Source organism: Phymastichus coffea, unplaced genomic scaffold (assembly GCF_024137745.1).
Source record: "Phymastichus coffea isolate CEN01 unplaced genomic scaffold, Cenicafe_Pcof_1.1 PCOF00099, whole genome shotgun sequence".
In the NCBI taxonomy this organism is placed as follows: Eukaryota; Metazoa; Arthropoda; class Insecta; order Hymenoptera; family Eulophidae; genus Phymastichus; species Phymastichus coffea.
Genome location: NW_026706910.1, coordinates 55465 through 173845, shown reverse-complemented (window position 1 = coordinate 173845; position 118381 = coordinate 55465). Strand labels below are relative to the sequence as shown.

At 39.6% G+C, this 118381-nt stretch overlaps 19 protein-coding genes across 30 annotated transcripts; 15 read left to right on the top strand and 4 right to left on the bottom strand.

The window, feature by feature from the left end:
• Positions 1-915: 915 nt before the first annotated feature.
• On the bottom strand, positions 916-8116 carry LOC131670009 (coiled-coil and C2 domain-containing protein 1-like). Its single transcript, XM_058945294.1, has 12 exons — positions 7691-8116; positions 7446-7578; positions 7254-7360; positions 6849-7158; positions 6360-6779; positions 5875-6285; positions 5429-5799; positions 5188-5363; positions 4851-5117; positions 4350-4388; positions 3992-4082; positions 916-3913 (listed from the first exon to the last, which is right to left on the bottom strand). The coding sequence occupies exons 1-12, from the start codon at positions 7757-7759 to the stop codon at positions 3794-3796; spliced, it is 2514 nt and encodes an 837-aa protein (XP_058801277.1). The 5' UTR covers positions 7760-8116; the 3' UTR covers positions 916-3793.
• A 586-nt stretch (positions 8117-8702) lies between these two features.
• Positions 8703-15681, top strand: LOC131670079 (ER degradation-enhancing alpha-mannosidase-like protein 3). Of its 4 annotated transcripts, none has more exons than XM_058945435.1 (15): positions 8703-8872; positions 9594-9880; positions 9952-10098; positions 10255-10294; positions 10373-10485; positions 10553-10706; positions 10829-10957; positions 11025-11196; positions 11272-11429; positions 11495-11599; positions 11826-12170; positions 12244-12813; positions 12888-13101; positions 13191-13303; positions 13700-15681. In XM_058945435.1, exons 2-15 carry the CDS (start codon positions 9747-9749, stop codon positions 14867-14869), a joined length of 3564 nt encoding a protein of 1187 aa, XP_058801418.1. In that variant the 5' UTR covers positions 8703-8872; positions 9594-9746; the 3' UTR covers positions 14870-15681. The 4 variants fall into 4 exon arrangements, with proteins under 4 accessions (XP_058801418.1, XP_058801417.1, XP_058801415.1 ...); XM_058945434.1 differs by lacking the exon at positions 8703-8872 and adding an exon at positions 8952-9142; XM_058945432.1 differs by lacking the exon at positions 8703-8872 and adding an exon at positions 8952-9227.
• A 95-nt stretch (positions 15682-15776) lies between these two features.
• On the bottom strand, positions 15777-17764 carry LOC131670082 (protein Rae1). 2 transcript variants are annotated; one of them, XM_058945439.1, is made up of 7 exons: positions 17646-17764; positions 17053-17329; positions 16799-16972; positions 16653-16724; positions 16300-16584; positions 16031-16225; positions 15777-15950 (listed from the first exon to the last, which is right to left on the bottom strand). In XM_058945439.1, exons 2-7 carry the CDS (start codon positions 17308-17310, stop codon positions 15864-15866), a joined length of 1071 nt encoding a protein of 356 aa, XP_058801422.1. In that variant the 5' UTR covers positions 17311-17329; positions 17646-17764; the 3' UTR covers positions 15777-15863. The 2 variants fall into 2 exon arrangements, with proteins under 2 accessions (XP_058801422.1, XP_058801423.1); XM_058945440.1 differs by lacking the exon at positions 17646-17764 and adding an exon at positions 17417-17612.
• Positions 17765-17856: 92 nt separating this feature from the next.
• Positions 17857-21970, top strand: LOC131670081 (mannose-1-phosphate guanyltransferase alpha-A). Its single transcript, XM_058945438.1, has 5 exons — positions 17857-18207; positions 18304-18880; positions 18965-19241; positions 20459-20723; positions 21204-21970. The coding sequence occupies exons 1-5, from the start codon at positions 18171-18173 to the stop codon at positions 21302-21304; spliced, it is 1257 nt and encodes a 418-aa protein (XP_058801421.1). The 5' UTR covers positions 17857-18170; the 3' UTR covers positions 21305-21970.
• Positions 21971-22521: 551 nt separating this feature from the next.
• Positions 22522-27785, top strand: LOC131670080 (uncharacterized). Of its 2 annotated transcripts, none has more exons than XM_058945436.1 (8): positions 22522-22944; positions 23844-24047; positions 24378-25114; positions 25193-25274; positions 25543-25854; positions 25933-26393; positions 26470-26687; positions 27484-27785. In XM_058945436.1, the coding sequence occupies exons 1-8, from the start codon at positions 22747-22749 to the stop codon at positions 27681-27683; spliced, it is 2412 nt and encodes an 803-aa protein (XP_058801419.1). In that variant the 5' UTR covers positions 22522-22746; the 3' UTR covers positions 27684-27785. The 2 variants fall into 2 exon arrangements, with proteins under 2 accessions (XP_058801419.1, XP_058801420.1); XM_058945437.1 differs by having other exon boundaries at positions 22525-22944; positions 26473-26687.
• A 409-nt stretch (positions 27786-28194) lies between these two features.
• On the top strand, positions 28195-42583 carry LOC131670033 (homeobox protein slou). Of its 3 annotated transcripts, none has more exons than XM_058945340.1 (6): positions 28195-28501; positions 30940-31225; positions 32017-32098; positions 36153-36607; positions 36865-37263; positions 38778-42583. In XM_058945340.1, exons 2-6 carry the CDS (start codon positions 31100-31102, stop codon positions 38850-38852), a joined length of 1137 nt encoding a protein of 378 aa, XP_058801323.1. In that variant the 5' UTR covers positions 28195-28501; positions 30940-31099; the 3' UTR covers positions 38853-42583. The 3 variants fall into 3 exon arrangements, with proteins under 3 accessions (XP_058801323.1, XP_058801321.1, XP_058801322.1); XM_058945338.1 differs by having other exon boundaries at positions 30937-31225; XM_058945339.1 differs by lacking the exon at positions 28195-28501 and having other exon boundaries at positions 28546-31225.
• Positions 42584-44239: 1656 nt separating this feature from the next.
• LOC131670030 (ankyrin-3-like) lies at positions 44240-46857 on the top strand. Its single transcript, XM_058945331.1, has 2 exons — positions 44240-44907; positions 44995-46857. The coding sequence occupies exons 1-2, from the start codon at positions 44875-44877 to the stop codon at positions 46582-46584; spliced, it is 1623 nt and encodes a 540-aa protein (XP_058801314.1). The 5' UTR covers positions 44240-44874; the 3' UTR covers positions 46585-46857.
• A 311-nt stretch (positions 46858-47168) lies between these two features.
• On the top strand, positions 47169-50938 carry LOC131670039 (inversin-like). The gene is made up of 2 exons (XM_058945349.1): positions 47169-47275; positions 49142-50938. Exon 2 carries the CDS (start codon positions 49148-49150, stop codon positions 50852-50854), a length of 1707 nt encoding a protein of 568 aa, XP_058801332.1. The 5' UTR covers positions 47169-47275; positions 49142-49147; the 3' UTR covers positions 50855-50938.
• Positions 50939-51273: 335 nt separating this feature from the next.
• LOC131669991 (ankyrin-1-like) lies at positions 51274-54127 on the top strand. 2 transcript variants are annotated; one of them, XR_009302416.1, is made up of 3 exons: positions 51274-51424; positions 51522-53315; positions 54027-54127. XR_009302416.1 is itself a non-coding variant. In XM_058945245.1 (3 exons), the coding sequence occupies exons 1-3, from the start codon at positions 51422-51424 to the stop codon at positions 54065-54067; spliced, it is 1602 nt and encodes a 533-aa protein (XP_058801228.1). In that variant the 5' UTR covers positions 51274-51421; the 3' UTR covers positions 54068-54127. The 2 variants fall into 2 exon arrangements, 1 of the variants encoding a protein (XP_058801228.1); XM_058945245.1 differs by having other exon boundaries at positions 51522-53079.
• Positions 54128-55044: 917 nt separating this feature from the next.
• Positions 55045-56221, top strand: LOC131669992 (uncharacterized). Its single transcript, XM_058945246.1, has 2 exons — positions 55045-55502; positions 55700-56221. Exons 1-2 carry the CDS (start codon positions 55461-55463, stop codon positions 56168-56170), a joined length of 513 nt encoding a protein of 170 aa, XP_058801229.1. The 5' UTR covers positions 55045-55460; the 3' UTR covers positions 56171-56221.
• A 2404-nt stretch (positions 56222-58625) lies between these two features.
• LOC131669990 (odorant receptor Or2-like) lies at positions 58626-60417 on the top strand. Its single transcript, XM_058945243.1, has 4 exons — positions 58626-58877; positions 58998-59350; positions 59427-59806; positions 59883-60417. The coding sequence occupies exons 1-4, from the start codon at positions 58725-58727 to the stop codon at positions 60221-60223; spliced, it is 1227 nt and encodes a 408-aa protein (XP_058801226.1). The 5' UTR covers positions 58626-58724; the 3' UTR covers positions 60224-60417.
• A 2427-nt stretch (positions 60418-62844) lies between these two features.
• Positions 62845-65760, top strand: LOC131669985 (SET domain-containing protein SmydA-8-like). 2 transcript variants are annotated; one of them, XM_058945238.1, is made up of 8 exons: positions 62845-63074; positions 63599-63853; positions 64171-64410; positions 64502-64655; positions 64719-64875; positions 64946-65301; positions 65378-65478; positions 65560-65760. In XM_058945238.1, exons 1-8 carry the CDS (start codon positions 62925-62927, stop codon positions 65713-65715), a joined length of 1569 nt encoding a protein of 522 aa, XP_058801221.1. In that variant the 5' UTR covers positions 62845-62924; the 3' UTR covers positions 65716-65760. The 2 variants fall into 2 exon arrangements, with proteins under 2 accessions (XP_058801221.1, XP_058801220.1); XM_058945237.1 differs by having other exon boundaries at positions 65378-65760.
• A 572-nt stretch (positions 65761-66332) lies between these two features.
• LOC131669984 (zinc finger protein 665-like) lies at positions 66333-76108 on the top strand. The gene is made up of 3 exons (XM_058945236.1): positions 66333-66547; positions 72801-74387; positions 74467-76108. Exons 1-3 carry the CDS (start codon positions 66398-66400, stop codon positions 75307-75309), a joined length of 2580 nt encoding a protein of 859 aa, XP_058801219.1. The 5' UTR covers positions 66333-66397; the 3' UTR covers positions 75310-76108.
• Positions 76109-76315: 207 nt separating this feature from the next.
• Positions 76316-77898, top strand: LOC131670041 (GDP-D-glucose phosphorylase 1). 2 transcript variants are annotated; one of them, XM_058945352.1, is made up of 6 exons: positions 76377-76407; positions 76484-76729; positions 76800-77080; positions 77157-77259; positions 77335-77650; positions 77729-77898. In XM_058945352.1, the coding sequence occupies exons 2-6, from the start codon at positions 76529-76531 to the stop codon at positions 77863-77865; spliced, it is 1038 nt and encodes a 345-aa protein (XP_058801335.1). In that variant the 5' UTR covers positions 76377-76407; positions 76484-76528; the 3' UTR covers positions 77866-77898. The 2 variants fall into 2 exon arrangements, with proteins under 2 accessions (XP_058801334.1, XP_058801335.1); XM_058945351.1 differs by having other exon boundaries at positions 76316-76729.
• Positions 77899-78082: 184 nt separating this feature from the next.
• On the top strand, positions 78083-87331 carry LOC131670087 (cilia- and flagella-associated protein 44). Its single transcript, XM_058945447.1, has 30 exons — positions 78083-78095; positions 78169-78319; positions 78384-78546; positions 79369-79508; positions 79582-79876; positions 80307-80451; positions 80544-80752; positions 80835-81077; positions 81164-81318; positions 81399-81537; positions 81598-81871; positions 81946-82180; positions 82257-82524; positions 82603-82769; positions 82833-83051; positions 83149-83310; positions 83388-83580; positions 83657-83842; positions 83910-84107; positions 84193-84442; positions 84553-84827; positions 84884-85055; positions 85128-85441; positions 85508-85704; positions 85777-85994; positions 86059-86201; positions 86267-86584; positions 86645-86874; positions 86957-87242; positions 87314-87331. Exons 1-30 carry the CDS (start codon positions 78083-78085, stop codon positions 87329-87331), a joined length of 5976 nt encoding a protein of 1991 aa, XP_058801430.1.
• Positions 87275-90333, bottom strand: LOC131669983 (TATA-box-binding protein). The gene is made up of 6 exons (XM_058945235.1): positions 90196-90333; positions 89565-90012; positions 89373-89503; positions 89044-89287; positions 88773-88971; positions 87275-88700 (listed from the first exon to the last, which is right to left on the bottom strand). Exons 2-6 carry the CDS (start codon positions 89829-89831, stop codon positions 88624-88626), a joined length of 918 nt encoding a protein of 305 aa, XP_058801218.1. The 5' UTR covers positions 89832-90012; positions 90196-90333; the 3' UTR covers positions 87275-88623.
• A 1495-nt stretch (positions 90334-91828) lies between these two features.
• On the top strand, positions 91829-93729 carry LOC131670056 (26S proteasome regulatory subunit 7). The gene is made up of 6 exons (XM_058945377.1): positions 91829-92014; positions 92096-92133; positions 92214-92696; positions 92765-92929; positions 93001-93167; positions 93242-93729. Exons 1-6 carry the CDS (start codon positions 91942-91944, stop codon positions 93618-93620), a joined length of 1305 nt encoding a protein of 434 aa, XP_058801360.1. The 5' UTR covers positions 91829-91941; the 3' UTR covers positions 93621-93729.
• Positions 93686-96178, bottom strand: LOC131670055 (cytochrome P450 302a1, mitochondrial). The gene is made up of 8 exons (XM_058945376.1): positions 95655-96178; positions 95335-95575; positions 95064-95239; positions 94788-94992; positions 94549-94708; positions 94236-94484; positions 93947-94159; positions 93686-93871 (listed from the first exon to the last, which is right to left on the bottom strand). Exons 1-8 carry the CDS (start codon positions 95800-95802, stop codon positions 93764-93766), a joined length of 1500 nt encoding a protein of 499 aa, XP_058801359.1. The 5' UTR covers positions 95803-96178; the 3' UTR covers positions 93686-93763.
• Positions 96179-100201: 4023 nt separating this feature from the next.
• On the top strand, positions 100202-106470 carry LOC131670025 (retinol dehydrogenase 11-like). Of its 2 annotated transcripts, none has more exons than XM_058945318.1 (7): positions 100202-100402; positions 100685-100837; positions 103058-103139; positions 104269-104573; positions 104640-104759; positions 105412-105625; positions 105996-106470. In XM_058945318.1, the coding sequence occupies exons 2-7, from the start codon at positions 100720-100722 to the stop codon at positions 106153-106155; spliced, it is 999 nt and encodes a 332-aa protein (XP_058801301.1). In that variant the 5' UTR covers positions 100202-100402; positions 100685-100719; the 3' UTR covers positions 106156-106470. The 2 variants fall into 2 exon arrangements, with proteins under 2 accessions (XP_058801301.1, XP_058801302.1); XM_058945319.1 differs by lacking the exon at positions 100202-100402 and adding an exon at positions 100408-100510.
• The last annotated feature ends 11911 nt before the right edge of the window (positions 106471-118381 follow it).

Here is a 118381-nt window from a genome sequence, read left to right as displayed (position 1 = left end):
AAAAGTTTTGCAAAAATTTTGAAGTTGTTATTGAAGATTCATAGCCAGTAATTTTTTAACATTTTTTAACAATCATTCAATGTATAACAATATTAACAAAAAGTAATAATTCATATTTTAGACATTTCCCTTTTAGATCTGTTTAGAAAATGATAACTACGTCGGGAATACTGCGAGTAATTTGATATAGTTCGTCTATCATTATCTTTATTTAAAAAACATTTTAGTCGTCACATATTTATGCCATTAGAAAGTAATTAAAACGCATAGTTGAAGCTACATAATAAAATCAATCTTTGCATCATTCTAAAAGAAAAAAATTTTCTATTCGAGAAAAAACTGCGCTTGATGTTATAATTTCGAGATAATAAGAAACTTTATATTTTGATACATGATTCTACTTATAAAAAATCAATCTATTAGTTACGATAAAAAATTAACCGCAGATAATTAGGAATATGTGTAAATAATCTACAAGACAAACAAAAAATAAAAAGATCTTCTTTCAATTAAAAAGTTCATGGAAATCAAACGAAATCACACATAAATCTTCATTGTAAAAGCATTTCTATTGAATACGTCGTCATTATGTTAAAACTAACAATATTTTTGTATTTGTAAAAATTGTTAGTTTTAACAATATTTTTGTAGAAAAAAAAAGAAGAAAGGTAGAGGGCCGATAAACCAACTCCTAACTCAAAGGTTGACTCGTACTACTAGTTATTAGAAACTTCGATCATCTTCTTCGCCTTTACCCTTCTCTCAGAGCACTGCATAACAATTCCGACAAATTCATTAGCCCACCGCGGCAGACGCAAAAATTCGACACTCGAAACCTCTTTAGAAACGAAAAAAAATCTACACGTTCCCCGCTCGTCAGCGAAAATCAAGGAGCATCGCGTTGTTTATATGACTCTGAAGTGTCGGATGGCCTTTTGACTTTACGCGGACACCGTTCGTCGTATAGCGGGCGTCAGCGGAAATCCGAGCGTTTTTATTCAGTTTTATTTTCGGCAAATTAGAAAGAGAGAGAGAGAGAGAGAGAGAGAGAGAGAGAGAGAGAGAGAGAGAGAGAGAGAGAGAGAGAGAGAGAGAGAGAGAGAGAGAGAGAGAGAGAAGAGTTTGTACAGGCTTCGCGCTTCGGTGATTCAAGTGTAAATGCTCATTATATTGGCCGAAGAGATGTAAGCGCTGAGATTGCGAAATGCATGCACCCGAGATAGACACGGAGAAAGAGAGAAAGAGTTGATGGAGAGAGAGAGAGGTGTACCTGTGCGCATGGATGCACCGTGGTATTTCCATCGCGCAATTATTTGCTCGGCAGCGGCTATAATGATTGGCAAATAGAAGAGATCTGCTTTCGAGCTGATTGGAATGTACAGGTAAAACATTGTTTAGCTCTTCTATAATGCGCGACCATCGTGATTGCAAGGACCGTGAAATTGCGCACAAAGTTATTTCCAAAGAAATGAGTTCACCGCGTCGCATTTCCTTGACAAGTGCGCGACGTCGTTACATATATCTTCGTGGAGTTAATTTTGAACGGACTCGATTTCACTTCAAACTAGAGTTTTTGTAAACATCGCGGCCGCGAGATAAACAGCGCTATATGTCCAATCGTGTTCTCGCACATCTAACGAATAAATAACTTGTCGATCGAAGACTATGTGTGCATCGTGAGTCTTCAAAACAATAACTTATCAGCTTGATAACGCACAATTTCTAAAAACGAAAAAATTTTCGCAAACAAACGAAGTCAATTCAAAGATTTTCCTCTCTAAACACGGCGAGCAGCTGCCGATAACAAGACCGTGCCGATAAAGCGCCCGAACATTGTTATTTCCATATCGAAAAATCTCGCTCTCCGTAGACGTCGATCTACAAAACCGACACGATTATTTTGAAACACAAGCCCGCCGGAGCTCATTCGCGATATCCAGTAGCCGCGATGAAGTTAACAAAAAGAAAAAAAGGAAGGCGCTCTTTGTCGCGCATTGCAAAGATTAGATGCGCGGCTTCGCGGTAGGCAACTGGAGAGTGGCACACGAACGCTTTTTTATTGGACTGGAAACACCGCGTGCGCCGTTACACACTCGCGCGGCAATTAGATAATGCGGCCGGAGCGACCATTGCACGCCGTAGAGCGGCGATAAGGCAGGGAGCACGCGTACGTGTATATATACACGCGCAGGCCAAATAATCGCACGTGTCCTTCGAGGAAAAATACGCGAGCCATTGTTCTCTCTCTCTCTCCCTCTCTCTCTCGGCGGACCAACGCGAAAGGGTTGAGAGAGTCGGTAAACATCGTTAATTCGCTAGCCCGCAAGTCAACAACGCTGCTGGACCGTTAGTAATTCGACGGCAAACTCGCGCGCTCGCGACTCGTCTGCGCGCCTGCCGCTCGATTCTTTGCTCCGTCTTCCTATCCTTTTTCACGCGGGGCTGCATGCTGAGGTGCGAGAAATGCGTGTTTGTCGTGCACTTGCAAGCAGAGCTGCAGCGACGTCCCACGGTGCGCTGTGCTCGTCGAGGGCGCGATGCACGTGACGTCAAATCGATGCGAGGCTGCTGACTTCTTTCATTGAAGATACGTACCATTTTTTTCTTTCGCTGCCGGTGCGGAGAAAACGTAGTTCGTTAATTAGGAGAAATGATCCATTATAAAACATTAATTGTACTCGTCTCTAAATAGCATTCACATTTTAGCTATAAATTTCAAGTTCTAACGGTAAGGAGAATCGCGTTATTAAAAAAGACGTTCGTCTCTCAAATTTACGTTTACATACGCCAAAAAAGAAATATTGGTTTTTTAACATACATAGATTATGATTAACGATGAAATACATTGTTTCATTCATAATACTAATTAAAACGTTCGGATGTAATCTCTATAAAAAAATAACACAAAAATTAATTTAAATGTCTAATAATCAATTTGCAAATGCGTTTGAAAGAAAATTTGAAGAAAAGAAAACCAGTTGCGCAACACGTGTAAATACAATTTACAAGGCTCATCGGAAGCAAATATCGAAATCAAATATAAGCCAAATAACCATTGATACACCGTGAATAGAAACAGACAACATGTAAAATGTATCAAATGGCGCGGCAGCAGCAGCAGCAGCCGAATAGCCCTTGAATTACGCATCACTTAAACCCTTTAGCAAGCGCGTGTTGGCGCGCACAATAGTCTATAGTTGCAGCCGCACACACGGGTCGTCCGCTTGAAGCGTTTACCGCGCTGCTGCTCACAGTGCGAATTTCCACAGCACGGAGAGAATCAAAGAACCAACAACGAGAGGAGTAAAACGGGGGAGGGGGTTGCCTCCCGCAGTGCAGGCCGCAAATCCAAAATAGCTAGCAGCAGGAACGATTACCGGACAATAGTTTGTTAGTGGAATTCACCTGATGTATTGTTCCTTGGAAAATGCCAAGTCAGCTGCGTGAATTACTTTTTTTTTCTGCCTAGCACGAGAGGGACGCTTGTTGAATAATATCTTCTTTTTTTGTTTTTCATCACAGAATATCGTATATTCTTTTCTCGCTCTTATTTTTTTAATACAAGAACATTTACAAAGCGTTGTGTTGCGAATATAAAAATTAATAATCACCACGTAAAATAGTAATTTAAAATGACAATATCGACAACGGGCGATTAACAAAAATAATACTTTTCCCGCTTGTGTATTTACATAGTATTGTTTTTTACGCAGCAGCTGGGAGAATCTCGATTATTATTTACAAGTTTCCCATAGCGAGAAAAGGCTTTAGAAGCATCTATAAGGCGTGAACGTTAGTGGTCGATTGCTAACCATTTGTCGGTGTTTTGTTCAATTTGTTTCGTGAGAATAGGATTTCGGAGGCGGATTTTCACTTCCAATTTACCGCCTACAGCCTTGCGTCCATCCATCAACTGTAACATTCTTTTTAATTTTAATAACTGCTACTAACTGATTGATATAGATGCACAGCGATAAACTAATTTACTTACTAAAAATGAATCATGTAAGATGCATTTAGTTTCAAGCGGCTGAAGCTTGATGTTCACAGTTCCTACAAGACTGTCAGCCCGGAAAAATCCTCTAAAATTATAAATATACATGACCGTTAAATAATATTCGATAACCTATCTTGAATATAAAAAGATTCGTTGCTCTACGAGTTGCTCGTGTACAATTACTAATTAGAAAGAAAATTGTATATAATAAAAAAAATATGAAGAACAAACCAAATTGCATAGGAGGTTAATATGAAAGTGTAAAATATAAATAGCGAAATAGATACCGACAAAAATATCGTCGATCCATTATCAAGCTATTCTACTTGACACTCTCGTGAAACTTGCATACCTTGGATGAGTGCAACACAGGATAGGATTCCACGAGCATCTGCAAGCAACGTCCTATTCTAGGTATCTATGGTAGTCAATTAATTAGGCCAATTCTAAGGAACTAACTATACATTTTCATTACTCAAAATTTGTTGATGTTACACGTTGAACATTTCTCGAGCATAAAATAAGCATCAATTGAAATTTGATGAAACCTTATGATGATAAATGGATATATAAAAACAAGCTTTTAAACAAAAATCCAAAATTATAAATGCATTTGCAGCAAGAAGCATAATTACTTATGAATAACTTCTTCAATCAGTTAATCAAGTAATGTTTATCTATTATCATGCAAAACAAACGATAATAATAATGATTGCATATTATCTGAATGTCGAAAAATTTCTTTTTATAAAAACAAAATAACAAATACCACGGTTCTATGATTGTGGACAAATTCAGTATATTCTTATTAATTTATGTAAAATTAATTTTGAAAAAAGAACGTATACTTTACTTTTTAGACCAAACTTGGCATTTTAAAGCATGTCTCTTGAAAACCCTCTGGCATTGTCTTGATTTACGATCGATGATTCCAGTCAATGGAAACACTGCATTATACTCTGGACTATTAGTATCTCTAATCGTTGAAGTTGTATCAGTCGATGGAGTATCGGTAGGCAACGGCAATTCAAATATAACGTAAGTATCATTTTCTTTGGTATAATTTATACCCCTAATTATTGATATTTCTATATCTGCGTCAGTTAGATCTGTGCAGCTCCTAAAAAGATTACAATGTATGCTAAAGTACACACATTGAAACAAAAAAAAAGTGAATTGAAGTAACTTACTGCACGATGGAATACGTTTTGATTTCATAATGATGTTGTGGAGGTGGAAGACCATCTCTCTTTTTTACTCTAACCATGTCTAAATCTTTTGTGTATTCTAATGCTAAACGACTCCACTTGTTACAACTCGGTACATCACCAAGAGCTTTGCAATGATCTCTTGTAGTCAGGCACCACTACAACACATAAAAAATGCTAAATTTACATCCATCACACATTTTTTACTATCACTATTATTTACCTTAATCTGCTTTTTTAACTGAGTTTCGAGGTTATCATAAATTTGTTTATCATCACCAGTAGCCTCAGAACAATCCAACGACGATATGATAGTAAAACCGTCATCACTGAGTTTCACAGATTCAGTGTCTTCTTCGTCTAACTGAAGTTTTGCATTGGGGGATAATGGGATAGATTTCATGTCTACTGGTAGACCAGACATGCTAGCTTCAATTAATGGATCAATCCCTTTTGCTTGCCGTAAATAATCTCGTGCTAACTCCATATCACCATCCTTTTTAGCTTTCAAAGCAGCTATTTTTAATTCACGTTGACGGTGTTGTAGCGCCTCGATTTGTTTATCAACTCGTGTTGTCAATTTTTTCTTCTTGTCTGTTAAAATAATGCATTACAATTAATAAAAATTGTTGTAGTCATTAAAATGTAAGTGCAATCTTTAAAATATACCTGAATTTGTTCGAGGAGGAACAACTGGAGTTTTTCTTGACGGATTAGGACTCGGCTGAGGACTTGGTTTTGGACTTGGTTTTGGACTTGGTCTTGGACTCGGTTTTAACGGTTCATTTGCTTCTCTTGGTTCTGAGGGTTCTACAATGGTCGGTGCTAGTTTAACAGATGCTGGTTTAGCTTCACTAAATGCAGTTAATGAAGGGTAACCCGGAGGTGCAGGCAAATCTTCTACAAGAACTGGTTTTCCTTTAGCGTGTAGTTTTAAAGCATCTTCAAATTGTTTGCATATGCGACCATAACGTCGAGCTTTCGATGAGTTTCCTTCAGTTTCGGCGACTGTCTTGGTGCGACGATAAACTTCTAAGCGTTCTTTCAAAGCTGCTTCTAGTGATTGCATATTTGGCTCTACTGTTAAAATAATTGAAGACCATGTTTATTCATGAAAGACTATTGATTAGTTAACAATTGAACAATTGTTTTACCAGCTGGATTAGGTTGAGTAGCTTGCTGGCTTTCATTCTCCTGCTTTCCATCATCAGATATTGGCTCAACAGTAGCTGATACACCAGGCAGCGATGGACTTGGTGGCATATCGGACAAATCAACTGTTTCACCATGTGAGACTGCATTTATCACAGCATCAAATTGTTTAGTAATTTTGATATTCTTCAGAGCCTCATCGTGATTGCCAACTTTTTTCCAAGCTAGAGCCGCAATCTTGTACTCTTTCTGACGATTTGTTAGAATGTTCAATTTTTCAGTATCTACATTTACTGGTGATGACTCTTCAATCTTTTGTTCTGGCTCAGCTGTAGACTGATCTACTGTTTCTGTTTCAGGAGAAATAGGTTCAGAAGCTGATGTTGACTGTGAGGTTACTGTATCTTTTGGGGCTAGTATATCTAATATCAATAAAATTTACTGTTATAACTACTCATTATTATTATTTTTTTCTAATAAAAAAATGTTACCTGCTGGTGGTTTTTCAGGAGCAGTTCCTATTGCAGATGGTGAAAGTTCAGGTGGAATTTCACTCTGATCAATTTCTCCACCTGCCCTACTAGTAGCCAGCAAATGTTCCAATGTTTTGATTCCTCTACCAAATCGTCTCACTTTACTCGTTTCATTCTCAGATTTAGCTTTCTTTTCAGCAACCTTATACATTACCAAGCGCTGCTCTAATAGTTTAGTAGTCTCATTTGTAACAACATCTGATGGTGGTTCAGATGTATCTGGTGCAAGTTCTTCAACTTCACCCATAGTGATAGCTTTCAACTCATTCTATCAAACAAACATTTTTTAATTTTTAAAGATGGTGTAAGTTTTCATAAGCATAAGCTTGTGCTTAAATAGTATAAGCTTTAAGATTAATTTACCAATAGTTCTGGATCATCGTCGTCACCTGACAATTCTTCATCAGACTTAATATCTTGCAAGCTTTCGTTAACTAATTTGTCAATATCAACTACTGGCTTGGGAGGAGCTACAATTGAAAACATTGTAATAACATAAACATAAACATTGCTGTTTTTATAATAAATTTTCAGAAAAAGGTTGTATATAATTACGTTTTCTACGAGCTAGTTTTCTGGGTTCATCGCCAGCAGTCAATGCAGCCAGCTCAGCCTCCAAATCCTCATCATCACCATCATCCATTGATCCACCAATGCCATCTAAATCTGGGACTTCAAAAATACCAAACTACAAGAAAAAATACTTGATTAATGTCGAAATTGTGCAATAAAAACATCTCACAAGATGATGTCATTAACATTAACAATGCTGCTAAATCAAATAAATTTTAAAAAATAACCTGAGCTAGAACATCAGGATTTCTGGGCCGTCGTTCTTTCTTCTCTTCCTTATTTCTCTTGCCGAACATTTTGTCGGATGTTGATAAAAAATATGAGCTTTAAAAATACTACCTGTAAGCTGGAACTTCTTTAATTAGCAGAAATTGATAAAATTGGTAAAACACATAACTGTGAAAACGACTAGTCGCAAGGCATATTACCCTACATATATATCTAGTATAATCAACCAACAAACAAGTTAATCAAAATACGTCACTTCGTACGACTACAACCGTAAGATTACTGTGTAACGTAACATAAATTTATTTAATTCACACAGGTGTAGGCACCAAGTTTTTGCACAATGCAGTCGGCGCACTGGACAGTTGCACACTCACACAGCAAAATGAAGTTTAAAACTTCAAGAATTTTTATATTTTTTTATAAATTCAGTGAATCTAGTGTTTGTAGCAGATATAAATAATTAAATACTCAAAATATAAATAAAATTGTTAAAATATGACTTTATATATTTTATTAACGGGATACTTTAAAAGTTTATTGTTATTATTTCTTTTTAATGTTCAATACTAAGCTATTAAAAAAATCAATTATTTGAAATAATGCAACCTTAACAGTTTAAAGTTTAGGTTACAATTATATACTCAGTTATTAGAATGAAATTTATTTGATTTCTTTTTTTATATATTTTTTGCTTTCGAAATATGTGTCTCAATCTCAAAGATCCCTATAGCGCAGTGGTCTTCACACAGATCGATGCGCGACTGCGCAGTGGTTCAAAATATTACTTTGAAAGTGTCAGATTCTTCTGTAAACACCCTTATTATATTTTTTGAACTATTACAAAGATAAAATAAACGTTCTGTTACAAAGTTGGTTACACAATATTACTGCTACAAAAATCTATTGTTTCCAAGATACCAATAAGCATGAATGTATTTTACAACAAAGTTAAACTTCTATATTTATTTTGAAAACAATTAAAAAATCTTTGAAAATATAACCTCAACAACGAAAGTTTGTAATGAAAATTTGTAACGAACGATTAAACACCAAAAACTGTTATTATTGAAAGACAAGCGGACAATCAATTATAATATAGAAAATTATAAAAATTTACTACGGTGGATGCGAATCATCATAAAAATTAAAACACTTAACGTTCAGCTGCGCGCGCAAAGGTGAGCCATATTTTCGTAGGTTTTTATCTCGTATTTTTTCGCTATAGTGTATGTACATTTTGCAAAGACGCGGAGGCAATATCGCTAATACCATTCGTCGTCTGTTGCTTTCTGAATTTTTGAGTTAATGTTAGTATTGATCAATAATAAAGTATTGTTTATGGATATCAGCTCTGATTGAAGTCATCGTAAGTGGTTTGGAAAAATATCATCATCTTGTGATGTGATAGCGAATAAAGGCCATATCGGATCTACTATCTTTCTCCACTGGTAAAGAAGACTTTCCAAGCAGTCACATTCATACACACGCAAAATCGTGCGCCGCCACATCATTCGTCCTTGATAAAAATATAATGTAATGTACATTTGAGTATCGTAAGCGCGATCATCAGCACAACTTATATTTTTTACGCGATACTTGTTATTCATAGGATCAAAAATTAAGCAATTGTATAGCCATCTGTTTGAAGATTCTGATTGTGTACATTGACCTCGATTAACCATTGAGATATAGTTTTTGAAGGTTCTTACCATCAATGCTTATTTACGAGTTTACAATTTTTTCTAGCGTGATGAGACACTCGTTATTCGGTTGTTTTTCAGTTTTTCTTGAGGGATGTCTGATTATTTTTCCCACTCTCTTTCCAATGTTTTGCCCAATTCAATTAAAGATCTTATGTCTGGAGTTTGATTGATAAGCACATCTATTTGTCAATTACAGAGAAGCTGAAAAGAAAGATGCTCAAGTTCCAGTGGTACAATTGAAAAAAACTGACTTCAGTTGATTGCAAGACGCACACTTTGAACCCAAAAATGAGTATTGTTTTAATAGTGACCTCTTGACAAAGCAAGAGACATAAAAAATCAGCTCACTATGGCAATAATATCACTTTCTTATCATGGCTGCATGCTGTTGATGGCCTTTGCATGTATAGTCCAGGGAACTATGGAAATGTTTGATGATGGGCGGATAGAATACATGAGCAGAGAAGAAAGACAGTTACTTAAGTAGGTTTTTTTTTTATGGAGATAAACTCATCAGAACTAAGCATAGATGCTTAACAATTCATTTTGTACAGACAAGAAGCGAAGGAAATGTTCTATCATGCCTATAATGCTTATATGGATAATGCATATCCTGCTGATGAATTGATGCCATTAAGTTGTAAAGGAAGATATAGAGGGTCAGAGCAAGATCGAGGAGACATAGATTCTGTTCTTGGAAAGTGAGTTGAAAATAATTTATTATCAATTTTTTATATGTCAGAAAGAATTTTTCTTACATTTTTTACATGTAAATATTATGTGAAAAATGTTTTTCTTATCTATATTAGTCTGCAAGTGAGATAAGATAAATTATAAATATATTTTTGTTATTTCAGCTTTTCCTTGACATTAGTTGATACTCTTGATACTCTTGTGGTGAGTTTCAATAAAAATTAAAATTATTTGGAATTCTCTTAACTATTTTTATTAAATAACTGATGATAAATATTCCAGGTAATGAATGATTTAGCAGAATTTGAAAAAGCTGTGAAGCTTGTTATTAAGGGTGTTACATTTGATACAGATGTTATAGTTTCATTGTTTGAAACAAATATACGAATATTAGGGTATACCATTTAATTGAAATTCAATATATTGTCAAAATCACAATTTTAATAAACTATTCATTTTTAGTGGTCTTTTGAGTGGTCACGTTTTAGCAGATTATGTAAAGCAAAGAGAAAATGCTATACCTTGGTATAAAGGTGAACTGTTGAATTTAGCCAAAGATTTGGGATACAGATTCTTACCTGCATTTAACACAACTACTGGAATACCTTTTGGAAGAGTGAGTGTTTCAACCTTCTGAATAGTTTTTTTCACAAATGTTGAAGAAAAAATTTGAATTATATTATACTATATATTATACTTTTTAAAAGTGAATTATATCACAAACTAATTGACTTGCAGATAAATTTGAAGTCTGGTATGAAAGGAGTACCTTCAGAAATGATGAGAGAAACTTGTACAGCATGCGCTGGTAGTATGATTTTAGAAATGGCTGCATTATCAAGATTGACTGGAGAGACAGTATTTGAAGTAAAAAATTGTTGTAACTACTTAACCAGTTGATATTTTCAGCATGATAATTTCAATATTTGTACAGGAAAAGGCTCAGAAAGCTATGGACGTTCTATGGAAATTAAGGCATCGAGGAACTGACCTGATGGGTTCTGTACTGAATGTTAATTCTGGAGACTGGGTTCGTAGAGATTCTGGTGTTGGAGCTGGAATTGATTCTTATTATGAATATTGTTTAAAAGCTTACATTCTCCTTGGTAAGCTATTTTTGCACATTGGTAATTATTGTTTCAAGGTTGAACATTTGTAGTAGTGATTTAATTATCTTTCAGGTGATGAAAAATACTTAGGTCGTTTTAATAAACACTATTCTGCTATAATGAAATACATTAGTCAAGGACCAATGTTATTAGATGTTCATATGCACAGGCCAAATACAAATTCAAAAAATTTTATGGATGCATTATTAGCTTTCTGGCCGGGTTTGCAGGTACAACTTAGATTATTATTTTATTAATTCTTTTATAATATTTTCACGAAATATTATTTCTATAGGTTTTAAAAGGTGACATTAAACCAGCAGTAGAAACACATGAAATGTTGTATCAAGTTATGCAAAGGCATAATTTTATTCCAGAAGCATTTACCACTGACTTTCAAGTAATATTACTAACATTATTCCTTTTACTGCTAAGGGGAGTGAGACATTAGACATGTAAATTGATCACCTCTAATTACGTTATCTTGTTTAAGTTATTCTTCTTTCTTTTAAATTTTTTGATTTTTAATTTTAAATTCAATGTTTTTTATTTGAGATGATCAATTAGTGTGTCCAATTACAAACTCCTTTCTAAAATAATTAAATATTCAATGACAAAAATTATAGGTTCATTGGGGTCACCATCCTTTGAGACCAGAGTTCTTAGAATCTACATACTTCCTGTACAAAGCAACGGGTGATCATTACTACTTAGGTGTCGGTCGCAAGGTTCTCAAAAGCCTTCAAACATATGCTAGAGTGACCTGTGGATTTGCTGCCGTTTCCGACGTGAGAACAAATAAACACGATGACACTATGGACAGTTTTGTACTCTCGGAAACCTTTAAGTATTTGTACCTCCTATTCGCCGATCCTAATGATTTGATACTCAATTTGGATGAATATGTATTCACTACTGAAGGTCATCTTTTGCCTCTTTCTTTGGCTTCAGTAAGATTTAATGCTACAAAGGTAAATATCTTGTTATACAAAAAACTTGCGAAAATTTATTTTATAACAAAATTACATTTTGGATATTTTTCAGGATATTGAACGAGAAAAAGTCCACGTAGAAGAAACAGACCGCACCTGTCCAAACAGTGTACATTTATTCCCAGCTTCAGTACGCCAACCTTTGCGTAACATGGTAGAAGATGTTTGTCCAAAACGACTAGCAAAGAAAAGACTGAGTGCCTCACAATTCATACCGTCCAACCTTGAGCACTGGAAACTCCTTAGCGATATGGGAATTACCATTCTTACCCTCAGTGACGGCAGCATTCAACTGTTACACACTTTTTCGAATGCCAAATCACCTCAAGATGCCGAGGAGGGTTTACTGTTCATGCAAGAGATGGTTGAATTGAGCAAGTCACAGTCACATCAACAAGAAACACAACCAGTGCAACTTACTTTTATTAAACCAAACACACAGCAAAAAGTTACTTTATTAGCTGGACCTGCACAATTCGGATGGGATTTAAGAAACAAAAAGATCGCTGGAAGAGTTCTATTTGCTATTCCAACTTTTGGATGCGAGGAATTACGAAATTCCGAGATTTACAAAGGAATGATTGTTATTGTTGATAGAGGCAACTGTATGTTTATAGATAAGGTATAACTTTTTAAGAGCTTTCGTTTTAATAGATAGTTTTCATTGAGCTTACAGTAGCATTGCGCGTTTTACAGGCTAGAATTTTACAAAAGGCAGGAGCTATAGCGGGAATAGTATTTGACAATACACCGTCATCCAGTGTTCACAATTCACCAATGTTTGCCATGTCAGGTGATGGAAAACACGTTGACGACGTGACTATTCCTTTTATATTTCTCTTCAAAGCGGAAGCTAAACAATTACTTCAAGCTCTTGTTGACTCTCGAGGCAATTTATATGTGACCATAGGTAGTTACTCCTTTGTAGAGAATATAAGCATATTACCACGAACTGTAATGGACATTGTTTAATAATGTTTTGCATTACTTTTTTTACAGGAGGCTCTCTGCCCAAAGACGAAGTTCAATTGAAAGCTCCGACAGATCAGTCAATGTTTGAGAAATTGAAGGGCACGTTAAAAGATATATTAAGCAGACAATTAGCATCGCAGGTTTGTATTGTTTCGTGCTTAACTGTCATCTATGTAAAGAGCTTTAATCTTTTGCTGCGAGAGATAGCGCTGCTTGTCTTATAAGGACTGATTCATTTACATTCAAGAGCTTATTTTGTAATGCATGTAAGGATATATATTTACGTAAAACGTCTTCCCAATTAACAAAAAGAATATTTGCGCACGTCTTATCGTTAGTAGTCATGTTTTTTCTATTTTATGATTTTATCGTCAATGTTTGTTATTTTACGTCTTATTAATCGAGTATTTTATGTTACGCTTTAGTTGCATATATATTTTTTAGTTTGCGTGCGTATATGAAATCGCAAGTTTTCCATTTATAATAAGTTCAAAAACTGAAATGAAAGAACGATGGCGTTTTTCTTTTCCATTTAGAATTCACCATCAACTGCAACATTGAATCAAGCTGTTGAAAGTGTAACGTCTGACCAAGAGCAATTACTTTACGCTTATCTTCAAGCAGACATAGAAAAAACGTCAGAAAAGTTGGTTCGAATAAGCACCAATATACAAAGAAACTTTGACTTAAATAAACTATTTAACAGTGTACCTGTTGACGTAACAAATTGGTTACTGATGAGAAAGCTTTTGGTAAATGAACTCTTTGGTACCATGTTACGAAATCAAGGATTTGTAATACACACCGAGGGAATCGAGAAAGCTTACTTGTTGGTCATGAGAGACAGAGGCATAGACGAGGAGACGCTTAGTAAGGCTAATATATCAGAAAAAATTGTCTGGTTCATGAAAGAATTGAGCGAAGTACCGCCTGATCTAACAATCGTTGCTTTGTATGCTCAATTTCGTTACGAAATCAACAAGCAACATTTGCTATCTTATTTATTTAGAGATGCTGCATATAATATCAAACAGTTTCCCGATTTAGATTCAGTCATGAAGTCTGAAGGTTTTAGCGAGTCGTACGTAACGGAACTCATGATTGAAAAGTTTGGCGATATACTTAATAGTGCACAGTCGCAGGAGTTTCAGAAATTTATGAAAAAGTATATGCCTATTGTTATTCGTTACATCATTGATTTAAGCTTAAACGTTACATCCAAAGGCAATTCGGAAATCGACATTTTTTCTATATACGACTACATAAATAACGAAACGGATCTGTCGATTGTCAAAAGTGTCTTTGTCAATTCTAAGTCGACGACAAACACAAAGAAAACGGCTGAGATTTCGAAGACGAAGAAAGGTGTCGTACGCATTGAATTACCTACCGAGATAAATGTCGAAAATGAAAGTAGCTCTGTTAAACAAAAAGCACAGAGAGGAGATATCGAAGTTGATGATCGCGTACAATCAAGTATAATCAAGAGAATGGATGGTAACAAAATAAAAAATGTAAACGAACAAATATCATTGAAAGACAAGAGCGAAAAAGCAGTTGAAAAATCAGTGCCTATTGTTCCAGTTAAAGACTCTGAAAGTTCTAGTGATAAGAACAGTAATGAAGTTCCGTTGACGATGGAAAATTACGAGCAGTCAACCGTCGGTAGTAAACGAAAAAGAAAACATGCTCACGATGATTTATAATAACAGATTGTTTCACTGTTGATGTAATCAACTGCTTTATAAAACTTCAGTAAATCAAAGATCATTTTTCCTGTCTACAGTCGATGATAATTCGTTCGACATTGTCACAGATATGTTCTAGATGCATATATGTTTTTACGTACTGTAAAAAAAGTGAGATATAAATGTTCATAGAAATCACTACACAGTGATTTCTTAAGCATATTGTAATACCTTCGTATAAAGTTTGATCGCTCTTCGAAAATAAATTAAAAAAAAACATGTGTTTAACTGAAGCCAAAGTTTGCTTTATAAAATTTTTAATTAATACAATGTTGATATTTGAAGTATGTATAATCGTCTAATTATTAAATCACTGTACAGATTAATGTCATAGGACATAAGAATATAAAAATATCTGTAAATTAACGATTTTCACATTCTACAAAACATTACTACTAGAATGTACATACTTGTGGTAATTATAATTTCATAAATTTTTGTACAGTTATTTTTTTATTTTTCCTGAAAACATTTTATTACCAACTACGATGTTGTATTTTAAAAACAAAACTGCAGTTTTACACTACGTAAACTTTTTAAATATATATAGAGAAATAAAAAAATAAGACATTGTACATAAATATATAAACGTAAATTGTGAAGACTATTCACATTTGCCAAAAAATTGTTAATGTATCTATAACTCATCGAATAATTGCTTTATCGTATAATTGACTGTACATACCACATAAATGTCTATTTCAATTGTAAAGTAATTATTAATATATTGTACGACATTTTGGTATGAAAACAGAAAAAAGCTGTGAAATAAAATCTGTTATATAAATTTAATAATTTTAATACCGTGTTTTCTCCATTCACAAGTTGGTAATACTCGATATGATCAATCATCAAAACAATATGATTTGGTAAAAAACTGTTTTATTTGAAAATTTGTTTTTTCTTTCACAAAAGTTACATCTAAAATATACAGAGAATTAATTCTAAATGTTCACGATGTAGTTCTCGGTTTCAATTCATCATAACAAGGTCTGAGGAAAATGTAGTTTTTCTTCATAGGGTTGTAAAATTCATAACCCTGTGTAAAAAAATTAACAATGAATGAGTTAATACCGATATTTTCCATTTCTTAAAAATAATATGGAATTTACTTTTTACCTTAGACCAATCATAAGATACAGAATATGCAAAAATTTGGCCATTCTGATTGAAACAGCAGCTAGTAATTGGTTGTTCCATAGTCTCAGATGGCTTCAATTTTGTTCTAGCATCTTTGTCCCAAAAACTAAACGTGCCATCACTACCAACTGTTGCCAAAGTGCCATGTATTGGGTGGAATGCTATATCATTGACCTAACAATATTGAGAATGCATTAGGTATAGATTCTCTAAAGAAAAAGTACAAAAAGAAATAATAAATAAAATACCGCATAAATATCTTGATAACCATTAGGCGCTCCATTTGAACGATGACATTTGAATGTAAAATTATCCTTTGGATTTGTTGGGTTGACATACTGAATAGCAACGCGGCCTTCTACACTACCTAATGCATAACCAGTTGGTACTTTCTTTTTGTCCCGAAAAATGGCAACACATCTATGTTGATGTTTCAAAGGTGAGTCAATACGCTTGTATTCTTGTGGAGTATTTTCTAATGTATAAACTATCAATCCTCTTCCAGCTGTTCCTACCACTGCCATTGGATAATCCTAACGTTATTTGATAAATATTTGATTATTATCTAATTTCCTGCAATTTATTCATTTAAAATACTTACAACATCAGCACAATAGCATCTCTCAGGCAAATTAATTGTTAACATTGGATTTGGTGATCTAGTGTCCCAAAACTGAAATGAATATTTAAAGTATCAATAAACAATAAAATGTTTAATAATATGGATAACATAGTATAATAATCAACCTTCAAAGTTTTATCCCAAGATCCGGTCATTAAACATGTGTAATTTGATCCCTTGATCCAATGGCAAGTTTTTATAGGAGCATCATGAGCTGCAACTTGAATTGATTGATTTGAAGCTAAGTCCCAGCATTTAACCATTTTATCAGTGGATGCCATGAAAACTTTGGTTCCATCCTGCCAAAGTCAATTTATAAAGTTAACATTGACATGGCTTGAAATATTTTTCTTCCAATCTTTTAGGATATAATACTTACATCACTCCAACAAACATCCAAAATAGGTCCAGTCATACTTTGCATGGATTTGGGAACAGTTTTTCCAGACTGTTCAACTTCCCAGCATCTGACATTGCAATCCCAAGATCCAGCGACTAGAAAATTTTGAGGAATAGTTGATGGACTAAATGCTAAACTTGATATTGAATCATCTGGTGGTGAAACAACTTCAAAATCTTTCATAGGATTTGCAGTTGAAGGTGTTGTAGTAGCAAGTGTCGTACTTTGATTGAACATTGTAGTAGCTTATATGAAACTGGAAATAATTACATACTTTATGAGCACAACGTTTGACTGAATATTGACAATGTAAAATTATAATTTACTTTGTAGAAAATATTACATTAATGAATCACAAAAATCAAATTGCAAACATCATGTTTAAAGAGAAATCGACATTATTCAGTATTTGCATGATCATTTGCAATAATTACAATCACAAACATTTATGAATAGGTTAGAAAATTCGCCAACACTGCGATTTGGCATAAAATGTACCGGCGTATGTGCCGGCACTCATGTGCCACGTTATCAAATGAAACTCAAGAGAAATATGCAACGAGTAATTTTACCTGACTACAAACAATTGCCACTAAATAACAATCAGCTTTCCCGCGTTCGTCATTTACACATGTAAACATACTCACACGAACGAAAGGATAGTGTATTATATATATTTGTTCATTGTTATATATTACGTAGCTGCGCGCGCACGCAGTGCACACCTTAGTGGTGTACTGCTATATAGTATAGTCATCGTTCGTTTACACGTCATCAGGATCCGGATTCAGCAATAATACAGTAAAACATATCCATAAACGTGGAAAAGATTCGCGGTTTATTGACAAGAGATCCTATGCACTGTTTACAGAAGCATTATTTGATCGATAATAACGTGTTTTATGGAAGAAAAGTGGTATAGTTGCTATAAAAAGAGGCTTGTCCGATTACAAATGTCATTCCTTTTGTGACAAGTGAATTTTGTTTTGAAAAATAGTTGATTGCTATTGTGATAGCGAACATTTTTAGTTTTCACCTTTTTTATTTCTTTTAGGCAAAATTTAGAAGTTGCTTGATTTTTTACGCTTATTTTCATTATGAAGGCTGTTATTCTTATTGGAGGTCCTTCAAAAGGTAATATTATTTAAGTATCTAACATATCCAAAAATTAAACAACAGACAAAATTGGAATGTAATGATTTTTATAAACTAAAAATTGCCCATTTTTAGGTACTAGATTCAGGCCTCTATCACTGGATATACCAAAGCCATTATTTCCAATTGCTGGAATACCTATGATTCAGCATCATGTTGAAGCATGTAAAAAAGTATCTTGTGTTAATGAAGTTCTAATCATAGGTTCCTATAATGCTGCAGACATTCAACCATTTGCTGATGAAATGTCTCGCAACAATGGCCTTATTATTAGATATCTACAAGAATTTACACCTTTAGGTACTGGCGGAGCAATGTACCACTTTAGAGATCAAATAAAAGCTGGGGGAGAAAACAGTTTCATTATTTTTAATGGTGATGTTTGTGCTGATTTCCCACTGGCAGAACTCCTACAATTTCACAAATTAAGAGGAGCTGTTCTTACAATTATGTCAACAGAAGCAACAAGACAGCAGTCTTTGAATTATGGCTGTCTGGTTTTTAATAATGAAGGCTGTGTTGCTCATTATGTAGAAAAACCTTCAACATTTGTGTCAACGCAAATTAGCTGTGGTATATATATAGCAACCAATGAAATTTTTCAAAGAATGGCTGATGTTTTTTATTCTGATCGACCTCCAGCAAAACAGACGTAAGTTACTTAGCAATTTTTATTTTTACTCTGAACAATTCTATAATCTTGTAATAATAATTGAAAATTATTTAAAAATTTTAGAATAGCAAATGGTTATGGCAAAGATTCTGGTTACATATCGCTAGAGCAAGATATTATGACAAAATTGATAAGTAGTGAGAAGTTGTTTGCACTACCAGTGACAAACTGGTGGTCGCAGGTGAAAACTGCTGGCTCTGCCATTTATGTAAACCGTCATTATTTAACTCTCTACAAACTGCATAGGCCTGAGAGATTAGCCTCGGCGACAACTAGCAAATGTCAAATTATAGGCGACGTTTACATTCACCCTACAGCGTCAATTCATTCCACTGCCGTTGTAAGTATTTTTAGCTCATGATATGACTCATCGTTTATTTAATTATTGGACAAATATGACGAGATATGGGCGTCATTTTTCGATAAGAATAGTTTTGTCTTTTCTTTAAATTTTGCAGTCTCTTTATCAATGAAATATTTAACAAAATAAACGTGAGATACGACAAAACAATCATATGTTTAAAGATCTTTAAGTAATATAACATGCTTTAACAATTGCAAAACAGACAATATGTGACATACGGAAAGATCTTTCAATGTGGTAGTTAATTAATAATACCAAGCAATATTAACAGAGATGAATTTTCTTATAATTCGAAAGTTGAATATCTAATGTCATACTTCAAATTTATTGATCCATAAAGATTGATTACCGATATAAAAAGTTTATTATCTAATCGCGTGAGATTAGAATTAAAAAAGTATCAGATAAAGTAATATCAGCTGTACATAACTATAGGCATAAAAATAACTTTATTTTTAATTTACCATTACGGGTGATTGAACCCTTGTCGCTTTATTTGAAACCTTTGAAAATATATCAAATGCACTTGTGTAGACAAAGAATAATTAAAAATCGAGAGACTAGCATCATTGACTATATGAACACTACCTTTCCTAGTTTGGGAAATAATAATATTGAAGCACATGTGACGTGCTAGTTTAGACTTTAAACAACACTTCGACACAGGTATTTTAATAGGAAGCGTTATTTTTAGTTTTTAATTAAGCCTGCTATGTAAATTTAGTGTATTTCGCTGAAAATTGCTACAATTGTTATAAGTATACTCAACTCGTCGCATTAAACTGTCGGAAGCAAAACGCCCTGGTATTTTGGTTTGCTATCATACGTTTGAATAGGGTTTGATTAATGCGTCAATTTAGCAATTTCAGTCTCTCCGATGAATGGCGCCCACTCTTGAACACTTTACATTCCATTCTTACAGTAAATAATTATAAGTTATAATTGACCATCGATTACAGAGAATTGTAACTGTACAATGAAGTTTTTCAATATTATAATAATCTAATTATCAAATGAAATGTTTGGCAGATACCTTTACTTGCGATAATCAAATTTATTTAAAAATTAACGATCTTTAAGCATTCACCTATGCAGAGCGGAGAATATTCTCTGACCTGACGAAAAAAGTAATCAATTGATTTTGATTTTACGCATGATTTGCCTCACCCAATGGTTACTTCTCCAAATTGCAGTTGGGACCAAACGTATCGATAGGCGCGAACGTGTCAATCGGCGCGGGAGTTCGCATCCGAGAGACGATAGTGATGGATAACGCGCGCATCCAAGCGCACTCGATCGTCCTCTATAGCATCGTTGGCAAAGACAGCTGCGTGGGCGAGTGGGCGCGTGTCGAAGGCACACCCTGTGACCCCAATCCCGACAAGCCTTTCGCCAAGATGGAGAATCGCCCACTTTTCAACAATCACGGACAACTCAACCCTTCGGCGACGATCCTTGGTAATTATCATTTTTTCCTTCAAACGTCCGCAGCATTACTGTCGCGATCTGGAAGTCGACGAATCATTGAGCTTTCATTCGCTGTGTATTACCTTTCGAGGTGGCTTTGGTAAACTTTCACATCGGGTTCATTGAGGCCCAGCGTTTTAACAAATTGAAAATAAAAATGACGTTCGCGCAGAATATGCCAATAACAATGTCGTCCCTCGAGAATTGGAAGCGGGCCTTTCGTCAATTCGTTCTAATAATTTGTACGAGCGCACGAACACCACCAAAGACGCTTCGGCGAGATAAACAAGCCGCAGCGCTTTGCATGCGCGCGATAAATCATTCGAAAACTCAAAAGCCAGTGATTTGTAAACGTTAACATAAAAATAAAAGCCTCGCTATTGAATTAGGGATAAACACTAGTCTCGCGGCGGCCTGAAGCGGGCGCTAGATAATTATGTAAGACGGCCCTCTATCATTCTTATTTTTCAGGGTCCTGCGTGAGTCTGGCTTCCGAAAAAATTCTGCTGAATTCTATAATATTGCCGCACAAAGAGCTAACTAGAGACTTTAAAAACGAGATCGTATTGTAAGTTTGATATAAAACTCATATCTACGCAGGTTGGACATCGACGCATCGTTGACTGTACAATTGTTTCCATGAATATATGATCCAACGATGATGTCGCAAGCAATCTTTTTTACAAAACGAGTATGCATAATAGTGACACTATTGTTTTTACAAAAGATTTGTTGAGTTTGTTAATTTTAATGAATAACTATGATAAATATCACGCGCGCACACACACACACACACACACACACACACACACACACACACACACACACACACACACACACACACACACACACACACACACACACACACACACACACACGCACGCACGCACGCACGCACGCACGCACGCTCGCACGCACGCACACACACACACAAACCAATATCGCAAGCTGCAATTTATAGGCTTATATTCATTAATAAGTGTTTGTATTGTAAGATTATAGAGCAAGCACAAAACAAAGTTCAGTTATATATTATTCCGCACAATAATCTTCTTTCTGTGAATACGTGAATATCTATTGCAATAGACAACAAAAAAAAACATCGCTGTTTACGCGACATAAAATCTTCGAGCTTCGTTTATTTTACTACTCTGAATGTTTATCCTTAAAAGCGGAAAACGGACGCTTTTTGTACATAAAAACGAAAGAAAACTGTAATAAACGAATTTTCGTTAAAACAGACAGGCCTCGAGACTTTTGCGCATTGTGTGTCCCCTCCTTCGTCAGCGGACAATCCGGTCTACGAGTATCCTCTCTTTGGAGAAAATAAGCGCAGCGCATAATAAATAACGTCGCCCGCGGGCCGCGCGTCATACCTTAATCGGCTAGAAGCCTCTAATCGCGGCATAACTTATGCGCCACTAAAAAAATCCTCTCTCTCTTTCGGACTGGAATTCAAGCGAGGAGAGAAAAAAAGGAAGTGATAAAAGCCAAAAGAAAAACAAAGCCGAGAAAGAAGTATATAGACGATCGTCGAAATGTCGCGATTTACCGTAAGGGTTCGTGTGGCATTCCTGCGTCGGTGGTGGTGGCGCACTAGTCGCGCTCTTTTCACCAGAGAAAGAAAGAAGGTATAGGAAAGGTAAGTCCACACACGCGCGCGCTCGAGTGCACGCGTGTGTGTGGAGGAGAGCGCGCAGCGGCAGCGAGCAACAAGTTATAATAACGCTGGCGGCAAGACGGCATTCCTCGGATGCCTTTGGGTCCAAGAGAGAGAGAGAGAGAGAGAGAGAGAGAGAGAGAGAGAGAGAGAGAGAGAGAGAGAGAGAGAGAGACAGGAGGAGGTTTCAGGTCGGCCAACCTTAGATGTTCTCGCCGCCGCGACTCCATATGCCAGTTGTAACGACGCTGCTGCGCTGCATGGAGACAGTGGCGCGATGGTGAGCAGGAGCGTGGCGGTCGAGTGCACGTAAACAGTTGCAATTTGGAAACAAATGGGTGTCGCGAGATCGGCATGGCCGAGCGCGTCGAGCAGCACGAGTTTCTGCCGCTGTGCGACGTACTGTTCAACATCATCTCGCTCGCGTCCTACTTCTGCGACGTGGTCTTCGATCTCGCAATGGCTTACGCCCTCGCCTATCATCCCGAGGCGCCCAGGATGCTGTTCCCTATCAGCGTTTGCCTCGTCGTCGCCTCGCTCCTCGTCTCACAGGTAACGTGGTTCCGTGCATGTGGGCTTACGGGCTCGCCGCCTCCTTGCGCTCTCTCGCTCGCGATCGTTAAGCCGCGCTCGTGCCAACCAACATTCCGATGGACCGGAATCTCGCTTGAATATTCAAAAAATCTCGGGAATCCTTGCTGCGGATGCTTGACCAAGTACTTTTTACGAGAACGCGCTCGCGGAATCGAAAAACAATGATATTTGGAACTCCGCGATTTCAAAAACACTCCGAAATCGGCGGAACCGCGTTGTTTTTCTTCGTTTTTCATTTTCCTTGTTTGCTTTCGCGAGCCGCTCGCTGATTCCCTTAAAAAGCGGCCAAATCTCTGTAAAGATAATACCACCAACAATCCCGAGCGCGTCTCTCGAACTTCAAGCTTGATAAATGAGAGATTTCTTTTGTGCCTCATTATTGTCCACGTAAGCTTGAGAAAATATTTAGATAGCATCTTCTTCTCTCGTAAAAGTGTATGGAAATGTATGCAAGTTTCGAGAAGTAGCATTGCCCGTGGCGCTGATATATTACTCATGCATCCATAAAATGCCCATTCAGCGAGAATTCGAAAAAGCTTAAAAAGACGCGCGCGCGCAGCGGCAGCGCGATCCTGTTCGTATACGTACTCCGCGTTCTGCGATCATTCAAGCGCGTTGTTTGTCGTTCGCATTCTTTTCTTTTCTCGCGCGACTCCTTCGCTCGGACGAATTGTTTACGCTTGCACGGCAAACGCGCAAACGCTTTTGCCGAGCGTTACGAGCAACGCCATCCACGCGAAGATCGTCTAAGCTCTCGTTGCTTTCCGGTCGACGCGAACAAGCCCTGCTTGCAAGCCCAAACGAGAGAAAAAAAAGAATGCTGATCGGACAGCGGTTTCATGCCAATTCGATTGCAGGTAATGAGCATCAAGTGGTATCTGTGGGGAGCGAGGGGTAAGCTCCGGCCAAACGCCAACACGGACTGTGATATTAATGGGGTAAAAAAGACTGCTAATTGGACGCTTGGATGCGTACTGCTCGTTCACCTCAGCCAAGCCAGCGTTTTGTGGCGATACTTCAAACTCTTCATACCCGTCGACCTTACCTTCGTCAAACACGAAGTGAGTATACGCACACTGGCGAGCTGGATTCGCCGTTCAAGTAGTCCGCGTAACGTTTCCGAGTTATCGAGAGCAAATGATGTCGATGGAGAGAAAGTCGCGGGGGCACACGATCAACTCGGCAAGCTTCTGCGCGTTATCGACCCGATTCTCCTTTCTTTGTCGTTTTCACGCGTGGTTGCGAAACTTCGGCACGGGCGTATTTGGAAGGGCGCGACGAAAAAAAAAAAACAAAAAAATAACAAACAGAAAAAGGTTGATAAGTGGCGTGGAAAGAAACGGAGCCCGGTTTGGATGTGACAAGCCCAACGAAACGCTTCTGCATTGCAGGTGCGCGAGCTATGCATGCTGCGTCTAATCCACGCCTTCTGCGAGGCAGCGCCAATGCTGCTTCTGCAGGCCTACCTACTAGCCCTAGGTTTAGGTTCGACCGAGTACCGCTCGGCGGATTTTGAAGGCGCCAGTATGGTTCGGCCAGCCCAGCCGGGCGAAACGAAACTTGGCGAGCTGGCCACGGTGTCGGCAGGTCTGTCGCTTTGGAGCGTTTGCTGGGCAGTGGCTTCGTTCAGCAAGGGCGCGGCGAGACTGCGTAATCTCGAGCGATTGGTACTCACGTGGCTGGGCGTATTGGCGCAGCTGGCATGGCGGTTGGGCACCGTGAGCGCGAGAGTCGGTGCGCTGGTTGCTTATGCGTCGATATACGGCGCCGAATGGCTGCTCGTTGTCATTGCGCTTCACTGGCTGTCGATGCTCACCTGGCTGCTGCTCACACCCGACGGCCTGTTCAACGGCAGAGAGCAGCTCACTGTCACGAGGAAGCTGTTCATCGCCTCGATGCTAGCGTTCGTTTACGTCTTCTCGTACGTGAACTTGCACGAGACCAACCATCGTCAGAAGATGCTCATCTTCTACTCGGTGATGTTTCTGGAGAATTGTCTGCTGACGGGTGTGTGGCTGGTTGGCGTAACCAACAGCGAGCTGCATCGCAACGTTCATCCTCTCACGGTCATATCCATCTTGTTCGCACTTTTCTTCGGTGGACTCTTCTTCATGGGACTGTACTACAGGTGAGATTATATTTGTCGATCGTGCCAGTGAATTATTGCCGGTTTCCGCGCTTCAATGGCAGTGCTTTTTTTGCACAGGTTCTTTCACGTCAGACGGTTGCGATATGAAGCTGGAGGAAGGATGAATGGCAATAACGCAATTACGACGTTGTCTCGGCAGGTGCGTGACTAAAGATCATTCAGTTTTAACGTTGTGAAAGAGCCTCTTGTTCGATCGAGCTTTGCAATTTTGTCATTGTCGTTTTGCGACATTATACCAAAGCAATCAATTTCAACATCTCATTGTAGATATTCGATCGTTGCTATTTCATTTTTTATTTACTTCGAAGCCATGGACTATAATAAACTTGTCAATAAAAATATTTAATTTTATGTGTGAGTTTACTATGAAAAAGTTTAATTTCCGACGATCTGATAATGGATTTCAGAACCCTTATCAAGAAAAGCACATGAACAGTTTTAACGGCAAGAGCAACGGCTGTGCTGTGCGTAAAGTGAAACTCAACAATGGGGGTATTCCAGGCGTGTTCAATTGTCGATTCGCTAACCCCGCTGTAACTAATCCAAATAGAAAAAAAAAGAAACCAACGACTTTCGTGCCGCCACCCACGCAACCACAATCTAACACCATACCCATGACAACACTTGGGGATGCTAATAAATGGGCCAATAACAATGTGAACGGACCGCAGCTAATTCCGTTTTGGAAGAGACCGTTGCCAATTCCGAGCTTAAATAATGTACGTAATCGACATTTATCGTTTGTAAAGGTGATGTGGAAACGACGAATTTTTGAATAAACGATTGAAATTTTGCAGGTCGACGAGAAAAACGAGCCGGACATGACGATCGGTGGTTCTCTCAGCGTGAATCTAATTCATGAGAAACTTCGCGAGAAAAAGCAACAACAATTACGCGAGCTGCGAGCCATACAGGAGGAAATCAAGGAAGGCAAATTAGTCCCGCCGCCATCAACGTCTTCTACGACGTCCAACCAACGGCCACCGCCGACCAAACTGCACACTTCGCCAAACACACCTCTGTCGGTATCGCCAAACGCAATGACAGTGCAGGGAAAGAATAACGGCGTTTCGGCGTGGCCACCAGTGAAGATGCATTGCTTGATGCCGCCACCGCCGTCCTACCCCTCGACACATCCAGCACCGGAATGGAAAACGTCGCCGAAGAAAGCAATGGAGACTTCGGAAATTTTACTTGCGCCAAGGTGTTTGCCATATCATTATGCGCATTGGACCCCGCCGATGATTGCTAATCACAGGTGAATAATAGTGTTTGATTTCGAATCGAGCCTACGATTCGCTCGTAAAATTAATGGGGTCATTCTCGTTTATAAGCAGGTTGTGCAATAATGAAAACGATTTAGACGAGTCTTTTAAAGAGGAGAATCATGGTGACGAGGACGTTAGTGATATCGAAGGTAGTCAAATATCATTGCCTCGGAGCTACACGTTACCACGAGAATTCAAATATCATAAGAATAACGAACGACGAGATGCGCCTACAAGATTAACGGGCGCACGCTATTACTTACCTTCTGTGAATAGTTCCGATGGTTTGTTATTTTTAATTTTTCACTGTATATCCAACAAATCTATTCTTGCCGATTGAAGTGTTATAAGCCACGTAATCCGATTTTTTAATCAAAAAATAATAAATTTACTGATCGACATTTCAGATTTTACTTTTTATACGACATTTATTGATAGATAAGTTAAGAAAGACAAATATTCAAATCAATGTGCATATGTATTATTCTGTACTCGCTGAGCTATCCCAGTACTATCCGATAAAGATATGCTCTTTCGAAACGTGAAATATATATATATATAGTATGTATGTATATATATATACATATATATATACATATGCCACTTCTTTTACACCATTATCTGTTATATTGTAAAAAAGAACAAAGAACGCGCTATTTTTAAATATGCAAAAACTCCAGCTGTGCTTGTAAACGCAGGGCTGTTTATAAACAGCCCGTGTCAATATTTACGTGTGGGCATGTATTTGACTTACATCGGAAGAAAATTGAAAATTACTCTTCGTGCAACCAAATCCAACTTTGAAAATTCTTTAAGCATCTGGCCGATTCTAAAGTAAAAATGCGCAAAAAAAAAAAGAAAAGCAAAAAAATCGAGGCAATTTATTAAGCGCTCATCGTAAAACTAAAAGAAGCGCCAATAAATCATTCTAACTTTAGACATCGATGTCAGCGCTTTACTCGAGTTTCAAAAGTCCCAAACATTTGTCCGTTCTTGGCTCTCGGTTTCTTTTTTTCTTTTCGAAAAAGCGACAACCCGCGTTGGCTAAAATTAATCTGTCAATCACGCGTGTGTTCACAGGTGACGTGGACAGCGCCGACAACGAGGATGAGACGGACACAGAGCAGCAGCTGTGCGTTGGCTTAACGCCCAAAGTACACGGGTCCACGGGCAAGGACGGCAGCAGGCACATCACGTATCACGAGGACATGATGTGGAACAATCGCGAGCAGCAGCAGACGCAAGCTTGTAGCAAGCGCAAGCCCGAGACTCAGCTCTGACTCTTTACGGAAACAGTATTTAGCTTTAAAAACGATTCGCCGTGTAAATAATCATTGTTGTAAATACCGTGCATTGTATATTTATTTTTTTCTATCCTTAATGTTAACGAGTAATCAAATAAATACATAAATGATCAAAAAAAAGAAAGAGAAACAATTCGCAGTAGTAGTGAAGGCATAACGAGGAATGTCGTCTTATCCACCCCCTCTCCGCCGTACATTTCTCGATCGACGCATTCCCACGGCGGCGCAGTCGTCGCGCACAGCATCGAAAGAGCGAGAGAGAGAGAGAGAGAAAGAGAGCATGCACGCACTCACACTTGGGAAGCTCGTCGCGTACGCTCGAGTATAAAACACGTGGGGAGTCGTAGTACGCAAGCGTCGCAAAAAAATTAACTGGCGCTCGCTCGCTCGCGCGCGCTCTCTCTTTCTCTCTCCCTCTCTCTCCCGCACACACTTGCGTAACCCTCCCTCACTACAGACTCCGTATACGTGTGTAAAGCGATGCATGCGCGCGTATGTGTGGTGGAGCGCCATTGCCCGTACGCGACCGACATCTTCGCTTTACTCTGCTCTCGCCGCTGCGAGTCGCGCGTGTACGCGAGGAGAGATAGCAGCAGTCGAGAGTGTGCAGCATCCTAGTGCGCGCCGCATACACTGGCTGCAGTCACGTCGCTCTCTCTCCCAGCTTTAAACTCTTCCGAGAGCAGATATACATCGCACGTTCGGTGAAGTTGCAAACCAGTGCGTGTGGTGTGCTGCAGAAGGAAGATATAGAAGTTTATTCATCAGCGTCGTCGTTGTCGTCGTCGTTATTAGTAAAGAGCTTTCTTCTCTCTCTCTCTCTCTCTCTCTCTCTCTCTCTCTCTCTCTATCTCTCGCTCTCTCGCCCCCCTCTCTCTTTTTCCTTTGTCCTGGGCAAGAGGCGAACAAAGAGACACACGTACGTGCGCCCATTGAGCGGCGCGCGCCGTAGTACTCTAGTAGTAGTAAATGTAGTAAAAGCTTTTCCTGCCCCGCGCAACGCAGAGCCCGATCTCTCTCTCTCCTCTCTCTCTCTCGCTCTCTCTCTCTCTCTCTCTCTCTCTCTCTCTCCCTCTCTCAACAAGGCGCCCGGGTTTCGTGTTATATGTCGACGAAATCAATGGAGGGATACCTCGCGAGTTTCCCTTTATTTTCTGTCGATATGCTCTTTATGACCCCCCGGGCAACGGAGACCTTGACGAAAAAGACGAGTGCAATTTTTTTTTTTGAAGGGGGTTCATTGTTATTTATGGGAGTTGAGTGAGATTGTGCTCCAAATTTTTTTTTTTTAAAGAATAAAGATCATTTGTAGGTTATATCGTGAAAAGCTTTTGACAAGGTAATTCGCCGTTGTTAGGATTATGTACTTCGGATGCTGTAAGATATAGACATATTAAATGTTCAAAGTAATACAGAAATAAGCTGGTTTGAGCAAGTTTCAGAAACTTTGTAAAGCATTTTGAAAATCAATCGGTACATGTTTCAGCATTAGAAAATAATGTTCGTATTCGTTGGCATTAAAACGCAATTGGAAAAAATTTCAATCGATACCTCGCGTAAATCATTGATGTTTTTGCTTGAGACACCTTTGAGCTGTCACTTTACACTTCTAAGAACGTAAAAACGGACTACGGTTTCATCAAGCTAAATATCTTTCCACGTATTTATAGGTTTTCAACTGGGAAGCTAAATAAGCGTGAAAACTAACTCGGAATCCCAATTTCCGCGTCCCTCGCGCGTAGCTCGCTCTTTCTCCCTCTTGAACGGTTAAATTCCCACAGCCTGCAGGGAGAGAGAAAGAAAGCTTCGAGTCTCTCGTAAATCCTCCGGGGGAAAAAAGAGGAGGAACTGCACAACGCTTGCACGAAGGGAGAGAGAACGAGCAGGCAAGAAAGAAAAGAAGCACATCATGGGCTAACAGTGCGCTATTCAATACCTTAATACTCGGAGTCTGTGAAGGGGGAAATTCTGAAAATCCGACGGAAAAATAGTAAACAGACAGAAAGACGAGGAGGAGAGGGAGGCATCGGCGCAGCACATCGGTGGCTATCGCCAATGTGTACACGCTCTCTTATCTGCTGGATGTTATGGTGGGGGTAATGCGCACGCGAGAGTGTGAGAGAGTATTCGCGAAATAAGGTGGTGGAGGCATCGTTCGCTCCTGTGCGTATACGTTTGTTGTACTCACGGCTGGTGGAACCATTCAACGTTAAGTCGCGCGCCAAGCTATGTACCATTATGCGAACACGAACGATTAAATTCTGACTCCGTTCTACGGCTGATTTGCGCAACTTCTGTTTCGCGAGCGGTTGGGGGCGCGCAAAACACAGATTGTCGACGATGATAATGGAAAGCCAAGTATATGATTACACTTACTGTGCGTGATCAGGTATCATACAGGAATTATTCACGTTTATATATATCGCAAGTTTCTTTTTCACCGCAGTCACGTATGAGATTCTATCAAGATTTTTCGCAACACAACGCGCCCACATGTGAGACAAATGTTTATCCTGCGAGGTTTAACGTTTCACAGGATGGAAATCGTACAAAGACGCGTGCCGGTGTAAATTGCAGCCTTCAGACAGTGCTTGAATGACAAACAAATTTGGCGAAATCGAAGAGTTCAACAACCATTCATCAATGTCTAGATTTTCTGATCATTCTCTTTGCCACACTACAATGACCTTTATCAATAATCACATTGTGTTAATAACATTAATTTTCGATTAAAAACATTTAAAAATTGTTCACGTTCAAAGCAACAGATCGTCAGTGGTAGGGGGATTATCGACTCTGACTCTCTCTTCCTTATTCTCACCGAAAATCCTCCATCGTCCTTTTTCCCCTCCATAAAACACGAAAGCCGGTGGTGGTGACAACGCTAGAGTAGAGGAATAGTCAGACGGGCAGGCGGTCATACTTCGCGCGCATATACTTCGGTCGTTGCTCATGAAAGAGTTTTACTGGGAGTAGAGCGGATAGCACGTTGAATGAGAAGGGGAGAGAGAGAGAGGGCCGTGCAATTGGAGCTGTCTCTGTCTCACTTCATTCTGTTGCGTATACATAGCACTCGCCTATATAAAGCGTGTGTATGTATATGTACGTCCGTGTTTTGAGCCACCGCGCCGTCGAAAATCTTTCGCGCAGGACACGACTGCGACGACAAGGAGAGCATACATAACCTCTCTGTCGGTTCGGTTCAGTGAAAGTGCATCTACCGTTTCAGTAGCAGCAACAGCGGTGCTAGAAGCGTCGTTGCTGGCGGTGGTGGCGAGGATGGCGATGGTGACGACGCTAACGAGGAGAATGATGGCGTAGTAGAGATGATTCGAGGATGTGAATGGACGCGAGAGGAAGGAGATAGGTAGAGAGAGGAGAAGGCGGCAGATATGGACGAGCAGGATGCAGCGGCGGCGTCCACCTCGTCTTCATCCGGATCATCGTCACGTATTCTTAAATTCCTCACGCACAAACTCAGGACTCATTCGCTCAACGAGGAACTCCATCCAGACAAGGTGTATATCGCAATATTACACACCGGCTTGTGTTCCTTTGTTTTACGTGTTAGATACTTGAGTAAGTTTACATGTATTTGTTCGGAGGTGGGGGGGGACACGTGCGTGTATAGGTAAGACGCGAGTTCATTCAAAATTAAACAGATATGCGTATACGACGCCGATCGTTATTTTCAGAGCGCGAGATAACGAGACAGAGGAAATAACTTGCGCAAACACGTGTCTCTCTCTCTGTGCATGTATTTTGTTGAATGGCACGTATATATCTTCGAGTACTGTTTGTATCTTTGAAGTTCCAAAATATTTTGATGATTGATGAAATATTCAGGAATACTTTCGTGACTATATTGACCGAGATGAGTTACGTGCGGCATTGCCAAGAAGCCATGTTTTTAATGCAATAATTTTCCTTCTTGAGTGTGTTTAATTGAATACTTGAACAGGGAGATATTAAACTGTAGCCATTGTCAGTGCAAGAATTATTTTCAAACTGTCGTTCGATCAAAATTTACCGAGTTAAAAGCGTCGCGAAGATTCTGAGACAATCTCTCAATCTAATCTTGGATTTACAAGACATAATATAACTTGATTTATTAATGTTTCAAATCAATGTGAAAATCCAGTAAAAGTGAATTGTAAGACCAGGAACGAGTAGCTCCCTACTTTCGAGGCTTATCTGTTATTTACAAAACAATTTCTCACGTCGGGGCGGTAAAAATTTCGAAAAATGAGTTCGCTTTGAAATTGACGTGGAGAGTAATTTTAGTAACAAAATCGCTTTGATTTTCCAGGCGGATGATGATCACGACTCTGGCACCGAGTCGGACGATGAATTCCAAAATGGAGGTGACGTCGCTGATGAGCTTTCTACCGGTAAGTTTAGAACCGGCCGAAAAGAAAAGAAAACTCGTTGCATCGAGTCTTACAGGGCGTTCTCCTCGTGACATCGAGCCGTTGTCGTTGCAAAAATTCAATTAGAAAATTCAGGTTGACGACATTTGACCCGACTCACTTTTTAAATTACCATAATTTTTTCTCTCCATTTTTCGCAATTTCGAAGGCTGCAGGCGAGCTTGCCGTCATTAAAAATGATAATATGTGCATAATAAATTAGCGACTTGTGGTTAAAAGAAAAAATACTGTTCTTTTTTTCAACGTTATCTATGCAAAGCAAGTCACTGTTAAAACTAAAGTTATAGCGTTATTAATAATACGTCACGAAAGTTGAGAAAATGCTCGCACGAGCACGGCTCTGAAGAAAAGTTCTCGATGTTCTTTCTAAATTATGTTTCAATTTGTGGCTAATTTATCTTTCTCTTTCTCACACACGCGCGCGCGCACACACACACACGCGCGCACACACACGCACACACACGCACGCACACACACACACACACACACACACAGTCTTTCGCGCGTAATCTTCAATCTTCTGGCATAAATTTTGAACAGAACTCAGTCCCCACTATGTCGTATAGTTATGCGATCATCGATGTAATCGCATAGGCTATAAAAGTTTTGTATATAAACCTACTGTATAAGTTATTTGCATAAACTACAACGAAAAAATCAATTTTGAGCGCTATAAACGTCACAAGTCACGTGGACTATTGGAGAGCTTAAATGTAATTTTATTTGATTACGATTTTGCATGTGTTATCTAATCAGTTTACCAGTAGATTTGTATTCGATTGGTAGTATATATTTGTTTTAAAAAAACAATTTAGTCCATTATTCAGTATTTTCGAGGGTACTTATTTAATATCGTGCGGCACGGAATGGATTGTACTTCCTTTTTTCGTATTTCATAGGTCATTCGTTATTTATTTATTACGCAAAATCTTAATTCAGTTGACTGTCGGTAAAGACAAAGGTTAGTCCCGTTCAAAGTTATGCACTGCAACCTGATTTTCCTCGCAGTGCACACCAATAAATCTCTCGATGCGATTTTTCTAATACGACAAGTCGAATAAATAAAAATGTCCTTCCTTGGCGAAGAACGACTCTCGTCCAAGAATACCGAGGTGTCCCTATGAATACCTTCTCTCGCATCGTGCGAGCTAATTTCAAATGCATGTAAATTGAGAAAATAAGAAGCAGCGCAGCCGATCGAAGCGGAGACGTTTGGCGGTTGCAGGGCCAATAATATAATATTTCGTGACTAATCTGCGGCTCGAATTGATCTTACTGCAGGCGGCTGCGAAAGGGAGGGCAAGCGAGCGACCGACGGAATTTCATGAATAATGCATGTAATCCAATTTGCAGGGCAGACGTCGAGAGTTGTTATTTTTAATGTCGACGCGAGAGCGGCATCGGGGATGCAGATTAATTTTTCAGATCAGCCCCGTTTCTTTCTCGCGCGATCGTTCCGATATCGATCGGCGATGTCGTTTCGCGGCCTCTTCTTCCGCCTCGGCCGCGTGCGTGCGCGCGAATAAATCATTAATGAGTCGCCCGCCCGGCGCGTTTATCAATCCGCGCGACACGTGCGTCCAACGACTCTTGTCGGAGCACCTCCGCTGCCTCTCGCTCGGCAACCTCAAGTTCACGGTCTGCCGCACTTCGCCGAGCTTATGCACACGTCCCTCGACTGAAAAGTCAAATTCGTTTTCTTTTCTTTGTCGAGGGATATTGCTCGTATCAATTGAAGGCGGACCATCGAGATTCGAGCAGCGAAACGCGCATACATCTTCTCGGGTGTACGTTGATGTGGATACGGACGCAAGGCCAGAACAAAAAATCAATGCTCCAGCACACCCCTTTCCGTCATTCTTAGCACCCTCGAAAGCTTTGTGAAGAGCGCGGCGAGTTTTTAAAAGGCAGCGAGAAAAAAAATGGCTATCGGCTCGCGCGTCGTTGGGATTTTCAATTTTCTTTTTTTTCTTTCTCCCCGAAAGTTGGGAGGGGGGAGGGGGATTGATGCACGCGGTCAAAGTCGAGTCTTCTATTTTTTTTCTCGTTTTTCCATTCTACCTCGATTACGAGGGGATCAGTCGCGATGCCGGATCGTTTTTTGCATTGCGCAAGAAAAACCCTCGCGCGTGGCGAAAGTTTGTCGAGGGGCAGACAACATCCCGGCAGGTGTGTAACCCAAACCTGGATTCCCCCCTGGATGTCACTGGCACGCGACGCCAATTTTTTTTCTTCTTTTCTCCGACTCGACAGTCGAATTAATATTTCCACCGCTCACGCGCAATTAAATTAATCCTAATAAATGTTAAGCCATAATTTGAGGAAGGCTGATGCTTTGTCCTCCTCGTCTCTCTCTGCTCGCATGTCTCTTCGCGCGTAGATATGTACACGCCTCTACCTGTCGTCGTACAGTCTGCACGCTTGATTCTTTCACCGTCTGCCCTTCCCCTCTCCGTTATCTCCGCCTTGGCAAATCTACTTAATTATTTAAAATCGCGAGCGCATCGTCGTGCCTCGTTATTTTCTCATCTCGCGGCTAACTCGTCGATCATCGCTCGAGCGTCTCTTTCCGTTTCGGCAATCGGATCATATTTTATTTCCGTCAACGACCACAAGTGCCTCGTCGTTGGCTACGAGATTGCAGCACGCGCGAGAGTGCATTTCCCAAACGTGAAATGACATTTCCTTGCGTAGCCAAGAGCAAACGACTGCTGCTAGCCAACGGAGGGATTATTTCAAGCTTTGCTTTTGTTCGTCGACCAGATACGAATTGAGAAAGACGAGAAATATGACTGTTTTGTTGAAAATCTTTGCGTCGATCAACGCGAGCCACCGCCTATTTATCATATTGCAGCTCGATCAGCCGCCGTCCATGGGCTCTCTTTTATTTTGATTCTTCCGCGTGTCGTTCGAGACGGTGGCGAATGACGAGGAATCTTCACCCGCGCGACGCCAACGGCGACGACGTCGGCCGAAGATACGCTTCTCGTTCTTCCGCGTCGTTGCTTCGAGACCTCGCGTTCGTTATCCACGCCCGAAATTGATCGGGCGGACGCAAAGTGGAGAGAGGTAGAGCAGCCCATTATACTTTGACCTATTATTTAGATTTTTAATTCGTCGACGAGGCTTGGGTTCGAGCCTTGTTAGCCGGCGAGTAAATAATGAAAATTCATACGTTGTCTTTTCAATTCCCGAGGCGATATTTTACCGCGCGACGTTCTCATTTGCATTCGTGCGTCGCTAAATACGCTCGCACGTTAAAAAAGAAATTTTTTATTCTTTTTAAATTGTTTTTATGTGACGCACAGCGCCGCAGCGGCGTTATTGATTGCGCGCCGAAAGCCTCGCAAGGCTGCGCTTCAATTGCACTTGTTAATTTTCATTATAGGCCCTCGAGAAGGCGCGTCGCCGCCCCCTTTTGTTCTCTCGCTTTCGCCGACCGATCCTTCGGGCGAGCGCGCGTCGATCGATCGAAGCTCACGTCCGCGGAAAAGCTCTGTAAAGCTCTATTAGCCACCGCTGTACAAGCGCCAAAGAGGGCAATTCCGCGAGTCGCGGCTTCGTACTGCCGCGGTCTGTCGACTCTCGACAGGATGCATGTCCGTCGATCTCGGACCAACAGAGGAGAGCAGTTGGTTTTTCGATCTGCGGCCCCGCGAGCTTCGAGGAGAAAAAATTAGTCACCTGGTGCATATTAAGTGCGGGGGCGTAGTCACGGCAAACGGCAAAGGTCAAGATACTCCTCGGCTATATTTGCGCGACTCGCTTGTGAATGCGTACTCGCGCGATCTTCTAAAAATAGAGGCGCGCGCGCTAATTATACGTTGGCAAACGACGTGCAAAGCGCTTTAACTTCGCGTAACTTCCTCGTACCCGCGTATGAGTTACGGCACGACTGTCATGAAATGCAATTTCCCAGCACTTGATCGAAGTGGCGATTTGTTCAGCGCTCGACACTTGCGAGCGTCGTCCCTAGGCGATAAAGAAAAAAAAAGTCACCGATGTGTTTCCGCAGCAATGGACAGTCTGGAAGAGGGCCGAGCTGCTCGCGACAGCGCAGTACCATTGGACGCAGACCTAGGCGCGTCGCCACCCTCGACAACAGCCACGCCGTTCGGCTTCAACAGCAGCAGCGGCTGCAGCAGCACCGAGACACCGCCGATCGAGCCAGCGCCGTCTTACGACTTCCTGCTGAGGCTCGAGCACAGCGGCGATCAGCACAGCTCCGAGGAGGAGCTGGAGGTGATCAACGGGCCGAAGGACGACGAGGCCGTGGCGACGGTCACGCCGCTGCCGGTGAGGCCGAGCGCCGTGCCCGAGAAGAGGAAGTGGTCGGAGGCCAACAGCGGAAGCAGCAGCTGCACCCAAGTCAGGCAGCGCGACGACGACGGAGAAGCAAGCGGGACCACCGCCTATTCGGCGCCGGCTAGTAGGACCGGCAGGGAAGCTTCTGGATCCAGCGACGAAGAGGTAGGTAGTCAGCGACTCGCCTTGCCAATCGCGTCCGGGGTGTCGAGCAACTGCTTCCACGCAGCGGTCCTTCCGATACTTGCCTGCGCTCCTTACCTCGGAGGACGGTCGAAGCAGGCCTCGCGGGAGCGTTGCTACGTGCCGACGTTCCGGACGCGGGACCCGGTTTCTCGCTCGCTCCCATTGACTCTCGGCAACGTCCACGCTCCAAGCATAAAGTACCGCGGAAGCTAAGTGATCGCATGTGTGCACGGCAGATACAGGGCCTCTGCTACAGTCGCAGCGGAAGCGCGATATCGCAGCCGGTGCAGTTCCGCAGCTCGCCGCCGCAGGACGCCTACCGGCCGGTGCGCTCGCTGTCGCCGCCGCCCAAGCTGTTCCACGCGTCGGCGGCCTTCTCCTCCTCGCCGCCGTGTATCGTCCCGAGCAGCAGCAGTGCCAGCGAGCACCTGCACCACCTGCACAGGCCGGCCTACCACCACAGACCGCGCTCGCGGCCGAGGCCTCACTCGCACTACGAGCATTCGCATCATCCGCATCCGCATCGTGCGCACATTGCGCAGGACCTCGCCGACGTCGACGTTGTCAGCGCCTGCAGTCCGAGGAAGCGCCACCGACCACCTAGGCCCTGCCTCGACTTCGAGAAAATGCAGCAGGTACGTGGCTCTTTGCTCGCCTACTTCGCGCCGCTGTCTTTCGCTTTGGCTATTCCCGCTCGGCTTTGCCTCGGCGCGCCAATCCCATGACTTGACCGACCTATCGAAGCGAACGAAAATCGATTTTCTCAGCTATCCAGGCCACGTTGAAGTTTGCTCAGTGACGTCGACAAACCGCCTCAACATTATATTCCTCTCTCTCTCTCTCGACAATTCCTCCTTATATAACCTTATTTATTGCGGCTAACGAGGCTACCTTTAATCGCTTCAAATTACTTTTTTGTCTTTTTTCCGAGAATTATTGGAAAATACAATTCTGGCTTTTCGAGTGCTTCTATTTAGTTATTACGAAAATAGCTTTATGAATTGTTTACTTTGTAAAGCTTTTAAGCAATCATCACTCCTGCAGCCGTTCAAAGCGCAGAACAAAGGAGATCATCACTCCTAGAATCAAAATCAAATCCTTCGAGTATTGTATATAATAACATAGATCTTGAGTAAAATTGTAATGATCGAACCGGCGGATGCACTCCAATATCCTGTTCTATCCCTGCGCCATCGACCTCAATTAGTACTCGGACTATCCTCGATTCCATTGCCTTTGTCCATTAGCCGAGTAACCCGAGCGAAGTTTAGAAGAGAGGGAGAAAGAGCGAGAAAAAAAAACAAATAAGAGAAGCATGTCGCGCGTGTCCCTGGAGTGTATCGGCGGCTAGAGTACAACTGATAGTACGATCGCTCGTACGGTTCCTCTCTTCTCTTTCTCCTCCAATACGGTCATATACACACACGCGCGTGCAAACACACACACACACACGCATATATATATATATATACACGTACCGAAAACAGCGCTTGCCTTGAATGGTCGGACGATTTTTTCTCTCTCTCTTCTTCTCTCCCATACACACCCTCGATTTTCACGCCACGCCCCGGTCACTGCCATCTTGATGCGTCTTCTTTGTCACGTGTGAGCTTTTTCGAGAGTGGAGAGAGGAGAGAGACAGAAAGCTTTCACCGACGCTGTCTCACTTTTCCTTTTGTGCTTTACTTTTTCGGGTTTACTTTCTTTTTCTTCCGTCGAGAGAGCATACCGTAATGAGGTTTTTTTTTCGAAAGGAAGATGGATTTGAAAATGCGAGAGATTGTTTTTTTTTTTGCGAGCGTGACTGAAAATAATGGAGGCTTGAATTTTCATCAGAGGGAGGGGATTTTTAAACGAAGTCGGTGGTAAACAGGAATACACATATTTTTAGGTTGCTTTGTCTCTGCTTCGAAAGTAAATATTGGAACACTGAATGGCATTTATTGGCGCGATACGTGACAATTTTTCGAAGTACGTCTAAAAATCCAACTACTTGTATATATTTACAGCGTGCTTGCGAACATGCACGAAGAATATCTTCAATCAATTCAATATAAAAATATTTCATGATGCAGCAACAACAAAAAATCTTAAAAATATCTCAATACACTTTTTGTTACAAAAAAACCTGTATTATTGTTCGTTCCAGTTGAAAACACAAGCAGTGACGGCGTGGAGGCACACAAGTGAGCACGGCAACGAGCTGTCGGTGTTCTGTTGGTGAGAATGATGAGCCGTGGATCAAGAGCGTGAAGATCCACGGTGAGAGGCATCCAGCAAATGCGACAACAAACTCCGAATCAAACGCGACGTTCGTTCATTATCACCAGTCTCATTAATCGTCATCTCGTTCGTTCGTTCATTCATTCGCGCGTCGATAAACCGTCGACTCGGACACAGAGACTTAGAGCAGGAGAGAGCTTTTAGGAGAGTTGGCCTCGAGAATTGCTGATGCTGAAAAAAAAGAAAGATTGATGAGCTTTTCCTCCGCGCGTGCACTGATAGTGAAATTTTGTTGGGGATTATGTTATTATCATACATTTATGTCTTCGTTATTGCCAAACAATGAATTTTTTCCATTTAGTGTATAATTTTAACAAACTAATAGGTATTTTAGACAATCAAAGTTCATTTTTTAATTTGTCTAAATTTTGATAGCGCTGTTCACTGCTCCTGTCTTTCAATTACAATCAATCTAATCTTATACTGAAACATAAATTGGAATCTCTTTCGAATGAATCAAATTAGCATAAAACTGTTAAGTAATGGACTCGCTTTTAAATCATATAACACGTTTGCTGTCAATGCACGTTTGAGCGGCTATTCAGAGTCAATGATGCAGACAATTATTGCAAAATACGAAAAGATCACTATAGGAAAAGACGTACACCTTCAATAAGGTAGCCATGTGATAAGGTCTTGTACCTTGTTTTATCCTTCATTTTAGGAACTATTTTGGGAATAAAGAGGTATACTTTATCTTTTAAGAAAAATAATCTCTTATCATGAATGAATTCATTTATTGACGGAATCACAAAGTGCACAACTTTCGGCTACTATTGTAAAATAAGACGAAATAAAGAAAAAAATTACATATAATCATGTATAATTTTGGAAATAATACGCGACTATGTATATTACAAGCAGATTGTCTCGAGGCAATGACTGACCTCTTGATTATATTTAGGAACCTTTTTAGGTATACAAAAAAATGAATATATTCTTCTAAAAATTTCGCTGGTATACGGTGGAATATTAAGATACTTAAGTAATTTTAATTAGGAGATTATTTTTCTTGATGTGGGCAATTTAACAAGTTACAAATGAAACTCTTTTTTCTTAAGTTAGCGCTATTTCATTCGAACTTGCCAAATTCGTCTTACTTCATAATTACTTTGTAATTAAGACGTCATTATGTAATTATAAAAAAAATTATATTTCTTGTTTTAAAGAATTTAATACATTTTTTGTCGATTATTGACCATTGCAAAGTGAAGATCTTGTATTATCTATGATACAATGTATATTTACGTTAGAAGTAAATGTTATCGAAAGTATTGAACTTATTATTTTGATGAAATTCATCACATATAAACTATATATTATATGATAAAGATAAGCAAAACGTACAATAACGAAAGAATTTATTATAATTATATTGTTACAGCTCCATAATTCACTCATTTAGAATCACTAGTGAGTGAGAGCCTTTTGACGAAATAACGAAACATAACTGAAACATGCACTAACTTTGACTCTCACGCGCTCAAAAACATGAAAAAACATTTACCTTAGCTGTATTTTCAAAAACGGTGATAGCAATTCTGAGGCAAATTCTTCGAGCTCTCATTTATTCATTTGTAATTTTTCTACATAAAATGCGGTCCAGAGGTGTGTGCGTGTGCGATAATCCCTAATCGCTGATAAGGGACATTGTATGTGGAAACGGGTGCATAAAGAGGAAAAAAAGTAAACTGTAGCGCGGACATAAGTCCGCCTGAACTTCGTTTTGCTCTAGATTTATCTCTCCGTGCTCCTTTCTTTTTTTTTTGTATGAGTGCGAGTGTTGGACGATTAGCAATTTCGCGTAAAGATGGCGAATTTGATGTTCCCATTCTTGCTTTCGTCCGGGGCGATCTGTGCAAGAAACTCAGTCGCTCAATGATGGATTTGGATGAAAATGAGCAATTTCTTGAAAATTGTTTTTCTTATTTTGATCTCTTTTAAAACTAAATGAGTGTCATTTTTTGCACCCAGAAAATATTCTTATTTTTATTGTGAGGTAATTTTTATTCCGACGTGTGGAAATTTTGATTTGTTTTGGGATTATTGAAAATTGTATTATTCTAATTCAATGTATAGACTGATATTTTATAAGATAGTTTTCTGGGTGTAGTGAGTTTTAGTTAGGCAAATTATGGTTTACTGTTGCTTTCATCAGTGTTTTATTCGTAGTCCTTTTTTATTATCGAAAAGTATTTATTTTTTAAGAGAAATACAATTGTCAGCAGAACAATTGTTAGCATAATTTTTAAGTACTTCAAATAGCATTTAGTAAGATTTTTTTACATAAAAATATTATTTATGTATTTTTATTATTTGTAAAGAGTGAGATTTTCATCCTGATTCATTTATTGGTTTTGACTGAGATATTTCGCAATGAAACGTGTTCAATGAGCGTCCTTAAAGAGGCGCTAAGTTTTTAACGAGGAAGTGCAATAGGAGAGATCTACATTCAATAAGGTTTTGACTAAAAAAAATTAATGTGGGAACGTAAAGCATTCTTTTAAATCTGCATCCTATGGTTTTCGAAATAGAACGTTGAACAATTTTTCCGTTTTGCATTGCAAGAACAATTATTCAACCGTACCAAAACGTACGTGTATGCACTAGTATAAAGTGAATATGCGCATGTATTATCCGTATATAAACGAAAAAAACATGTCTCATTTATCGAATAATCTTACAATATATTAATTGTCGACATAAACACTGCGATATAGCGCTGCACTTGCCAGTATTATAGTCAACATTTATCAAAAAAAAGCCAACCTAATAACGATGAATATGTACTTAATAGTATCGTTTCGTCTATATCATCTTAATCAACGCCCAACTTATGTGTTTTTGTCAATCACAATACATTAACAACTAATTATTCAAAAATCTGCAATATATATATATATCACAAAAAACTACAATAGATTATAAAAAAATTGTAATACTGGTATCCGATCCTGAATCTTATAATTAAATTTGTATCAATTGCTACGCACTCTTATGAAAATATTTCAACCAAGTGCTTCATTATTAAAAATTAAAACAATTTTTTAGCTATAAGCGAAACCTATAAAAATTATTCAACTATTTTTCAACTAAAATATATCTTTGAAAAAAAAATTTGTGTGAAATTTTCTTATGATGCTAAATCGAAAATCTCAAAGTTCTCTTAACTTTTGTATTACTCAAGGGAAATTTAGCGAGCTTCTCCGTAGGTTTTTCATTTCAACTGGTTTGCAAGTGTGACGATACGACTCCCCCCCCCCCCCCCTGTATATGACATATGTGAGATTAGATTGTGTGTATCTGTGATCGTTGAGCTCTACAACTTATAAGAAACAAAAAAAAGTAACGATAAATATAGACTATCACGTAGTAACATTTTTCTCTTCCTTTAGTCCTTGATTTGTATAGTCATCACAAATCTTAATATAAAGTAAATTTTTCAATTAGTATCATAATCAATTTGGCAAGATCTCATGAGATTTTCTTGACCGTGAGGACAATGTCAAGGGAGAAAATGTTAAGAAAATTGATGAAAAAAAATTATAAAATGAATGTGAGTCTTAACTTGCTTGATCTATAAAAGAGGACGATTGCCGTATATCGTTCTAACAAATTTTTAAGATCAAGATGCAAGTGCTCAACTAATATGAAAAATAAAAAAAATTTGAAAAAAAGAAATTCAACGTTTCGACATCATTTATTAAAATCCTTCAGGCCCATTCGTCTTTTTAATTCTATAATATAGTAAATCTGAGAAGAAATTGTAATTAAACGTAATTATTTAATGTAGAAATAAATTGAAATACGCTAGTTTAATGAGTAAAATATTGGTTCGGTAACATGACTATTACGACGTAGCACATTTCATTTTTGTTTCCAAGCTAATACACCTCGAGGTCCATGTCGGAGATTAATTTCGAATAGTAGTCCATCTTCTCATTGTCAAAAATGCCTCATTGGTATTTGACAAATTAAAAATACGCAGGGTAAGCCAAGGCGCCCTCGCACGAAGAGTGCAATTACTGGAAGTGGTAGGGTGGTGGGCAAAGCGTGACTGGTGATGATAGACTTTTTCGCTTGATGAGTTGAAACTCGAATCTACCAGAATGCCTTTTGTAAAAATATCTGAGTCACTTTTAATGACAACGTTTACAGGTAACGATAAATATAGGTCGCGATACAGTAAATGACACGGAAAAAATTAAATAGAAGGAAACTTTATGTTTCTGCTCAAAGTTCAATCCATAAACCGTCAATCTGTTTATTTCATAAAAAAAGTAGTACAAAATTGATAAAGTAATATTTATTATACCGAAAAAAAATTACATAATGTTATCAATCAATACTTGATTTGCGCGTAGCAGCTGAATCGAAAAAATCAGTATTTATTGTGTTATTAAGTATTCGAAATATTCCAATATGGATGGTCTCTTTAACATACTGTTCTGCTAAGAAATGTAGATGTCACTAAAACGATAATAGATAGTAAACGCTCTATTGATAAAACGGATCAACGTGGCATCATCGTACTACAGACAATACATTATTTTCTGTTGACGTCGAAAATGTAAAGTTGTCGCTTATGCGCTCAATTGTATGTACGATCGTTATTCATTGAATTGAATTTGATAATAACATCATCCTAAACAACGTGAAATTGACACTTGGAAATAAACTAATAGCAAATCTGATGCTGCAATATAAACGTCTTAGAAGTAAATACAAATCCAAGTGTCATTGAGCTATTGCGTTGTAAAAGTGGAAGGTGAATACATCGTTGATGCTTGCACTGTACAGCTAGACGAAGGGTCTAATATCGAAACCGTTAATTTATCAAATCTATCAGCTTTGATTCAATGCTTTAATTTGCGTTCAGTCACAGAATGTCGCTATTTTCAGCAATTATCGACGCAGTTCTGAAGTGGGAAGTAATTGAAAAGTCACTTTGACTTAGACGAGAAACTGTTAGCGACGGAAATTGTCCAATCCACAATATTTTTGACACGGCGGAAAATGAGAGAAAAGTTGAGGGTCACATAACGAGATAAATTCGTTTTGAAGTATCGAAATTTTAACAAGCGGATAGAGTCAAAATTCAGGCAAAATTGAAACTTGGTAATCGTTCAATTACGACAAAAAAAACTAAGAGCCAATAGAACTGCGACACGGCCTCGAATCATCCGCAGTTGACTTATAAGCTAATACTATTGTTGATCACTTGCGCGTAATACAATCTCGGGAGTAAGAGAATTTCGGGGTTATCGAGCAGTTGAATGCCGAGAGTTTCTGCTAATTTTGGTAATAGTAGTACAGTGTGGTCGTTATTAGAAGTTGCGATGCTAAAATGGACGCCATGTGAAAAATGCATCGGCGACAGTATCGAAAGAAAAAATTATTGTTACAAGCTTAATCAATGCTGGCTCATTCTCTGCAGGACTATCATGCATTAATTGTTATACTTATATACATTGTTCGCAATATTGCAAAATGACTCAGCCTACTACAATTTATTAAATTATACTCTGGAGGAAATAGCCTATTGTGCATATAACAGATGATATATAGAAAATAAAATAATATAAATTTCTCCAACCGTTAATTGATACGAGTAACATCGAATTTTCATTGATAGATGGCGTGAATTTAGCCAGCTTTCAGTATAATTTTCATACCTACGTTCGTGTCGTCTCTTGATTCAAGTCCGCGAAAACTCAGTACTGTAGCCTGGCCGTGGCTCGGTATTTTACCTCCTATATATTCTCAGTTGGACTTCTGAGGCAAGCATTAATATGAATTCTTAGTTCGTACTTGATGTGATCCAATGGAATTTTTGAATTGCTAATTTTTGAAGATATAGAATCAATGTACACATGTGAACTCGAGTGGAATGGCAAATATCGATCTGACGACATCGTTCGCTTGACCGTATCATAGATTCAAAACTTGAACTGTAAAAAAATATGTCCAGCAATACTTTCTTCCTGAACGAGCCGGTAAGTACGGCATAAAGTAGTTGTTGGGTGGGCGAGAGAAGTCCAATGAAGGTCGTGACATTGAATTAAGCGAGGACCGAATTGCAGGGCGTTCCGAGGGGGCCGAATATCGAAGTGCTGTCGATCAGAAATCCGAAATTGTTTCAAGAGTACGTAAACAGACTGAAAGAGTCGGGCTGTCTCAACACGGAGGAGGAATTCGGAGAGCTGCCGATACTGACGGTTCTCAAATGTCGATCCTACGACAAAACGAAAATGCTGATCGACGCCGGCGCCGACATTTATCTGCGCAACAGCCGCGGCCGAAGCGCGCTCCATTTCGTCGGCCAGCGCTTGACGAGCACCAGCATTCTCAAGCTTTTCATACAGAAAGTCAAGGATGACTGCTTCGACATCAAAGAGAAGATCGCCGCAAGACTCGCCGAGGCTGACTGGTCTCTGCACCGTATTATCGAGGTGCGAGACGTGGAGGTGACCAGATTCGCCTTTAGGCGCGGTTACAACATCCAGCTCATGACCAAGGCGGGCTTCAACGGCGCGACCCCGCTGCACGTGGCCGTGAGGAACGTCGACGTAGCCAACGTCAGGTACCTGCTCAGGTTCGGCTCGTTCGAAAATGCCAGAGACAACCACGACAAAACGCCGCTGTCCTGCGTGTACGACTGCAACCAGGACAGGATGGAGGACAGGTACAGGATTCTGAGGATGCTCCTCGCGCAAAAGTTGGAAATATTGGAGAAGCTGAGCGATTTTGAGAGCCTGCTCAAGTACTGCGATAGCAGGGGGATGGAGATGCTGCTGCAGCACGGCTTCGATCTCGAAATTACCGATCAAAAGCTGAATAACGCGCTGCACTTCCTGGCGAGAAACAAAAACCCGAGAGTGATCGACCAGATGCGCGGCTATGGCTTGGACCCGAACGTGTGCAACTCCTCGGGGGTGACGCCCTTGATGCACGCGGCGAACGTCGGCAACGTGCTCGCGCTCGACTTTCTGCTCGAGCAGGGCGCCAACACGGAGTTCGTCAATCTTAAAGGTCACACGGCGCTGTTTTACGCCCTGGAGAAGTCGTCCGGCAGCGACGACGAGCGCAGGCGCTGCGTTTGCACGCTTCTGGAATACGGCGCGAACCCACTCTACGACACGAACGACGGCCGCCCGACAATCTTCGGCTTGCTTTCGCAGGAGTGCAACTACTGGGCAATGCAGATTGTACTGGCGCACCTTGCCTTCCAGCAATTGAAAGGCACGCCCGTGCCCGAGCCCTTTCTCACCAGAATCGAGTCCAAAGATCGATTCAGAAACTACTTTGAGCGCAGCAAGCAGCATCTCATCGGCAAGGTCCACGACACTTTGGACCTCTTCGACCTGTTGACCGTCACCGAGCCCAAGTTCCAGTGTTACATGCGCTTCGACGGATTCGTCTCCAATGTTCAAGCTTGCATAAACAATACCTTTATCTCCTACTATTTTAGAGTCGTACTAAAAAAACGCTTAGTAAAAGCCAGTCAGATTGCCTCGCTCAAATCTGAAGCTATTCACATCGTCAGGATTATGAGATTGGATTATAAAATATTTCCTCTCATAGCTGACACGATAATTAACTATTTGGACGAGCAGAGTTTAAGAAATCTAATAGACGCATTTACATCTGACGATGAATGTGATGACCGTTAAATAGACAACTATCCTTTTATTTGCGCAGCTTTAGTATAAATTACATTTGAAATATGCAATAAGACAATAATTACATCAATCAAAGTTTTATAAGAACGATGCGACGTGGAGTATAGTCAATTCCTATTTTTAACTATGTTCTGCTAATCAGCTGTTTTTTCTGCAAAATGAAATTTGTATCGTGTATTTTAGTAAAAAAGTTGTATTGTTCTGATAATTATATGGTCGAAAGTGTACAGTAATTTTAAAGAAATAAAATAAATCAACGATAAACTCGAACCATTTTCATTTCTATATGAGTTAATTTAGATGGGCTTCCTAGTAGATTATCATTTGATGAGATCTCTGTAGATCTCTATCTCTATCTTATCTTGTTCCTCGGTAACTTCTCATATTGGTCTATGCTGATCTGATGATACAATCAATGCCGACCGAAAACACTAAAAACTATATACGGATTATCAGTAAAATTCTACATTATATGTTATATAATACATAATCGGCAGTGAAAACTAGTGGATACGTATTCCCTAAGCTAATGAACGTCTTAATTCTACGTAATCACTTGGTTGTATTCAGTTACGCAGGGATATGTACCACAAGCATTCCTCTTCCCTAAATCAGTACAGAAAGTACATCTGGCACAAAGATCTGCGAAGGACTTCAATTTCTTATATAACCAATAATATTGGTAAGTTCACGTTATTTATTTTGCTGTCGTTATTATAAATATACATCGAACGATATAAAATATGCTTGAGAATTCAGATACAGTACTATATGATTCCGTTAAATACCGCAATTTTTTACGAAGAATTTCCGTGAAGATGTTGAGATGTGAGGGAGAGTGGGGAACATGGATCCTCGCGGTAATATATGGACACCCTCTTGTTTTTTATAAAGGAGAGTATCCTAGGTCTCGAAGTTTTTTCCCTGTATTTATTAGTTTACTCTGCACATTATGTCAAGTTCTTGGATAGCATCCATGATCTTGGTATTTTTTATAGACTTGACATTTTTCAAGTAGTCGGTACTAATTTTCTTAATTATTATTATTATTCAGCTTATAAAATATGTGTAAAATACTTATTTTTTTTTTATTCACACAAAGTTTATTTATGAATCTATCTAAGAAATAAGACAATAAGTAAATGTGTTTGCTATTATGGAAATTAACAAAGTATAAAACATAATACTCTAGTGAGTACTAGGTTTTTATTTTTGACTTATATGTGTATTATATTTTATTAATAATTTTGGTTTTATTATATATTGCTCAGATTCTGTTTCTTTAGTCTGGTGGTAGTGATCGTTGTCGTGAGAAGTATGCTAATAAATTTGTTTTGGTGGTTTTTCAATCTGATGTTGTATTTTTCATAAAACGTTTCGATTTCTTCTTTTACTTATGATACTGTAGATTATTTCTGATGATGTTATTTGAGCCATTGAGCCAATACATTATTTTCCATTCGAGTTCCAGTTGTTTACGTTTTCTAAATATAGGCTCTTTCCATGTAAGCCTCCGGTCTAAATGAATTCCCAAGTATTTCACATGACTGCTTTGTGGTATGTTCGTCGTTGAGGTAAACTACTTAATCATATCGGTATTTTTCTTTTAGTTTATTCGGTCACTAACAAATACAATGTCGTCTTCTAAATTATTTTTCACCGATATGAAGCTTTTCTATGCTTTTATGATTGAATAAAAGACCTTCGGGGAAAATATGGATCACCAATGTTGAGTAATATAGACAACCAAAAAGTTTGGTTATATTCAATTTATTATATGATATTGCTTTGCTTCAATAAGTTCTTTTCATTAATTCAAATTACGTTGGTAATGCAAGATAGTGACAAATATACAATGTATAATTTGATATAGATTTCTTATTATTTAAAAAGTTTTACGATTTTTTAATCATATAAATGGATATGTGAACTGTTTTATATAATTTTTGTTTGAAATAATTTTATTATTTTTAATTATAAATAAAAAAAATTAATATTAGTTCTCTATGCAAAAGTACGAATAAGTATACAAAATATTTGAGTAGGCTTAATGTCGTATTGTACTTTAATACGAAATATGTGGTCTTTGTAGATAGAATTACATATGAATAAATGCTTACAAACTAAATTAAAAAGTCACGCGACCTAGAGTAGAAGTCACGATCTTGGAGTTGCAAGTCTGACGTCTTTGCTACTAGACCACGGTCGCCAACTTGTACTTACACTAAGCGGAGTTCCCCGTTGCTCCTCGTTATTCACATATGCTGTATCTATATACTAAGCCGTTTCTTACGATGTGAGAATGTGTGACAATGATAAATGAAATGATTTTGTTCTATAAGAATTTTTTGAGCGATCCATTTTACCTGTAACTTTTTCAAAATTGTCCACAGGTTTATAAAATTGTAAAATGTTGTTAAACGTTTTCTAGTATACAGTCTTGTTAATAGTCTAGGTAGTCCATATTCTCCCACTCTCCCTAATGACAGGTATAAATCATAAAATCATATAGATGACGAAAATAACGTATCACCGGACTATGTTTCAGATTAATATGGCGATATTTAGCGAGGAGCTTCTTGCGCAGATTAAAAATAGAATAAACGACGAAGAAGTGACATCCATCATAGTAAGAGGAAACTTGCACTTAGCTGTAAACAATTTGGCTAATACTTTACTACATTATGCAGCCGAATCGAACAATGTAGCTATAACAGAACAATTAATTAAGCTGGGTAGCGACGTTAATGCCCAAAATCTTGATGGAATGACACCGTTAATGTTAAGTATCGTAGATCGTAATTGCAAGGACACTAGTGAAATGTTACTCAGAGCCGGTGCTAATATTTTTCTAGAGGATATATACCGTATTAATGTATTACAGTTAATTACGTCGAGTAGTTGCTACGACTGCTATGAAATGAAAAATGTTATGCAAATATTATTTAAAAATTGCAATCTTTCGAAGAAGAAAATTGCAGATAAAATAATCGAATTAGACTGGTGCTTGCCTAAAATAATTTTGCTACGAAATGCAAATCTAACAAAGCTGTTGTTAGACCGTCATTATTTAGCTGTTATCGACGAAGAAGATGCCGACTTTTTCGGCTGTACCGCGCTACACGTAGCCGCAAAGTGCGTCGACGTCGAAAATGTGAGGATGCTGCTCAAGTACAACGCAAACGCGCACGTTGCAGTAGGGCCCTACAGTTGTAAAGCTTTGTATTTTGTGTATGCAAATCACGCGGAGGATGGCCAAGGACAGCTCGAGATCGTGAAAATGCTTCTTCGGCGTTATGACGGCTTGATAACCGAGGACGGTTTGCTCGAGAATAACGTTGCTTTCATGTTTCAACGGGGATCGAAAGAGGTAGTGGAATATTTGCTGGGAACCGGCGTGGACATAACCGTAGTCGACAATGCCGGGAGAAATGTCGTTCAGCTACTCGCATACAACGAAAAGCCGGGCGCTATCGAACTGCTGAGGGGCAGACAGCTGAATGTGAACGTGTTCGATATTAGGGGGAAGACTCCCTTGTTGTGTGCTATATCGCACGGTGTGCGGCTGGCGCTAGAGTTTCTGCTAGAGTTTGGCGCCAACATTGAGCTGCTGGATTACGAGGGCAAGACAGTGTTATTCCGAGTTTGCGAGCTACACGTTGCGCACAATGAGCGCCAAAGAGAGTGCATTGTGATCCTCCTGCAGCGCGGCGCGAACATTCAAGTGACGGCCCATTTGCACCCCTGCGACCCCAGGAAATACACGATCCTCGAGATTCTTTGCGCGACTAAACAGATCGACTTCCTCGAGCTTTTCATCGCCCATTTAGCTTTTCTCGTAAAACGTGGGCCTTACGATATGGAACTGTTTCACGACAGGATCGAAAACAATTTAGCGCTCAAAGCCGAATTTGAGGCTCGTAAGCAAGATCTTACGGTTAAAGTCTATCGATCCATAACACTGCTCGACCTGTTGAGCGCAAGTGAAAGGAAACTCGAGCGCTATCTACTCAACCGTGAATGTTACTCGGTAGTCGAACGCTTTGCCGAAAACTGTACATGTTATTATTTCAAGACTGTATTGCAGATTCGCGTGTCGACGGCCAATCACATGGTTACTTCAAGAAAGGAAGCGGCTCAAATTATTTGTAAATTTACAAACTTGAGTTACACCAATTTTCCTTATATCGCTGACCAAATCGCTAGTTATTTCAATCTCAGAGACTTGGAAAAGTTATTTTACGAGATGAGCAGAGATTAATTTTTGCATACTCGTAATAATTATGCGTTCAAAATTGTGACTGCATTGATCAATAATAAAGATATCTTTTTTTTCTCAAGTATATTTAACTTGTGTTGAATTCTTTACGAGAAATTCCCTGGTCATTCCATTGCAAATCCTAAAGCATATAAAATAAATATTTTGGCGGTTGCCTGCAATGATAATTTTGAAATATTGAAAATGAAATCTATAGTGATTCTTGAACATATTTGGTAAATCGTAAGAGCTATGTGAAATTTGTCTATTTATGTGGCATGTGTCTAGCAGGAAAACGGGGACGCAAGCTGTTGTCTAATTGCAGTCGATTTCCTAAGTCATCAAGCTTCCTAATCCTACAGCGTCCGTTAAGATGAGTGGAGAGGCTATTCTTGCTTCTCTACTCTTCATGGGCCGAATTAATTGGCTTAACTTAACGCAGGATTATCCCCGCTGATGCAATGGCTTGGTGGTAATTCGGCAGTCCACTTGGAACCAGGAGAGCAGAAACATTGTGGAGACATTGTTTCATTCTGAGCTGTTCCCGGTAGACACCAGTGACTAAGCAAAATGGTAACTTGAGCGTCATCTCTATGTTTGTTTGCTCGCGTTTTTGAGAATAGGTTGTCCGGAATAGGGAGCCTTCATGTTTTACGGTTGTACGTTGCAGAAGCAATTGGCGTCGTTCGAGGCGCGGGTGCTCGAGATGCTGCGACAGCACGCGCAGGACGAGGAAGCCCGCACGATCATAGAGCAGCAAGACCTGCACAATGCCGTGGACAGCACGGGCAGCACTCTGCTGCATTACGCGGCCGGCTGGCGTAACGCGGCCATGGTGCAACAGCTGATCGAGTTAGGCGGCCTGATCAACGTGCAGAACAACACGGGAGACACGCCGCTGACGGTGGCCGTGGCGAACGGCCACCCCCCCACGATCAAGATCCTGCTGCGAGCCGGGGCCGACGTACACTCGCAGAACCACGAGGGCAAGACCGCGCTGACGATATTCGCCACCAGCCAGTGCGCGGACGACGAGCTCGTGAAGATGTTTCTCGGGACGCTCTCGCGACACGTGGGCCACGACGACGAGCTGATGGCGAAGGTGCTGCTACAGCTGCACTGGCCTCTGCACTACGTGGTGCGACTGGGCAACGGACACGTGATGGAGTTGGTGATGAAGGGCGAGCGCTCGACCACCATCAACATGCCCAACAACCTGGGCGAGACTCCGCTTCACATAGCCGTCACCTGCGCCGACGTGGTGAACGTGCATCTGCTGCTCTTCCGGCCCGTCAACATCAACGCCCTGAACGTGTACGGACATACACCGCTGGCGTGTCTCTACCGCCAGGGAATGTCCATCCATCATCTGGAGGACCAGCGACTGCAGATTCTGAAGCTGCTGATCATCCACGGAGCGGGCTTATGTCGCGACCAAGGTGACTGGCCCGACATTTACAGCGTGCTGTGGTACGGCACCAAGTCAGCGGTCGAGTGGCTGCTCAACTCCATTGTCCACATGCACGCGCTCGTCGAGGTGGACCTCAACGAGAACACTCTGGTGCATCTGCTCGCGGTAAATATCAATCCGGGCGTGATCGAGCTGCTGCAGGACTTGAACTGGGACCCGAGCGTGCGCAACAAGCAGGGCAGGACGCCCCTGATGATCGCCGCGCGCTACGGCAACGCGAACGCGGTCAAGTTCCTGCTGGACGAGGGGGTCTACATCGACGCCGCGGACCCTGCCGGCAAGACGGCGCTGGTCTGGGCCATGGCCTTCCGCGGTGGCAATCGCGAAACCGCCCTGAAGTCCGTTCAGATCCTTCTGGAGCGCGGCGCCGACCCCCAGGTCAGCATTCGGGGCAAGACCATCTTCGACAAAATCGACGACATGCGATTCTTCCTGGTCGAACCCATCATCGCGCATCTGGCCCTGCAAGAGGCCAGAGGCATTCCCCTCACCGAGCCCATTCGCAACAAGACACGGACGGACGAGCAAGTCAAGGATTACTACGAGGCTAGCAAGCACGAGCTCAAAGTCACGGTCTATCGGTCCTGCACGCTGGTCCAGTTGCTCATCGGGCCCGAGGAAATGCTCGAGCAACACGTGCGCGATCAGAGTACTTACTTGCGAATCCTGAAGTTCACCAAAGAGCTCCAATTCAATTATTACAGGGTGTTACTGAAAAAACGCATCCAAGAGGCCATCGAGACTGTCATAATGAAAGGCAAGTCTTCTCAGATTATCTGCGGAATTTTCAATGTACCGTCCAGCAATTATAATTCCGTCGTCGAAAGTATTGTCGATCATTTGTACCCAGAGGATTTGCAAAATCTCATTGATGCAGTATTTGATGAATAGGTTGCTTCTACAAAGCTTCAGCCGCGACAATTTTAACGCTCGACCGGTCTACAACTGATTGGCGCTGACCTGAGCTCTGCGCTGTTTTCGAAATGACAAAAAGTGCGTAAATAAATTTCACAACAAATGGCATTTTTTTACAGCCAATGCTTTACTTCTCATATTCACATGTTCAGCTGTTCTCGTAATGCTATATAATTTCTTTGCACTCGAAGCTACTTTTCTTGATTGATCGTAAAACAAACGACGAAGATTTTATTTAAAATATTGCAATACACGAAAAACCAGAAAATGGATTAAGAGAGGAAATATTAGAAAAAATTGTCAGTGGCGAATAGATTAGTTTCAGGAAACGACGGTTGAAACTTTCCGAGTGACGCATAATATTATTAACTGACATCGATAATCTTCACGTAATCTCTCTTTCGCTCGTTTTCCCCTTAGTTATATAGATGAGTTATTGGATGACTGAGCGGCAAAAATAAATACAATTCCGTTAATGCCGGCTAGTCTTCTTGTGTCGGCTATCATTGCCTTGGTTTCCATTGAACTCGAATTTGGATGCGATAGCGAAACTGTTTATAATATTCTCGAGCAATAAAATAATTTTGTAGTCGATAAACGATCGATCGATGACATCGGTGAGTCAATGCAATTTCTTCCGAATCTTGTTGTTCCGGATTCGCGTCAAAAACGTATGTCTTTTCAAAATAATCAAACCCACTCGTTCTTTTACACCAAATTAATGCTGATGAAAAATGCAAATCATCAAGCTAGTTAACCATAGTTACACCGTATCGCTCTGTATTTCAGATTCGCGTGGCGCCTGTCCGACAATTCGTAAGACTGATTGACCATTACACCCCTAACTTCGAAGAGGTGAAATTGACTATATCGCAATCTCCCGTTTGGCCTTGCAACAAGCATTCGAATACAGTATTATCAAACCCATTCGCAGCCATTCAGAGTTCATTTTGAGCTGACTCACCGACAACTTAACGGTCAAGGTGTGCAAGAAATTTATAATGCTTTCATCCGGATTTTATTATTTTGATACTAAACTGCAGAGATATATGCGTATCAAAGACCATTGTTGACGCTGAGCTAATGAAGAACGCGACTAATATTGTTTGTATAGAATTAAGAAAATCGGACTAGGAAAAATTTTCCTGTATCATCTGCGAAATAGTTTGTTATCTAGCACAGGAAAGAGTCTACTGAATGTATTTTTTTTCTGCGGTAACATTCATTTCTCCTGCATACTCGCACGTCTAAAGAATAATATTAGCAGCAATGGTTCCACAGGAACCACACTGTTTCCATCATTTTGAGCGCCAGAAAAGAATTAAATAATTACAATGTACGTTCAGCGCAGTTGATGGAAATATTTCCTTATTCGATTTCTCTTTCATTACTATTTCTGTTGCAGACATTGCATCAGACAAACGCTTTCTGATAGTAAATTCAATTTTATCTACTTAGAATTATGAATCGATGCAAATTTAATTGTATTATGTCAAGCGCAGTCTCTTCCTTTTAATTTTAATTTACGATTTATTTTAATGTATCAATAGTACTTACATGAATGTAACTTTATCGAATTTTGAACTATTATGTAATTAATATAAACTCATAACTGTTGATATGATGGATTATAGCTCGAAACGTTTTTATGGATGAACTGAACAAAGATTAAAATTTATCACAGACGCTTTTTATTTAGTGAAAAAATATTTAACCATTGTCTCTTTATTGTACAATTTCAATACCCTCGGATTTTTATCATGTGTAGATAAAAAAAGATTTTTTTAATTCAGTAATTCTTCAAACTGAACGTCATGTTGAATATGAAAATTATTGGTTTTCACAAAAAACTGTATGACGTCAGATTGCCTTGGGTCGTCTACGCACAAAGGAGTAAAATTGTACAAATACAAATGCACGATGAATAAAATCAGCAAACACATAATAAAATAAAAGCGACAATACTGTTAACGAACCATTCGCCACGATTTAAATCATAGTGTTGATTTGCGATTTCTAGCAAAGCAAACTCTTGAATGGTTAGACATTCGTAGCAATGAATCAACGCAGGTGTTCGCGGGAGGTAGGAGTAATTTTTAAATGGCTTGTATTATTGTACGTAGCGCACGTGATATCACAAAATTTAACTATAAAAGCTGGTGTTGTTGAGTAGAGATTATTTAAACCTTCTGTAGGTTTCAATCAGCAACAATCAGCCTAACCATGAAATACGCTGCCATTTTCGCTTTCATCACTTTTGCCTGCGTGAGTACTCTGCAAGAGGCTTATTTTACTTTTCTATCTTTCTAAATGTATAAGATTACGAGAAATTCATATTGCCGTAGCCACATTACAGTTTAGCAAAATTGCTTTGCACAAAAAATTAACATATCGAATGAACGAGCGACGTTGAATACCCAATGTTTACTAAATTTAAGCCCTTCAAAAATCATATTCAACAGTTGGTTCAAGCTAACGCCAGGAGTCGCTTTGACAATCGTTCCTTCGACCATGAAGCGTTTGTCGATGCCTTGACAGCCAGGCTCGCCGTTGCCAAGGAAAAATTGAGCAAATTCTTGGACGCCACGTCAGAGAAGCTGAAAGTGAAAATCGCCAATGCTCAAAAGAAAGCCGGGCAGCTAATCGAGAAACTGAAGCAGAAAGCCAGCAAGATCAGCGACGACGTGTACGTTGCCAGCGAGAAGCTTATCAGCAAAATCGAAAAGCTCGAGGACAAATACTTGTCATACTTCCAGCATCATGAGAATAAGACTACTGTAAATCAGCCACAGCCTACCGAAAGCGCCTTCGAAAGCGTCTTCGAAAGCACCAGCGAAAGCGCCAGCGAAAGCGTCTTCGAAAGCACCAGCGAAAGCGCCAGCGAAAGCGCCAGCGAAAGCCAATATAAGTATTTGCAAATTGTTCGCGAGTAACTATGTTTCGGCTTTGCTTTGTATTATAGATTTATTTTAACGTTTATTCATAGAAACGCCAAAATTTTGACGTTTGCTTAACTGAAAAAGAGCATATTAATTATGTTGAAAAAACAATTATCATTTGCTTTCATTTTTCCTATCCGCCATTTCTTGTGTAGTTCATAAGTTAAAAATGAGTCACTTTTCGGACGTGGATAAATGGCTTGAAAGCAAAGTCATGCTTCTAAGATTTTCGATTGAGCTGGAATGACTCGATAAAGCAACGTAATTGCACCAATTCTTTAGATTAAAGTGTTGAAGTTCCGTGTAAACAAAAAAAGAAAAATAGAACGTGAAAGAAAGACATTATGCTTATGCGATTATGCGTAAGTATATCTTGATCGTCATACGCACACGTAAAGTGTGTGTTATTGATTTATTAATTAAACATTCAACTGAATGTTTAGCTAATTATACGAACTCTTTGTTTTATTAATTAATTTTGCTCACCTCTAGTATTACATAACTGAAATATAAAAATGTTAACTCTTGTAATTATGAGATTTGTTGTGTTATAATAATAAGTGCACAATATGAATGCTCAACAATGTAATTATCAAATTATATCGATAGACTATTTTGTTGTTACAAGTTCAGGCTAACAGACCGACATAGTCAACTTGAAAGCAATTCTCGGAACGAGTTATTGTCTTTAATTCATTGTTCTTTCTAGTGTTCTGCTTTTAGTTGGCTTTGTAGATCACCGATTGATAGATCATATCGGATCACGTGCACGTAACATATAAGTGTCATTTCACTAAAATTGATTCCACTTCAGTTTAGGCGCGCGGACATCAGAACCGTAGAGTACTCGAAATAATTATTTAGTCATTTATCAATTTCCTCTTTATTATCTTGTGATGATAAATATATATCGTTTTTGTCGTTATTATCTTGTAGCATTTAATGTTTCAAACAACTATGAAAGAGACTATTTCACTGTAGATTGTCAGCTGTTTGCACTTTTCTTTCAAACTCACATGTATTGTATGAACGACCGATTTAACAGTGCGTCACAGCATTTTATGAATTATGAAAGCGATCCTCAATAAATTACATAATGTGCCTATTTAGAAAAGCAAATTAAGTGTATTGTCGGGAAATTCAATTTACAACTTTTACACACAGCAAAATGTTCTGACAAACGTACAATAGCAAGCATGTATATTCGCTAATCCATATACACTTTGCCAAATTTGTATTAGTAAATCTAAATACAAAACTCTCGATTAAATTATTCCTTTAATACAAGTAATTTTCACAACAACAAAAATGGCTGATTTCACATTTATTTTTCAGAATAACTCGCAAAGCTATTCATTAATCAAGCCAGTATAAATCAGTAATTTCTGATTTAAATTGATGGAAATCTCGCGGCATCCTATGGTTTACCTAAATTGTAATTGCCGGTAACGAGTAATCATTGTCGAAGTATTATATACAGCCGTTGGATGAACTGTGCTTCAAGTGATGTCACTAAAAAATGTGAAACGCGGTTGAGATGTCGAGACAACCAACGATCGCGGATGAACTGCATCGCGCGTAGCTGTTATGACTACCCAGAGATCCTATGACTTTTGGGTAGCTGAAGAACGAATTCGCTAGACAATCAACGTGCTATCGTACGGAAATAAAAAGGCATAACGATGGCCGTTCGTCAATGATAAAAGTATACTTACCTGAGACAAATGAGAATCTAGATATTATGGAAATGTTGCACGGCAGAGGCCAAGTGTGCAGCCAGATTTTCAATGGAAGAATGGACCATTAAGATTAATACTCGATGATGATGAAAGTTTCACAGTTGTAGCTCATGCTTCTTCCAACCGCTACGAAACTGAAAAAAATGTCAGAGAACGTATTCAGATTCTCATGGATGTAGTACCAAACGCTCAAACGAATACAGTTCGCCTTCGGAACGATTCAGATTGAACTTTCGATTGTGCGATAAAATTTGCCTAAATACCAATTCTTATTTTTATTTTTGCCCGTATTAAAAAATCTACCATTCATTGCGAATGACATTTAATTGATAATAAAAAATACATTCGCATTTGGCGAACTCCCCTATTCCTCTTTCCCTTTGTGTACATCGAGCTGCGAGCTTCTTTTCTTCTGCAGTTACAACTTGCGTCATCGATTCGAGGTTCGTCGTATTGCTCCTTTCCCCTTTCCAAACAACAGCCACGTGGATAATAGACAGGTATCGCGCAAAACTTTTGCAGACACAGCTGAAACTACACCCTCTTTGTTATGCGCATTCCAGATGCACTCGGGCGCCGCGGGCTCGGCTACTCTCGCGTCGCGTCGTAAGTAAAGAGTGCGCGTTCGCTCGATAGGATAACGAGCACGCGCCGCTCGTTCACGCCCATCAAAGTGCAGGCTGCGCGGTGGTCACCGTGGAATTAGCCGCGTCGTGAATATGTGAGCGCACATCCGAAAATGTCTCCGACGGCTCGGCCGCGTTTCTTTTTCCATTGTGGCGCGCCCTCGTCCGCCCCGCAGAGCAAGCATGAGCGCACGAGAGTCGAGACCGACTTGGACCAAAGACTCAAAGTTAGCCCTGCGGTTCAACAAGTTCATTTGCTGGCCTCTGGGCATTTGGCCACTCGACTACGACTCGGCATTTTCACACTTCCGATTGGTGTTTTCTTTCTTGACACAGGTGACCCGTTACGTCGTAACGACACTCTTTTTTTTCCTCTTTTATCTCTGTATCAAAGGCCTTGACCATTTCAGACATTTAACGAACAATCGTTTTTGTTTTTAATTGTTACAAATACAGTTATGGCTCATATGCGTTCAAGTGACACCGGCTTACTTGAATTGCGGAACAGCGAGCGACGTTGTCGATTACGTCATGATGTCGGTTTGCGCTGTCATGGCCATTTCCAAAATTGTAACTTTCCGTGTGCACATGAATAAGCTACGCACAGTTTTCATTTCTGCGATGAACGACTGGTCATCTGTAGAACATGACAGTGATCGAACTATCATGAGATCTTTTGCCAAAACCGGACGACTGGTATTTAAATTACAAATAGGCTTCTCTTACGTGTCTAATACGCTCATCATAATTGGTACTCTGCCATTTTTCTTACCGCCGATCTCTACGAATGAAACTCTCGTCAACAGCAGGTTAATTCACGAAATTCTGATTTACCAAGGTATTTTTTTCAAGCCTTATATTTTCTTTGCTTTCTATACTTGATAGTATCACAACGGAAATGGCCGTAACGAGAGAACTACCAGTAAAAAGTGGCTGCCTGTTTGGGCATTACAGGGATGAGATTTATGGATTGTTCTATGTATACGAAAGTATCATGATATTCATCACAGCAAACGGCAATGTAGGTTGCGACATCGTTTTATTCAGCTTACTGATGCATCTGTGCGGGCAAATCGAGCTAATCAAACAAAATTTACGAGAAACCGACGTTGCTGCTGTATGCTCGACGGAGTCGCAAGAAAAAATCTTGAAATTCATTCAAAAGCACGTGCGAATACTGGATCTAGCTAAATCTTTAGAAATCGCTACTTCGGGAATGTTGGTGATACAACTGTTTTGCAATGCCGGCATGAACTTGATGCTGGGTAAGTCAATTGTCTGTAATTTATTGCCAGTATAGTCATATTTCTGATAAGCTTCTGTACGCGTTATTGATTGCAGGTCTTCGTATACTGATGGCATTAAAAAACAGATTGATTGCTGACGTTATAAGGCTGATATTTGCCTTATTCGTCCTGATGCTTCAACTTTATTTGGTCAGTTATGCGAGTGACTACTTATCGAGGCAATCGGAATCTGTTGTCGATGCTCTCTACGAAAGTAGATGGTATGAGCTGCCACCGAAATTACGAAAAAACCTTTTCTTTGTGGCAATGAGAGCTAATAAACCGGTCAATTTGGTGGCCGGACAATTTTACGCTATAAATATTGAAAATTTTAAAAATATTTTGAAGGCTTCTTTTTCTTACTTTTCAGTTCTCAGGATAATATTTGATAATTAGGCTGATATAGAGAATTAATTTTTGAATAAAGTCGACAACTTGTATTGGAATAGCAATTTGACTTGTCGAAGGCGATATCAAGCGGAAATAAATGTATTTTCGTTGGAAAAAATATTTCCAAAAGCGCGCTGGATAAATATTCTCAAAATGCTCAAATTTCTTTGCTTTCAACGTACAGATTCAAAGTTAATAAATTGTTTTTTAAAACATTGTTTATGTATGAGGAATCTTTCATTACAAAAATACTGTAACTCGGGCATCGCTGGGGAATATTTTCCAACTAGAGCGTGATCTTGTTTGAGCCATTTTTATACAGTACTTGACGTACAGAATCAAAAAGAACTCGGGACCACCGTCACGAATACGCCCTTTTTTTGCTCATAAAAGTCCTAAAATAATAGAAAAAAACAACGAAATTCATCATAAATGTTTGAAGTTCAGTTATTTTAAATTTAGAATTTTTAAAGACGAAGAAATGCAAGTTTATGCTCGGATTCTATGTCGAAATTATATAAAAAAAACAATAAAATTTGTTATTTTTTAATTGTTTAATTAAATACTTGCGGGGTTTCAATAAATTGCCAGATTCTAAATTTCCAGTTAAAAATAAATAAAAATATATTTTTTAACATATTTTGATCCGAGGAATATGAATGTGTGATCAGATGAGCAATACCTTGCTTTGCTTTTATTAAAATTTCGAAACTTTTTCAATAAATATGATTTTATTTATGATAATTGGTGTGTCGACGATGTACCGTTACATTTCAAATCCACTGTGGGCCTGATAGGATGGCCTCGGTTGTTATTCTAAACAGCGCATTAAAGCAGCTACTAAAAAAGCGATTAGTCATTATTGGAGTATCTGATGAGACCAAAACAACTGTACTAAAACCAATGATAATCAATGTAGAAACATCGATCGAACATCTTTTAACGCTTCAAAACATTCGAAGGGAACGTATCAAGCACTTTTTGATCGGCTTCCGAAGAATAATTTTCAAATTTTTTTTTTCATCAGATTTGAACAACATGCAAGCGCAATTGTTTGCCGTTTGTTACTTTTTCATGGAAAGAAAAAAACTATTGCAAAACGAAGTAAAAGACCTCGTGGTTTCATTTTCAAGAACAGCATTCAGATTTCGAAGTGAATGTCCAATACTCGAACCTCGGAAAGCATGTAATAAAAAGTAAACGCAGGTCAACGAACAAGTGCTTTATTTCGTCAGAGTTGCGAGCGTAACGACGAGTATATCTGATAAATTATCCGTGAGTGTAGCAGCGGCAAGATGTCCGGCAAGGCATCGCTGCTTTCAGTTGTGCTTGCGAATCCAAAATATCGAACGAAAGTCTCGATGATTTTGGACGTCGAATTTGATCATGGAACGCAATGATCCGACGTGCGAACGCACACAAGCAACGATTCCGCGTCGGTCTATTTGTTAAACGTGCACATTTTGTCGTCGCCGTATTGCAATCGTTAAGTGTAACGAAGGACGCAAAATGCAAAAGGTAATAAAGGCGCGCAATCAATGAGCTGGTTCGCACGCGTTGCGTGCACGTTTTTATACGTTAATTCTCGCTAAGTGCTTGGAACGTGTTGATCGCCGAACTCGCTGCCCGCGAAATCAACGCGTATCGCCAATTCAAAAAACTACTTTCACCTTGGCAAGCAACGTTTTTGATTAAAAATTCACGAGTCGCGATAATTACATTAAGTTGGTCGACCGCGAGTGATTTCGAAGTCGAGTGCCGTGCGTATCGGCAGGCAGCTTCCAATTATTGGAACGATCTATGGGCAGCGAATGACCATGCAGCAAAGATTACTGTTATTATGTCTTCATTGCACTCGGAAAAGAGGATAACAACGTGAATCTTTCGTATGCGGCGAAAGCACGTTCTCTCCTACTGCGGAGAGAAGTGTCACAGCTTTCGCTTCGACGTTCATGCAAAATCAGTTCATAGCGAATGCAGATTCCATTGATATGCAACATTTTCGAACACGTACGCATTCACAAAAAAATCACCCGAGTCCACGTTAGACCATAACGAGCTGAGCATATCGTGGAAAATGTGGTAACGCGAAATAGCAAAATAGCTGAAAGATAATTAAAGCTACGCGCGATTTTTCTCCCGATCGTTCGGTTCACTTTACCACGCCGGGTCATTTCACAACTTGGAGAAACTTGCGCGACCGCTTGTCCGCGCGCACGTTCGCGTTCAGCGGAGCACTCCAGAAAGTAAGATAATCTTTGGAGGTTGATTTTTGTTCCCACACCAAGATTCTCAAGCGTCACGTTCTTTTTTTCTTCTTTTTTTATTGAAAATGAACCTTTTCGCTGGTCACGGAAAAGCCAGTTTTCGAATGGATTACGAAAGCAAACGTTGGCCGAACGGATGTGATCGTCGAACCTCAGCCGAATATGGAAATCAGATAAAAATAATCAACAAAGCCTCGGTGCTCGCGTGCTACCGCGATAAACGCACGCGCACAGTAGCAATGCTCTCTAGGTGGCCGCGGACAGAGAGGCATTTCTATTAATAAACCTTCGGTGAGGACGCTTCTCGCAGTGAAAACCGGCGGCCGCGTCGTCAGTCGTTTGCAAGTCGTTGCCCCGGAGAGCTTTTTTTCTACGCCTTTCTCTCTCTCTCTCTCTCTCTCTCTCTCACTCTCCTCGGCTTCGTGAAAAGGAGGAAGACCATGAAGCCGGAAACCGAACAGAACGTCTGCGCCGTTTGCAAGGTATCCGCCAAGCGCAAGTGTGGTGGATGCAGAAGCGTGTACTACTGCGGCAAGGAGCACCAGAAAGCACATTGGAGAGAGCACTGGCGGAAATGCAAGTGCTACAAGGTGATTTTGCCCGCGCACGTAGCAGTTGCACTTACCGCCGCCTCCTTCGAGTGTTTCTCTTGTCCCAGCGATATATAGATATCGACCGGTACGAGTGTCTATTGTCGACTTCCGCCACTTTTATTTACGCAATTTTTGCAACAAATCATTCGACGTATCTATGCAGTCGGAACAGTCGTTACGTAATTTCAACAGGTCAATACCATGTGTTTATTGTTGCTTTCGTTTTTACCGCGATTGATATCGTGAATAATTGGTCGTTTTGCCTCGCGAATTTTTCGATTAATAGCTATTTTATACGGCGAAAAGACGAACGCGCAAGCTCATAAATGTTCGAATCAAACGTCCGATGCATCTCGCACGTTGTAACGAAGCGCCAAAGTCTTTGCGAATAAATTGAAATTATACAATGGCTGGTCGTTTGTCTCGTCGTGCGTCACTGCGCATACGCGACGCACTCGAGGGCAATTCGTGCTAACTGATAATGAATCGTTCCGTGCGAAAAATGTCGCACACCCGGGCAGTTGGTGGAAAACGAGAAGCTCGGCCGGCACTACGTGGCCGTGCGACGCATCGAGGCTGGCGAGATCGTCATCAGAGAGGAGAAGCCGCTGGTCCAAGGTCCGCAGCAAGACAGCGTGCCGGTGTGCTTGGGATGCTGTGTGCCGTTGACGTCGGAAATCGCCAGACCTTGCGAGGAATGTGGCTGGCCGCTCTGCCAGAGCTGCACCTCGCACGGCGACGAGTGCGAGTTCACGAAGAAATATAAGAGCTCGAAGGTATAGATTTTTTAGAATTTTTCTGTACTCGTCGTCACAATTGTTGGTTTCAATTTACCGAGCGAGCCTCCAATGTTTAGACATGTGTAATTCGTCACTACTGTTATAATTGACCTAAAAATCATTATAGAAAAGCACATGTTCACGGTCGACGTAGCACGTATGTATAACTACAGCATCAGTCTTCACAATGATTGCTTCACGCGGATGTCCACCTGTGGCCTAACCTGGAACTGTATACTTCGGACATTGAGTTTCGATTGATGCTGCGCCAAATTCTAATACCGTTACTTATCGCGACGACTTGTACTCTCCAGGTGTCTATATCCGGCTTCGGACTAACGCATCCCACCTACAAGTGTGTGAGCGTGATAAGAGCCTTGGCGTTGCGCGACAGCGATCCAGCGGCCTACAAGAAATTCACCAATCTCTCGTCTCACCACGAGCAGCCGAGCTTCGGGGACCCCGGCGAGGTGACGCAGTTCATAAAGCGCTTCTTCGACAAGCTCGAGGACACGAGCGAGGAGGAGATCGCCCGAGCCGCGGGCATACTTCTCGTAAGCCGCGTGTGTTACGTATTGGTCGCGATCGCAAAAAGCGAGAGAGAGAGAGAAGGCAGGCAGCTCGAAGCGAATGTTTTGCAATTAGATCAACGGCCATGAAGTTCCAATAACGGAGCCTTCGCAGATAGCAGTGTACGATGCGTCATCCTACTTGGAGCACAGCTGCAAGGCCAACTGCGCCAAGAGCTTCACCAACTCCGCCGGCCTGATCGTGCGCGCCGCCCTGGGCATCGAGAAAGGTAGGCGCGACCTGCTTTGCCCGTGCCGTCGGCGCGCCAGTACAGCGATCGCGACGCTTGCAGGAGGGCACATCACCATTTGCTACTCGGACCCGCTGTGGGGCACCGCCAACAGGAGGCACTACCTTCTGCGCACCAAGTTCTTCGAGTGCGCATGCGAACGGTGCTCCGACCCCACTGAACTCGGCACCATGTTCGACGCCCTCAAGTGCAACCGAAGGTGCCGTCAGCCTCGCGAGCCAGCCTGGCCTCGGCAAATTATTATCGAGCGACGTTTCCCGCCGTTGCAGCGACTGCCGAGGCAACGCGCTGCCGAGGACGTTCCTGGCCGCCGAGGTCAGCGACTACCTCTGCGACCGCTGCGACAACGCGCTGTCGTCGCGCGCGGTCGACGAGCTGACCGAGCGCATCGGCAGAGAGCTGGCCTCGATCGCCAAAGACGACGTTGCGGCCTGCCGCGACTTCCTTAAGGCGCACGCGGGCAGGCTCCACGAAAACCACTTCTACATGACGGACGCGAGACTGGCGCTGGCGCAGCTCATCGGCCAGCAGGAGGGCGGATTGCCGGCCCTCGACGCCGAGCTCCTCAGCGAGAAGATACTACTGTGCAAGAAGCTCGACGAGCTCATGAAGACCATCGTGCCGTGTGGGTATAGCTGTGGCTCTCGGGGGCTTCTTGCCGAGGACGCCGCCTGATCGACGCCTTTCTTTTTGCCCGACAGCCGAGAATAGAGTGAGGGGCCTGCTGCTGTTCGAGATGCACGCGGCGGTGGCGGAATTCGGGCGTCGCCGGGACAAGGAGCAGCTGCTCAACATACTGCAGGCAGAGACACGCAAACTCAACATAACTCCCACCTACCTGACCTACCTGCAGAATTATCTCAACTCCACGTTGCATTTGCAGGAGTCCAAGAGGCTGCTCGAGGAAGCGTATCAGCTGCTCAAGTACGAGCCGGACGTGCTGCCCGAGGGGAAGATCGCTAAAACGGCCAAAATGAACTTGATGGAAATGGAGTTGCTCATTAAAACGTTGTGCGCGAACGCTGTGATGCCGCTCTAATCCCGCGAGCTCGTCGACACACACTTTTGTGATATCCCACCGGTAGTCGTTTAGCTTTGGCTTGCTCGCTAGTCCTTGGCGTGATTCAATTTTTCAACCGCAATTTACTCGTACGACAGCATTTCCAAATACCTTGTTATATTATACGGTGTAAAAATATGCCGCGAGTTGTATTGGAGCACGAAAACGATCGTTTCCGGCTTCAACGACAGTATTGTTTGTAATAGTTACACGAGGGAATCGATGACGACGAGCGCGCAAATAAAAAAAAATCGTAGAAATTTAAAATGAAAAACACGTGTTATCTTTGCAAAAGCAGAGAAAAAAGGAGATACTTACTCGCCTCGCGTTAATCATCAATGACTGCTGCGCATCGGACTTTTACGACCCAATATTCCCATTCTTTCCGAGAATACAGAACTATGCAACCTATAAATGCACTGCAATTATTATCATAAACCTCGATTTTTAAAACATCGCATCGCTTACCTATAGCAGCACACTTGCACACGAAACATACGTCGGCGCCTGCGCGCTGACATTGTTGTTTTCCTCCCCCACGGCGGCGCGACCGTGTCGCGCCGTACCGCCACGCTCTCTCTTTCTCAAGCAGCAGCAGCAGTCTCGACGCATACGGTAGCGGGGGCTGTCATTCGCGACTGGTCCGCGATACGAGTGAGTGATGATGGAGACGGTTAAGATCTGCGAGGTCGATCTCGACGAAGATATCTGCCGCTTGTGCCTCTGCAAGTGTAACCCCGACGAGGTCAGACAGTGGGGCCTTTTTGATACCGATTTACCGCAGAAACTCATGGCGTTCGCTGCTGTACAGGTTAGAACCATTGTTGATGATGTGCAACTGGTGCGAACGCCTGTGCTTTTGTTTTTCGCAATTTAGGGGTGTTTTTTTTATGAGCCTGCGTTCTTTCTTGATGACTGTGCTGTCGAAGTAATGCAAAAAAAAAAGTTGAAAGCGGTAGAATCTTGATACCTGCGTCATTTACATTTTCATTAATTTCTTATATTAAAATGACAACTTCTTAATTAAATAGTTCTTGGACATTATTGCCTTCCTTATTCTGCTATCTGATCACGTATCTATTAAACTATCCAAAGTAAACTTTATTTATAGCCTTCATGATATGAGGATGGCAATAAAATATTTAATATAGCTTCAATTAAATAGTTGATTTCCATATTCCTACCAATTAAACTTTATAAATATAAGTAAGACCAAATGTAAATTATTTCAGGAAAATTATCAAAATAAAATTAATTCATCAAGATATTTTTTATCTGTAAAATAAAAAAACTTATTCACCGATCAATATTACCTCTACAGGCTTTTACATACATAATGTGCTGCATAGATCACTTTTTTCATTGTTACCCACATGAGCTTCATTGAGAACTTGACTGCGTAACATGAATCTAATTGTACTCTATTTTTCCATTAACTAATATTAATTGAACCATTGACTATGACAAGGGGAAAAGTTTGTCTTCAAAAGAGCACTGTTGTTTGAGATAATTTTGGTCTAACTTGATAGCCTTTCAATTACTTTTAATTTAGTTCAATATTGAGTCATTCAAAAAGCATACATCTTAATATGGCAGTGCAGAAAAATTTCTGTGATTTCTATAAATTACTGGCTTTGTTAATAAATTAAATGAATGTAGAAAATTGCAATGAAATTTATTTATTTATTAATCAGAGTACTGTACAATCCACCTAAGCAAAATTTTATAATACTTTACAATAGGTACGGTGTAACCTAGCAGAAGAATAAATTCCTGTACGCTGATCTGGCATATATATAACAAAAAAAAACTAATTAATTAAATGGAAAAATTTCAATCTAAAATTAAAACCACTCTCCTTGGTACCAATAGTAAGACTGACCAAGTTAGCAGTTTACATTACACTTTTGTATAATAAATCATTTTCATATTCTGAGCATCATTCTTGTGGTATTGAATCCAATTGAAACTGCATGCTTATTCATGATGTATCTGTTCCTTTCCATGGAATTTGGTTTGGCTGGACATGTAAGTCCAACCGCACAAGTTACTCCTTAATAGGGAAACATTCTTTCATATTACTGTATTTAATTACAATTAAAAATACAACACTATTTCATTTAATACTATTACATCTTTATGCTTAGGTTGTTGTTTTCTTGATTAAACTGAGTTGGTGAAAATTTGATTCATTTTACCACTTCTATCAAAATATAGTACTGCTTTATTGTTTTCAAAGTAATTAATATTCCCATATGTCATTCTAAAACTGTTTGTAGTATTGGCATTCCAGGGGCACTCGTTACCTTTGTAGAAAGTGCCTTAAGATTGTTAAAATCTGATACTTTATCTATCTTGGTAAATACAGTTTCAATAGGTTTGTAAGATTCTCTGTTCATATTATTCAATTCAAAATTTAAGTTTGATGCACTTATGAAATGTGTGCCTAATCCTAATAGTTTTGGGATTTAAGCAAAAGTTGCAACCTTCATAAGCTTCCAGGCTCTTTTGTTGCTTGTCTGTATTAGTATTTCAATGATTTAATGATATCTGTGATTAAATTGACTGTTTTAACATTTTCAGAAAATTGTAATTTGAAATTCTAAGATGGTTTATTTTGTAACAGTGTTTGCAGTATCCATTTGTACATATGTCTGTTCTAATGTCTAATATTAATGAATATGAAAAAGTCACATCCCCTTGGATTTCCAAAGTAGGATGCAGATTCTTGACACTCATGTTTTTGTATATTTCATAGAAAATTTGTTTTGTTTTTTTTATTTGTTTGCAAGAAATTTTATTAATAGAATATTACTTTATAATAATTTATGAATAATTTTCTTTTATCTATTTTTTTATCTTAGTTTTCCTACCTTTGTGTAATTCTTTATTGCTTTAAATTTATTAGGAAATGTATTATAATACATTATAGCCCTTATGTAGCTATTTTTAATGCTAATCTTTAATGATCTTCTTGCTATTTGTATACAATGTTTTCTAGTTTTCTTTGATTTGTGTAAATAGATTTATAACATTTCATTACAATGATATAGCAGATATGGTGAAAATTTGATCAATGTTAGAAGGGTTTTTGTCTATTATTAAATCATTTTTATTTACTAATTATAGTATGCTTGATTGTAAATCATGTATTATTTTTATTCTTCAAACATAAGTTCTTCTTCATGCAATGGTACCATAGGAAATAACACTATGAAAAAGTGTGTAATAAATCATTTTAAGAATCTAAGTGGGCATATTTCTTGGTATCTTGTAGAAAATAAAACTAAAATATTTTGTTATGTTATATATGTTGTCTATGTGATAATCCCATTTCATATGGCTATCAAAAATGATTCTCAGATATCTTGTAGATTCAGTTCTGTTTATCCTTTTTCTTTGTATATTTATATTCATATTTCTAGATATGTTTGTGATTGTATCACCAAATTCCATATATTTCGTTTTCCATATATTAAGCGACATTTTAATAAGTGCAAGTCAAATATTTATTTCATTTAGATAATGATTCGTTTTTATTTTAACCCTTTTCCAGTTTTTTTCTGTTGTAATAACAGCAGTATGCTATGCATCTGCGTATGATACCGTATTTTCTGACATAGAGATTAGGATATCATTTATATACATAATGAATAATAGAGAACCAAGGATAGTTTCTTGTATAACATCCATGCTCACTATTTTTAATTAGCTTATTAGTTTTTACACTGTTTTCTGTTATTTAAGTAACTTCGTATGTTATATGATATGTATTCGTATGGTTATATGCATATCGTCTAATACCGTAATTGTATAATTTACTTAATAATATTTTATGGTCTACCGGTTTGAAGACCTTAGCTAAATCAATAAAAATAATTGTTATGAATTGACTAACATCAAGTTGTTTGTATATTATGTTGGTCATATGGTATAAGGCATCTTTAGTTCATTTCTTTTTTCTGAAACTAAATTGTTTATTAGAGATCAGATTGCAACTGTCTATGAAGTGTTATATCTTTTATAAATTGATTTTTCAGATATTTTTTATATATTAGAAATCAAGAAGATCGGTCTATAGTTGGTGGGCAAATATTTTTCTTTTGATTTGTATATTGGTATGACTTCAGCTTTCTTTAATTTTTCTTTTTCAATGCAGTCACTTACAATTTTTGTTAGTGGCGTGCTTATATGCTTTTTAAGTGATTTTAGTACAGTTGTAGTCTTTCCGGTAATATCTTTATTTTTATTTGTCATTTATTTATTATTTCTAGAATTTCTTGTTTGTTTGTAGGAAGTAGAAATATATCTTTTTCTTCGTTGGAGGCATTCTTATAATTTTATATTGAGGTTTAACTATTTTTTCGCTTAACTTTTTGACAATGTTACCAAAAATTTCGTTTGTGTGTTCAGCTATTAGAATGGGGTCTGTGATCTTGTACTTACTATTTATTATGTAATTTATATTCTTATTGTTATTATTCTGTTTACCGAGTTTGCTAGTTATTATTCTCGATAAATTTCAACTATTGTTTGTGTTTTCTTTTATTAAGTTTTTATCATATTCTTCCTTGACTTTATTTATTTCTTTGTTAAATAATGTAACATAATTTTTATAATTATCTTTCTTTATCCTGTTATCTGGATAATTTCCTCATATTTTATATAACTTTTCTTTTTTTCTACATGAAAGTAGGAGAACTTTAGTTATCCAATTTTTTCTCAGTTGCATGGTATATTACTTAATGCTTTGATTTTTATCTTTTGCTTTCTGTGTGTACTTTTTTAATGTCTCAATTAAGTTATTTATTGATTTATTTAGATCGTTTATATTTTCAATTTCAGACCAGGTTACCTTTTTAAAAATGTTATATAGCTTTTCAAAATCAATTTTTTTATTCTGTTACTGGCTAACTGATTCTTTGATACTTTTCAATGACAACATTATTAAGTCATGATCATTGAAGGGTGTTTTGAATGAGTATGTTTTGTATTAAATTTTGTTGAGCTTTAGGAAAAATTTGTCAATGCACGAATCTTTACTCTAATTATCGATTGTGAGGGTTTAATTACATTGTTAATACCTGGTACATAGCCATGTTCAGGTAATATTTGCCGGAATGCTTGGTCTAGTATTCATCAATTTCATTACTTAATATGTCACAATTGAAATCACCTGTTATTATCATCTTATTTTTATATTTTTTATTATTTTTAATTAACTCCTTTAGATCCATTAAGAATTCTGTTTTATGTATACAGTGATCTATAGGCTATTGATATATTTATTTTTTAATTTCAAGTGAAATAACAGCATTAATTTCTTTCTTTTTTTTTGTATCTATTATTTCAGTTATTTTCGTGATGTGCGTGCTTATATAAACAACTACACCATCCAATCTGTTTATTTTACTACTATAATACATTTTGTAACCCTGAATGTTCAAGAAATCTTGATATTCAACATTTCAAAATTCAATACATACAATAATAGGTGTACGAATATTCATACTTTTTATAAATAGTAATAATATATTGTAATTGACTTTCAAACTTGTTATATTTAGTATCATCTCATTATCATCTTCAGTTTAATTATTAAATTTGATTACACGATCAATAATTTGTTCATTCATAATAAAGTGATTGATGAATTGCTCATAATTCTTGAATTTCTGTGCGTTACCTTCTGTGGCTTATTCGTGCGCTCTACCTTACCAAAATGCTGTTGATACGTATGCTGAGTTAGATAGTCTATCATTTCTATGAACTTTTTAATTTTATCTTTTAATCTTATTTTAATACTTCATAATTGTCGTTATCATTTGCACTATGATTTAAGTTATAATTTGTTCTATAACTTCAACTTTTCATTTTAACACTGATCAGCTATGTGATTTCCTGAACATTTGATACTTATAGCTTCACTGGTACATTTTTTACTACTGAGATGATTAAATTTTACGCTCTTTAGACATGAATTAGTATTTATTATATCCAAATCTCCAAAATTTTAATAACCAAAAAATACTCTGCTTTTATTTTCTTTTATTAGCTTATAGATATTTGATATAACTTCAATTATTGCATGTGACTTTGATACATTATTAGTATATACATGTAAAACTTTACATTTATCCTCAATATTATTAAAGTTTCTTTGGATAATGTCATTTTTTATATCTTTTTCATTGCTGGTTGTATCTTTATCAATACCTATAACTTTCATCGTTAGTATTCATATTTGTTCTTCTTCTATTTTGAAATTATTGGTTGGTTTTTTGCTTAGTGTCTTTACTATTGTGTTAATGCTTTCCTCATTCATACAATTTATTATTGCCATGTCTTTATTAAAGTGTAAATTTTTTGTTTGAATAGTTTTGTCTTTAGTTAAGTAGTGAGTTACAGTATTTTTTAAGTTAGTAGTATCATTTTTATTAATTTTTTAAATTATCAGCGTAGGTACTTTTTTACTTTTTGGTTTTGATATTGCAATCATTTCAGCATACGTGTTTATTTGTTTAATACTATTATTATTATTATTTTGATTTCCTTTTATTAGCAGTTTATTTTGTAATTTATTTTTTTCTGCAATTATTTGTATAATTGTTTTAGAAGATTATTTTCAATTCTTAATACTTCTATTTCACTGTATTTTTTGTATAATGTGTTCATGCCATTATCCTTATTTTTTTCATGCACTATATAATTTATCATTTGTTATTTAATTTGCTATTTTATTTCTATTTTTAATTATGTAATAAATTGTCACGTAATTTCGTTAAGCTCACCATATGATAGCTTAGAGATTAAGACCAGATTCAGGTGATCTTGGTAGACAATGAAAGAACTTGTCAGAATTGGTCTTCCAGAATTATATTTTGTTATGAACTCTTTCGTATGATAGAAATTTCCATATAATATACACATTACTGCATTTACTTTAACATTATAATGACCTTATAATGCTTAATCAGAGTGGCATTAAAAAGTTTTGAGCTTCCCTATGCCATATTGTGACATATTTATAGTTTTTAATGATTTTATTTTCTTTTTGTTTTCAGCTTCAAGAAAATGATGGTTTACCTACATTAATTTGTATGAATTGTCGTAATCTGGTCTACACATCCTACAATTTCAAATGTCAAGTAGAAAAAAGTGATCATGATCTCCGTCAAGCATTATTACTAAAACAGTCTTCTAAAGACTGGCAAAATATAACAAATGTCAAACCAATGGAAGGCCTGAGTAATGTAGATATTATAGTACCTTGCTATCAAAAAAATTTTAATTCTTGCATGTCAATGCAAGATGAACACAGTGCAAACAATCATGGACAATTTATATTTGAAATTGAAAATAATTGTAATTTAAGTAATGATACTTACAAAAAGGAAGATGTGATTGTATTAAATAGTGCAGTTAATGCAGTAAGTCAAATAGAAAATCATGCACTCCAAACAAATAATGAAATTTCTAGGCCTAGTACTGATAATGATGTAATTCTAACATTTGGAAATCAGTATGAGATTAGAAGTAATGTTCTAGAAAAATCTACTGTTGAAAACTTTCAACCACAAATTCTTCAAGAAAAATCAAACCATAGTGATGATGACAAACCTTTGATATTAAGGACTAAGCGTCATAAGTGTAATTATTGTATAAAATCTTTTGCTAATTTAAATTTATTGGCAAAACATGCAGTAATTCACAAAAAGACAGTGTACTTGTGTTGTATGTGTAATGAAGAGTTCAACTCAATGGGCAGTGTACAAAGCCATCATATCACTATTCACAGCTTGCAAGTGGATAAAGATAAAATTGCAGTTAAAGTCAAGTGGCCGAAAGTAAATAACCAAGAAAAAAATGATGATAAGAGTAATGAAAATGTAGTAGCTCAGATTGTCAAACTTAATGAAGTTAATTATTCTTGTGAAATTTGTTATAGACAATTTACTCATTACAGAACTTACAGTTTCCACATGAAAAATCATCCAGATTACCAAAATAAAATATTATTGAAGAATAATCATAATTTCACTACGGATAAATCTAATATGCACTCAGGATCTAATAATAGCTTACAAACAAAAAATATTGAAGTAGGTCCTCATTTGGTAAATTTGAATAATTCGTCTGATTTAGAAGAATTTGAGCATCTATCTGATCCAGATAGTTTAGGAGTAAAGTCCAGCACAGATATTTCTCAACCAACCAGTGTTGATCTCGATTTGCAAGCAAGTTTAGAAAATAATTTTAAAGAAAATTTATGCAGAATAGGAAGTAAAAATAGTCTAAATAAAAATACATCTGAAAATAATATTACAAACTTTAATGATGATTACGATGACGATGATGACGATGATGAGGAGAATGACGATATTACTAAAAACACGGATGAGATGTATAAAGAAAACTCCAGTATTCAGTGCAAGCAATGTGGAAAGCTTGTTGCTACCACCAGGAACCTCAAGAGGCACATGCTAACTCATTCTGGTCTCAAACACAACTGCTCTATATGTAATAAAGATTTTTCGAGGCCAGATAAATTGCGCGAGCATCAACAATCAAAACATAAAGACGAGGTATTTGGAAAATCAGATTCTGAAAATGAATCTGATGATGAAAATACGGGATCTAGTCGAAAGAAGGTAACTTGAAATGCACTTAAATCTGTTATTAATTATCGATAATATTTACAATGATAATAATTTCAATATTTGTTTTCAGGACAAAAAGAATCGACCTTATAAATGTTCGATATGTCCTAAAGCATTTGCTCAGACCCAATCGTTAGCGAATCACGAGGAACGGCATAAGCGAGACAAAGATGTACAAAAGCGATACTTATGTGAGGTTTGCAGCAAATGTTTTGCTCAACGTGGGTCGTTAGTAGCTCACATGCGCACTCATACGGGCGTCAAACCTTACGTCTGCAACGTATGCTCAAGAGCTTTTACAAAAAGCACGTACCTGCAATTACACCTCAGAATTCACTCGGGAGAAAAGCCATACGTCTGTCAGTATTGTAACAGAGCCTTCGCTCGAGCCAATACTTTGGCTCGACATTTGACAATGCACACGGGTGAAGCTAAATATCAGTGTCAGATCTGCTCAAAATCCTTCCGAAGATTAACGTCATTGAACGAGCACACATTTACTCATACCGGGCAAAGACCTTATTCCTGCAAAATTTGCGGGAAGAGGTATAACAATGCTGGATCTTTGTATGCCCACACAAAGAAATGCAAAACTATGCAAGCTAGTACAAATATGAATGATTATCCGGACGCCTTGGAATTAGCGGATAATGCCGTGCTCTCTCAAAGTGAAAATAACTCACCGACTGAACAGTTGCTGATTTTTACAGAAGATAAAAAAGACGAGATAATAGCCGATGACACCATTGCTGCTGAACCTTCGAGCTGTCAGTTTATGATCGCGAATATTCACGATCAGAAAGCAATGTCGGTCAATATGATCGAGCCATTTATTATTCCGGAACCCGACGTTTACAATATAAATTCGAAACCATTTAGAACGCCGTATTATGGATTGTATCCGAGTATATAAAAACGGATTATTGTACATACAGCGATTTATTGTGTAAATGTACCTTTACTTTTAGCCTAGATAGACTTTCTTTACTGTTGTTCAATGACGCTTTGATTTATTTTCGTATTTTTTTGAAGGTGATTATGAATATTGACGATTACGTGAAAGTTTTTAATTTTAAGTACCATGTGATAGTAAATTGTTATAACTATACATTGTAGTATAAGGTAATTTGCAAGGATAATTTTTACATAGAACATAGAAGGATATACATTTATTCTTACAACAATTTTTTGCACGACGTTCATTTTGACTCCAAGTTTGGAGACTTCTTGAAGTCTATTACTACTCAATCGGCAGATAAGTGTTGTTTAAATTTACTAGAAATAAAGTAGCTCTTTGAGCGTACTTTGATGAACGGTCTATCTTGAGTTATTTGTATACGTTGTCGAGTTTCTTTTTGTTAAAAGAAAGTAGAAATAGTGATAAAAAATTAAAAGAAAAGCAATCAATTCGAATATTTATGTAATACAGAATGAAAACTAAAAATCACCACTGCGTCGCTCTTATCTATTAATTAAATATTCTTCTGGGCAATATAAATAATATTTTCATAAATATCTGTGAGTACCTGGAAAACGTAATAAATTACGACGAATTCATACTGCATCAAATTCAATTAATAGAATTTACTCAATTATTGCGACACCAACTTAGATATACAAATAAAAAAGGCTCTCACTCAAATGTAAAAAAATGCATATTATCAAATGTAAAAAAATGCATATTATTATATAAAAAGTTCATGGTGATATGAAGAGAAACATAATTTTATAATAAAAGTTTTTTATGAAAAAAAAATTTTTTGAATTACTCTCCTACATATATTTTTATCACATTAATTTTTTCATTGCATTTCGTTCCGTTTTCATTCTCATTCAATTTCTTGGCGCTTTATAGCCATTGTGATGTAAGTAATAGTCTGCTACAAATAAAGCAACTTGAATCACATTTGAACTTGACACAGTAGATTTATTGCATCACGCGAAGTCTGTGTTAATTACTTTTATTTGTCGTGGAAGTACTTTTTTCAGAGCTGTGATATATTAGATTATAGTAATTAGGTTCTATTATGCTGTGATATTGTACTTGTATTTTCAAAACTTCAAATTATTTAACATTTTATTTAAAGGTTAGGGTTGTTCAGTTTTTGTTTGTAAATAAACATTGATCAACAATGGCAATAAGCACTATTGAGCACTTTAAATATGATAAAAAAGATTTTCACTTTGTAACTAGTAGTGAAAATGAAGATTCAAAGTTTGACATTGTTTTTAAAGAGAGATGGAGTAAGCTTGAACAAGATAATATCTTACGGTATTCAGTAGAACATTTAGAGGAAAAAGTTCTTGAAGGAAAATATGGATTTTTTGCTCAGGTATGTAGAAAAACTAGTAGAATAATAAGTAACACATTTTCAAATTATAGCTTTATATTGCTCGTTGCAGTTGAATATTAATAGAGCAACTAACCGAAGAAAACCTGAAGAAATAACATCAATGTTCAAACCATTTGATCCCAATAGTTTTAATTTTACTAAAATATTGGACAAAGAAGTATTATTTGATATTGATAGTGGGAATGGTGATAATATCATTAGTGTCAATGTTAGTCCTATTCTTTGGAGTCATTCTTTATTATTACCTCAACGTTTCAAATGTTTGCCTCAACAGGCAACACTTTACAGCTTCAAAAAAGCTATTGAATTACTTTTATTGAGTAATTCAGTGTAAATATTTATTCTACCAGTTATTTGGTTACTGTATTAATATGTAAAATTAATGATTATTTATAACTTGCAACAGGAACATGAGAATATTATTCAATAGTTTGTGTGCAAATGCATCTGTAAATCATTTGCACTGGCACTTTTGTTATCTGAATCAAAGAATGTTTCTTGAAACTGCTGTAAGTTGGTAAAATCAAAGTTTCTTGACAATCAAATTTTTTTATTATCTGCTGATTTCTTACATTATTGTTTAGCCTTTGAGAATACTTGTGGATTATTTATGCATCATTGAAGATTTTCCTTCCAAAGGATTTTGTATAAAATTTTTATCTTTCAAAGAGAAAAACATTGATGACTTTGTAGCATATGCTTATAAAATAGTTGCTTACCTGCAACTGAATGAAATAGCGCATAACATCTACATTACACGATCCAAAAGTAATCCCGATAAGTTAGAATTCGACGACATTCGAATATACATTTGGGCGAGGAGACCCAATTATGGAGTAAAAAATACCAAAGATTTCATTATTGCTGCATGTGAAGTCTTTGGTCATTTGCCCATAAGAAGTAAGTCAATTTGTGCAAATGTGTAACGATATCGTTTAATTGGAAAAGCAAATAATCATTTATAAATTGCATGTACAGCTCAAGAAGGATACGATAGTATTACCGAAGAATACGTGAGTAAATGTTTAGAAAACGTTACAACAAATATATTCACGAAAGTGAAGGAGAAGTTAGTAAAATTTCTCCAGGAAACTGGCGGGTCGACCAGGGAATAATAATGTAACAGTTTCTGATATTGATAGACCAATTTATGAAGAATATATATTTTTAAATTAACAAATGCAAATGGTGCACCAAGTTATTTGATTCCCCTCCAAATAATCCTCTGCTCACGAAACAGACGTAGGTTTCTATAGAAACCGAATGGTTTCTGCTTGTTGTTTTGAAACACAGACTTCGGTCGAGTAGTTAACTCATAAGCTAACATTGAGAATGGACGAAGGAGGTAATTAATAAACCGACAAATTACTCGAACGTCGATCGTTGATAGAAATCTTTGTTTTTCCGGCAATTCGAAGAAGACGAATTGGAATGGTGGGGCAAGAACGAGGGGGAAGAAGACGAGGGAACGCGGCCAGCCTCGATTATCTCGTACCATTCGGAGGACTTCATCTCGAAGCCACGAACCTCAAGTGGCGGAACAATCCCGCTGGATTTCTTACAATTCGAGTAGGCAGCTCCGCGCGGCAAGAATCGGTGCAAAGCGAGTGCTCACGGTCAAACTAATTTCCAGTTATTCATTCGGCTACGACTGCCGCAGGCGTTTCAACCTTTGCGCGGCCGACAGCCAGACGCTGATCTTCGCGTCGGGTAATCTAATCCACTTCCTGAGCGTGTCGAGTGGCGAGCTGACCTTCCGCCGCTGCTCCACCGGGGGTGGAGTTGGCCACATCACAGTGGGTGTACACACGCGCATATATACGCATTAACCAAGTCGCCCATTGACGTTAAAGCGAGCGCGACGCGACATAAGGTCGACGACTACCACGGCGACGACGACGACGACGACGACGCTTTTATCTCTCGGAACTCAAATCTGCGCAAAAAGCGTATTGTCGCCGCAGCCAGCGGGGGTGAGATTCTCGCTTGAAAGGGGTTTCTACCCTCGCACGCGCGCGCGCGCGCGCGCCCGCCTAGTATCAATGTCAACTTTGTGGGGACGTGGGGGCGAACAAAAAACGAAAGCAGCGAGGAAAAGGGACAATGCAAATCTCACGGATGCGTATTGTCAGTGCGGTTTTCGGGCGCAGATGGTCGGCGAATCGATGCCGAGAGAGACAGAGAGTCTACTCTCCGCGCGTCTCTTTTTAGCCTCGCGCTATTCAAATTGCGCACTCTCCCGCACGAGTACGCGCTCTGCAGCACTTCATACTCAATCTGCGCGCAGATTACTCTCTCTCTCTCTCTCTCTCTCTCGCTCGCTCTCTGTTCATGCGATCTCTCATTCGCGTGCGCCATGGTCTAACTTCGTTTGGTGGGTCTGTTGCGCGTGACTGATTGCGGGGCGCGAGGGCGGAACACCGAGTCAATATTGAGCAGACTAATTCAGAGATTACTGTTTCTTCTTTCCGTGCGTGCTTTGATCATTGAAATTCTTGTTTTGCTTTCAACTCCGGAAGCTTTGTACAAAACTCGACTACGGAATTCGCACCGGCGCTTCTTTTTAATGTTCGGCCGACTAGTTTGACGTTTTACTCAACGAAAATCGTTTCACATAGAAAAATCCAAAGTTCAATCACATCGCTGTCGGCGAAAACGGACTAGATCCGCCAATCATTATCTACGAGTGGCCGAGCATGGAAATAGTGACGGTCCTGCGCAAGGGTACCACGCGCTCGTACTCGCACTTGCGTTACAGGTAGATCGATGTCGACCATAGCCTCGAGAGCAACTGCACTGCGCGATACTCGAATCAACCAAATATTTTGTAGCCCAAACGGCCTGCAACTGGTGTCCCAAGGTGGCAATCCAGACTACCTTATCACCGTGTGGGACTGGCAAAGCTCCAAGATCGCATTGCAGTGCAAAAGTCACGGTCAGGACGTTTACAACGTGACGTTCTCGGAGACGATGCCCGACCACATGACTTCATGCGGCTGCGGGCACATCAAAGTTTGGAAAATGGCTAAGACGTTTACTGGACTGAAGCTGCAAGGCGAGCTTGGTCGCTTTGGCAAAACGGAGATTTCGGATATCGTTGGCGTCTACCAGATGCCCGATGAAAAAGTAACGATCTGCTTTCAAATGTATTCGATTAGCAGATACAAAATAATCGAGTTGCGCGTTCAAGAAGCTTCGATACTCGAAAGTGTTTGAGTGCCCCCCTTTCAGTAAATTTCAAATGCAAAAGTCATAGAGTAACGAGGATAAATGGCGGACGCTTGTTTCGCATGCATCGTAAATATTTTCTGGGTGTTCATTGCTGAAATTTTAGTTTTCGGTAAATATTCTCTAATTTTAGTTACGAATATAACATTTTTTTCTGCAAAATATTAGCAATTGAGTCGTGCCAAAAGAAAGAATAAAAAAGAAAAAAAAAATAGATAAGCAGTTCAGTCGTTCGCGCGCGAAGCAAACGTCTTTGTGAAACCCATGAAGGCGTGTAAAATCGAATATTCCGCTAATACAAAGCCAGCGCGTTCAATCAAACACGTAGGTAATATCCGGCTGCGAATGGGGCAACATACTAGTGTGGGACGAGGGTCTGATAAAGATCGAGGTGTGCAGAAAGAACCGGCGACCCTGTCACTCGAGCTACATATCGCAATTCGAGTACGTCAACGGGGAGCTCATATCAGTAGGTAAATGCGAAAGAAAAGAAAAAAAGCAACAGCCACGCGCGTCGACGTGTGGCTGACTTTTCCAATTGACTGGACGTACGTGACGAGCGCAGGCAGCGACGGCCTGATAAACTTCTGGTTTTACGAGACGATCGACCAGGCGGAGCCCACGGAAGAAAGCAATTTCGTCGAGGTCGAGCCCATTTACGAGTTTAGAATCGGCTCTCAGGCCGACGATGAGGAGTCACCGAGGCGCGCAATGCTTATGCAGATTCTTAAGCGGCATCCCGACGACGTCGACGACAATTCGTGGTTCGCCCAGGTAAACCTCTCGCTACTTGCCTGCCTACTCGCCGATGACCGCCGCCGATACGAGAAAACGTATATGTACACTCGATTGAAAGGACGGAAACGGGGGGATATGGCTGATAGACTTGTCGATCATGCCAACGCCGAAGCCATCGCTGAGACTACTAACGTGCCACGCTGGACCGGTCATGGATATGGACGTCGCTGATTGGGGTCCATTCGCCGCGACCATCGGGGCGGACGGCTGCATGCACATTTACAATTATCACGCGAGGCAATTGAATTTGGCCTACGAGTTTCTCGATGCCGGCCGCTGTATTATCTGGTTAGCCTGCTCCGTAAGCCCCTTTTACAAACACGCTTGAATATATGCATATTCCTCTTTTTATTTTTGTCGAGCTTGCCGTCTGATTTTTGTTTGAAGGTGGAGCCCAGCGGGTCGACGCTAATTTGCGCGTTCGACAGTGGAGTCGTTCGAATGGTGAACGTTGATATCGACAATAAGCTCGTTACAATCGTGCAAGCTCTGAAGCCACACACAGCGTCGATCAATCGCATGACGATTAACTCGGATCACAGGTACATTTGGCATTTTCATCGGCGTCTTTCGCGCACAAGCGATAAGAGAAATGTCTGGCGCTTTTGTTTTCTCTGCGTAGTTTGTTGGTTACCGCGAGCGAGGACTCGTCGATTTTCGCATTTCACATTCAAATCGACGAATCGCACCCTAACTTAGTTCCAATCGGATACGTGCAAGTTCCCTCGTGCGTGACGTTCATGACTTGGAAGCCGAACCACGTAAGTTCGCGGGAAGGGAGAAGAAGCGAGCAATCGTATCAAAGGTGCGACGCGTTGCAGTTGTCGACGATATTTTTGGGCTGTCTGGAGGGCGACTGCGTGCAAGTGGAGCTACCGCAACGACCGCAACCTTACACCAAAATCTCGTACAAGCTGAGCGAATGCAAGCCGACAGCGTTCAAATTCGAATCCGTCAAGTCGTCGATCATTCGCGAGCAGGCGCGCCAAGAAAACGAGCGGCTAAGGCAAGAAAAAATCGCCGAAAAGAAGGAAGAGTTGCAGAGGTTACTCGAAGCCAATCCGAATTTGGAAATCGACGAGCAAGTATTCCTTGGTAAATAACACGCGTAACGATGTGTCCAATTAGCGCGGATGAAATTTCATTATTGGACCCCTCGCGTTGCAAAGAGTCCGAGTTGGAAGAGGAGCCAGCGTTGCCCGAAATCTACATACCAGATGTTCCAAACCGCGTGCTCGCTGGCTTTTACACCACGAGGGACACGCTTTTATTATCGATGGCCGGCTATGACGCCGGATACACGTACGAATATTCCATTCCCGAGATTGACAAAGAAACCAAGCATGTGGCCAGTCATTTAGTCGCCGACTGCGGGGATCAAGAGATTCAATGCTGCCTATTCTAGTACGGCTATCAATAATCCCCGTGCGCACTCTTCGCGGCGATAGATTGAACTTTGTCTCTTTCGTGTTGCTCGCAGCAACGATCGCAAGTACGTTGTGCTCGGGATGGAGCGCGGGGAGATTCGTGTCTGCAGGCTCGACCCGCGCGACGAGGCGGACCTCTCCGATTACTGGATCTTGCCGATGCACGATTGCTTCAACGGACGCATATCGAGCATGCGACTGAGCTATGACCGCAGGATGCTGCTCACCTGCGGCTACGACGGCAACATTTTTTCCTTCTTTGTCAACGACGCGCTGCCTGCTCCACAAGTGCGAGTCCCCGAGAAGAAGTTCACGGCTGAAGTAAGACGGCGAGCGTTATCTTTGATTTTCTTTTCAGTTTTACGCTTGGGAAATGTGTCACTGACATCTCTGATTCAGTTTGTACCTGGAGTAGCGGACATCGAGGAACCGGATCATCCGAGTTTGGAGCAAATGATCGTGAAGGCCGAGGAAGATCGAATAATGGCTCAAGCTAAAGCTGAAAAGGAAAAGACGCTTGCTGCACTGCGAGAATTGACCGAGGAATACAATTCGATTTTAAAGAGGTATCGGCCTGTCGACCAACCAACGAGTAACTAACGCTTCGATTGACCGCTCGTAAAAATCAGAAACAGCGAATTGCCAGCATCGCAAAGACTGACCGAAGAAGAGTTGGAACTCGATCCGAGAATAACGAAAGACCTGAACGACCAGTTAGACGCCGAAATGGACGTGGTGCGCAAAAAGTTGGCGTACGATCTCGAGAAGTGCGAGCTTCGACTGAAAAAGCTGATGGGCCATTTCGTCGAGCCGATCACCTGCTTGCCGTTCGCCGTGAGGAGAATACTGTGCGCATAAAACAAAGGATAAAACAATCCATATCGATATGACGCTGCTGGAGCTAGGCAAAGCACGAAATTTGAATTTCTCTCTGAAATTATGCAGAAAGCCAGACACAATGGTGCACTCTTTGCGCGAATTAAAACTGACGGGCGACTACGCCGTCGAGCGGGACGACCCATCAAAAAAATTAACCGACCTCTGCCAAGAAGGCGAGCCAACCGGGATGAGCACTCAACCGAGCCCTTCCTTGAACGAATCAACGAGGTTTTTCCATCTCTGTCTCGCTCGCGAACCGCCGAGAAAAATTTACACGGCTCTCCGTCCTCGTTTCTATTCCGCAGGACTGCACAAGATTCAGATTCAGACGACGACAAGGACGACGCGACGGGGGAAGGAGCCGAGATCCAAGCCATGGAAAGTTTCCTGAAGGGCTTGAGCCCCAAAACGGTGCAGTGCCAGCTCGGCGAGGAGATCAATCAGATGCTGAAGAAGTATCGCGCGCTCAAAGCCAAGCTCGAGGAGCAGCAGCAGGAAGTACGTGCACGAGCGCGTTGGCCCCGCGGCGAGAGGCGGTGAAAACGTGCGCGTGTCCCTCGCTTTCTGCTTTCAGTGGAAGGCGCTGCAATCGCGAAAACCCGATCCCACGGCCGTCGATCCCGAGGACGAGGCGGCCGTCGAGCACGCGAGGAACACCATCGGCGACTGCAAGCTGAAAACCGCCTTGAGTTCGGACGGAAGCGCGAGTCGGCCGAGCGTCGCGAGCAAGCACAGCCAGATAATCCACTGCCGACGGAAGGTTGCTACGGCCGCTGTCGCGCGATCGCAGCTCGTGCGCTTATCGGCGCGACGTTATTACTCGACAGATACACTTTCGCCGCGAGGAATTCAACGGCAAGCTGCGCGAGCTGCGCGCTCGTAAAGTCGCGCTGCGGACCGAGGTGGAGGGCCTGACCAAGCGACTGAAGAACATCCACGCCGAGCTGCCCGAGCAGTGGACAAAGCCAGCGCCCGAGGCGCCGAACTTCGATTACGAGCTGGAGTTCCCCGAAAGGAATCTGGAAGTACGTTCCAATTAATACATCTCGAAGCCCCGTTCCCCCTTCCCGCTATTCTGTTCGACGCGCTTCCCCGCCGCTAATTAACCAGATGGAGGACTACACGTCAATGGCGGAGCGCGTCAAGCAGACAAAACGCCGCAAACAATCGGTGCTGCTGGAGCTCCAAGTGGACGAGTTCGACGAAGAGTACGAGGCGCTATTGTTGGACGAGACGCGATTCAAGCGCGCGCCGCACCGACACGTGTCCGCGTACGAGGAGGCTCGCCAGATTCGGATCACCGTGCCGCCGGATGCGCTGGCCGCCGCCGAGCAAGCCGACAATGGCGACAGCAAAATTGGTAGGCGCCGCCGACGTCTCATCGGATCGCCCGCCCGTTCATTACGCTACTTGGTCGCGGATTTACATTATGAGTTGGCGGCTGGCCCCTCGCCCCGCTGCCGATTTCAGAGCGCGAAATGAAGAGGATGCGGGCCGCGAGAAAGAGCCACGAGCAAGATCGGATTTTGGAGCACATCGAGAGGAGCTACGCCTCCTTCGACGAGGAGCTCGACGAGATGGAGAAACGGAGACTCGACATCGTTCACGAAAGCGTTTACACGGACTTGTTTCTTCTGACGATGCATCAAGAGCTGATGGTTTTGAAAAGATTCGAAGGCGCGGAGAATCAACTGTCGTCTAAAGTTAACGACAGAGCGAACGCGAAAAACGTCGTCAGAAATAAAGTGGGTAGGCGTATTGGTCGTTTGAAAAGGTGTCTCTGGCTGACTTCAATTTTCAGATGCAAAAACTAACCGACAGAGTGGACGAGAGAAACGCGACCATCCGCAGGCTGCAAGAGAGAATCAAGGAAGCTCAGGCGCGATATTTGAATTCCATCAAGGAAGACAAATTCTTTAGTTTTCTCAAACGCATTTGCAAAAAGAAATGGAAGCCTTCGAAAAGGGACGACGGTAAAATATTCTGATTCTCGGCAGGTGCCATTCTTGAATTTTAACGATGACATTTGCACGCAACGCCAAAAGAATCGTCGTCCGAATCGTCATCGGCGGACAGTGATTCCGAGGACGACAGTGTCGACGATCAAGGCAGCGACGCCGACAGCCACGACATGAACGTACTGCCACTGGACGAGAACAATTGTCCCGACGGATGCGATCGTGATCTCTACGAAGAAGCTTTCGCCGTTCGCAGCAAGCGCTATGACCTGGAGCACAGAATCAAGGACCATCAGAAGACCATTGAAAACTTGCAGCAGGAGCTGGATTCGCAGCGTAAAGCTTTGGAAACGATTGAGAGCGAATTGAAAACCGATACGGAGCAACTGCAAGCTTTGTTGGTGGGTTTTCCGTGATCGTAAAATGCCGCCAAAATGGTCGGTTTAACGATCGCCTGCAATTTCCAGAGAGAGAAACAGAGACAGCTAAATGACATCGACGTGACGGTCGTGCTGAAACTGCACCAGTTACAGTGTTTCACGGAGGAGGACAAAGCTGAGAAAATACAGAACTGCATAGTGTTCGACAAAGACAAATTGTCGCAGCTGTACGCGAGAGTAGGCGAGCTACAGCAAGAAACAGCGGATCAATTGGCGAGGCACAAGTAACGCGAAAACACCGTACGTGCGGAACGATGATTTCGCGACTGATCCGTCGGAAACGCGATTCTTTTCAGGAGTGATAAGTCGAATCTTCATACAATGAAACTGGAGTGCGAGGCAGTGAGAAAGGAGCTGGAAGCTTTGAAACAGCAGATTAAAGAGGAAATGCAGCACAAGTTTGGTCAGCAAGTGTCGCTGGTTACTCTGTACGAGGCCGTTTTGCGTAGATTGATTTATGACATCAAAGCGAACACTGGCTCGCTGATCAAATTCTACGACAGGAAAATCAAAAGTGAGAATCTACGTAGACCCGCGTGCCTGCGCGTGTTGATTTTTATTTATTTTTGTTTTTTAAGGCATCAAAGTCGAATACAAGCAGCAATTGCAAGTGTTGAAAGATTTGATACAAGAAAACACGGAGAAAATCAATTTCCTTACGGTTCTGGAGGAAGAGTTATTCAAACTACGCAAAAATTTAGACACAAAACTCATGTCAGAGGTAAGATGTGCAGTGCAGTCTCTTTGTTTACAAAAATTACAGCAGTACTTAATTCGCAATCTTAGGAAGAAATAACAAAGCTTGAATCGCAATACGAAGCCGATTTGACCAAACTCAAGACCTTGCTGAGAAATCAAGAAAAAGAAAAAGAATGGCTTTACATGGATATCATAAGTCTCACTAACAAAACAAAAAATTTAGTCCCACTCGACCAGCTGAAATCAAAAACTTGCATGGGGAAGTACAAACCAACGCTAACGTTATTCGACAGAGCTGAAAAGCAAGGAGCCAAACATCGAAAACACGAGGACGATGCTTCTACTAGTAATGAGGCTAGAGAATTGTTAACGGAGGACGTTGATTATTATAAAAAAATAATCGCGGTAATTCTTCAGTTTGTATCCTTTATTGATACCAAATATTAAGTTTTCATATTATTGTAGATAAGGCATTTACTGTCGCAAGTAGCTACAGTAGATGAAACGAATACGAGGGCGACGATTGAAAAAATGTTGACTGAAATCGCCGAGAATTTGAAACGAGCTGGTTGTTGCCAGGAAGATATCGAGAAAAATATTAGTGAAATCATCGATATTTCACATGAAGGAGAGGAAACAGCTGAAGTTTCAAGTCAAGATACTATAACGAAAAGTCTTAGTGATTTGATTTACCGGTAGATTAAAATTACAAGTTATTCGTTCATAATTTTTATTCTGAATTCGCAGTTTTTAAACACGAAATTACGGTTGTTATAGGTATGACGCAGCAACGATGGAAGTCCCGCTAAATTTCATAATCAATGAACAAGTCCGCGAGAGGATAAACGATTTATGCACTAGCGTAGGCATCCTGGACACAACAGGACACGTTATTCAATCCTTGATCAATAAATTGAAAGCGCCGGATAACATGTCCTCCGCGTTGCAATATATTTTCCATAAGCTACCGACGGATACCGATAAGGAGACACTCGCGGCTCTACGACGGCACATCAGGAAAACATTAAAGGAGATAATGATTGGACTCGATGAAGACGAATCGGTAAATTTATAAAAATAGCTTTTATTTTCTTATTTTACTCAAAACCAAAAATTTGCATTCATTTCTTGTAGCGAGAAGACGAATGCTGAACATCACTCGTATGTGCAAAGAAAATTCGTTAAAGTAGTGAAATTTATTATTTAATACGTATATATTTAGATAACAATAAGACTGTTACTTAACTAAAAAGCCAGTCAATAATAGGTAAATACCTACATTACAAATAAAAATCCATTGTACAATTTCACTTAATTTTGTGAAATTTTCAAATAAATGCACAAAAAAATAATTGTGCTTGTATTAATTAGATCAAAATACTAATTATCAATAAAATAAGTTTTATGTATATCATATAGTATATCTGAAAAACGTATTTCAAGTTCTAAGAAATTTCCATTCTGACACATTAAAGATTATGACGATCAGCTTATCCAAAATAGGTTTCGAATTTTCTTGAAACTTAGTATAAATGTTGCCTATATGGTAGTTTACTTTAGTATGAATTATTAGATTATTAAAATACTTTTATCAACATTTATAAGCTACCAAAACTTTATAACGAAAAATTTTCAAAAATTTATATCTCCGCAACCATTTAAGTTATCGAAACGAATTTTTTTTAATTACGCGTAAAAGGATGTACTTCGAATATATTAAGCGAACAATACTTTAATATCAATTTTTTCAAAAGTTATTAACATTTTTTTGAAACAATTGGCCATATCTCAAAAAGTGTTATTTTTATTTCAATACTTCTATTTTTATTCAATTCTTTGACGTTTTTTCTTTAAGAATCCGTTTTCAAATTTATCGAGTGATCATTAGATGCGACGCAGTGAGCTATAATAGTGGACGTTCACAGGCCCTACGACGCCTGTTAGACCGCGTGTCGGCGCTGAATCGGTGCTGCTACCGAACTTGCCGACTTATCGGACGTCGTAGGGATATACATTTTTGAAAATTTTTCGTTATAAAGTTTTATTTGTTTATAAATTTTGATAGAAGTATTATAATAATCTAATTCATACTAAAGTAAACTACCATATAGGCAACATTTATACTAAGTTTCAAGAAAATTCGAAACCTATCCCTAATAAGCTGATCGTTATAATCTAGAATGTGCTATTTGACACTTCTTTATTGTACAAATCGTTAAAAGACTAGCGTTTCGAATGTCGTCAATTTCCTTTGCGTGGAAATAGGGAGTTTGCATTTCATAAGGAAGAGCAATCATTATACAAAACTGATTCAAATTCGACGTTATACAAACGTTACAGTAAAAAATCTAAAAAAAAATAATTGGAGATATTTCAATTCATACACAAAGAAATACAAATCCTGTGAAAATAGTTTGAAGGAACTTATATGTAAAAAATGTATATCACTGCTTTTTGAAGCTCTTCAGAATAGGATAAATATTATCAAATGCTTCATATATTTCTTGACGCACTTTCGCTCCTGGAATGATAAATTAATTTATTAACTTAACTTTGATGATTCAGATGTAATATTCAAAACGGTTTTACTCACCAGTCAACACCACTTTTCCAGAAACGAAAATAAGAAGTACAATACGAGGCTTCACCATTCGGTAAATGAGGCCAGGAAATAATTCAGGCTCATATGATGAGAACTGACCATGTGTTAAGACTAAACCTTCTAACCTAATTGGAAACTTTACGTCGCAACTGCCGACCATATTTTGTATTTTGAAGTCAAGAAATTTAGCCTGAAAAGCGTACGTTAAATGTTTTGATAAAACTAATTTTCAACAAACACTTATGAACTATTTATTTCTTACTGGAAAACCAAGTTTCTGAATGATTCTCGCATATTTACGAGCAGCCAGTCGAGAATCTTCTTCACTTCTTGCACCAGTACACACCATTTTTCCACTGCTGAATATTAGAGCAGTTGTTCTTGGTTCTCTTATTCGCATAATTACAGCAGCAAAACGTTTAGGATTGTACTCAGCATTTCTTGCATGTAAAGCTATTTTTTTTAAGTCTAGTTTGCAAGTTAAGTTCACCGTAGCCACTATATTCCTTAAATAAACAAAATAAATAAAAAAATTTAATAAAACTAAATTTTCTTGTTAGTTATATTCCATAAGAATGAATAAATACTTACTGTAATTGTGGAAGAATACCAGGATCTGCAGAAGATGGCGTCATTGGAGTCAAAGGACCAGGTGTAGATGGTCCTATTGAAGATGGAGCAATTTGACTTGATGGCTGTACAAGAGGAGACATAATATTTTGCTGCAAAAGAAATATGTCCATTAATATATGAAATTATATTCGAAATAACAAGTAAACTTACAGGAGTCTGAGGCTGCATCATGCTGTGTGGAGTAGCAAACGGCTGATTCATTGCATATGTGTGCATTTGTTTCTGTGGAGTTTGCATCATTAAACTTGCAGACATTGGACTCATTGATATTTGCTGTTGCAATTGGAACGTTTGTTGCTGCGATTCCTGTTGCTGATGGAGTGCATTAGGTAAAATTTGTTGGTCTTCATCTGGTTGATGAAGAGGTGTACCAATACTTGGTATACTAAAGCCAGGACTTGGAAGCATTTGATCCATTTTGGTAGTTTTTTTATGATACAATTAAAAGTATAATTCTTTCCTAGTCCTACAATTAAATTATATGTGATGTATCTTGAAAATGCTAACCTCCAATCAATTACTATGTTGAAACAGTAAAACCTTTACTATCAATATTTCTTTGGCCTTATCTTAACCCATGATCAAACAAAATTATATCCTGTAACGAAATATCCCAATTTATTAAGTAATCAACAATTTAAATTTTATAATTTTTACTGTGTGAGTTTTGTGTAAAAATTATTAATATCAATAATGATATGTAATATAACTTTAAGTCTAAAATCCAATTATATTAATATAAAACTTATTTCAAAACTTATCAACGTATGTGTACATTTACCTTTTTGCCACTTTGTTAGTTATAATTTTTCTCCTATACAACCTTCATATACAACCGCCAGCTCATGTAGGTTATAGGTAAACAGCCTTTCGAATGAGCGATCAGAGCGACAAGCGCATCAACGGTGGCTATGACAAGACAAGTGTTGAAGTTGAAGTGCTTCTATTCTTCTTCTTAATTCTTCTTCAAACCTTGGCTTTATCTGCTGTCACATTACAGCTTGACTTAAACCATAACCATATGTTTGGATGGCGGAAAAATGAATTTTTTGGAGTAAGACTTTTTCTCTTACTTTCCTTACCAAATTACACTTGAAAGGGCAGAAAGGAAAGGAAAATAAAAAGAGAAAAAGGAAAAGATAGAGAAATGGAGTAAAGGTTAGAATAAGGATATTGCAGAATAAATATAAGGTGATAGGATATATAGCCTATAACATAAAAAAATTAAATGGTTAGTGAACAAAATTGTAAAAAGTTAAATATCAGTTTGCAATAATTATTATTAGGATCATTTTAAAAAATTTTCAATAAAACAAGGTTGAGTAATCTTAATTTTTTCAAGACATTTCAATAACGTCTTTCTTTGAATGATAAATCTAGGATAATTCTATATATAATTCTATATATATATATATGATTCTATATATTCTATAATTATATATATATCTTCATCTTCAAAAAGACAATGAGGGCATTTACTGGATTTAACGATGTTTTTTCTATACATACTGAATGCAAGCGAATAATGGTTCGATCTGAGACGATTAATGGTGACAATATATAATTTCTTTGAAAATTACAGTAATTTACAATTCACTGGTTATTAAACGAAGGTCTTAGCATTTTCTTATAAAAATTAGAGAAATAATAATGACCTGTATTGCAGCGAAAATTATTTAAAAATTGAAAAAAACCATCGATGCAAATTTCATTGACATTGATAGAAGTCAGTGTATGGTAATTTTAAACTTGATTTAAGATGTTCTGTTGATTTGCATGCATTTTTTACTAAAAGATCTACTTTTTCATTGCTTAAAATCCACACTAAATTAATTTTTATATTGTTGGAATCAATTATAAATAATAGTTTTTTGATTTATAAACATAAAAAGGATGAATCTTTACAATCCATGGATTTGACTTTAAGGCTAATAATATACTTAAAGAATCAGTGTAAATAGCAGAGGGTGTACAATTATTATCAATACAAAATTGAATTGTAAATTTGATAGCATAAGCTTCTGCATTAAAAATAGACGTTTTTGGATTATTAAATCTGATTCTCAATCAGAAGATAAAATAGCAAAACTATTAGAATTCGATTTAGAAGCATCTGTATAAAAATTATAATTATTAGATAAAGATATTTTGAATAGCTGATTATATTAAAATAATTATTATCACAGAATATTACAGAATTCTTGTTAATTTCTAGACCTGATAATCGAATATTAAAGCTTGAATGTGTACGAATATTTATGTAGCTTCAACAAACCTATAAAAGACACATATTTTTCTATAGAATAATATCACTGTATATAATCTTAATTGATTAATAAATTAAAATTAAAATTGATAATTTGCTCAGAATGTCCGCCAGGAGTGCCACTATACAAATGGAGATACATTTTCGCTTGTAATCGACTACGGGAAACATAACCTGTTAGAGATTTAAAGTTCTATTGGAAAATTTTGCCTATTTATTGCTTTAGTATAATTTTTCATATCATATCAAAAGATAGCAAAAATGCCAGATCATCTTGGAGATGATATGCGAAAAGTCAAGTCCGACGAAGATAAAGAAGAAAAAGACATCAAACGTGAGTATTCCTAATTTCCTGTATGATATTTTTGACGTCTTGCAGTTATCTTGCATTTTAAATAAATTTCCTTTTAATTAGCTCTCGATGAAGGTGATATCGCGCTATTAAAAACATACGTAAGCATTTAGAGTCAGTTTTGAATTCTAAATCAAGACTTTAATTAATTTTAAATGCAATATTCTAAATCAATTTCTAGGGACAAGGTCAATACACAAAAAGCATAAAAGCAGTCGAAGAGGATATACAAACTATCATAAAGCAGGTCAATGAGCTTGCTGGAATTAAGGAGTCTGATACTGGATTGGCACCACCAGCCCTTTGGGATCTTGCAGCAGATAAACAAACTCTTCAGAATGAGCAGCCTTTGCAAGTTGCTCGATGCACAAAAATCATCAATGCAGACTCGGATGATCCTAAATACATTATCAATGTCAAACAATTTGCCAAGTTTGTGGTTGATCTTGCAGATTCTGTTGCACCCACCGACATTGAAGAAGGTATGAGAGTTGGTGTGGACCGTAACAAGTATCAGATTCATATACCTCTCCCACCAAAAATTGATCCTACTGTCACTATGATGCAAGTGGAAGAGAAACCTGATGTAACTTACAGTGATGTTGGTGGGTGCAAAGATCAAATTGAAAAGTTAAGAGAGGTTGTGGAAACTCCACTACTGCATGTAAGTTTTTAAACTTTGATTATTTCTAACTGAGTTTCTTTTTATTAAAAAACAGTTGTTTTTTTCAGCCTGAGAAATTTGTAAATTTGGGTATCGAGCCACCAAAAGGAGTGCTATTGTTTGGACCTCCAGGAACTGGAAAAACATTGTGTGCAAGGGCAGTTGCAAACAGAACAGATGCTTGCTTTATTCGTGTTATTGGTTCAGAATTAGTACAAAAATATGTTGGAGAAGTAAGCATTCATCTTTTCATTATCATAGTTTTGAATTTGCAATTTCTCAAACAAATTTTTTAATCACGTAGGGTGCTAGAATGGTAAGAGAGCTATTTGAAATGGCTCGTAGCAAGAAAGCTTGCCTCATATTCTTTGACGAAATTGACGCTATTGGTGGTGCTCGGTTCGACGATGGAGCTGGGGGTGACAACGAGGTTCAAAGAACTATGTTGGAACTTATCAATCAGCTTGATGGGTGAGTTAGACTTAATTCTTGGTTGTAAGTAATTTACTATTTAAAACTTGAATAAAACTGAACGTGTTTTTTAGTTTTGACCCAAGAGGAAACATCAAAGTACTCATGGCAACGAATAGACCAGACACTCTTGACCCAGCTCTTATGCGACCTGGTCGTCTTGACCGTAAGATCGAATTTGGTCTTCCAGATTTGGAAGGTCGTACGCATATTTTCAAGATTCACGCACGTCCAATGAGCATTGAGCGTGATATCAGGTTTGAATTGTTGGCCCGTCTTTGTCCCAACAGTACTGGTGCAGAGATTCATTCGGTCTGCACTGAAGCTGGCATGTTTGCTATTCGTGCTAGACGTAAGGTTGCTACCGAGAAGGACTTCCTCGAGGCCGTCACCAAGGTTATCAAGTCGTACGCTAAGTTCTCCGCAACGCCCAAGTATATGGCTTATAATTAGAGTGATTTTCTGTTACACGATAATAAGTCAGATTGATTGAGAAACGAGGCTTAAGTTAAGAAAATTTAATTTGTACGTTTTAATGAGAAATACAAATGTTTTTAAAGAACTTAAAGATGTGTGTATATGTGTATTTTGATTTTTCAACGACGTTGATAGTGGATTTTGATAGGGCCGTCTGGTTTGTTTATTGGCACTGTAATCACATCGAGTTCACCACCTTTCCATTCGAATTTCAGGTGGCGACACATCTAAAGGTTAAATTAATTGATGAATTTATGCAATCTATTACAATTTAATTTAACACTTAAACACGTATTACTTACTCGTAAAAGTAACATTTGCATATTTTGCTCTGCTAATCGCCGCGCAATGCAAGAACGAGGTCCATGACCAAAAGGCAAAACTAAATATGGATGAATCGAAGGTTTTTCCTTTGTCCCAATTTCTTTCAGCCAACGTTCTGGTATGAAATCATCTGGTTTTTCAAAATAGCATGGTAGTCGGCAAGATATTTGATTTTGTGTAACGACATTTGTCTGAAAACAAGTTATTTTCAGAAATCTATTTCTTTTATTATTGAGATTATCTTTTTTCTTAAGCGTTAATACTAACGCCTTTGCGAACTTGATAACCACTTAAAACAACGTCCTCTTGCAATATACGACCTACACCGACAGACACTGGATTCATCCTAAAAGTCTCTTTGATGACAGCTTTGGTATAAGTCGCTTCCCTCAGCGTGTCTGCTGTAATGCTATCGATTTCTTTGACCAGAAGCTTAGATGTTTCGGCGTATAGTTTTTCTTGTGCTTCCGAGTTTCTAGCTAAGTGATATAACGCGAAGGAGGTACTGTACGTAGTCTGTATAAAGAAAGGGAATAATAATTTTTTTCCTAAAATCATTGCTCGGATTTGTTAAGCTTACAGTATCGATTGCAGCAAGGAGCATATCACTTGCAAAGGCAACAATGTCTTTGTAGTCTAATTCAGGGTTGAGCAAATATTGCTCCAACAAAGACTTGGCACTTTTCTCTTCTACGTCTCTTAGAGATTCCATTTTTTCCCCAACTAGTTTTATTGCTATTCTTTACGGAAAGACAGGAAATATCATTATTTATTAATAAAATATTCTATGAAACGCGAATAAAAATAGAATAAAGGTACTCTTCTTTATATTCTTCGGCTTTGCATAGCTTCTTGTACAGAGGAGTATTGAAGTATCGCCAAAATTGTGGTCCGTTATCTAACGCCAATATCGCGCTGTTTGTCTTGTAAGCTGCATCGATTAATTTGGTGCTCATCGAATCCGATTTCATTTCTTCCTTGGAAAACGGATTGATCTTTTTATCGAAGGTCAACAGGAAAAGTACTGAAAGTCAATGCTCTTCTTAAACAATATTCAGATTTGTACATTCGTCAGTGATCATCGGTTTTACTCACATTGTAAAAACAGTCGCGAAAGCATCGATAGCGTATCTTCCGTCGCGTTTTTTTCGCATATTCCTACGAAATTAATCATTGCTTCATCCGTATCTTCTATGTAATTAGTGACGTTTTGCGGCTTGCTTAGAGCTTTCTGAAATTCTTTTCGTAGCTTCCACCATTCGACTCCGTTTCTGTAATAAAGAAAAACACAAAGGGTTTCCATTTCACATATTAAAACGAAAATTTACAAGAATATATAAAATAGTAGGAAAAAAAATGACATTACGTGGGTAAAAGACCCCCATTCTTATAAATCTGTGGCCGATCAGCTCGATACTTGTGCAATGCCCGATGACTTCGTCGTTCTGGATAACGACCTACGTCAGCTTTGAACACTTCGGCAATATCTTCGGGTCTAAATACCCAAACAGTCGATTGACCTTGGACAATATCCTCGCGTACCAGTGGTCCATATTTCTCGTACTTTGACATGCCATTTTTGTGAAGCTTTTTGAAATCGTATTCGCCTGATATACAATGTTATTTTTTTTTAAATTTTACATTGGTAACAGCCGCGTGATATTAATTTAGATTCTATTCTCTTACCAATAAAGGGTAGATATTGATAAAGTGTCCCGACCAGCGGCAATCCTTTCGGTCCTGGAATTTCATCAAACGACTTGACTCCGCTCGCGTCAGAAAATTGACAAGCCGCTCGATCCTTCAACAACCAGACTCTTCTCAAACTCAACATAACGACGAGCACGTGGCTTTGCAACGTCACTGATGCATTCTCGAATACTCGTTTGGCTGGTTTATGAAAGTACGAGGGAAGGAAATGGCGTTTAAAAGGGGATCGCCGTCGAGTCGACCGAATCGACCACTCTTCTGCGCGATGTCACGACGCGCACTGCGCGCCGCGCGATCACCTGTGGAAGTTTGGCTGTGTGGCCATTGCGCTCTTTGCTAAAGCTTACCATGGCTAGCACATTTGGTAAGAAGTTAGATATAACCGGAGCACAGTTATTCCAAAGTGAAGTCTTGGAAAGATTTTTCGTCGCTATCGAACAAAGGAAAAGGAAAGATAAAAATGAGAATTTTGCTAATGTGGATGATTTTGCAACGGTCGACTGCCAGCTCGCCGCTGACAACGTTCTTCAATAACAAGTTCGACACGCGGAGATGTCGGACAGTGTCTTGTGGAAAGTGAGAGAGAATTGAATTACAAAGTGCCTGCGAGACAGACCACGTCTTTCGGGCTGATCGGAGAGAGAGATAATAAACGCGACGACGACTTGACTGACTTTGAATTTTCCAGGGATTACACGTCATTTCGCTTTAATGCTGACTTTACTCTTACCGTTTCCATTTGAATCCGCCAAGTTTTATTTAACTGTATTTCCTGTGAGCTATTTATAAGTATTACGGGCTGAGCGATATTTTAAAACAACCGACAGATTGAGAATTACGCATAATTATCGATAGTTACAATTTTTATACATTTTTAGGACTTCTGAGATAGTTTTGCTAACATGTTTTTACACCAGTTTTCATTATTTAAGCGTGTATTATTCAAGTCGTATAAACAATATGATTTTGCTATAATTCACTACGTTACGGATTAAATCTTCATCAATGCTTATAATCTTGTCTTTAGTCACAAAATGCGCATAAAAAAAAAGAAAACAGCTGCACGGCAATGTGTGTATAAGGACAAATTTGTTCAAAATTTTAATGATTTTCAAGATTTCGCTATTTGAAGGATTGAGGTCCGGTTGTATGAAAACCTAACTTTTTACCGAATGTGCTAGTCATATCAAGCTTGAACATTATAAAATATATATTAAAAATATCTTATAAATATAATGCTACGTTGAATCTCACGAAAAGTGCCTTTACAAGAAAAAGTCCTAGACTTATATAAACAACTGTTTTGAAAAGTCTGAAAGTCTTCCAAAAATCACGCGATTTTATCAGGAAATAGAGTAAATAACGACTAATGACTTGTTTAAATGTGAACAAAAAAATTGTAAAGCTTTTGATAATTTTCATGGGACTTTTAAGTATGAGAGCAGTCTTTGGTCATTCACTCCGAAGACTGTCTACGCGCTGTAAACATCAGTAGTTAGTATCTTCTACGGAACCTCGTTGATCTTTTAAGTTTATCCTTTAGACTGATAGAAAGAAAATTGATTGGATATTGTAAATATTTCCTAAATCCAACAATATTTTCTATTTTTCGGTATTATTTTCATGGCAATACAACCTAAAAGTTACGTATCTATAGTGTTCGTATAATATTTTTCCGGCTCAAAGAATTATTTTGCAATTTTTTTGTATTTGGTGTTTCTAAAAAACTTTCACACGTTTGATTTGCGTTATGCGTGCGACTTGCTCTGAGCCAGCATAGACACCAATTTTTCAAATTTTCCAACTACATTTGTATTACATATACTTACATGAATTCCATGAACATAATTTCACCAATGATCCACAAATTCTCGTACAAGCGATTAAGTAAATAAAAAGAAATACTAAGTAATAAATGATATCAAATGAAACAGGTCCTTGTGACGTGCAGTTTCTCGTCGTAGGGGATACAATTATGATATGCACACATTCGGTCTCTCCAGATGGTGCAGATACTATAAATACATTATCACATTTAAGATATCGACCGACACCTTTTCTCAAAGTCTATCAGTTTCATCTTCGTATTTTGCGGTTGACCTATTATAGAATTGTTAACGATAAATAAGTAAATCATGTAGACGTTTTTTGCTTTGGCTTTTAATGCATCTTTTATCGCTTACCATTATCTACGCTATCATAACTACCACCTTCTAAAAGAATGAAAATTATAGTTTTTCCTTCTTTTTTTAATTTACACGACAAACTTGCAAGTCAGTGGGTGTTTTACGACCGTGGTCATTCGAATGTGTCATTCGTCCGCCATATAATTTTCAATGGCAAGCAATTAAATGCAATTACTACATCAATACATCCAATGAAATCATGTGTCAATAATATTTGAATTAGTAGAATATTAGTGGTTTGCGAACTAGAAAATTATTTTTTTTTAATAATCTTCTTCCCTTTATAAAAAAAGTGGTGGATGCCATGTTGAAACATTTTATTCGTGATCTAATTGGCTGAGACACGGTCACGTGATGTACTATTATGTGGCGGCAAATGAGCGTGTATATGAGGTTTCAATTTGAGATTGTAGTAATAAAAATTTAATTTATCATCATTGATATAGGTCATTTTGAAGATAACAAAAGTAAAAAAAAGTAGGCTCAGGCGTTATTTTTTAACATTCATTTTGTGAAACTAACAGCGAATAAATCGTTGCCTAAAAACAAGAGGTTGAAATCGTTCTAATTATTTTCTATTATTAATCTACAATCTGATTGTTGTAACGTCGCAATCTTCATTCAAAAAATAGGATGAATCTTTAATAATTTGCCCTATATTGTTGAAAAGAACTAAAAGATTATTTATTGCAGTTTTCGATATGATAAATCATTTGGAATATGTGGAACTGTTTCACTAATACACATTTTTTTACTGTGATTGAAAAATTCATCTTTAAAAACAGTAATTTATGTTGAATATGTTAATGAACATAACAATAAGCAATAAAAAAGAAAGATAAGACCGCGCAAAGCGTGTTTGATCCTATATATATTTTATCCCTATATAAAAAATGTGATAGCTTGCTGAGTGAAGTCATTTATTTATCATCTGATTGGCTAAATGTAGTCACATGGAACATTGTTATGAGCAAATCGGCACTAAATAATAGACCGAGACATTTTACATCGATTAATACTCGATCAAATTAAAAGAATAAAAAGAAGTATAATAATTTGTAGGCATTCAAAAGACAATAACGCCCACGTTCTCTCAACGGCCACTCTAATTACATATTTTTATAAATTTATTGAATATCTTTATTGTAAAGTTTAACTTTGAATAATTATCATCGACAATGAAGAGAATTATAAATCGATATTTCACGTGAAATTCTGAAAATTGATTTCGGTGCACTCGGTACCGATAATTTATTGAAAAAATTTTTTAGAAATGAATTTACAAAAGTAAACAAAGTCTACGAATGGTCACGGATGAGAAATTGAAAAAAAATTGTTAAAATAACATAATCTGTTGATATGGAGATACCTTAGAAAAAGCTTGAAACCATATACTAATATTTATGTTAAAAAATGAAGAAAATTACATTGTTAAGCGCAGCTGACAATACTATTTATTTGAAAAAATAAAAACTAACATTGTGCGCTTCCCATTACCTATATAGTTAAACATCTAAAAATCTGTTACTTTATTAGATTTGAAATAATTGTTATCGAGAAATACTGGATGATTGGATGTGACACACACACACACACACACACACACACACACACACACACACACACACACACACACACACACACACACACACACACACACACACACACACATATCGACGTATGGTAAGCGTTTCAAAGCATAGAATTATTTCATGTATGTATAGTGTATTTTAGAATTTGTTTATTTCGTCTATAATAATAATGTTGATTTGATTCAAGCATAAAACTGAATATTACTGAATTCAAGCAAGAGACGAGCGCGTGAAGCGCACTTGATGACACTACACTATAGTTAAATAAAGAAAGAATTGTGATTGATCAAAAAGAAAATTCAAACTTCAAAAAGAAAGAAGCTGTTGTGTTTGATCTGAATTATTGTTTTTTACGTTCGCGCATATTTCTAGATTGGTTAATTTTTTTAATGGGGGTGATCTAATTCGAAATAGTCCCGCTTCATTATTGACTTGACTGAAGCATCATCCTGCTCGTGACTGCAAAAATTCTTGAAGTCGGCTTTTTTTCTTTCTTGACTAATCTTGTATAGTTACATTACACATCTGATTAAAAAGAGAAAGCACGTATTATCATTATATAGCTTAGAGCGAGATCAGAACTGTTAAAGGTATGCATCAAACTAAGTCATAAGTATATATACTATGTGCATTCATGACTCCACAAACAGGGACAGTCGGCTCTGACACATCACAATGCGTTCCTCTTGTCCCAGCCACATATACTTATGTACACTCATAGCCATTTCCCATCCATCCGTTCGCACGGACTTTACGACAAGCGTACGCGAGTTAACAGTTACACCTAGATCATCCGTTCAAAGCTACACTGCGCTGTTGAAGTGTGCAACGAGTGGTCTACGTGTCCCAGCAATCGAATTGTCATTTTGCCAATGAGTCTCGCTTGATGATCACATCCAAGTAAGGGAGCCGTACGCACACCTGCGCAAGACAATTAACGATTGAGGTTAGGAAGTCAATATGTATACATAACTTTGAAGCGTAGGCGTATCGCTCGTCTCTTCATTCGAATTTCAAGTGCGCGCCGCCTTTTTATTGTACATCGAAATTTCAAGTGAGTTCTCTGCACGTGATCCAGTCAGCGAATCATATCCCTTGACTACGATTATTTGCTTTGATTGATTAGCGAGCCGAACACATTTTTACGATTTTGCGAAGTAGAGCAACGCGTTGCTCCCTTCGAACGCAAGCTTTTGCATTACGCTTGTCTTGTTTTTTGTTCTAACAGGTATTAAAATACACGCGTGAACGCATTTGGAAAGAATGTGGTTTTTCAGCAGCACTTGCAAGAGCAAAGCGCGCCTAATTGGAAAAACTGTTGTTATCACCGGTGCAAATACTGGCATTGGCAAGGAAACTGCTCGTGATCTTTACAGGCGAGGTAAATAATTAATAAATTTTTGTCTAAAGTTCACTTACAAGCTAGAAACTTCAAAGTACTTGCGGATTCATTTTAAACTTAGCATGTACACACTTTTTTCATTTCCACGTCGAAGTTATTCTGTAAAAGGACATAATATCATATTTTCTTTTTAATTCTGATTTTTGATCGCTGAAAAAAAATCATCTGCACTAAGCCACGATACCTTTTTTTAAAAGCAAAGTTAATAATATTGTGTATCTAAATTCATTTAATTTCAATCCACAATTATTTTTATTCTTTGTATCATATAAAAAGTATTATTTTTCGTCTTACTTCATCGTTGGCTACCTTACTTATGCTCAAAAAGTACAGACAATATACGTAGGATTCATAAAGAAGCAGTATTTTTTTCTTAAATTGTTCTTACATAAATTTATAGTCTTTTAACTGGCATATATAAGTTGCATAAAGGAAATTCGTAATTAAAATTTATTAAGGTCATTCTTTGTAAGAAGCTTATTGTTATTTTTTTCATAGCAAAATATTGCATATAGAAATATAGTAAGTCGGAAAAGAGTAATCTTCTCGATAAGCGACTGTTCAATGCCAAGCAATGACTTGCATTTTTTTCTACAATATTCCGACGTGTTTTGTTACGGGGTCCGAATATTTGGATAAATTTTTATATTTCTTATTTTAAATATATATGATGAGAACTTTTAAATAAAAACAAACTTAATAAAGATCCAAATATTAAGAATTTCTGAAGTCGATGACTAAGCGAGAGGAGAGACTATAGAATGAATCAACATATTTAGATAAGACAAGAATGCATATGATTAAGAATTCCAGAGTGAGAAAGATAATTATGAAAAATTTGTAAAATGTTTTTATAAAATTATATTTCTGAATGAAAGTCAGTATATATAAATTCTTTTTTTATTATTACTCCAAGTTTATTTACAATCTGTCTCACGTATTGAGACAATAAGCAAATGTTGTTGCTATTAGACACACACACACACACACACACGTGCGCGCGCGTATATATATAATAAACAGCAGTATACTCCAGTGAGTATACTGTCTGTTTTATAGTAAGATTGAAATAATTATATTAATTTATTTGAGCATTCATTAGTCTTTGACTGTAGGTATCTGTAAATCATTTCGGATAATTTTATTTGGTACGAATCATGGGACCCGTTCTATATTGCGTAGGACTTTCGATTGAAAACTTTCTAGGATTTCGATACTTGTGTAAGCAGCATCCCATAGTTGAATGCCATACGTCCAGATTGGTTTGAGTACAGCTTTGTATAGTAACAGTTTGTTTTCAATTGACAGCTCTGATTTTGTTTCAATGAACCAGTATATCCCCCCCCCCCCTTTAAACCCAACTATTTACATTTAGTAAATATATGTTCTTTCCATGTAAGTCTTTTATATATAAATGAAATTGATATCGTGTAACTTATTTCACAAAAGATTTATTTAATAAGCTTTATTTAATTAATATAAATTAAAAATATAAAATCTCAATTTCATGGATTAAATTGGCAATTTTAATCAGCATTGTATGCTCAAATTATCTTCTCTCGAGAAAGTGCCTGTCCACACATTTTACAGTCGATCTCATTTCTGACTTATGAATCAATCTTCTTTCCGCTACGCATAATTCAAAAGTTTGTTATGATTATTGAACCAATTGCGGCAAGATGATCTCGTCGATTGAACGTCAGTTTTTGTAATTTCCGAAGGGAGTTTCTAACACTATATTTCGATTTCACAATTCTCGAAGTGGTATCTATCACATTCGTACTTCGATTTTCGTCTAATTTCGTGTTGTACGATTTTCGGAGGGAAGTCCCTCACTTTTCAATATTTGTAAATATTCGTGCAAAACTCTGTTATAGAAGAATCAACAATCTCTCTATATAAAAGTCTATAAAAAAAGTTTCTTTTTATCAATATTACAATTTTCCTCTTTTTTGTAAAAGTCACACCAGTTTCGAAATTCCACACTATGTTGGCTCTGCAAGTGCCTGGGTTAGAGCTACATCTACAAGGAAAAATTATACTCTACAACTTGTGCCGTCGGGCTTTTCGGTCCTTTCGTAACAAGTCAACGGTGGTCCTGGTTTTAGTGCACAAGAGTGCAGATTAAAAACATTGTAATTAAATGTGTCATTTTTTCCGACGTCACAGTATATCTGATTGATGACTCCTTTTTTGCAGGTGCTAGAGTGATATTAGCGTGTCGGAACCTCGATAAAGCAAATGAAGCTGCCGAAGAAATCAAGAAAGTCCCGCCGTCCAGGTACGTAAATCATAACTATTACAAATATGTGCCTGTATTAGTCACGCTTAGAAAAAATGTTTGAAACGTGTGTCTCGTATATAACTGTAGTGAAGCCCTCCAATCGTTATAGGCGAAAATAATACTTTCAAAAACAGGAAGTGGACAGATAAATTATGAGGACTTTGCCCATGAAAATAATTGTATTTACTCCTATGCGGAGTAAAGACTATAGCTTAAGGAAATGCAAAAACTCAAATTTAATTTACTTGCTTTGAATAATTTAAACAAATTTCAATGAACAAGTACTTTAATTTCAATAATGTTATTATATTTTCGAATTATTTTTCCCGGTTATATTTTACTTATTCAATATAGCTATGCGACATTTGTATTCTTGAAAACCATTTAACATTATAAACCATATAATCTTATGTGTTGGAATGAATCCGCTCAGAAAATTATGAAATGTAAAAAATCATGATTTTCGTTCATTATCCTATTGGGTCGGTCAATTGCAAAAAGCTATTTACGCAACGACCTAAAAGAACAATGTATAAAAAAGTTGTAAACTCAGCCACAGGGAAAAAGTGTTGAAATAATTACTCGTTGTTAGGCACCCTGAAAATAGTTACATAAGATTAATTTTTAACTTTGAGAAGACAATGTAATTTTACAAAATTGTTGTTCTCGACACTGCTTAAGCAGCTAAGTGTGCTGTTCAAATTGGTAATTTTTTAAAATTTATTTTATAATTGTTGGTAGAGATTTGGTGAGATTGAAACGAACATTCCTGTACGAACGTTCCTTTATCGATCTACCGAAAGTGTCTTTATGATTTATTATTCTATATTTGATGAATATAAAACAAACGATATAACTTTCTGACTTTTCAGTGTCTTAATTAACTATTTAACCGTTAATTCCTTAATGGTACACATCGAGGTCAAGAACGACGATTTTATAACATTGTTTTTCGATAAAGATAATTTCAATAATACAAAATTTAGCTGCTACCTCGCTTATCAAAGCACATACGAGACAAGATAATTTTATCAACATTTTCCTTTTTTAAATATGAAAAAATATAAATTTTAACGTCTTTTTCCTGCACGTGTCCATCGAAAACGATATATTTGTGTTATTATAGGCCCGAAAGAGAACAATTCCAAGGTGAACCGGGTGAGGTTGTCGTCTGCAAGCTCAATCTCGCAAGTTTGGCAAGCGTGCGAGAATGCGCGAAGGAGCTAGCGAATTCAGAATCGCAAATCCACCTGTTGATCAACAATGCCGGTGTGATGATGTGTCCGCAAGAGAAGACCGAAGACGGTTATGAAATGCAATTTCAGAGTAATCACCTCGGACACTTTTTGCTCACGCTGCTGTTACTCCCAAAGATCAAAGCTTCGGCACCAGGCTGCAGGATCATCAATGTCTCTTCCTTGGCACACAATCGTGAGTTTGATTGATTGAGCTCGCGAGCTGGACCACCTTATGACTGACACTTTGGAATTTTGCCAGGTGGGAGGATGCACTTCGATGACCTGAATTTCGACAAGGGATACGTGCCTCTGGCAGTTTACGAGCAGTCCAAATTAGCCAATATATTGTTTACCAAGGAACTCACTAGAAAGTTGAAAGGTGAATCATAACAGGCTGATTTTATAAAATAAATAGAGTAGTGAGCAGTTAAATAACACGCCTACGTTAAACCTGTGGGTCGATAGTCATGATTTTCCGTGGTTATATATTTTGCAACGAGATGGCAGGGAAACGAGTTCACGTTTATGGATATCATTAATTAATGATATTTATTGATCTGACTGGTTTCAGTAAATGCAAAACAAAATTATATTATAGTTTTTATTAATTTTTATGGAAAGTTTACGTATTTTTTTTTAATTATTTGTCAGATGGCTGATCAAAGCTTGATCGTCTTCATCGTTCATACAATTTTTTCCTATGCTACGATGCTAACAAGGACAAGATATATTCGGTGGATATATATTTTCATGCTTGTGAAATTTTAAACTTAATATCGATCCTAAATTTAACATATTATATTGAATTTCTTTCGAAACAAAACAAATCAATTGGCGAACTGAACTATTTATCAGAAAATCAATTGACTATGACATACATTTTCTTTTACTATTATTTGCCACGTGATCAATAATATCAAAACAAAAGCAAGGCGTGTCAACTAGCTCGCATTATTTTCCACTAAGACTAAAAAGAATCGTGAATGAAAAGGCGCCGTTATCACCGCAAAATAATCGTGTGTCTCAAGCAGAGGCGGAGATACAAGGAATAACGACGTACTCGCTGCATCCCGGCGTAATATCGTCGGACTTGGGGCGTCACTTGAACAAGACGGCGTTCCCAGGTGCGCGGACGGCATTGTCATTGATCAAGTTCTTCATCAAAACGCCGGAACTCGGGGCGCAGACCAGCGTCCACTGCGCCACTGACGAGGCTGCGGCAGGCGAGACGGGACTCTATTACAAGTCAGTATATCACTCTTTGCTCTCGAGGCTGCGGGGCTCTCTTTGGGGCGCGCGGATTGGTCATTAATTTGGCGAGCGGCTGATCGCCGCATCCATATCGCCGCTTTAGCCTCGGCTTTCATTGTTGCGCGAATCGCTCGTAAGTAGCGCAGCCACGATATCGGCGAGCCTTCGATTTATTATCAGCTGATGCCGACCTAGAATCGTGCGCCCGATCGAACGTCGTATCGTCAGCGCAGACCATCACTTCGTTCCGCTTTACGATCGTAAGTGCATTTTTTGTTCGCGCGGTCTTAGCTGTACGATCGACAGGCGGACTGTTTTTCTTGGTCGTATATCTCACTTGAGTTTGTTTGATACGCCGAAACAGAGAATGCGCAGTTGCAACGCCAGGCTCTCACGCGGAGAACAAAGAGGACGCAGCTCGCTTGTGGACCGAGAGCTTGAAAATGGTCGGACTGCCAGCCAAGGAAAACCTCGCCGAATTACTCACCGCCATCGAGACCGAAATCTTGCCGTCGTTCTCTTAAAAGCCAAATTATAAGCTTATCTTGAAAACCTCACGATTACCATCTGTACTACCCATTGTGTTATGATTTTTTCACAATACTTCCCCAACGTGCAGTATTATTTTCATTTATTACATCAATTGTGCTTACGTTGAGTGCATATCCTTTTGTTTCTTTTGTATTTTTATGCTCGAGACTGTTGTTGTCGATTCAGAAAAGGCCGAAAGGAAACTTAAATGTTTGCGTGTCGAAATAAAGTAAGTGTTTTATACGTTGGTCGCTCGACTATCCACTCTGCTCTCCTCGAAAGCCGATGGGCAGCGTGTCGTGGCATCTTGCGAAATAAAGAACGACTACCTGGGCACACTTGGTACTCGCTCATTTTCATACGCAGCGCCTCGCGATATAAACGGTCGCGGAGTAACGCGACAAAAAAGGCGGCGCGCGGCAGGCCATGCATCACGCGGCCCGTCCCCTGCAAAAGCCGCTATCTTCCTAGAGGCGCCCATCCTTGCGAGCCCATCCGTCATCGACTTTTGCAACCGTTCTTGCCCGTCCCAGCAGCTATCGACGCATAAATAGCGGCAGCGGTGACGACGACGTTACACCTTCTCGCGCTTATCGAGTTCAACGTACGACAGCACGCGTGTTACATAGACGCGCGGGGGCGGCGATTTATTCTCGTTAAATATCGCCAATCGCTCGGATCAACGACCTGCTTGAGAGAGTCTAATGACGAGGTCGCTCGGCGATACTGCTTTGCATAAACACCTAATTCTAACGACGGCCTCCTTCCCGTCGTCTTCCACGCGGTTCTTCGGAGCCGCGTAGCACAGAGTTACACCTCGGTCGCTGTTCTCCGCCACGGAAATCGGTCGCAGTAAGCTGCCTCGCAGATCTTTATGAAAAATGTGCGTACGTAGCTTGACAGATTCGTGCCATTGTTCACATCCTGACCTCGAGACGTTAATCTGGGCGACGCCAGAGTGGACAAATGCGCTGCACGTCCATCGCAACAGCCGCGAGTGTAAATTTATCGACACCAATTTTCGAAAGGAAGCTCTCTCTCTCTCTCTCTCTCTCTCTCTCTCTCTCTCTCTCTCTCTCTCTCTCTCTCGCTCTCTCTCTCTATTTCTATCTCTCTCCTCGTCGATCAACGGAACGATCGCTCACCGAGCTAATTAAGCTCTCTCGATCACATTGTTGCGCGGCTCTTCAACGAGCGAAACGAGATCGTTCGAGAAATTTGCATCCGCTTAACATACGTCTTGCGATCGTTAAGCCGCGCCAATTTACATATTACATATTACACGTAGACCTTTCCTTCTCGGCACGAGTCCCCCCCCCCCTACTCCAATTCTATTGTATAGTTGCTGCGAATCCTCGATTAGGATGATCCCAATTAACGTTGACGTCAATCAAAACTGCGGAGAGCTAAAAATCACGGAAAAGATATCGGCTTATCCAAAAAGACACGACGACGACATGTTCACCCCGCGGCTGCATCACGAAATTGCCCGGTCGATTTGATACTTTCTCTCATTAAGACCCCGCCAGCATGGTCGTTGCATCGATGAAAGCCACGAGCGCGATCCTCGTTTTTTTTTCTTCTCTTATTTCCCGCGATTTTCATTGAGAGGGTACGACGTCAACGTGAAAGTTGACGTCGTACCCTGAGCATAATACGTATTGACTGATCGAAGCGCGCGTGTTTCACTTGCGATTGTGCACCGTAATATATGACGATGAAAGCCTTTATTATCGCGGAACGAATAGAATATCAGCTCTTTTCGAGCAACATAGTTAACATTAGCGCGCGTCCACTTCAATGCCGGTCGCTCAGCCTGAAACGTGAAAGCAATTAATTCGGGAGGGAAGAGCTTGCCTGTCGCGTTATTATATCGCACTCCACGCGAGTGTGTGCGCACACTTCGAATTCGCGCACCATGAGAAAGATCGCGTCGCATTGTTCAGTTGCATCGAGCTCGAGACAGTGTACCTTGGAGTATGTGTGATTTCACTGGTCTTCTTCCTCAGAAAGATGTTATAGTGTCCGAATGGAATCTCGACGCTGAGAATACGATGTCTCCTTTGACCTGAAACCCTTTGATAGCAAAAAAGAAATAGTTATTAGCTGCGCGATACTACATATTATATGCCCAAGTCAAACGCCCATACCAAATTGTACGCGTTGATCGACATGTTTACAATGAGATCGCAACAGCTCGTAGCCGCCTATATCGAGCTTGGATACAATGTGGATCTGCAAGTAACATTGTTTACATCTGATGTTTATACGTCCGTCGCGCGAAAAATCACGTGAAAATGAAAATTTGAATGAATCGACAAGTACCGCGATGCTGGAAAATTTCAATAAGAGTATTTTTATCTCTCGTCGGGATCTCAAGTACAAGAATACCACGAAAACGCCGCGTCTCGCGCTTTTGTTTCGCCAGCCAGGGCGCGTTGCGAACGGCGAGCATATGGAAGAAAAAGGGCAGGCGTACGGGCACATTATGCGTATCGGCAATCGATGAAACCCGAGGGCGACCTCCCATGGCCCGTCCGTGCCGACAAATCGGCTCTCGCCGTGCGCGACTCTCGTAAAAGCGCGGCAATTATACCGGCCGCGTCCGCCTCGTCCTCTCCTTGCCGTCTTCGACCTTACGCGCACTTCGTCATTGTCTCGCGTGGGTGGACGTTGTAAAGCGCGTCGACCGCCCGAGGCTGCGCCCGGGAATCCGACTGTCAGAGAGCGAGCGCGTCGCCGCGCCAAGTCATCAATTTCGGAACTCCGTTGCGGCGACGTCGAATAAAGGTGATTCTCCTTCCCTCTCCGAGAGCGAGACAGAGACAGAATGCGGACGGGGCTTTTATTGGACTACCGTGCTAGACGACGTTGTTGCTCGCGCGAGTAACAACACCCTTTGCGCTGCATTCTCGCGTTGTTGGATGATACAGGCGAGTTTGGTAGACGCCCTACCGCTGGCGCTGGACTTTGGCGCGAAATGGAAATCTTCGTAAGAATCGGCGGCGGAAATTCAGCTTACCAATGTGCCTCGGGACCAGTCGGCTCCATAAAACACTTCGCGTCGCCGCGTAAGAAAAGAAAAAAATGAAATACTCAGCGCTAGACCGCTAAGCGAATTTAACGAGCTACCCGCGAAACTTCTAAATAACTGCGACGCGCCGGTCGGCCGGGGCGAAAGCATCGAATTTACTGCGACCGCCGAGAAAGATAATCTGCATCTTAAAACTGTCAACTATTTAAAAGAGCGCGCCGCGCGATCCCGAAAAAGGAAAGCGAATGAAAAACGCCAGCCGCGCGCCATAAGCTTATCTCCGGCTCGCCGCAGTGCGTCAGGCCACAAAGGCAGAAGCGCGTCCTTGGGCGGAGGCTCGTTACTCTCATTAATGCCGTGGCCTTTAATTGCCGCGCAGAGCGCGAGCCCCTCGCCAGATCGAATCGCACTTTATTACGGTTCGGCGCGCGAACGACTCTATCTCTTTTGTTTGGGGGCCACGAGCGCAATCTCGGTAATTGATTTAATGGTCGGGAGATGCGGACCGCGCGATCGCCGTCGCAGCGCTCGCTCTTCCTCTCGCCTATTATCCGCGCGTCGGACTGCGAGTCGGCTTATCGACTGGGGCACGCTGCCGCACGGACTATTCGCTGATTAACCGACTTCGCGATATCATTTGCGATCGGCCAAGTTTTCCTTGCCGTCCACCCGACGCTCAGCTTGTTTTCTCCCTCTCTCTCTCTCTCTCTCTCTCTCTCTATTACCTCACTTGAGCGCTCGGAGGAGGCGCGACTGGCTGTTGATTTAAGAAGCAGCTTGTCTTAAAATACATACTCCTTCATAATTGACGGTCGCTACCTTTATAACAAGAATAACTTTGGATTTCAATTGGAATAAATCGGTGCGCGTAGGCTTCGCCAATGTTTATTGAACGACGCCCGTGCGATCTCTTTAAAACGCTATTAATGCCAATATTTCTCAATACCTTTATTCGTGTTTATGCTACTTCTTTGCGCCAAGTGCCATTTACGATACGACCTATTCGTTTTTCTTTCTTTTTTTTTTCGTCGAATGCAACATTTTGCAGAGCGCTCACGCGAATATTTTAATTTCTGCTTTACAACGTCGCGTCGGAGCGACGCAAGGGTGAAATTGCTCGATGCATTCTTCGGCTGTCGCTCGACATTTTAACGATACAATCCGCGTAAAACCAGATTAAACGTTCGCACGTTCACGCGAGCGTGGCCTAAGTTGAGCTTTACGGCTTGTCGTCTCGTAAAATGCAATAGTTGTTTGCGTTACATTATAACGCTTACATAACGGAAAACCCGTTTTTCTTTTCTTCTCTTCAAATTCACGCACATTAGTGCGAACAAGCGGTACGCTCGCTTCGCTCCCGTTCACCCGAAAATGATTTCATTAGAATGAGGAAAGGCATTTCGGTTCCCACAATCAACGAGTATTAGCACACAACTTATATATATATATATAACGAAACCAATTCGCTTGGGTCTATCTCGCTGCCGCGCACATTCGAACTCCTCAATGAGAGAGCGAGAAAGAAAAAAACAGCGAGCGCGCGATACATCCGACAACGACAAGCGCGTCGAATCCATAAAAGACGCCATTGTGCGCGCGAGTCCTTTGGGAAAAGAGGCGAGATCTTTCGCAATCGAAGGACGAGAGCGCGAAGGTCGTGCATCTAATGAATTGCGTAAAAAGAGACGCGCGCGCGAGATGGAGATGAAAGCAAATATAACGAGAGAGACGCGGGTGAAAAAAAGGAACGAGCGCCCGCGCATCCACGCGCTCGGTTTTATGAGCGCGGCGCATGATGTTCCGAGGAGAAAAACGAGTCGCGATGAGTGCACGATCGGAGGCGTATAGAGAAGAACAGGAGCGAGGACGTCAGGAAAGTGCGTATGAATGACCGTGAAATTCGATCGTTAAACACGTGGGCGAGCTTCGCGACAAGGACTAATCGTGCGCGCGCGATTTATATTTCGTATTGAGTTCAAAGTCGAAGATGAGATTCCCAGAGAATAGCGATATTCGATGAATATTTCACGGCTATTTTGACGGAAAATTATGCAGAACACTCAACAACAACAACAACAAAATCGAAGGCGAAACGATTTGCTTGCTGCCGCCGGACATCGTAAAATTAATCATCGTTGCGAAACCATTTTTACATTTCTGCCGATAAATTCGTCGTCGATGAAGAACACGGCGCGTTTTCGTCGCTCGCGTTTTCCGCGAGAGCGCTAAGATCCAATTCGAACCGTGTCTCCTGGAACATCTCCGTGACAGGTGAATCGGCGCTCGCGCCCACGCGGCAAAACCGCAAAAGCGTAAACTTGTTTTTTTTTTTTTTTTTTTTATGAGGAACCTCAGATTCGCATACCAAATTAGGCCCGAATTGTGTAATCCGCGTGCTCGTTTATACACAGCGTATCGATTGCCAGTCACTTGACTTCTTGATAATGATTTTTTTGTGCCAACATAGCGTCATCAAGTTATGAAATTGACGTAAGTAACCATGTCACCTGTAAGCAAAATGTCGTTATGTTAATGAACGGTGTACGGTCTCGTAACCCGTCGCCCACGCGTCACTTTTTTCTAACGGGTCCCGAAAACTTTTACAGCCCAAAGGTACACGCACGAGAACGAAAGAGAGAGAGAGAGAGAGAGAGAGAGAGAGAGAGAGAGAGAGAGAGAGAGAGAGAGAGAGAGAGAGAGAGAGACATCGTTGGCAATTTACACAACGGCGGTCTCGTCGAAATTGAGCACGCGGCTGCTTCAATGAGCAACGCGTATTTCTCGCGGGCAGCTCGCGATTAAGGATCAGCCTTTCCCCCCCGAAAAACACGGCGCTAGAGCGGCCAAACTCGATCGATCGTCCCACTTCCTCGTGGAATAAGCGTATTGCGCAGGCGACGGCTGCTGCCCCGTAAACGGCGATCGGTCGACCAGTAGGCGAGTCCGCAGTCGAGCCGGGTCCGCTCGAAAATTGGCGCGCGTTTGCTCTCACTTTCGCCGCTGCCGAGTGCGTTACACTTCTTTGACGATCGCGCGGTCCGCTGGCGCGACAATTCGATCGATGCCGCGTCAATTGCTCTTTCCGATGGTGCAGTGCGTGTGACAGCTATCGTTCCGGGCAAGTGGGAGGAAGAGACGCCCCAAGCATGGGCTCAGCTGCAACCATGAGGCTTTTCATATTTGGATTCCTGGTAAGTTTTGCTACGTTATGAATCGATTCTATACCGCTATTATACACCACAACGGTAGACTGGGTAATTTGCAATCCATAAATTTACCGATTGGTATTGAATATAAATGCGTGTGAAGTCTTTTATCGTCTGTATTTATTAACTTCGATAACAATAATTTGTGAGTTCTTTGTGGTTAAAAATAGAATAGTTGACTTTGTATAATTGTATTTCTTACACGTGCAGTATTTTATTTTTATTCAAAAAATTTGGAGAAGGAACTATATATTTGGATTATAATCTGATATATCCATCTAGCAGCAATTTATCTGCACTATATTGTATCAACTCATTGATCAACTCCATCTAATAAAAAAATTAATGTACTAGAAGAATAATAGAAAAAGAAATTATACTTTGGAAAAGTCTAAAATTATCATTAAATTTACAAGAATCGATGTTATCGCGTTACGTAATGCGGATAAATCCTTATTACAATTAGAGAGATTCGTGTCTATAATTTACACCAGTCACAAATTTTCAACTTTCTTTTTCGACATAACTTGGCTCACATGAGTGATCTTCGAAGACCCACATCCGCCTGCTCAATTTCATCCGCGACGCTAATCGAAAAGAAAACAGACGCAAGTCAAAGCGCCAAATGAAAGGGAGACCAAGAAATAGCCGTCGTGTCTCTCGGCCCGCATTAATCCGTTATGCAAAGCCTTTTCTTCGATTTCTCGTACAAAACGAAGAAGAGAACGGCTCACATCCCTCGGCCTCATTAACAATCATCTCTAAACGCTTCGCGCGCGGAAAAGCCAGGCTACTCCGCCCCGTGTCGCTTCCTCTGCCCGCAAAAAGTGAAAGCGATCGTTGCCCGCGGTATACTTTATGTGCGGGCGCGAGAGAGTTGAACGCGCGGCGGGCGATTCGAATCTGCCGCCGCCGCCGCCGCCGCCGCCGCCGCCGCCACCGCCACGCTCTTTTGTTCTCTCCGCAGAGAACGCTGAGACGAGACTCGGGCTTTTACAGAATTGTTCTCAGGAGGGAGGAGTATCTGATCTTGAATTTTTGCGGTCGCAGGATTTCGTCGTTGGGCTTTGTTTTTTTTTTCTCCCTCATTTCTAATTGCCCGTTCTTGAAGTCTTCAGTTACGAGGTTTTTCTTTCATTCGGTCGAGGTTATGATCTTGCGCAAATTTTTAAAAAGGGAACAAATAAAATGCACGCACGACCAGTTGGCCAACGTCGATCGCTTAATATCGCATAATTTCTAATACGCATCGGCGACTTTGAAAAAAATTCGTGCACGCGATGAGACATGCGTTATAATACACATTCGTAACGCACTCCTCCTGCCGTGCTTCTCGCTCGCTGGCTGACGTTGCGCGAAGAATTAAAAAATTTCTTTTTCTCTCTATCGGAATAATCTTCGGTGGCCGTGTTATGCCAGCCGATCGCTCTGCGTGCTTATCCAACATTTTTCGCTGGCGATTCGATTGTGTAATTTCCCAAATTCTCGCGGCTTTCTCAGCGCGAACGGTAAGGTGACTCTTCAATTTTCGACGTTCGGCCGCTCGTCGAGAAGAATACCGAAAACGAAAGGAAACGTTCCCAAGACTTACCTATGGCTTTCCTCGTCATTTTCGCACTCATTATTTTCCGTTGTCACGTTGGATTCGCAATTTGCTCGATGTGCAGACACGCGAACGTTGACGCGTCCTTCGTGGAGGTAACTCGAGGTTTTGCGCTGTTTTATCCCGACGTTGTTTCTCATTCTACTGCCGCGTCTCTCGCGACGAGACGATCCTTTCTCGTGAATGAAAGTTTATGCCTCGCTTCGCCAGCGAAATTTACCGCGGTTTGCGGAATGAGTCGTAGATTTTAGTATCGCCAACCATGGTATTGCATAAACCCTTCAGGGTTTCAAATTAGACAGTAGTCCGATCATTTTCATAATCCGTTTCAATGAACTTGAGGGTTTGAGGCATAAATCTCGAAGCGTTTACTCATGGATCGTTGTAATTTTCTACAATTATTGTACGGATCGAGTTTCTTCTGCTGGTTCACTGCTAATTGATGGCTTTTCAGCGAAATGTATTCTAATGCTACAATAAAACATGACCCAAAACACGAAATTCGACATTCTCCACTACACTTATAAGCCAGCAATCTCCAGAATATTTTTTAAATCAAGCCTCATTTTTAGCTACTTTAAATTCTTATTCCAATGATTACGCTGACCAAAAAAAAAAAAAACAAAGAAAAAATCTTCCGGCAACAAAAACTTCAACGCGAACTCCGCAAATTCCATTGGCACAATAGTTACATATAGTCGCGGTATAAGCCAACGACAAAGGTCGGTATTCTCGAAGTATTTGCATGGTATACACAGGAAAGACAAAGCCTCAATGACTCAATCGCGGACACTACAACAATGGAAGAAGGAAATTGCGCGACTTGTCCTCCTCTTCTATTTTCTCTCTTTTTTCGCACATTTTCATTCTCGATGCGTGCTCCGAGATAAGGTCGCGCGGCCAAATTACACTATTTGTAATTGTAGCACGCCGACGCGAGCGTGACTCCACAGATGCGTGCTAAGGCAACTGGGTCGGCATCGAGATATGACGATTCCCCGTTTCCTCTCTTTATAATTTCGTTTTTGGCCAACCATACGATGGACGTGTATTTTACTTATACTTTTCGGAGGACGGATGTTACTTTTATCGAACGATTGTCAACAAACTCGTTTTAGGAATAACGAGCTCGCACATTAGCGAGTTTTATTTTCACTTTTGATTGAATAATCACATTCGAAAATGTCGTATGAGCCTTTCGAAAAGTACTTTCTTCAAAATTGCAATTGATAAGCAATGCTTCGTAGCGAAAAAACGACTTAAGCATTGTAATTGAAATAAAGGTTCATGAACAAGGCAAATTTCTCTTAATTCAAGCAAACTCAATTTACTCCGTTCGAAAAACAAACGTGATATAAATTGTTTTCATCTGGAAACATTTCTTTAAGAATCGCACTTTTTGTAGCGTTCAGCCAAACAAGTGGTTGGTTCATTTGTATCGCTGAAATGTAATAATTTCGTTTACGTAAATCATATAATCAATTTCAAAGTTTCATTGCACTGACCCGAACTACGTGTACGTGCCGCGCAAGGATTTGCCTTACAGCACACGTCTTTCTTTCCACTCGAACCTCACGTCTGCCGCTTGAAGCTCTCGTTGCGATGGCTTATCTCCGGCAGACGCAAAGCTCGAATTAATGCAAATTACGCATGCAATTGTTATGCCACGAAAACGTAAAATCCGAGCTGCTCGTACGTATAGTTACAATTAGGATCTGCGTGCGCGCTTGGAAAATTTTGCGCAAGAAAGAGGTGCTCTGTAAAAGACTCCGCAATTTGAGCGTCCTCGTTTTGCGCGAAATTGCGCTGTGCAGGGGTGACGATTTAGCTGACACTTGGCTTCAGTGCAATTACAAAGTTACGTGTTTTCTTTTTCGCCAGTCTGGTCAATGACGTGAGATAATTAACGATGGAGATACCTCTGATATAATAATACATGCAAATCTATATTTTTCGACGGATCCTCGCATTCGTTACTACGTACTTTCACTCTTCGAAGAGGACTATCGATAGGTAGTTGGTCGATGAAATGATACTTTAATTCGTTGTGTACGTACGTGCACACTATAAAGTAGCGAATTGCTTTTACTCGTTGTAGAATAAACAATTAGAACAATGAGACTGCTGCAGTACAATGGAGATAATATGATTAGATGTTTACTTTTGCGTTTTCTTCTTATTTTTGTTATACATTAGCTAGTATAAAGAGCTAATTAATAACCTGAGAATAGCCATTGGATATGTGTGAGTAAAGTGAAAGTTATTAGCTTTGTCGGATCGATTTTTTTGTAAATCAATCCATTTCTATCGATTGCGCTTCGTTCGTATAACCCATAAATAAAATCTTTGTTCCTCTGCAAGTGCACGATTAGCCGTTTGCGGTATTGAAATACGTATACCTATAAAAACAAAAAGAAAAAACAAAAAGAAAAAAACAAAGAACGATCGTTTATTAACATTGGCATATTAACCCAGATGCGACAAAAACGCCCAATTTACATACAATGTGTTAAATAAGTGACGACCGTACACCTGCGAAATTCGTATGCATTGGCACGCGATGTCACCTTGGATGCCGGTCCGGCTTTTCGAAAAAGCCGCGCGTCGGCGCTTGCGTAACGAGCGCCCATAAAATGCCGCGTTGTTTTAGATCTCGATCACAATATGCATGCGTTTACGCAACGACGAAAAAAGTAAAGCGAAAGAGCGGGAGGGAGGGAGGGAGGGAGGGCGCGATGAGCCGTTGCGACAGCTTTCGCAATCTACGCGTGCACGGTGTCTTTGTGTCGTTTTGAAAAGTGTCGCGCGCAGCGTGGCGCCTGGAGAGAGATATCGCCGAGTTATGAGGTTATCGGGTGGGATGTGAATGATACGCTTTTGCAGAGGTGTTTTGCAACGCTTCGCCTGTCCGGCGAACGGACTCGCTCTGTGTGAGCGCGCTCGCATTGGAGGAGCGCGTTGACGCTCACCAACAATGACTAATTTTCAAACGGGCAATTTGGCTTTGCGCATTGTTTAGCGGATGATAAAGGCATCGTAACTCGTAGATCTGATTTCTTTTCGCTTCGAGGAAGTGATTAACACTGATCGACGATCGACGATCGACGATCGACGAGTGGAAGGAGTAAGGTGGCTTTGGAGATCGTGATACGAACTGCGAAACATTGAAATTTACGCGAATCATTTCTATTTTTGTTAAATTTTATTCTACAACATATTTCGAAAGGGAATGCGCATCAGTAACTTTCAGTTTTGCAAGTCTAACTAATACAACTATTTCACGATAAAACGTGGATGCTGGCTATGCAATGTCCATTCACCGTTACCAAATGGACAGTGGAAAGTTCGATCGATTCTCCACGACGCTGTTTCCTATCTTTACACTCCATTTCTTCGCGGGGGAAAAAACAACGAAGCGTTACCACACTTTCCAACTGTCCTTTGATAATCCAATTATCCCTTGCATAAACCATCCGCGTTTTTTCACTCTCCCTTTGGAAAGAAAAAAAAAGACAATGCCCCGCAACGGCAAGTTTTAGCGAAATTCTCGCGAGACCACGTCATCTTCATGCAGCATTGGGTTAGCCAACAGCCGCAACAATTTGGACCGGAGCACGCGGAAGGAAAAGCGTGAGAGACATCCCTCGCTTACTCTGAGTCGCCCAGCTCGTCATAAATCTACCGTCGGTTGGGCAATCGGAGAGACAAGTATTTCGTGCGCGCGCAATTATCCAGCTATGACGCGCTGAAAGCCACGTCTCGTCCATACGTGGGCGGATCAACTTCTCTTTGCGTGCTCTCCGTTGGAAAAAATGTTATCTGGCGCGAATAAATGTTTGCTTGCCTTTCGAGACGGACGATTTGCAGCATCCACCACGACTGCATGCTAACAACCTGCGATAGCCTTCGTCCAGTCGAAAGGGAATTCGTTCCTCAGTTTCTTTGTAATGCAGAAGGCTACCGCGTGGATTTGTCAAAATTTTCGACACTTTTACCCCAACAACTCGTGTCCGCGACAATTAAGCAGAAAAAAAAATTGAATCGCGATTACCAATTGACAAGCCAATTCACGATTTTACTCTCGCCGTGGGGATCTCGCAGCACCGGAAGCGTACGGCCTGTGAAAAAAAGAAAAAGAAGAATAAAAGCACCGATCAATCTCGCGGCCCGAGCGAACGGCAAAGTTGCGGCCTAATGATAAGTTTTCAATCCGTCGAGCCGTAATATCGGCAAGATCCGATCTCGCGGCGCCGCTTTCGCCATCGTCGTCACCCGATCAACAATCGCGCGCGGCGTCTGTGCGTTCGCCCGCCCTACAGCCGAGCGAGTATCGGCCGTGACTCGCACGCGCTTTCTCGCACGTGCCACGATCCAGT

Coding starts and splice junctions, on each gene's coding strand:
- LOC131670009 (XM_058945294.1), bottom strand. CDS start 7,759: ATGTTCGGCAAGAGAAATAAGGAAGAGAAGAAAGAACGACGGCCCAGA. Junction 7,361..7,445: donor AAAACTAGCTCGTAGAAAAC/GTAATTATATAC, acceptor TTTCAATTGTAG/CTCCTCCCAAGCCAGTAGTT. Junction 6,780..6,848: donor TCCTGAAAAACCACCAGCAG/GTAACATTTTTT, acceptor TATTGATATTAG/ATATACTAGCCCCAAAAGAT.
- LOC131670079 (XM_058945435.1), top strand. CDS start 9,747: ATGGCAATAATATCACTTTCTTATCATGGCTGCATGCTGTTGATGGCC. Junction 10,295..10,372: donor ATACTCTTGATACTCTTGTG/GTGAGTTTCAAT, acceptor TAAATATTCCAG/GTAATGAATGATTTAGCAGA. Junction 12,171..12,243: donor TAAGATTTAATGCTACAAAG/GTAAATATCTTG, acceptor GATATTTTTCAG/GATATTGAACGAGAAAAAGT.
- LOC131670082 (XM_058945439.1), bottom strand. CDS start 17,310: ATGTTCAATCAAAGTACGACACTTGCTACTACAACACCTTCAACTGCA. Junction 16,973..17,052: donor TGGATGTTTGTTGGAGTGAT/GTAAGTATTATA, acceptor TGACTTTGGCAG/GATGGAACCAAAGTTTTCAT. Junction 16,585..16,652: donor GATGCTATTGTGCTGATGTT/GTAAGTATTTTA, acceptor AAATAACGTTAG/GATTATCCAATGGCAGTGGT.
- LOC131670081 (XM_058945438.1), top strand. CDS start 18,171: ATGAAGGCTGTTATTCTTATTGGAGGTCCTTCAAAAG. Junction 18,208..18,303: donor TATTGGAGGTCCTTCAAAAG/GTAATATTATTT, acceptor GCCCATTTTTAG/GTACTAGATTCAGGCCTCTA. Junction 19,242..20,458: donor CAATTCATTCCACTGCCGTT/GTAAGTATTTTT, acceptor TCCAAATTGCAG/TTGGGACCAAACGTATCGAT.
- LOC131670080 (XM_058945436.1), top strand. CDS start 22,747: ATGGCCGAGCGCGTCGAGCAGCACGAGTTTCTGCCGCTGTGCGACGTA. Junction 22,945..23,843: donor CCTCGCTCCTCGTCTCACAG/GTAACGTGGTTC, acceptor ATTCGATTGCAG/GTAATGAGCATCAAGTGGTA. Junction 24,048..24,377: donor TTACCTTCGTCAAACACGAA/GTGAGTATACGC, acceptor TCTGCATTGCAG/GTGCGCGAGCTATGCATGCT.
- LOC131670033 (XM_058945340.1), top strand. CDS start 31,100: ATGGACGAGCAGGATGCAGCGGCGGCGTCCACCTCGTCTTCATCCGGA. Junction 32,099..36,152: donor CGCTGATGAGCTTTCTACCG/GTAAGTTTAGAA, acceptor GTGTTTCCGCAG/CAATGGACAGTCTGGAAGAG. Junction 36,608..36,864: donor CTGGATCCAGCGACGAAGAG/GTAGGTAGTCAG, acceptor TGTGCACGGCAG/ATACAGGGCCTCTGCTACAG.
- LOC131670030 (XM_058945331.1), top strand. CDS start 44,875: ATGTCCAGCAATACTTTCTTCCTGAACGAGCCG. Junction 44,908..44,994: donor CTTTCTTCCTGAACGAGCCG/GTAAGTACGGCA, acceptor ACCGAATTGCAG/GGCGTTCCGAGGGGGCCGAA.
- LOC131670039 (XM_058945349.1), top strand. CDS start 49,148: ATGGCGATATTTAGCGAGGAGCTTCTTGCGCAGATTAAAAATAGAATA.
- LOC131669991 (XM_058945245.1), top strand. Junction 53,080..54,026: donor CGAGACTGTCATAATGAAAG/GCAAGTCTTCTC, acceptor TCTGTATTTCAG/ATTCGCGTGGCGCCTGTCCG.
- LOC131669992 (XM_058945246.1), top strand. CDS start 55,461: ATGAAATACGCTGCCATTTTCGCTTTCATCACTTTTGCCTGC. Junction 55,503..55,699: donor CTTTCATCACTTTTGCCTGC/GTGAGTACTCTG, acceptor CATATTCAACAG/TTGGTTCAAGCTAACGCCAG.
- LOC131669990 (XM_058945243.1), top strand. CDS start 58,725: ATGAGCGCACGAGAGTCGAGACCGACTTGGACCAAAGACTCAAAGTTA. Junction 59,351..59,426: donor GAAACTCTCGTCAACAGCAG/GTTAATTCACGA, acceptor TATACTTGATAG/TATCACAACGGAAATGGCCG. Junction 59,807..59,882: donor CGGCATGAACTTGATGCTGG/GTAAGTCAATTG, acceptor TATTGATTGCAG/GTCTTCGTATACTGATGGCA.
- LOC131669985 (XM_058945237.1), top strand. CDS start 62,925: ATGAAGCCGGAAACCGAACAGAACGTCTGCGCCGTTTGCAAGGTATCC. Junction 63,075..63,598: donor GGAAATGCAAGTGCTACAAG/GTGATTTTGCCC, acceptor ACACCCGGGCAG/TTGGTGGAAAACGAGAAGCT. Junction 64,876..64,945: donor GCCCTCAAGTGCAACCGAAG/GTGCCGTCAGCC, acceptor CCGCCGTTGCAG/CGACTGCCGAGGCAACGCGC.
- LOC131669984 (XM_058945236.1), top strand. CDS start 66,398: ATGATGGAGACGGTTAAGATCTGCGAGGTCGATCTCGACGAAGATATC. Junction 66,548..72,800: donor TGGCGTTCGCTGCTGTACAG/GTTAGAACCATT, acceptor TTTTGTTTTCAG/CTTCAAGAAAATGATGGTTT. Junction 74,388..74,466: donor CGGGATCTAGTCGAAAGAAG/GTAACTTGAAAT, acceptor ATTTGTTTTCAG/GACAAAAAGAATCGACCTTA.
- LOC131670041 (XM_058945351.1), top strand. CDS start 76,529: ATGGCAATAAGCACTATTGAGCACTTTAAATATGATAAAAAAGATTTT. Junction 77,081..77,156: donor CTTTTATTGAGTAATTCAGT/GTAAATATTTAT, acceptor AACTTGCAACAG/GAACATGAGAATATTATTCA. Junction 77,651..77,728: donor TGGTCATTTGCCCATAAGAA/GTAAGTCAATTT, acceptor TTGCATGTACAG/CTCAAGAAGGATACGATAGT.
- LOC131670087 (XM_058945447.1), top strand. Junction 79,509..79,581: donor TACTCGCACTTGCGTTACAG/GTAGATCGATGT, acceptor AATATTTTGTAG/CCCAAACGGCCTGCAACTGG. Junction 83,581..83,656: donor TCGAGGAGCAGCAGCAGGAA/GTACGTGCACGA, acceptor TTCTGCTTTCAG/TGGAAGGCGCTGCAATCGCG.
- LOC131669983 (XM_058945235.1), bottom strand. CDS start 89,831: ATGGATCAAATGCTTCCAAGTCCTGGCTTTAGTATACCAAGTATTGGT. Junction 88,972..89,043: donor TTCAGAAACTTGGTTTTCCA/GTAAGAAATAAA, acceptor TACGCTTTTCAG/GCTAAATTTCTTGACTTCAA. Junction 88,701..88,772: donor TGGAAAAGTGGTGTTGACTG/GTGAGTAAAACC, acceptor TTATCATTCCAG/GAGCGAAAGTGCGTCAAGAA.
- LOC131670056 (XM_058945377.1), top strand. CDS start 91,942: ATGCCAGATCATCTTGGAGATGATATGCGAAAAGTCAAGTCCGACGAA. Junction 92,015..92,095: donor AGAAGAAAAAGACATCAAAC/GTGAGTATTCCT, acceptor CCTTTTAATTAG/CTCTCGATGAAGGTGATATC. Junction 93,168..93,241: donor CTTATCAATCAGCTTGATGG/GTGAGTTAGACT, acceptor CGTGTTTTTTAG/TTTTGACCCAAGAGGAAACA.
- LOC131670055 (XM_058945376.1), bottom strand. CDS start 95,802: ATGTTGAGTTTGAGAAGAGTCTGGTTGTTGAAGGATCGAGCGGCTTGT. Junction 95,240..95,334: donor AATGGGGGTCTTTTACCCAC/GTAATGTCATTT, acceptor TCTTTATTACAG/AAACGGAGTCGAATGGTGGA. Junction 94,160..94,235: donor GTTATCAAGTTCGCAAAGGC/GTTAGTATTAAC, acceptor ACTTGTTTTCAG/ACAAATGTCGTTACACAAAA.
- LOC131670025 (XM_058945318.1), top strand. CDS start 100,720: ATGTGGTTTTTCAGCAGCACTTGCAAGAGCAAAGCGCGCCTAATTGGA. Junction 100,838..103,057: donor TCGTGATCTTTACAGGCGAG/GTAAATAATTAA, acceptor CCTTTTTTGCAG/GTGCTAGAGTGATATTAGCG. Junction 105,626..105,995: donor GAGACGGGACTCTATTACAA/GTCAGTATATCA, acceptor ACGCCGAAACAG/AGAATGCGCAGTTGCAACGC.